We start from the raw sequence: 144179 nt of genomic DNA, 5'->3' as shown, positions 1-144179 counted from the left end.
ACCTTAAACTGACAAAACGGGTAGAAGATGTGCGGAAAAGTTTCACGCCTTGCTATACCACGTTATAAGTAGTGCCTTGCGTCACTGAGCGCGGGTAGCCATGGAGCGGCAGAATTAATGCGGCGTCAGTGGCCGTGTAAGGAACGCTTATGAAAAGGAATAGAACTAGTATGGGTTAAAAAACCCACGAAATTTTCACAGCAGGGATTTCTGGCCAAGATTGCATGCGCAACAACAATTATCTTTTGTACCTTCATAGCTAGCAGGGATTTCTGGCCAAGATTGCATGCGCAACAACAATTATCTTTTGTACCTTCATAGCCTCCATTATTCTGACTACTGAAGGACAAAGAGCTCCCTAGTGAACCTCCAACCATTCCTCTCCTGGGCTGTCCAGGTCCATCCTTTGCCTCCTAATCTTTTAATATCACACCTTCCCCAAATTAATCGTCTTCCGCTACTTTTTGTTTTGTATCTCTGTGGCCATTCTGTTACCGAAGTCGTCCACACGTTGTCAGCGTTCTGCATCGCATGCACAGCCCACATCCACATGGCTTTTGATCGGAAATAATAAGTTAACCCAACCTTTGAAATCATCCGGCGCCGTTGGCGCAGAGACGGCACATAAAATGGCATGCGGTCCAAGGAATTACAATCGAATAGTTCCGTTGAAAATTCTGTTGGGTAATTAATCTGGGCCCAGGCGCGATTCAAACCAGGGACGTTTAGGTAGCGATAATAGCACGCGTCCTTATAACGCCACCATAGCTCGGTGAACCTAGCTGGCTAAAAAATGGATCTATTGAATGCGCTGGGACTATGACTTAGAAAACGTGTTAGAGGCATGTACTGAGCAATCTGAGCATGGTTATTGCCAAAATAACAACTGGCGGTGTAAGAAAGGGCGCACCCGCTAAATGAGCCCTTTTCCCCGTTTATAAGCATCAACTTAGCTCAAAAGCAAGCCTGCTCCCTCACTGTCCAGGTTTCCGAGGAGACCACATCGTTTATCCCGCTCCTAACATATCAACACATCACGCAGTGTTAACGGTCCAACAAACTACACTTTCCTCACCCTCACCCTGCACTCATAAAGGAATAAGAATCGTTCGACCACAGACTACAAATAGACACCTTTCCTCATCCAGTTCACCTGCATCGCATGTTTCCAAGTCAATACTCGGCCGAATTCTAGTTCTGTTCGCAACCCGAAACTCTACCTCGTATTATAATACAGCGTGAGCACAATCCCAAACTTCCTCCTCCCCGATCTTCTTTCCAACCCGTGAGGTGTGAGAGAACCTGGTGACCAGCGGTAATCTGGACGTCCAACAACTCTTGGTGAAGGCCTTCTGCTCACCTCATGGATTCCCGTACTAGGGAACCACTCCCACCTCAGCGGCTCAAATAAACGTTTCTCTCTCTCTATCTCTCTGGGTGACGCAAGCGCGGGTATTGCCAATTCATAGTAAGAGAAAGAAGAAAACGACAAAATTCAAAAGGATAAAAGCAGGCCAAATGAATGCTTTCGGGCCTTTGACTTTGACACGAGTGTTAGATGCCTGTGCTGAGGCCGACATGAGTAATTTGAGCATTCCAAAAGAAGCAGCTGCTAGGACGTATTCAAAGTAAGTCCCCGCTAAACATCCTCTGTTCTTCCCGATACCATAGCGGGTATAGTAATAGTAACCGAGAAAATAGCACAAGGACACAAAAGTTAAGTGAGGAGGATAGCAATGAGGGGACATGTTCGCCAATTGGAAACTTATGCATTCACAGTCCTCACATCCCGAGGAATGCTTAGGTGTAGTCGTAATTTTTTTTCTTGAGTTAGGTTGTCTTCCACCCAAATTTGTTCCCTAACTCACGAGGCATGTTTCTTGCCGTTAACCGTTACTCCCCCTTAGGAGCGGCAGGGCAGAGGACATGAAATATGAGAGAGGCGAACGATGTACTTTCGGTATGTTTACATGACGTCCATGAAAAGCTGAAACGCCCGTGTGTTTAGATTTCGGCGAGCGTAAGAGGTCCAGAGGCGGTCAAAATTAATACGGTGCCCTACATTGACACGTGCGGCGTTGTTTGCCTTCACTATAAATGTTTGTGGCGGGTTTTCAATAAATTTAGTTGAGAGTTAGCGCCTGTCCAGTGATTAGTCTTCTGTCTGTCCCGTCCTTCGCGCTGTGATTAAGTATGAAGCCCTACATTACGGCGTGCCTTACAGCCTGGATGTCGCTTCGGCGCGTTAAACCCCTTAATCCCAATGGGGGCCATGAAGGAGCCCTCGAAGACTGCGCGCCCGCACAGAGCTTCTTCGTTGTCGGACGCTGGACCACAGAGCTACGTGCACTGGCGTCTTCATCGTATTCTCGAGACAATGTTCTTTCCATGGATATCCTAGGGTTTTGTGTGACATGCTTAGTAAGTCCCCAATTGTCTGGCGCATAAGAAATCACCAGAACTCTCCATTTGTGGCACCCTTTTCTTTCAAAAGAGAGATATCTACCACTGTTCATTTGTTGGGAGCTCTTGCCGGCTGTACCGAGTTTATTAAAATTCTGCGCCTTACGTCTTTCTAGGTGTCCGTTCCCGCACTGACACCTTGTAGAACATATATTCATCCACTCGTTATAGGATTTAAATGCCTAGGTTGCTGGAAGGGATTTTTGCATCCATGATTAACATCACTTTAGATTCTTTTGTATTTGTATTTTACCTACAGTGAGCTATCGAAATACAGTTCGTGGTACTTTTATTTCTCATGTATGTAGGTCACTTGGGAAAGCTTCATTTCTGCATTGGTGCATAAGCTTGTACTACTATCCAGCTTGTAGCTCCACTATAGCTTGATTGTAACGGCCGCAACTTTGTCGCTGTAACATGTAAAATTTTTTCACGTTCTCTGCTACCGTTTTGCTTATCAGGAATTTTCAGCTCAGCCTCTTCCAAGCCCTCATTAGCCCCCATATGCCAGTTATTCAGCACTTTAGAGCCCTCACCTGTTATTTTAAAGTTGATTAATCCTGTAACATACCGTTCCACGCCCGACAGCTCTAGCAACCCACCAGAGTTGCCCTTGCTAGCCAGAGTTCTTGGGCTATAGACGTTGCCAGGTTCAAGTTCCAGTGGCGCATGCCGCACCCTGACATTACTTGAACCATCTGCTGTATAACTCGCCTAAACGCTGCCTTGGCTAGTGCTCCACACTCACCGGAATAGGAGAACACTGAATTTAGTTTTTAGTTGAATGGAAGCTGTGGCAGAATGCTACGCGAGCGTGATCAGATCTGCTCTGGTGAGGATGTTCTGTCTGTGACCAGATAGCGTTTATTCTCCTTGTCCGGTCCCAGGCAGTGTGAAGCGTCCCTTCTTGAGGAACACTGGACGCAGACCATCTCAGTTCCTTGGACCCCAGTATTCGGATGCCGCCGAACAGGAACTTGCCAACTTTCGAAATGTCGCCTTCGCGCCAATCGTGTTCCTTGCAGCGTATCCTGCATGGCCGGTTTTCTGTGAATTTTGGCTCATTTTTCCTGTTATTTATTTTAATGGGAGTGTCATGATCTCCGTTTAGCCCGAGCTGAAGAGCTTGAGGCAGCAATGGGAGTACGCAATTCTCGCCTACTATTTTAACAACGTTTAGCGCAAAGGTTTGCAAATGGTTTTCTAAAATGCTGAACATAATTTGTACTCTCACAAAGCAGGTAAAAATGGACCCATTTCGAAAATGCCCTTGAAGTGTATCTTTCATATGCACTTTAAAGCAGCACAGTTGTTTGCACCATGCAGTACTCCGCGATGGGCTGGGCAGCTCAGATATCTGTTTTATCTACTCAAGTTTTATCTACTAACTTTATCGGGCTGTTCAATGAAATTGTTTTTTATCTGCTAACTTTACCGGGCTGTTCAATGAAATTGCTGCTAAACATTTTTTTGCTGACTAACTACTGACATCTCTTCTGTCACGTGCATTGAAGTGATATAAGTCAAGTGGAATACAAAATATTACAACGATTTACGGCAGCGGGAAGGGCATCAACTTTTTAAGTGTCTGCAACATCATAAGCTAGTTCATATGGCGCGGCAACGATTAAAACCGTATCACATGACCAATTCTGTCTCGTTGAAATGATCGTTTTTTTTTTACTTTTTTCTCTGCTATCCAGTCTCTGTCCTTTGTGCTAGAAGCCAGAACGTCTGTTATGTAGCAGCGTCATAAATGGTATTTTCTACAAGTGTTCCTTGTTATTCGTTTCGGTGGTGACATCTTTTTTTAGTTTCACCCTTCGAATGAATGTCTTGTGTATACATAAAAACGTTCAGCTATTGTGGATGTCCGTCAGATTGACAATGCAAACAGTACAAACCGTCTACTTTTGTGTACCTTTTTTTTTTAAATGCGAGCAATGCCTTTGGTCTGCCATTTGTTATTCTTTTGAAGGACAATGTCAGAGGCGCCAAAAATGTACTTGTTCATGATAAGCGAGCTCAATACATTCTTGCAGCAATTGGCACGACTTTTACAGGTGTTGACAACGCCATGCAAGTGGATGATACCTCTTCGTTTCGAAGTCCTGTGCAATGTTGTTTGATGCTTTGCCCGCAGAGGAGCTGGCGCCCTATATTTCATTCCATAGTACATGGAAATTGCAATAGAACCGTTGAGTCTTACACTGTAGAAATCCATTAAGTCTTACAGAGAGAGAGAATGACATTTATATAGATAGAGGCCTGAGGTAGGGACAAAGAAGATGGGAAGACACATATTAGAAATATTGATTACATAATCTAGTTATCGTCTAGACTTGCAGAAAACCAAAATAAAACCAACAGAAATTTATTCAGGACGACCCACCAAGCTACAACACATGCGAAGATTTAAAAATAAATTAACAAAAATTGTTTTGCACCTTTGTTGCGATAATTTCCTGAGTACATGCACTTAAAAGTGGACTCCTGCCCTGGGTTAATTTCTTGACTTTCAACCGAGTTTGCGCTCCTTTATTTTCTGAAAAATGTTCCCCCAAAATGCCTTGCTGTGTCCTCACTTTGTTGCTCGCAGCTTCCTTAATCGGAAGTTTCATTTCCGCTTCCCATGCACGCAACTACTTCCTTGGGGCAAGGTTAAGAAACGTTATCAAGCAAACGGGTTGGTAACTACGTCTGACGACAATGAAAGACATTGGAATTACATCTTGTGCGTAGGTAACATCAAGCTTTACAGCGAGATCCTACTCTTTCACAGTAAATAAGAATAGGTGACCTGTCTTAACTTTCATTGTTAGCCAAACAATTCAGCTTAGGCTTATTTCCATGCAACAGTGTGTGCTAGTGTTCGTTGCATTTTGTAATATTCTTATCCAGCATTTTACGCTCGTTTGTATAACGTTGGCATTCACCTATGTAAGGTACTCAGCATGACAATCAGTGACCACAGAATCATCCGTCATTGGCGTGTGGATTCCGTCGGTCGAGTGTACAATCAAGAAAAAACAGAGCCACAAAACATCCTTCACCGCTACCTAGCTATGGCGGCTCTAAGAGCTGCCCTTTTCATTGGCGCAAATCATGCCCGGCGATGGGTGATATTCTTGGACTCTCTGGGTGCTTTGCAAGCTCTTCAACGTCTGTCCAAACACCGCAGTCAGCTTGCGTGCGAAATCAGCAAAATCCACACAGCGGCAGTGAGGCCCATTGAAGATCACATTGTGCTTCAATGGCTGTCTGGAAACTCGTGAGTAGAAGGAAATACTACATCTGATGTTGCCGCCAGCGCTGGCCACCCTCTACGAAACATGACACCGCTTCCATTCGTTATCGAGGATACTTTCGTCCTTGTCTCTCGAATCGGATGGAGTGAGCAAATTTCGAAGTGGCGGGACCCTCACACCGGATATCCACCTCTGCGTGGCATTGACCCTCTCCGTAAATTCCGTTTTCCACCCGACCTAAACAAAGGGTCTGAAGGTGTACTGCATCGTCTGCGTCTCAATGTGGCTGACACCGAAGCTTCCAGTTCAAAATAGGGTTGGAGGATTCACCACTCTGCCCCACGTGCACTGTGCGCGAGACAAACGAGCATATATATGCCCGAGATTTGCCGCTGAGCTAGCAACAGCGGCTAGCTGCCTATCTCGTGTAAGACGTGGAGCAAGTCTTCAGTTGTGTCACTTTGTTGGACCCTGGGCCAACAGCAGGGATTTATCTCTAGGGACAAAACTTTTGCTGGGTTTTTGCAAGATGCTGGACCAGATAAAATTTTGTAATCTTTGAAATGTGCGCATGAATACATCTGTGCGCGTTTGCGCGGTCATGTAAGTTTTAAATGCGAATGCATTTCTTAGTCGGGGGTTGTCGTGCTCCGTCGGCGTGCTCCTGCATTCCTTCAGCGCGAGCGCACGTGAGCGCGCGCCTCGTAGTTCTGCCTTCGTCGTCGTCGTCGTCGTCTCGGCGCGAGTCGGGGGTTGTCGTGCTCCGTCTGCGTGCGCCCGCAGGTGTTATCTCTCCGCGCTCCTCCTCGCCCCTAGCAACAGCTGTGGCGCGCCTAGCAACCGGAGCAGGTGGTAGCTCGGGCGGAGTAGCGGAGAGTGAGTGGAGAGGAGGAGCGCGCTCGGGCGTGTGAGGGCGCTCGCATCGCGGAGCTCGGCGGGAGAGAGAGCTCGCGCGCGGGGTGGGCGTGTTGCGCGGGTCTCTCTCTCCTCTCCGCGTACCCTCTCTCCGCTCGCTGCGCTCGGAAAATGTATATAAATGCAGTGGAGCGCACGCCTCTCTCCGTTACTGCTTGCCGCAGCGCACTCATCGGTGCACCCAATGCATTCGCATTTCCGCACGATCCCCTTCGGGGAGGTGGGGGGAGTTTTTTTTTTCTTGCTCGGTTTTCTGGTTTGGCGTTCGGCGCTCCCTCGGTACCATTTCCCTAACTTTTTACTCAACTTTATTTAAAGTTTTGTTTCTTGCATTTCATTGTGTGTCCTTTTTTAACCTTTGTTTTCTCTCTACTTGTTGTCTTCCCAATCTTTCACATCCACCTCACTGCATTGTAATCATCACCATCTGGCGTAGCAAGCACTCCCGCTAGCAAAGTTTACCTCTTCCAGCCCACGTTAAAGAATTCTCTCTCTATTTCAGCATGACATATTAGAAGCAAAGCAAGATTTTGCAAACGTTGCTTGTGCCATGTAGCTGCGTTCATTTTGTTTGTTCCCGCTTGTATTTCTTGGTTGTTCCAGAGAATCTCCCCGATATGAAGAACTTCATTACAACCTGGGATGCTTTACTTTCCTCATAGACATTTTCAAGACTTTGCTTTTGATACGGCAATAATCATGTGTTGCGAAAAAAGCCGTCCGAAACACAACCGCTTTGAGCGCAGCGGAAATTTGTTCTAATAAAATGTGTCTATGTGTTCTAATATGAAGGTGTCATGTTAAATAATTATTTGGCTGGAGTACATAGCTAGGCTACAAGGACGCCAGTTATCAAACATGTCTCACTGCCTGAACAAAAACTCCCACCTCCCCTCGCGGGAACCCCTGTGTAGATGCGACGCATAGGGGGTTCCGTTGTTGTTTCCGTTAGGTTGATTCTCCCATCGCGTAAAACGTGCCGTGAACCCCCTGCCGCGGCTATGACGCAACGTGCCGCGGCTATGACGCAACACAATCCAACACAATCCACTTTAATCTAATACAATCCAAATCCAATCCAATCCAAGCCAATCCAATCGAATCCAATCCAATGCCCCTCGCGAGAGAGTGTTCGCTATCGGAGAGGAGAGCCGCGGCTATGACGCAACGTGCCGCGGCTATGACGCAACACAATCCAACACAATCCACTTTAATCCAATCCAATCCAAATCCAATCCTATCGAAGCCAAGCCAAGCCCAGCCAATCCAATCCAATCCAATCCAAGCCAATCCAGTCGAATCCAATCCAATGCCCCTCGCGAGAGAGTGTTCGCTATCGGAGAGGAGAGGGGGTGGGCGGCGGAGAGCGCAGCTGGTGCGGTGAGGAGAATGGGGGAGGGGCGGACAACGCCGACGACGACGTCGCCGGAGGGACAAGGCGAGTGAATAAGATGCTCTGCATCTAAAATCGAAAAGTGACCCGGTAGTGCCAAGACATTTGGCGAAATGCCCCCGTGCCCATAACTACGTCCCTTCACGTTCCTAAATTCTGTGTGTGCGTTAATTAAGTGCGCTGGTGTTAGTGCATTTTGTGTGTCTGCGTTCTTCACCCTTTCTATTTCCATCAGGAATGGGTCATGTGACCAAAATAACGTAGCGGCCATAGTAGGCACGCATTCATCGCACCAACATGGCAGCTGTATCAGTCCACACCAAAGGGTACGTTCCGGTGCGTTAGCGATATCGTCTAGTTACTCAATCAACTTAAGGCCAAGAATCTGTAGGCATATACTGTGATTAGTTGTTTATTTGCACGCGTTTTTCATAGCAGAATGCGTTACATACCTTTGCTACACTCAAGTTATATGATCCTGGCCAATTAGACGATGTGGTCTCTGACGACACTGAAATGTATGTACATAGGCTGTAATATGGCACGTGAGTTCCTCAAACCTAAACGTTCTGTGAACAAGCAAGAGGTCACAATACTCATAAAATAGGTAATAATTCACATTTAGAATTCTGGGATAGTATCATAGTATCAAACCGTGCTGCAAATCAGTGTGCCGCCGGTGCGGTAGTTCATAATGTGACTGCACATGCTGCTTTATTGTATCCTTAAATTTATAGTGGTGCGTAAGACCAGAGTAACAAATTGCACATTTCAGTTCCAACGCGGGGCAGGGGCGCCCCCATTTTGTTAGATTTCCATGTATTATCTTTCATTCCTGGTGACGTATTCTCCCCACTTTAGGAGAAAGCCATCTGTCACTGCTGTCCAAATGGCCTTTCCCCTGAGCAGTACGAGATACTGTTGACTAGCGGTCGCCTGGAGGACTAAGCACTTCTTGTAACTCGGACTACGACGGCGCGATCGATACATGCCTTCCTGAACTAATAACCAACTCCTACCTTTACAGCTCAATAAATGTTTCCGGATGATGATGATGATCGCTATTTGTTTCCCCTGTGTAGCGGGGTGATGACATGTCATCTTACCAAAAAGGACTAATATCCCTGTTTTATACTCTTGGTTTAATACTAGCGCTGCTTAGGGCTGGCACAAAAAGCTTATTAGGCACAAAATACATTTTTTTTTTCTGTTACAGGTGGTAACTGTCCTAGGCAATGTTCCCGTCCCTGCTTTTCGTCCACCAGCATTCTAATCTTCTTTTTGGCGCCTCGACAGCCTTGAAGTTAACTTCCTCTGTGCTACCCTTAAATCCTAGGGCTTCTGGAAGGCGAATATTTGTCTCTCTCTTTCTCTCCCTCTCTCTCTATCTCTCTCTCTCTCTGGTGTGGGCATTATGAGTGAGAATTTGGGCTCCCCTGGACAGCCCGCAATGAGGACTGCAAGACAAGTAACAAGAGGTCATACCCGTCACTTCCCCACCGTGAACCCAACCTCACCTGGACGAGACGCGTATCACTCACAGATAGGCTAGAAAGAAGAGAATTAGAGCCATAACAACCAACAATAACTGCCATCAACCGAAAGCTTTGTCCAGGGGAGCCTGATTGATTGATTAAGCGTACGTGACTTACCTAAAAAATAACAAATTCCTAGGGCGGAAACTTAGTCGCCTCACTTTTTCAAGCTGGCAGATCACGAAATACGGAAAATATGGCTCGGGACAGTGCTTTTTAAAGGTTGGCGTAGCGGGGGCTGGTCTTAAAGCAGTGCTTTGCAGTCACCAGACCAGCGTATTGATCCATGCAAATGCCATATTCAAAAACAAACTCTGTACGCGTAAGCACGGGGTCACTGAACTGCGCCTACTTTTTTACATATGCGAAAACTGTACTTAAACTGGGCGCTGCAAGTGAATTTTATTTAATGACCGATGGCACCGTGTGCAAGAGATCGAGGGGCCGCAAAGGCTCCGTGTAAAACAGCGTCGCTACAGACTAAGAATGACGACGCAGCCATTAGGACGGACAGTAACTGTTTTTGAGGAACTGTGTGCACTGCAAAAAATGGCGGTTGGCGCTTAACACCGTGACCTTTGCGTCTGCGTAATTCCAGTGGGCCAACGGTTTGTGGAGACGGGGAAAGCGTCGGCCTCTGAATGCTGCTCCAGGTATGCCACCAGCTGTACGGACGCCGGACACGGCGAAGAATGCCAAGAGCTGGGGCTGACATCGAACAACGCCTATATCCATGCCATTGACGCGACACTTATGTTACCCACGCCCAAACGACATTTTTTCCCTAATCGCATGCCATCCTTTAGGGTCTCGGCATCCAAAGTACAGTGCCACATCGAGTTGGCGCAGTGGCCTACTGAGCAGGTCAATCGGCCCTCGGGAAATGGGATTCCGTGGAGTCCCCAGGTGTTGCAGGAAACTGCGGTGCAGACACGCAAGGTGGCTGCGCCATGGCAATAGCAACGATTTATGATAATGACAACGACTACGATAGCGACGATGATGATGCTGATGATGAATATAGTGTTGGTTCTGCTGCTGATATCCTCGGTTAGTTTTCTTAGTTCGCACAAAGGTGATTGACAAGAACTAAGAGATTTACTGCACTCTGTTTCTGGCTCATAAGTGAAATATTATATGTGGAAGAGGAAGAGAAATAAACATTGGAGAAAGAGCACACGGGTCCTCTAGTGGCTGCTAATAGTTACTTCTAATGGATACTTCTGTAATTAGCATGGCCAAACTACTCGTGTACACCTCCGTAGGTGTATGCTAGAGACATGTCTCTAACACATTTCAAAGTCGAAGGCCACAAGGCATTCACTGGGTCGACATTTAGCCATTTAGGTTCACCGAGCTTATGTGGTCTTGGGAGTGCGGGCCAGACTCGCCTTGCAAAGGTCCCTGCTACATATACCAGCTAGAATCAAATGTACCATTTTTTATTTAGATTCAAATACCTTGTTTTTATTATTTGAGCCGTGGCTATATTGCGTGCCCTCTGTGCGCTAAGGTAGCCGAACTTTCCGCCTACCATGTTGACTGCCCTCATTAGAACATCACTGTATCCTTGGAAACGCACACACTATTTTCAAGTTTCCTCATTAGACCACCACTGGCAGCCGATGTTAATGTGGCCTAATGGTAGGTTAGGGGCATAATGCAACGGGTGAGTCCACGTCGGAGTCACAATATGAGCCCCGCATTGAAAAAGCGAATGGAATAACGCTTGAAATTGTTGACACTGGTGTTCGGTGGTAGCCCATAACCCAAAACAAAATAGAAAAACTTATCTTCTTATTACTTATAGCGTTAGTAGTCAGCGATGCTTGGGTGGGCTAATAGATTTAAATGTTGCTGGTAGAAAAAGTGAAAAGGGGGGCGGGGGTACTCCCCATTTTCACTCCTCAATTAGCAGAAATTACTCCCCCCGTCAGCGAAAATGCAGGGAGAATTTACACAAAAGCACGGGGTGTTACCTCTTCCTCCATTTTCACTCCCTCTATTCGCAAATTTAGCTCGCTGCAATGGGAAAAAATTGGGAAGTATTTAAACAAACAGGAGCGGGGAGTTATCGCTCCTCCATCTTTCTATAAATAACATGTACTCCTCTAATAAAAGTTCGGTTATTAGACATCGCCGGTGTCCATCCGTGTCTATTTCACCAGCGTTTTTGTTGGCGCTAACCATCATGAGCACTTCCCAACTCGCTCAAATTGTTTCTGTATTAAGGGTGTTCGCTACTCTAACGCACAGTGGATGCAGACCATGGCATCCGATCAAAGTTGGAGAAAATGCAAAGTTACATATCCACCAGGTGGGTCCTATCCCCATCCCTGCACCTCAGTTTTGCGAGACTTACGTCTACAGGGAGGGTGCGCGTCTCACAGGTTACGGCACCTTAGAAGATTCCGATAAGAGGTGTGACAGGGACCGCACGCGAAGTTCGTCGCCCGCCGCCGTCGCCGTAAGAGCTGCGCACCGGCATCAACGGCTCGCTCTGTCCGGACACGGACCTAAGTTGTCTCCGCAGACAAAGGGCGCCGCGCGCTTCACTCCTGGCGAACAAGCGAGGACGCCGTCGACAATGGGGCTCCATTAAAGAGGCTCGCAAATCCTCGACACGCGCCTGCTGCCAAAGCCGCGCCCTGCTCTGCAAGGCGCACGCCTCCCAAGAGTTTGCCGCACGCGGAGTTTCCGCGCCGATTATTTGGGCGTGTTTGCGCGGCGTTAAGGAGTCAAGCTGTGCGCTTGACTTTGTATGCAGCCTACGAGGCTGTCGAGGCCTGGAGGGGGCTATGGAAGAGTGACAGGCGTCAGGTAGACGCTGTTGTCTCAGAATGTGCCGCCATGGAATGGCAGAAAGCCCCTGCTTGGCCGACAGGAGCGAAACGACGTCGGGGCAAAGTGGGTGTGGAAGAATGTAACAATGAAAGTCAGAGGGAGATTGAGAAGAAGTCAGCAGTAGGGTGCATGTTAGCAAAACAATGCGGGGTAAAAGCCTCGGGGCCTGTCCTGGTTGTTTCACTTTGGGAAACTCTCACGCTCAACGTATCCGGCCTGATGTATCCGTGCAGGTGCAATTAGCAATTTCGTGGCACCTGTTTCTCGGTGTTCTTGCACGTGAAGCTGTTCTCTCCGAAAAGGAGTCCTAGCACTGACATCTAAACTTTGCAGCTCATAGTTACGCAAGCAAGCAGATGGCGCCTTGATGGGGTCACCGTCAAGTGCTTCATTTTCCATCGAAGCCGATGTTTGAAACCAAAGCATACAACAGCCTGCTTGCGGCTTCTGGACTAGCCTCATGCTATCACTGTACATTCGCTGGCTTTGTTTGCGCAAGTGGGTGTCGAAGCGAAAGCCCCACTGAAACGGAACCTGTTCCATCAGAAGTCAAGGCGCGAACTGCATATCATTAAATGTAGGTATATAAAAGGCCGCATATAGTTAAAAAGTTACCGTTCTTGTTGGAATAGTTACGGCTAGCCGCATATTCGATATCTATGTTACTTTAGGGAGAAAAGTCGCTGTCTTTCCTTATTTTATGTGCAGACAAGTAGGCGATAAAAGCTGAACGACTGTCGCGCAATGAGCAGGAAACATCCGTTGTTTGTTCGCCGTGCGGACCAAACACGTGATAAGGTACGAAATTTTGGTAGCCTCCAAAGTGTGGTTGAGCTCAATTTTAAACTGGTGGGCCAGCGGTGGCGACAGCAGGTGCAGCTCTCATATTGACTGTGTACACCTGCCATGCTATGTGTCTAACCCTAATCACCCTTGTGTGTCATGGGCTGGAGTCAGCATTTCCAAGGATTCAAGAGTTCCAACCGGCCGAAAACGTGGGACGACGACGAAGGCGCCCAAGTTCAGCGATGTATGCAAACGGTGGCGTGCTTTGACAACACTGCCAGGTGCTGCGCAGTGTTTTTATGGGGTATTTTTGAACAGTTGTAAAGCTTAGAGTTTAGACATCCACATCCGCAATGTTTTTTGCCGTAGGGCTTTAAGTTATTCTCACAACAGTTGTGTAACTGAATATTTGATTGATTGATTGATTCATTGATTGATTGATTGATTGATTGATTGATTGATTGATTGATTGATTGATTGATTGATTGATTGATTGATTGATTGATTGATTGATTGATTGATTGATTGATTGATTGATTGATTGATTGATTGATAGTTGTACCCTCTTTATAACGGCGTTGATGGCGCGTGTCATCGCATAAAAGTAGCTAATGAATATGTGTTATACTACTCGTTAATATTTTTTGGCTTCATTGGGGACAGTCACAAATAAATTTCGCTAGTTGCATTTGGTAGCTGTCCCATATATACCCCACCATGCTTTTCGTCCCCTAGTATTCCCACTTTAAATTAGTGACCTCTACCGCCTTGTAGTTTGCCTTCTATGTATCAACTATAAACCTTATGGCTTCGGCAAGCCGATGGATGTGGATGAATACTACGATGCACATTTCAGAGAATGTGCAGAATCGCTTCTATTTCCTAACAACAGGCCATACATTGCCTGTAATTTCCGGTATATTTCCCCTCAAAGCTCTTTGTTCTGAAGCAACCTACTGCAGCCTCGAAAAGCAAAGCATTGCCATTAAAGTTACATATACCATAGAGATTTTCCTTACTGATAATAAATTTCTCGGCCCTGTAAATTTCAAACAACGTTTTTGATTCCATTACTGCGTTTTGTATAGTCACGAGTGACGCTCCGTCGACAATATGTTAGTTTTTGTCTCCTCCGACTTTTTTTGGTTATATTTGCTCGCTTTGGTCATATTGGCGGTATTTGTCTCTGGAGGTCTAAGTCAAGGTCGAGGTGTAGGCAAATTTGTTCTTGTTTTTTTTTTTTTTCAAATGGCCCGTATCCAAGTAATGAGATGTGCAAGCTTGGGGTTCAACTCATATAATGAATAGCATGCGACTTTGGTGGGGTCCGCGTGCTTTAAGCTCAAGCACACAGTCATTCGTTTTTCATCGTCTCGCGCTATAGAATGCTTCCCGCTTCAAAGACACGCAACGTTTTGTTCTCGGTCATCAAATACACATGAAACCGTAGCCATATAAGCTTCGCCTAATATATTAGTGTTCTCTACACATTAAGCGGACCAATCCCACTTTCGCGAACAACATTATCACACTTTTTTGTATTATAGATTATGTTTCGAATTACTGGTGTGTGGAATGACGCATAAAAGTAACTCTAAAAAGTTAGCCGCCTTACAAAAAAGGCACACCTGCTATTTTCGATTTATTTCTTGCACAACGCCGCCTTAGTAACGGGTATATTTTAAGTAAGGTTGACTTGGAGCTCGCCAATTTCTTTTACATATGGTGTTGCAAGTTACGAAAGCTGCACTTTTATAACAGCAATGACACTGCCTGTATACACGTTTTAGACAACACAAAAGATACACCCCTAAGGGAGAAGCCAACTACAGCAGGCAGTTTTTTTTTTGTTGTTTCAGCAGACTGACATTTTAAACAAAGTGGGAGACACCTTTTACTTCAAATGTATTACAAAAGATTTACTGTTGAGTCATCAGTTGTACCTTACTGGGTATTTCAGTATGCTTGTACCTTATAGCATTCTGTATTTTTAAATGCGCAATTCTTGTGCTTGTACCTGTGTTCTTGTTTTCTTTTTTTTTCTCTAACCAGACCACTGCTTTCGATTATTTTGAAACAACGGGATCATCTTATGTATGCTTCTGTTGTATGTATTTTATCCTTGTAAAAGCTTACAGTGCAATGTAGTTTTTAATGAAAGCGATAGTATGCTGCCACTGAACTGTTCCCTTGGGGGCTGCGTGCCTCTGTCATGCTTTTTCAGTCTTTACTTCCAACCTTGCTCCTCTTATGCTCTTATTTTCTAAACCTTCCAAGTAAAGGATAAAGAGTTTTGGGGTAAAAGGCAATTACTGTTTTAATCTTCTATAGGTGTTTGCTGTGTGAATTTCTGTCCTTCGTATACATGCACTTGCTGTGTGCATTTCTGTCATCCCCATGTCAGGTGCGCCCCATTCGCTTGATAAATTGTCCTAAGGAGGTGTACTACCTCGTCGTCTACAAACTCTCGAGTTTCTACACATTCCTCAGCAATTCTCTTGTTCAATCCCTCCACCCGCTGCCTCCTCCGACCACGTGGCCGACGAGGCAGTAGAAAAGGGACGAGAGCTCGTGCATCGAATCTGGCAGGGGACAGTTTGGAAGCTAGCCGCATCGCCAATAAACAGTTTTCTTACGCCTTGAGTCTCGCTTTTCGGCCCCTGTGGCTCAACACTCTGTTTACGTTCTCTAATGCCCCTTTAATATCCAAGAACGGTAGCGAAAATGATAGCAGAGCACCCAGTACGCCTTCGCCAACGGTCAATAGGAGCTTCGGTGAAATGATATGAACCGACCCCCGTCATGATTGCTGCAGCTTTTCTGTAAGAAGCAGACGAACCCTGCCGATTATCAGTGAACCTAAATAGTGACAGTGACCTTTTATGATACCCCGGGAATTTCTGTTGTGTTCTATCTTCCTCTACTTCTTGTATGTGTTCCCCCTCCCTCCAAAGGTCATCATGCTAAGGTCATGTGTTAATTTAGTTATAACTGCTACTATACCCAGTATTCTTCTGCTCGCATTTTAGGGCTTCTCGCTTTCCTGCACATCTCTTACGTTGCGCGCGAGGACCGACTTATCTATGGGGGGACAAATTTATTCTTTTCGGCTATGGTTTAGCAGAAACTAATATTTCATTTCCCACGAAACTCAAACCACTGGTTATCGACTAGTAATTTGGAGAGAGAATTTCTCTGCTGATGTAGAGACTTAATAGGACAGTATTAATCGAAGTATTCCGAAATAAGTTTGTAAGAATTCCGTGCCCTTCCACTCTGTGAAGATTGATGACGAGCCAAGCCGTGGTGAGTAATGTTAGAGTCGTCTTAGCGGCTAATTGTCATGATTTGGTTCAGGATAGTTCCGGTAAAACGGAAGTTAAAGCTGTTTTCTGTAACCAGACTACCTACCTAGATGGCTAGTATTGAGCAGGTAGAAGTTCTGTGACGTATAAAAGTTCACCGTGAACTAATGAATTATGACTAGCAACCGAAATTCGGCGTAATGATAGTGTCGTCTAAGTGGCTAATTACAATATAATTTGTCACTGATACTTTTAATAACACAAGGGTTATAGCCGTTTTCTGTAATCGTATTCGCTCCGCAGATGTCAAAACTTCACTGTGCCCCTTCAACGTCGAAAAGCCAACTTACAAAAACCAAACTTACACCGAGCTCTTTAAAGTTGGCTTCACCGCCAAACACATATTTATTGCTGGGCAGAGATAATGCGAGGGACAATTTAAGCTCTCTTTATGGAAATATGAAGGCCCAAGGACTATTTCTTCTTTTCATACGCTCAATGTTTGACGCACAGGTTTGGGATCCCGAGGGTTTCAGTCTATAGGCGTCGCAAGTGGCGCTACGCTCGCGTGTGATTCTCGTCTACATCGCTGTATCGTCGGAAATAATCTGCTGTATTCTAGCCATAGCCACCTTCGCTGTAAAAGGTATAAAATTTTGGAAAGGCTCTTGAATATGCTTACCTGCGAAAATGCGACATCATTTTGGAGGCGCCGCTGCACTTGATTCTGTAGAACCAATACCACACACAAACGCACACACACGCACCGCAACAAAACTGCGAAGGCGAGGTTCAGTTCGCTGTCTTTTAATTTTCACACTACTTTCCCGGTATCAGAACTAACTGTGGCTGGGCTGCACATGTCATGGGCCCCTGTCACGCAATATGACGTTTGGAACGTAAGGCAAGTTGGAACGTAATTTTAGGGGTCAAACAGCGCAAAAAAGACAAGACGATAGAGCACAAGGAAGGAAGCGCTGCATCCGTGTGCTATCTCCTGTCTCCTTGTCTTCTTTCGCACTATTTTATACCTAATCCCTCTGTTATTTAATAAGGGAGTCACTACAGATTTTTTAATTCCAAAGCTTGGAATAGCCAGCTCATTTTTTCGTTGGAGCTAACCTCTCCAATAAATCTCTCTCTCTCTCTCTCTCTCTCTCTCTCTCTCTCTCTCTCTCTCTCTCTCTCTCTCTCTCTCTCTCTCTCTCTCTCTCTCTCTCTCTCTCTCTCTCTCATACCTAATTAGGCAAACGCAGTTTGTGCTACGTCTACATCTGTCGCACAAGAACAGCAAGAGGCTTAATTTTGGCGTACACAGAAAGCCCTCGTCTTCTTGATTTCAGTGCAATATTGATAAAAATATGAGCCTTACGCACTCAAATCTAATTATTCGCAGCCCCATTGCAATTCTTGAAGTAAAATTGTGGGAGGTTCGCCTTTTCCCGTGAGGGTCTGCGACCGCAGGACAACATGAAACACAAAAGTAATAAGGAAAAGAACTTGCTTTCCCTTGAAGTGTACAAAAGGCTGAAGCTTTTGATGGTATACGTATGCTCATATTTCATAGCCATCACATAGCTGGAAGTTCCTTTACATGCTGTTCAAGGGGCAAGTGTCTAGCTCAGTGATATATTTTGCGAATGGGCGTTTCCTACGCTAAGATCCTTGTCGATAAAGGTCGGCGATAACGTCGGCAGACACTCCCCGAAGCCTTCAAATCAAACGTAAGGGAGCGCCAAATGATTTTTCTGGAGTCTATGTTCTCTATCCCAAGTGAAAGGGAACCAGTTAAACCACCTTGAACAGAAACGGTTTTACTGATAGGGCCTTAGAACGTTTGAGAGGGAAACTAATTTTTAGATCTTTAGCCAGCATTAAGTATGTTGCCAAAACAAAAGCTGGTAACCATAACACTTCGCCACGCTGTAGCATATTTTGAACTGTACGCGAGAGAAAAAAAGCATTTAAAAACTTCTGTCAGCTGTAACTATAATAAAAATGGCGTGTTTCATACCGCTTTATTGTGTGTTTGAATCACACGTGGAAAACGATGGAGCTGTTCGTATATGTGCGATAGCACTCAGTTTAGACACTACTTGGCGCCGCCTTTCAGATTTCAGAAAGTTTAGTGCCAACTTAAAATTATTCCCGCCAATTTATTTTGAAAATTTTTGTGATTCACCGGCATTCATTGAGCTGGAAGACATCCACTCCACAAGAAGCGATCGCCTATATCTTTAACATACTGGTTTCTTTGTCCGGGACAAGACATTCCACCACTTGCCTCGCGACGGGGCTTTTTCCGCCCTCTCCTCCTTTCAGGTACTCTGTGCGCCGTCCAGTGTTCAAAGTCGCCAGCCATCTTGGGTGGCCTAATCGCCCCTCAAGAAACCGCCCGCAAAACACGTAGGGAGGGAACAGTTGAATAGAGCAGCTTTTTAGAGCAGATAGCAGCTCCCTTTACGCGTTCCCCCTTCCGCTGCGGTGTGCCGCTCGCGACTCCGCGCATGAAGCGTCAAGCAGAGGGGTGCGATTCTGCGGTAGAGTAATCATAGCGCCCTAAATAACCGTGGTGGCATGCACCTGCTTGAGATTGGGCGGTGTAGATACAATAGAAGGACACATTTGAAGAGATCTTCGCGTAGCAATCTCGTGTTCTCTTAAATGCACGAGCGAGCTTTGATGTGTGATTATTAGCATGGCGACTGAATGCCCACTATCTTGAAAAATATACATAGCCTAGCTGGGTACTTATTCATCAAATGTGCTTTTAGCCGAACCCGGCCTACGCTCATGTTTTGGTGTGTGCGTGCTTGTGTGGCGACGTTCATAGCGGAGAAGCTAAGCAGTTAGTTCTTTGAGCTTCCAGCACTAGGAAGATCTCCCGCTCCTCACCGTTTCAAACGCTGCAGTTGCAACCGGTACGCAACATTAAAGCAAAGCCGTTTGCTCCCTCCGCCACTTTTGCTCACCCCATTACCACACTCACATAGGATCGCTACCAAGGGTCATGGCTACGAATTCAAAGCGAGGCATAGCAGTTCCCGACAGGCAGAGACGAGGGGCTTCGTCTTTTTTCCAGGAGAATGTACTATCAAGATACATTGAAATACGAACTGCTTAGGGCGTGGCTTTCAGTACATGCTGCGCATCCTGGCGACGGGTAACGTATGCGGGCGTTTTCTATGATAGAGGGGAAAAGCAAAAACGCCCGTGTGTAGAGATTTGGGCTCAAGTTAAAGATCCCCAGGTGGTCAAAATCATTAATCCGGAGCCCTCTACCGCGGCGCGCCTCATAGCCCAGGTGTTTTCTCCGGCGCATTAAACCCCACAATCATTAATCGCGCATTCGCGATAGGAATATGTCACGAGAGTTCGTGTTCAACTCTGACAAGAAAACAGCATCGTTCGACGTGTGAGCCTTTTGACTGATTTGGTCCACGTAGCACCGCGTTAACCGCCTGGAACACGCCATCGTTTTTTTATTTCATCGCACGTCGTTTTAACCCCACGCAACGACGAAGTTAGAAAACGGCAGCGTGAACAGACTAAATATCCGTTTTGGACCAAATTAAAAATTCTCAAATGCTGTACGACGGCCTTTTAACGACGATAGTCTTTATTGGGATAAGCAAAAGTTTGGTCTTTATGTATGTCTGTCTGTCTGTCTGTCCGCCGATTCAGCCGCGCGGGCAAAAGTTGAAAGGAATTTTTGAACGAGAACAGGTAAAACATTCCAGGCAAGTCCTGAAACGCAAAACACTTGAACATGCCAAACATTTCCAAACTACCAACTCTGGGAGCATTGCTCAAACTTATCAACCTTGTTGATCAAAAAGAAAACACTAGGCATATTTGAGCAAAACAATACGTAAGTAGTATCAATACGTAAGTAGTGCGTACGCTTTATTTAATTTAAAATACAAGGCTGCTTGATTTTGCGATAGTAAATAAGAAATGATTCTTGAAAAATACGTATTGAAATAAAAAAAGCGCTCGCGGCGCCACCTCGTGGCAATGTTCTAAGCTAAAAACTAACAAAAGGTTCCAGTAGACACCACAAGCTTTAGTACGCGACGTAACTGGATTGACTAAAGCAAACCTCCACTGTATTTATCGTGGGAGGAGTGACACAGGAGGGGAAGAGAGGGAGGGGTGGGCGGGAGGGAGAAGAGAGTCATCATTTACGTGGCGATAGGATACTATGGTCTTTCGACAACATTGGCAGCAAAGTGAGCGGATACGCAGCCAATTTTTTCCCCTCAGGGTTAGACACGAACTTTAGTCACTTAAGTTATTACTACAGTCATGTCTCGTTAATACGGCCCCGTTAATATGGACGCCCCTCAATACGGACGAAATTTTCCGGGAGCGGTTCCTCCCCGTGCAATTCTTCCCCATTAATATATAGAAACGCGGAGTCCGGACTATGAACTGCTATTTTGGGGACGAAACGGGTAAATACAGGCATTTTGCCTCATTATTATGGACACGGGTCCATGAAGCAAAAAAATGAAAAAAAATGACTTGTGACCCACCGGGGCCCCACCACGTACCCGCAATAAACTTGGCCGAAGCAGGCGTTTATTTCGGAACGCTCTTCCTTCGAGAAGCATCGAATTAGATCGAAAGCATTCGTGATCAGCGAACAACACTCTATGGTAGGGACGCCCGGGTGACACCCTTTTCCTATCAAACAAGATAGCCCGGTGCGCCATGCACCGGAAAGAGCAAGTCCTGAGGCTCAGGACGATAATAGTTTGTGACAGTGTTCGCTGCGCATAAAAGGAAGGCTGTACGTTCTCTGGTCAGTTAGGCGAAGGCAATGGGTGGTGTTAAGCGCAAACGGACCGAGCTTTCCATTCTGCTATAAAAGGAATTATGCCAGTTCAAACGTGAGTTACCTTTAGCATCTGTTCAACACGGGAAAGACTGAGTAAAAAAAAAAAAAAATGGCCGAATTCGCCCTGCAAAAGTGGACGTCCTGCTCAGCAGTTGTAAACCACTACACATGCTGATGAGGGAGGGTATAAAATGCTCCTCGTAGTCTCGGCGACCTTGTCGCTTGCACTCGGCTTCTCCGGGCAACAAATTCTGGGTCCTGACGCATGCGCTCGACGTCTTGGTCGAGAACTTGGGTGCTACCTAGCCTGACGCAAGGGCTAGCCCTCGAATGACGTTAACCTTCTCCCTTTTCGTGAGCAGCTGCGAACCTAATCTTAACCAGAACGCATCGGGGAGAGGATCCATTGCTTTATCATCCATGATGCAGTTTCGATGCTTGTTTCTGTTTTTTTTTTCTTTACACGAATACTGAGCGCTATGCTGTATGCCTGCATAACCTGACGTATGCGCTCGGCGTCTTGGATGAGAACGGTTAGGTCCTGGCTGGGTTTTTGTTTACGACACCAACTTTTCCGACAAACGAGAGGCTAACAGGTTCACTGTAAAAAAGCCTTGGCATTGATTTCGCGAAGTCGACTGTGCACGCAATTTTGAAAGAATCAGAGAAGTCAACGGGGGCGCCAACCGCGAGGTCGAATTCTTGCAGGCAGCTACGCCCGAAGTTCGAACAACTGGAGGAGGCCTTCAACAGCGGAGCTCTAGCGGAAGCGTCTCCCAGAGGATGGAGTGCTTCAGAGGCTGCATGCTGACGTAGTTGAGCCAGAGCGTAGCCTCGAAGTTGAAGAACCAACCTCTGAGGTTTTGTGGCTCGAACGCCGGTATCGGCGGGTCCCCCCACGTCGCCTTGTCGGTGTGCTGCTGGTCGGGTATAACTCGCGCAACTTCCGGGTCACCACTTTTATACGAAGGGAGCCGTAGACTCGGTGTGCTGTGGACCTCCTACATTTAGTATTCGAGTGCGTAAGCCCGGCCGGAACTGGAGAGCGGCGATGGCATGCTACTGCCCAGGCGCTCCATCGTGTTTGATCTCCTGTCACGTGAAAGGATTAGGATGATGATGATAGTGGCGCTAAATGCACATGGTGTTGCCGCCACTACAAAGGCATCATGCAGTGCAAACCCACATCTCGTTTTTTGGCTGAATAAACCGAAAGCAAAGGTAAAGATTTCTGAAAGGATTATTCCTAAATGTTTGTGTTTTTTGGCCTTCATTAGTTACTATGAAAAATTAGCATTCTGAACGATTTTTCTGGAAAACGGAGACGTCCATATTAGCTGGACATTACTGTATTGCGCATACGTGACCCGTCAATAGGATGAGCAGCATGTACTGAGAGCCACGCGCTACCTTTGTTCGTATTTCGCTGTATCTTGACCATACGTGGGAGACTCGCCGACAATGCTGGAACCTACATGTATGTGGCCGATCATTCTGTGACTTCCTAGGGCGCTTGTGAATGGCTGGCGTGGGCCGGGAGATTCCCCAGTTTTTTTTTTTTAAGTTGCTGCACTGACTTCTTATTCCAGGCTATGACAACTCGATAAAAATTTCCCAACGTTAGAACCTTTGTAGCTCACCTAAAAACCAGAAAATATGTCTTGGAGTTCATCCCGGTGCACGCTAAATCGAGCAGAAATATGGTGCTAACGGTCCGGGGCCTGCAGCACCAAACATGAACCGTTGTTTGCTACCAGCTTTTGGAATGCGAATGGTATCTTGCCGCCTTTCAAGTGGCCTCTAATCAGGAACCCTTCCTGGAAGCAAACAGCTGTTTAACAGAGGAGCTGATCTAGGGCCAGCCAATCTCTGCTGGTGCCGCGCAACACCCTCTCCGGAGCTGCTTTCTCCGCCGCACAAAAAACTGGTTCCCCTAATAGAAAAAACTAATATAGGAAAACAAAGGTCCGAGGCCTTCATATTTTGATTGAAGACGGTTTGCATTGACCTTAAAACATGTCTTCTCAGCATTGCAGTCGTGTCCGCAGGTGAAATAGACTTCGAAGAAATCGATGTCAGCTTGGTCTTTGTGAGGGGTTTTTTCCACATTGCGTGCTGCACAGTGGAAGCTTGGGCATCTATGGAGGGAATATGTTTACAGAAAACAGCTGTAACGTTTGTGTTTTCAAAAGTACCTTGAAGAAAATTATGTAACACTTAGCCGCTAAGACGACTCTAAGTGCATGCCGAGTTTAATTTACTTATCGTAATTAGTTCACAGTGAAGTTTTAATCGTTACGGAATTACTGTCTGCTGTCATTACATGGTCATCTACGCAGGAAGTATGGTTAGAGAAAGCGGCTTTAACCGTTGTCTTCCCGGAAGTATCCGGGAACAAATTTGATGACAGTTAGGAGCTAATAAAACTGTAATGTTACGCAACACATCTTCGCTCGTCAACTTTGTTCACAGAGTGGAAAAGCACAGAATTTTGGAAACCCTCCCAATGGTTTTTTTTGCTTTTGATGTGGAGGATAATTGTCACAAGGATTACTTCGATGTGGATGTTCTTTAATTGTTGTAGATCCTTCGTCCCTTCGGGAGGACGTTTATTACTCGGCAGGTGGACGTGACACACGCTTCAAGGGAAGCAGACCAAGCATCGAAATTTGAAACCAAGACTAAGACAGACATTTTGTGGAAAGCAGTGTTTAAAACCATTTATTGCGAGCAACATAACGCCACGGAAAGAAACGTCTCACAGACATCATTTAACAAAAGTACTAAAGAAAGACGTACAAAGAAGGTAACCTTCTTTCGAGTGCCCGTCCTGCTTCGCTTTTTGCATTGCCACTGTGATGGAAACAACATTCTGTTTTGCGAGACGATGACTGGTATGCGTTCGCTCTCGCAGTATTGTCATAAATGGAGCGCTAAGTTCGTCGCTGAGATAGCAGGCACGTTCGCGCTTTTGACAAACAAGGCAGCCACAAAAAAATTATGAACGTTGCGGCCGGATCGCGAAATAAGTTCTTGTTGCAACTCATGAAAACTGTCGCACCTTAAAGTTTTTTCCATAACCTCAGGTCTAAACACCTTTCACTTGCACAAATGGCGCAATATTTTGATTTACAGGATTCCACTTGTCCGCTTTTCACCAATCAAATTTCGTCGACAGAACACGGGCTCCGGGATTACCAGCAGCTCAACCTCCGTCTTAATGCCTGCACGCGAACACGATGGATATAATGTAGTATCAACACCCCACTCGTGTATCCTTCTGAATAAGTTTCGAGGCGCGAATCAGCACTTTAAAAAGCGCTGTAAAGAAATTTTGAAGACGTTGAAGTACCCCGACTCTCCCGCCGCAAAAGCGAACGACTTTCTGGCAGTGTCAACTATGAGTGCAGCGGATTCAGTCAGCTTCCCTCGAAATAACGCTGTGGGTCACTGATAGTTATGCTCAAAGGACCCCACTCCAGCGCACTCAGGACATGGATGTGCAGCTTCACTGCGTGCCTAGTTGTAATCTCTACGCTGTATGCACACTTGGTTTTATGGTCATTTCGTAGGAACGCTTTTCTTTGTCGTCTTAAATCGCCAGTTTTTATTGTGGTCTTTTGTCGCTGCCTTGCTTGCGAATTCGCTTGTACGGGGCGCGAACAGCGCTCCATGATGCAGCGCTTAGCAGAGCTTTAACCTTCTGTCACACAGGTAAAGAAATTGTTCAATCTCTATGTACATTCTTATAATTTATTCCACCAACGAAAATGAACGCAGCAAGAACTAAACAACCACACAATATTACGCCCTCAACTTGTTGATTGAGTTTCGCTAAGTGCTGACTAGAAGATTTGCGTCCAGCGATTTTCGCGCTTCTGCCGTGGCTCGGGGTTGAAACGCTTACTGCTCGCTTCACGCTATTTTTCCGTTGGGCTTGTGCATCTCGAACGTAGCCACCTTGGGTTTTGCCCGGAGTTCAAGATTGTGCGACGCCGCAGATGCTAGCGATGGTATAGTCTGTCTCTTCATGAGCTAATAAATTAACGACGAACTGCGATGACAATTCAAGCGAAAAACAAACAAAACGTGAACATGTGAAAATCTTGCGTCTTCAGCGAACTGATTCGAACAATGCCTACTCTTCAGCTGAATACTATATAAGCTTGTGTAAACATTTCCGTTTAGAGCGCCAAAAAACTAATTCTCTGCAAATCTGTTCAAACTTTAAAGTTTGCGTACAAATTTGAGGTTTGCACAAGTTTGTATACAACATTAAAGCATCACATAACGTTGATATTTAAAGTACTGATTTCTTTTCGCGACTGTAAGCTGTTTTTATATGGTGAAATGAGTATTTACTCTCTATTATTTCCTATTCCCGAATCCAACTGATTCGTTGCAAAGTTTGATTTGGCTGTGCGGACGGCCACACATTTCCTTAATCTCTAAACACTTCCCTCTACACTAGTCGACTTAGCGCAAAAGTCCGCTCTGGACGCATAATAGCTAAAGCAACACGATTTTGCTACACGTAGACTCACACCGCTACGATCGCGCACAGCAATGTCGTTTTGCTTTTCTGTTCTACAGTGTTCCCGCGACACAGTCCCTTGCCGCATCACTTCGACAATTTATGTACAGTCCTGTTGCGCATGTGCCCTCTTGACACGATTGTGACTCGACTCGGCGCCCATTTTGAGCGCTTCATCGCCTGTTCGTGCCTGCTCGCGGATTACGCGCTTCGAGGCAGTGTAAAGAACAAGCGACAATAAAATAACGCACGGACACGAACAGAAACACAAACACAACACATGACGCAAGGATGTGTCGCGGCAAATGGTTCAGCACAGATCAGTGATGTCTCTTTGCACTCTGTCCATGGTCGGCTTGTCGCGGCACTCAGTTGGGGTCCAATGCCGCCGTGGGTTCTTCATTGCTGACTTGGTTGCAGTGCGCCGGTGGCGTTGTAATCGCTAGGCCTGCACAAAAGACAAGACAAGAAGCGAAGATATGAGGTGATGAACAGTCGGACATGCATCATTATTAGCGCTCAAATAAACTCATCATCATTATCAGCATCATTATCATCATTAAAATCGGTCGGTTGGCCCACTGTACACGACCAAGGACCATTCCCTTGCGGCCGCTCTTGTTCCAAGCCGCTTATTGCTCACAGTGTTCTTATCGCATATCCAGCCACCTGTTTTGATACTTGACGACTTCGAACAGCCCAACCGACCATGAATGGGACATACGAACAACGACAGACACAGCGCCTTTACGACCGAGATTTATCCCCCTTAACAAGCGAATTTGTACTTGTGCAGTCAACAACAAATGTAAAAATAAATAGAAGCCTATAAATACTACCGGTGTGCAGAGCATGCGAGCCAAATACCAAGATGACGAACCAAAGACAGCTTAAAGGGCTGGTGAAGAGCTTTTAGATGCGACGCATCTCTTTAACTCGCCTTGTCCGCCGTAGTCGGCGGAGTCCGCACGTCTCTCCCCCATTCTCCTCGCCGCGCCAGCTGCGCGCTAACGCCGCTCTCTCACCGCAGCGCCATTTGCGTTTAGCGCTTGCTGGCGCTCGCTCCCGTCGCCGTGCCAGCTGTGTGTCAGCGCGCGTTAGCGCTCGGTTAAACACATGCGCAAGCGCTGCTCTCTCTCATTCCGCTACATATAAACGCGGTAACTGCGCCGCTCCATTCAGTCGTTCCGCCGCCGTTCCACCGCGCCGCTCCGCCGATGACATCCGATGACCACCGATGATTTGAATGGAGACTATGTGGGTTTCCGTTGCGTTTCCGTTATGTTAGCATGTCCATTGTTGTTATGTTTCCATTTTACGCAGCGTGTTTCACCCCCCCCCCCCCCCCACACGATGCGTCGCATCTACCCATGGTTCCCCTCGCGGGAAGATGGTGTAAATTAAAAAAAAATTGTTGGGGGCATTACTTTATGGTTTTCTTGACGCTGAATTCGAGAAACATGTTTATTTTATGTGTAAATACCCCCAAACCATCTTTTTTCGTCAAAAACAAACGACCCCTGCCCGGGGTCACGGCGAGAGCCCTGGCTGCCTTTCGCGATTGGCTAGCGGCAGATGACGTCATATTCGGAAGTGCCGGCGCTGCGGTGACCGCTCGGCCTGAAGAGCTCGTTCTGTTCCCGTTCAGGTACGGACAAGAAAGTCCTCTGGTGAATGGAGGAGTCACATAATCTTTTTTTTACAACAGGAGAGCCTGAGGGAAGTATAAACGTAACAAGTTGGGTCGCGGCGAGCTTTAGAAAGGGGTTTTCCCACAACGGCTCGTGACCGACTTCTGTTTCTCGGATGCGAGGAAGTTGTGCAGATATTGGTTCGCCGCTTTCACTACCAGCGCTAGTCACAACTGCTAGCACAGTTTTTCAACACACCATCACCCCCTTCCTCGCATGTGGAACTGAGTTCTTACATTCTGGCAGGCGGTAACAAGCTATGTGCAGCGGCCCGCGATGCGCGCAAGCAGCAGCTAGCGAGCGGTCGGTCGCCACGTCGCGCGGAGGTGGTGGTGCCGGGTCGCTGCGCGGCCGGTCAGCGGAACGTGGCATTGCTGCATATACGCTGTTTTAGAATAGGGGAACTTAACGTTGGTGGCCCGCCAAAATGTAGAGGAACCCAAACGCAGCACGCTGACCCGCGACGAGCTTTAGAAGAACGCCTCCCCCAACAGCTCGAGCCGGCTTAGGTTGCACGGATCGCCTCGGATGTTGGGAACTTTAGGCTTAGCACCGAGGCAGGTATTTGGTCGCTGCTATCTGTACAATTGCGAATGACTATCCTTAGCACAGTTTTTCACCACACTTTCATCCCCTTTCTCGCATGTGGACCCATATTTTCACGTTCATAGTCATTCTAGCGATCGGTGCTGTGTTCATTCTTGCGCTCAGGTAGCGCCCTCCATCGGCCTATCGGCGCATCTCGTGCTCGGGCAGGTGCATTTGCTGCCGTCGACGAGCCTCCCTTATAGTGCCTAGAATATACCAGTATATTCTAGGCACTATACCTCCGTGACCGGTCGGCGCTTCGCATCGCGATTCAAATTCGATCACCTCTTTCAAAATCACCTTAGATAACAATCCCTAGCACACTTTTTCACTAAACTATCATCCACGCTGTTGCACCTTTACCTTGCTTTTCGCGACTTCCTTGTTTCTAGACAGCAGCGAAGAGCGGTTGCTGCCGCGGCATGCGCGGTTCGAACCGCATCGTGTTCCGTATGGGAATGCACTACAGGCGAGTGTGTGGAGCGCTCCCACACGCAGAAAACGCTTCATGCTTTCCAGCTTGCTTGATTTCTTCTTAAAATCTACCTAATTAGCTAAGCTGTCGTCATAACTAACAATGTTGATCGGGAAAACGAACAAGAAGTTCGGCAAATCCAGGGCGCTGCGCTCCCACAAATTTTATAATCCCTTCATAATAATGGATCAGGAACTTGGGGTAGCTCCGTATTTGTTTGAGCCCGTCGCTTGGCGTATGAAGCACACAGCACCCGACGACACGGCTGGCCCCGCGACTACTCGTGAAGGCAATGTAGTAGCCACGGGCGCTCGGGTAGGAAATCTCTGGTATTTAGGAGTCGCTTTAGGGAATCTCTAAAACACAGTGGCATAACGGTTTAAAATCAACGCCGAAGCAACTCCGGACAATAGAGATAAATAAAGGGCAGATTAGACGCCCGCTTAATTCGTAACTTCGCCCACAGAACGAGGACACAGCGAAGCGGCGGCGCACGCCGCTGGCCATCTTCCGAATATGACGCTACTTCCGGTCGCTGCCTCTCGCTTTCTCGCTCTTCCGGCGATACAAAAAAGAGCAGTGGGCGGGGCGTAGTTTCAACTTTACCGACGAATACCTCTGTCCCCAAGCTAAAAATGACGAAAGCACTTTACAGGCATAAACTAACCAATGTATTTATTGCAAAATATATATTTTTACCACATTCTAAAAGCACATCAGTGGTAGCCCTATAAGTTTGCTAACACACACAGTGCCCAGCCTTTCTACCTGAACCGTCTCAAGAATTTTATGTTTTAGCGGTGACGATGTTGTGCCCCCGCTTTTCCACGTGTGCTGGAGGGGGTGTATTCCTTTCCTTTTCATGGGGCGAGCTTTGTGTTCGGTGAACGGGTCGCAGTCTTCACGAGGGTGAAGCCCACCAACAGTGCATCATCTGCGATCTGTGGTAACTTTGGCCTTCACTGCCGTCAGTGCGGCTGCGTGCCCGCGTTTCCGCGATGTGAAGCAGCAAAGAGTCGGCGAGACAGGCTGACACATGGAATTCTTCAGGCCTTCGAGAAAGCCAGACTACGCACCAGCATCCTACCTTACACTCATCCTTCAGGATTCGATAATATCGCTCTGATAATGTTTGTCCAGGCTTCAAGTGTTGGTGTTATTAGAAATAGATATATGCATAACAGTTAGGCATAACTAAATTAAAGAGGTTCATAACTAAAGAGGTACACCTATCCAGGCCAGGACTACCTCAGGCACACTTGAGCTCTCACTAACCACCACAGGACGTGACTGTCCTACATTATTTGGCCCGAACCTGGCCATACAACGACGACCCAGCTTACGCTAACACATCCGACGGCCGGCACTATAGTAACGGACTCTAAGAAGGCGTACGCCAGCTTCCGAAAAGGGAGGGTGTCCCCCGTGGCACATGCGATATTGTCCTAGCGAAGGCCCCCGAGGCGAGCCTTAGAGCTCGTGTGGGTGCCGGCTCACTCGAAGGTGGAAGGAAACGAACTCGCCGACCACCACGGCCGAGAGTTATCCGTCCGGGCCGAGGACGAGCCGGCGCAGCTGCGCCCCGTCACGAGCTATAGAGAACTTACTGAAATGTACAGAGAGCGTAGATTCAGATTTCCCAGGCCTCACCCGCAATTGAGCTGAAAACAGCAGACCGTAATCCGAAGAATACAGGCGGGGTCGCTAGCGCATCCCACACTTGTAAACAAGATGTACCCGGACAGGTACGAGAGTACTTGCCCGTTCTGCAAGGAGAGACAAGGCACTCTGGCACACGTCCTAGCCGAGTGCGAGTCTCTTGAGATCCGCCCGCCCCCCACCCCTATTCCCACACTCGATCCCCGAGAGCGATGGGAGACCTTGTTGTCTAGCCCCGACCTGACGATCCAGCTTGCGCTGGGAGCCAGGGGCCAGGAGCTGCTAGACGCATATGGGACCCGAGAAGAGGGTTCCACTCCATCCGGTGCCTGGGTGCACTAGCCAATACCTCATTGGGCTCAATAAAAGTTGATTCTCTCGCTCTCTTACGGCCATCAGCGGAATTCACGAATGTTACTTATACATGCAGCATGCGTTTATGCTGGAGGCCTCAGCCGCTCTGATCTATACTTTTTTTAAACATGACATTTCGTCGACCACACTAAATTTTGTAACTGCGGTCATCTTTGGTTTAGCCTGAGGAAGCTAGGCCAGGTAATTTGCTCAGGATGGCTTGTAATAGATAATGACAGAACACTTTACAGGTCTTACTTTCTGTTAGCTTAATAAGCAAACCCTAGAAAAATACCTGAAGAACAACAAAAATGCTTCCAGCTCCCCAGAAAAAAAAAACAAGAACAAGAATTCCGCCATAAGATACCCGTAAGCGTTATAGATCTTGTAAGCCGGACAGTAAGACACACTGTGGCTGTAGATATTTCCACACCCGGTAAACTCAAAACAGCTACCTCGCTTAATTTTTCTTTCCTAAAACACCTCTTACTGTGGTTAAACTTAATCGATTACGCATTAACACGTTTGTTCGAGCTTGCACTAACGGCTGAAGCAATTAGATTTGCCCATTCAAACTTGCGCTCTGATGCCAGCCAAAATATCTTTCCTCACTCACCACTCGCATGTACTCAGAATTCAGCGCGTGTTCAGGATTCATATGAGCTCACTATTAAATTTATTTGACGGGGGATTTCGATTGACGATTCGTACAGACTCACGGCTAGCATGGTTTTCATGAGTTCACGTACTGCCAAATGGGCAGTCTCAAACTGCTTCCGTTGTGTCCAAGTATGCAAGTATATTGCAACCTAAACAGAATTCTTCCACGGCAAATCCTCGCGGGGGCGTAAAAATGCCACCAATACTTTAAACTTGTTTTTCTGCTGACGTCGATCATAAGACTTAAAATGGAAAAACCAAAACTCAATCTGTTTTGACGACAATGTGAGGAGGAATAAAAATACACAATTGGTTGTTGTATCAGACCGGGAAGAGTATAATAGCGCTTTGTGTATACACAAGGGAAATGTCAGGTTAGCGAGATCAATTGCTGCTCCTCTAGAAAAATGACATTTGGTGCTTCGAAGGTGTCACGGTTTAAAAAAAATAAGGTCACTCTTTCGTAAACAAGCCCACTGGTATGCGATTGTTAAAATCTAGGGTGTGTTTACTTGTTCGCGGAAGTGTTTTTCTAATGTTGCACATAATACCACGACACATAATTGCGCACCAACCACGCGCCCCTACCATACTTCGGAATCTGCCTACGAGTTCAAGACCACGACGGTTATACAGCGGACGAAAACTAGGAAAGAAGCGCTGTTGTGACAGTTTCCCCAGACGTGTGTGGAAAAGGGCACGTGACCACGTACCATCGGTATACTACACAATACGTCGAAACAATTTAAATGTGAAACTCTTTTTATAGAAGCGGCAAGGCTGTTTACGCTGGCAGGAGCCATTTTAAGGTGTAAATGCAACCGCAGGTGCTATACCATAAACAACGCGGTTCGGTTACGTGGCCTCAGCTTGCATAACGTTCAGATTGATAATACTAACATCTAACAGTTCATGTGTACAGAATTCGCAAAAAGTATCGATAATTGTCGCCTTTCCTGTGATCAAAAAAAAGAAAAAAAAAAACAATCATTTTTACTTAGGCAATTATTTCAGGACTTAAAAATATATCCTTATTCGCTCAATCAGCGATTTGTTAATACCGCAGGAGGTGATGTCTTAACTTAAGGTCTATGTGCGGGTAAAATGTACGACCTGCCCTAATTAATGCACTCGCTGTTTATCAATTATAATTCTGGACTTCAAGAGGGCTGCTGGGCAAGCGGCAATATGGTGCAAATACGCAAACTTGCGCCTATGAACGGTGAATAGAAACGATTCAGAGAGGACCGAATATAAAGGAAGAGCTGCTTATAACCTGCGGTGAGTCACGCAGTCACGCAGGTGAGTCACGCAGGACAGTGTTGTCAGATGGACAGAAAAAGGTCAGTTGGTAGATTCCTCGAAAAACAGAATATTTGCCAAAAAGCCAGTAAAATTATTTTAACGGTGTTTGTGTTATATCAACAATTTTAACTAATCAGTAGAGATTGTTAATTCAAAGTCCAAAAAATACAGGAGGGTGCCTAAAATACTCTCCTAAAATAAGAAAGGTTCCCATTTTTTACAAAAAGAAAACTGAAATTAAATAGATGCTTTTTTTTCATACTGCATAAAATTCGCCTTAAAAATTACTTACGCAAGTTCATAGGTCAAGAGTGCGTAAGGCGTTTCTGTAACACCTGGAAAACAGACTGGTATATTTGCAAAGTACTTTTCGTGACGCCTGTCCCTTCAGTTGTTGAATTAAACTTTGTGATGTTGCATCTACGAGCAGCCGGACGTAATTTTAAAAATGTACATCGCAAAGTTCACATGTAGCACAGGGTCAATGGATCCCGCGTATTACGCATTTTGCTACTCAGCACTGACGTTCAGCATACAATTAAGCAACAAGTCAGAGATTCCTTTGTGAGATGTCAACCAGGGAACAAAATAGCGAAGTTACGGATCTTTTTCAAACGAAAACCTCCCCTCCGTCAATCATCCCCGTACATCGAGCGTTTCATTCTCTTTCACGGTGTTTCGCTGAGTTGAAAAGCGGAACGTTTCGATTCGTTATCCATGCGTCTTTTATGAAGGGCGGACCTAAGAGTAACGTATCTACAAGCGCCAAAGGTGAAGGAAACCGCCATTGCCTTGTTTCAGAAACATAATCTGGATAAGTTAGTGTCAAGTGTTAAGAAGGCTAAGGCTATACATCTGGGTGTGTTCTTTGCGGCAAAAACACATAAACGGAAATCTCGTTCCGTGCAATAGTAACAGAAAGAGGCACGTGGCAGAGCGCAGTTTCCAGTTACCTGCAAAAGCATTTGCAAAAGTTATGCGTGAGTGATCCATTAGTTCTACGCAACTCTGATGAGCTCGTCGAGTGGCTTGCCATTTGTAACCCTGGTTCGTGCAATGTTTCCAGTGTTGATGTACGCGACTTGTACTATAATATGCCACATGATGAATTCATGAAAAGTGTTAAACTTTCGATCACAGAAGACAATGATGAGCTCAAATTTTGTAATAGTGCTGGTATTTCTGTCCGTAGTTTTCTGCAGGTTTTGTCGTTTCACCTGAACTCTACGTTTGTGGAGAGGAAAGGAAGGTTGTTCCTTCAATGCTCTGGCGTGTGTATCGGCTCGAAAGTTGCGCCTGTACTGAGCAACATTTTCCTGGGAAGAGTAGAGAAATGCATCCAGAGAAACGTCAGCAGTCTGGTCACAAACGTGTCCGGATATGCAGATGATTTTCTTGTTTTCATTCAACCCTGTGATATTCCTAAAACAGTTGAGGATATCATTCAGGTGTTTACAGATTGTGGTCTGGGATTAGAGTTTACTCATGAGGTACCCCAAAATAATAAGCTACACTTCCTTGACATCCAGTTAGAAGTGAAACCTGATCACTTGTGTTGGATGTATATATCCCTCGTTCTGATAAGCCGCTCCTCAACTTTAATTTAGGACACTCAAAAGTGATCAAGAACGGCATGATCTTCTCTTTTTGCGGTCGACACTCTCTAAGTCCTGTGTTGAACCGATTGGCACTACTTTTTCTAAACAGTTTTAAAGGTTAAAAGATGCCGGGTTTCCAAGTGACGTCATTCATCGCACGGTACAGAAGTTGATAAAATGGGTGAAGATGGGCACATGCGCAATGCGCGACGATATAGCACCGGCACAGAAGAAATTTCCTGCGGTACTCCCGTATGCTCACAGATTGTCCCACGGTTTGAAGAATGTTGCAGGTCGCTTTGGTGTGTTCGCTTTGGTCTTTTCGGCACCCAATAGACTTAGCAAAATTTGTGGATCTGTTGATAGAAAGCTCAAAGGCATGTCGCGCGGCACCGGAAAGGGTAGCGGGGTGAAGCATGTCTCCTTTTGTACCATGCAAAAAGTGTGTTGTCTAATTTATACCATTTTCATGTGGTTATGTGTATATTGAACAAACAAGTCCGTGTATTAATGTCAGGTTGTTAGAACATAAGAGGTCTTTAGGAGGGGACACCTACTCGCACGTAGCTCAACGCGTTTCCAAGTGCAAATGCGGGCCTGCGATTCATTTACATGAGAGTGAGTTTGAATTTTCAAGTCGCTCTCGAACGTAAATATATAACACGCGTTTTCATCCACACAGTTTGTTCATGCCTGCCACGTTTTGCAAATAACACGCTGGATTGTCACGTATGTATGATATGTGGTCACATGGGTTTAGGTTGATGTATTTAAATGTGTGTCTGTTCTAATAAAAATCAGTTATGAGCCAGCGCTGTGGTTTGTCGTCTCTTTTCCTAGTGTCCGTGTTTAAGTGCGCTAACTTCAAGATGTCCCAAAGGAGAATTGGGTTTGTACATGGCCATAGCTATATTTCCTGCGTACGTGCACGCTGCGATGCCTTTGTACAGAAAAAGGAAGGAGGTATGCATGGTGGGACTAAAAGCGCTCAACAAAAGACATGATTGATAACGAGAGAACACAACACGAGCGCTTGTAGTATCTTCTCTCGTTTTCGGTCGTGCCTTTTGTTCCGCGCTTTTAGTCGCATTCATGTACAAGCCAACAGGGCCGAACTCCGACCCTTTTGAGGTCTGTACACCTCGTCGAATTAGTAAGCACACACGCAAAACTTTTATATAGACCATTACTCCGAAGGACACCCAAAATGGAAAAAAAGCCTTTTAGTATCAAGGAGTAAAATAGCCCCAGTGAGTTCCCAGTCCGTGCGCAGTTAAGAGTGCAAATTACGAGGAAGGAAGAACGGCTTTATTGTTTCATATTCGCATTCCATTCTTTTAAATAGAAGCTTAATTTAGGGTCCTCATGGATGCCGTTGTACGCCAATACGCCCTGCAGGAAAGCCAACTTTCTCTGACGATGATGACGTATGGTCGTGGGTGAACTAAAAGAAAAAAACCGCTTCCCGTGGCCGGAATCGAACCTGGGTCCCTCGAGTTATGAAGCCGGTTTTTATACGATGGCCCCATTTCGACATGGTCGAAGCGAACGCCAAGCAGAAGGTACCAATTCGAACCGTACACCCCAAGCCCAACCGTTAGGCCTAAGGAGCGTACACCCGACAGTTGCTGGGGTTATCCTAGAAAAGTGGCGCTTAGCTCCAGAGTAGCCCATACACGCACTATGAGATTGGCCGACCAAAGAATTCATCAAGAGAAAGCTTCGCGTTCGACCATCGTCGTTGTTAGACGGAGGAGTGCATGCTTATGTTGATGGTGATGATGATGTTTGAATGTTAATTGGCGCAAGGCCAACTAGGGCAAAGACACCAAGAAAATGTTTTGATGAATAGGTGACATTCAAAATTGGTTAGATTGAAGAGGAATAAAATCAATTAAATCAAATAAAGCCTGATTTTGTGCTGCTGACTCACGATGTGGCGTAGCTAACAAGCACGAAGGCGGGTCTCACAGTTTTTCTTAACACGTTGGAAGTTTTAAGAACGATAGTCTTTTTGGGGCTACTTAAACGCAGAATTTTTGGTCTGTCTCTCTTTGACTCGATTCAGCCACCCGGCCAAGTGAAATAAAATCTGCGCAATACTCACAGCCAAATGTAAACGTCTAAGTCCAGTTTCAGTGTTCATACTTGTAAACATTGTTGAACAAGAACAAGGCACTACGCAAATATAAAGAAGAAAATCAATACATAAGTGATATTTGCAGTGTTCCTTTATTTAAAAATTTATAGATGCTTGGTTTCTGCGATAGGAAATGAAAAACTACATCAACGGCAGAAAATCCTCCCCTGGTTTTGCCAGTGCTACCTCGTGGCGGCATTTAAGAAATCAAACGGAAATAGCAACAAAAGGTTCCACTAGACGGGATCCACGTTCCGCTTGCAACGCTAGTGCAGTAGATCGTCGTGGTTCTATAAATGTTGTAGTAGAGTGCCTCAATTCACGCGCGTCTCCACCGTACGGCAGAGCCGGCATCGAGGCACCCGACTTGGAGCAGTGGAAGGCGGTAAACTTAAATTGACTTGAGCAAACCTCTAGCGTGTTATCTTGGGAGGAACGAGACGGGAAAGGGACAGCATGAGAGGTGAGAGGGAAAAAAAGGGAGGCCTTTACTTGGCAGGGGCGCCGGTCGACTATCGTCTTTCGTCGACATTTGCAACGAAAGGAGCAAATACGCGGCCATTTTTTTTAAAGCAGAGCTTCACATGGCTAGGTGAAAAACAAAATTCGGTGGGCAAATGTACTCAAAAAACCTCTTCGGCACAACCCCATGCTCACGCGCGAAAAAGAAAACACTGGTTGAGGAGGAGTTGTAAGTGAAGGGAGAGAAATTGGCTGGGTTTATAGATGACGTAGCTACGCTCTCGCATCTAACAACACTCGTAAGTGCGAACGGCGCGTCGGAGAGATCGAAAAAGAGTCTGTCTCGCAGCATAGAGCTCCCACAGCGAGATAGTGGGTGAAGCACAGCTACAACGGCGGGAGCGCGCGACGGCGGAGAGGTTGGGGCCGCATGTTTTAGCTTTGCCGTTTAACCATCTGTACGGAGTCCAATGGCGCATTTTTTTATCATTTCACAGATTAGCGAGCGGTCGTACTAATTGGAGGCCCAAATTAGGTGACTACAGATAACAAAGGTGTCGTGGGTTAGACGAGCCCTCCCCCCGCACTATCGTAGCTACAGCAAATCATCTACAACAGGTCTGTGCTTGCGTCTCCTATTTGCGAGCACAGTACGACATTGCGCGGAGGTCTTGGGCGTGAGAACTATGACCACCTGTGTTGTGCCGCGAAGCTTTGAAGTCACTTCACAAGAATTGTCAGACACATCTAGGAGGTGCGTTGGCACAACGAATATGACTCGACCTACGACCTTCGCAAGGCGAAATCAGAACAAACCGCTGCTAGGGCGGAGCGACTGCCTTGCGCCCAGCAAGGCTAGTCCCGCCTTCATTTCACCACCTCCAGTTCATTTATAATGTTCAGCAAAGCTATTTCGCCAATGTCAGCGGTGGTCAGAGTTTCTCTGAACATGCGCCAATTCCACGTTGCGTCAAATCTTTCGCTCCACTTTTAAACTCATAGACGAGTACCATGCGTTGAAATATGGCGTTGCTGAATGGTTGGCTCTTCGGGTAATGCATAGTACACGCGATGCACACGAGCGTCACAAATCAGGCTTCGCTGCTGCCCCTGAAAGGAAGACCCCGTATAGCGTTGATTTCTCTACTGTAAGGCCCACGCATTCATAAATGGGCCACAAGCACTCCAAGCATTGCGGAGATTGGAAATAGACATGAAGGAGGAGTAAGAACGCTTGAGGTGAATGACTATACTTCCGTACTTCGCGTATATTCAGCTCGAATATTCGTGACCGGAAATCCCAACGACAAAACACGCTTACCCACAGCGTACGAACAGAAACGGCTTCGGCCTTTCGTTGCAACGCCCTCCCGCTTTGCGCGTATTTTTTTCCCTTCCCCGTAAGAGTAGTATACGTCTTGACGAGGTTCCACCGCACGTCGTATGAGCGCGGCGCACTGTGGGTGAATACAAGAGAGCAAACACTTATGCGTGGGTCTCAGGGCTGTATCCGTGATAGACAGCGCCTAAGCGAGGTGCACTTGTGCGCGAGACGAAAATGGACGCCCGACTGTCGTGACTGACCGCTGGTGAATGATGTCAAAGCGCCGAAGCCCCCGCAAAAAGGGTGGCGTGGCCAGCGGTCATTTGCGTAAGAAAGGGAGCTACGTGATGTGTTCACAAACGCGCGTGAATTTCGCCTGCATACGCAAGTTCGCGGACCCGGGTGTTGAAGGCGCCTCGGGTAGCTAATGGTGGAGCTCGGTCGACACCTCCCAGGTAGAAAGCCTGCTTGCTTTGCTAACTTGTCCATCGGAGGCAATTCAGTTGTTCTGGAAGGAGAAAACTGAACCAATTAAAACTGCTTGCCGTTATCACGGTGGGGCCCGAATTGTGCGCATCTAGTCCATCACACGGAGGGATAAAACGGCAGGCTTAAGGTGCGCTGCCTTCTTATCTAGACAGTGTTGGGCAACGCAAGCTCAAGTAGCAGACAGCATGAATGTCGAGGAAAGCCCCCAAGAATGAACCTTTTTTTCAGTATAATTCGGCGTGCAAATATGGAAGCCAGCACCTGCCTAAAAACTAAGCGGAGCAAAGGCTTACGGTGGTGGAAGCGAAACGGAGGAATCTGAGAGGTCCTTGGCCAGGTTGGTTTGTAATACAGTCGAACCTCATTATAGCGAAGTGCTGGTATCGCGACAGCAAATTAGTTCGTTATAACCGAAATTCGTTATAACAGAATCGGTCAAAATCGGCTATAAGAAATCGACAATACATACTTAATACAAAAATGCATTTTTGAGGCTTAGAACCCGCTTTACACAAGGTAACCGTTACCTTTCTCATTGTTGCATACCGAGATCAATGAACCAGAACATGAGTACGTGAAATTACAACAGAACAGAGTTCATTTGACAAAATAGGACTGCACGCTTATGAAGGATATGGTATGAAGGAAGGATATATATATATTTGATGTAGGATATTTGATGAAGGATACGGATATGGATTTGCATAGCGGGTGCTCGCCGCCCTAGTTGAGCAGGATGAAGTTTTCCAGACTGTCCGCGAACAAAAGGGCCTTTATACTTCTGCAGTTTAGGACTACGGGAGATATTTTCAATTAGCTTCGCGGCCTTCTGGTTAAATATTTCTTGGTTATATCCGATATCGCGCGGCTCTCACGGTTTCAGGTTCGTTATACAGGAATAAGTGTCATTGAGATAATGCGTGACGAACCAAAGTCTGTATTTAGTTCGCTATAGCCGATAATTCGCTATATAAGTGTTAGTTATTACGTAGTTCAACTGCATTCAAAGCTGCGAAGCCGAAATTTCTATTTCTCCGTATTTTGGCGCATTTTTTCACTTCGTCTTTCTTAAAGAAGAATGAATATTTGTGACTTTCCTTGTTTAACCGATATTCGGTCACCCAAGTGCTTCTATACTGCAAATTCAAAAGGACGATGGCCACAGCGACGATCAACATATCTCACATATAATTAATTCGAAAGCGTTAAGTGGCCCATTGCGGTAAAATGCCGCCATGCGCCACCCAGCGTCTGTAGCAAAGAAACGACGCCTAAACCCACGTGACTTTATCGAGGGTAAAAAAAAAACAAGGAAACTATCCAACTTTGGTACTGGATGGGAATAGAAACGAGCACGTATTCCTTACTCTTTTATGAGTCCAAGGATACTAACGATTAAAGGACAAGGGAATGCGGTGCGGCATTTACCTTACACAGGTGTTATAATACTGAGGGATACAATAGTAATTTGAACATAATAATTATAAAAGTAATTGCACAGCAACAAATTACGTCCTCGCAATATCTCTTCTTTCCTTGGCGGTTATTAAGAACTCGCTCACTGATCTCGCGATGCTAACCCGGGTATGTGGCAGCCTGACGTTGGTAGCGCCATCATGCAGAGTCAATTGAAACCGCGACTGTACTGTTCCCAACCCCAAACATTAGCCGCACAAGAAGCGCACCGACCTCACGTTAGGCCTAGCAGCACGCTTGAAGCTTTAACGTCGTAAGCCGGCATGCATAACTTTACGTACAATGAGTTTGGCCTTGCTTTGTATGTCTTTAGGCGCAACATCAAGTTAATCTAACGTTGAGGATGATTATAATCTATCTATCTATATCTCACTCTCTCTTTCTCTCTCATGTACATAAATATATATATATATATATATATATATATATATATATATATATATATATATATATATATATATATATATCAGGGTGTCGAACCGAAAAAAATACCGGTTTGGTTACGGTTCGGGTTCGGGTGAAATAATTTCGTTCCGGTTCAGTTCCGGTTCGACAAAATCACTTACCGAACCTGTTCGCGAACCGGTTCGGGAGCTTGAACCGGTTCGCGAACCGGTTCGATGAGTTGAATTATCACTGAAATTAGAAAAAAAAACATTTACTAGTTTAAGACGACCGTCAAATCAAAACACAAACTAACATTCAAAATGCTGCTGCTCCCCAAGGGCAGTGGCGCAATTGCAAAGGAAACTTTAAACAATTAGGAGATATTATAAAAACACATGAAGTGGCGACGATTTACCACCTTCTTTATCGCTCAGACTTTGTTGTCCTAGCAACTATTCATAAAGCCAACGCCAAGAGATATGATGGTGGGATATATTTTCTGTCCTTTCCTTTTTTGTTGAAATCGCAAATGTCGCTATGCAATCACCCATCACGCTAACCTTGAAGCCTTAAATTTATTCCTGCGTACTGGCGTGTTCAAATACCAGCGCTTAATACCAATGGCGCACACTTTTTATATTTGTAACAAAAACAGAAAAATCCTACAACAGGCACATAAATACTACCAATGAATTAGAATATTTGGTCACCCTGAATAATTTGTTAGCTGTCACCTTATCGAATGTGTTAGCCACACTTTTGTTAAAAGTAAGCTTTAGTTAACGCTCAGTCACTGCATTATTGCTCTGACCACTGCAATTCCTTTTGTGATACCGAAAGTGTGCATTACAATCAGTATGTCATCGTACCGCCTGAACCCGTACCATCGTTCCGTGTGCCACATTGCGGAATCTTATAACAGATAATGCGGTTACAAAATGAAAGGGAAATTTGACACATGGGGCATGAGATGGGACTTTTTGGGTAGACGCTCCTTAATTCGTCCACAGCAGTACTCCCCTCCGGAACGAGTAGCAGTAGAAGCAATGTAGCGAGTTGGGAAAACGGCTTAGCAAACGGCTTAGCCACTGAGCAGCTCCTGCGGTCATACTTGTCAAGTATTAATAATTTGCAGGTGTCGGACCTTTTAAACAAATTATGAAATGCAAAAAGTTTGCACACATCGGGTGTGAGCTTTCGCTGTTGCGCAGTGGAGCACTCCTGCAGCCTGATTGCTCCAATGAAGTCGCAGCTATGGAAGGGCAAAGTCGTTTTATATACCCTGCAAGCTGCCGAGAATGACATTTCGTTTGGTCAGCTTGCACAGCGCTCGCGCCTCCAGCAGCAACAGACCAATGCTACATTGGTGCTCATTCATTTCCCCTGTTGTTACATAGAGCGTGATAGTGTTCAATTGTCTGGAGGGGAAAGTGCGCGAGCAAGTACGAAGTTGATGGTACGTGAAAGAAAAAAAGGCCTGAATTGCATTGACTGTGCAATATCAACAACAGAGGGTCGAACCGTTTCGGCATGAACCGGTAACCGTTATTTCTTTTTCCGGTTCAGTTCCGGTTAGGGTTCAGCGTGCTCAAAAAATAACGGTTCGGGTTCGGGTTCAGTTCCGGAAAAAATACCAGTTCGGTTCCGGTTTTCGGTTCGGTTCCGGTTCGACACCCTGATATATATATATATATATATATATATATATATATATGTCTAACAACGTACACCCTGAGTTGCAATGGCCGATGATGCTGACAGTTGCTGTAAGAAGCTCACGACCAACTCACCAGTTCCAATTTGGCTGCGCCGTTCTATTACATGCACCCGCAAATCTCACATACCCACCTAGTTGCCGTCAAAGGCTCACGGCCGATTCACAATTTTTTTTTTCTTCAAGCGAAATTTCGTACGCCTCACTCATGGCGTTCGACGTCGCTACATAATGCACTGCAGGAAAGCAAACTTCATACAAAGGGTTTCACAAAACGACGATGATGATAAGCCAGGGCACATCAAGCGCCTCAAAAAAATTGCAGTGGCTTAGCTCGGCTATGCCAGGGTATACGTAGCGTGAGTTAAGGTTCAGCTGGTTATTTTTAGCTTTCCTGGTTGTCTAGGATTAGCTTGATTATCATGCTTACTGCTGCTTCAATGACACACGTACGGTATACGCATTATGTGACACATGTATATTAGATGCGGAGCATCTCATGCTCCGGGCTGTGTCCCTCCCTCCCTTGTCGTCCACCGTCCGCACTCTACTGCGCACGCGGGTCTCTTCAGCCCCGTCAGCGTTTCGGCTGACGTCAGCACAGTCCACTATAAAAAGAAATAGTTAGGCCGCGCCCGGTTTCGATCCCACGACTCTCTGGCCGCAACGGAAGGTACGTGGCGCTGTTCCCACTGAGCTACAAACCTAGACGTGAGCACGTGATACGAACGCAATTTATGTCCTTCACTCATTCAAACTACGTCAAGAAGCTACTGATACAACGAAGGCACGCAAAGGTGGACGTCAACGGAAACGACGAACTGAAAACTAATGGGAACTTCAGTCGACCCCATGGCTGCTTCGCATACTACAGGTTCCCCTGCGGGAAGATGGTGTAATTTTTTTTATCAAGCAGCTACGGCGCAGCGCCACCAATCGCACCCAGAGCTAAGCTGGTTCCAAAGGCGCACGCAGGTGTTGCTGCGAGGCATGAGCCGTCGGTTCCACACCCGACCACCCCTCGCATGATCATCAAGTTGACCGGGCCGCCACGTGCCGCGCTTGCTCAGCACGGTGCTGCTGCCACGCACGAGCCATCTGTCCCACACCCGGCCACCCCTCGCATGATCATCAAGTGGACCGGGCCGCCACGTGCCGCGCTTGCGCAGCACGGTGCTGCAGCGACGCACGAGCCATCGCTTACACACCCGGCCACCCCTCGCATGATCATCAAGTGGACCAAGCGCGGAACGGCTCTCCAGGAGCCACGCGAAACTTCTCAATATCGGCCAGTGTAGCTCACGCTACAAAAACAAAAACTGTAATTGTGGTTGATTCCTCAGTGACAGTAATCGGTAAAAAACGAAAGTGACACGTGCAGCTGAATCTGCAGCTGAGCATGATTTGCGGGTCGGCGGTTGTCTTGTGGGTGTGCTTGGCGAGCGACGTCCTGCTGGCGGGTCCCTTCGTCAAAGGTGTACTGGCGTAATTTCCGTGACGGACATGACGTCAATGAAATCTTGGTGTATCCCAGCATAAAACACTCTCGTATTAAAATATCAAATCTGAAAACGAGAAACCCTAAGTATAACGTACTCTTTAGTATTAAAGGTTGCTTCCCCGCAAGAAGAACCTGTGTGCAGGGGTGCACCCTTTACAGGCCGCTTGCTTCATTGTACTGGCGTCATTTCCGTGACGGATATGACGTCAGTGAAATCTTCGTGTGTCCGGAATAAACACTTGCGTGTTAAAAGAAATGCTCCCTGTGGTCGGAATCGAACACGGGTTCCTCGCGTTATGAGGAACACGTATATATGCGATCGTGCCATTCCGACACGGTCGAAGCAGGTTGGATTTTGGACTTTGACTTTGACTCAGTTTGCATGGAAAAAAGCTTCGCGTTTCAACCGTCTCTTTCTTAAGAAAGGGGCTTCGATTTCATTCATGAATCCTCTTTTTTTTCATGCGCCGTTGTTCGTCGCAGTTTAAATGCCGCGACATCAATGTATCACCGAGCCACCAAACAACTGCCAGTAAGTTCAAATATCAACTTGATGCGAGCACTTTGAGTTACTGGCTTCAAGATTGCGTAAAGTCTTCGCGAGTAACTTTGAGTCACTTCACATTGAGTGGGGTGCCTCGATATCGGTGCTGCAGAAACATGTCGTATATCAAATGATGACATTATTGTACTGGTTCAAGGGGAAATGCCGCGGCCAATTCGGCTCCATCACGCCACGCACGTTTGAAATGTCCGCAGCTACATCAAAATACATTTGTCGCCTTGAAGAAATTGTTGCTTCTTTTGTTGCATCACGCTAGGACACATGCAGAAATAAGACAGATGGGATAAACATCCAGAAAAAAAAAACCCTATTTTATAAAGACACGTCGCGAAATGTTAGACATGTTTTTCGTATGAACGGCGTGTTGGCTTTTGTTTAAATTGTACTAAGCTATATATCCGCTGTAAGGGGCAGTCGGTCTGTATGGATGAAGTTTAGTTCAGCCTTTTTCAGCAAGATTTTAGTGGATGTAACGTTGACACAGACAACGGCGCTTCTGCAATGTTTCCTCATAACTATTTTATTAGCTTATTTAAAAAAAACTAGTATACCTCAAAACAAAATAAATGAAATAAATAAATTACGTAATGAGCGACAATTCATATATTTGTTTTATTTCCTTTACAAGCGACAAAAATTCTCAGCAGTATTGTTCAAATAATATCAGTAAAGCTGGCAACGCAATCGAAAAAAAAAGCACAATAAAACTTTCCCGCGCATCGTGTGTGTTGGCTCAATAAGTATTTCATCTTGAAATGCCACTGACGAATTGCATACATTGGAGAAAAAAATTATCTATGGCGTGAAAATACTCATTTAATCTCGCTTTTACTTCCATCCCTCAAAACTAAGTCACTGTATTTTTCTTTTGTTCATACACACATTTCTTAGTGCATTATTTCATGGGGTAACGCATACACACTTATCTTGCTTCAGCTCAGGCAACTCAAAACCAAGCAATAAGAATTCCCACGTCAAGCCCATTTCTCACTAACGCTACGTCATTACTTCAGGAATACAATATATTAAATGTTACCGAACTTGGTATTTATATGTATAGGGTCACAAACAATCAACCTCCGCACTTCTATCTTAGCACGAGATTTGTGCTAAACCATAATTTTCTCTTGCCGAAAGTTCGCACTAATTATGCCAAGAAAACCGTTTATTTTTTGGAGTTTATTTTTGGAATTGTTTACCTTTTGACCTTAAAGCACCCCGTGCCCTGAATGTAATTAAAACGAAGTTAAAAATTCATATCATGTCGACTAGCTAGCCTGGTTTTCTATTTCTTAATTGCTTCTTGTTTGTTGTGAATTGCTTTCTGTAATCCCTTTCTGTTGTAATGACAGTGTGTTTTTCTTGATTTCCAATTGTGTCTGTAAGATTATAAGCGTATATTTACACTTTAATTGTCTCAATTACAATTTACTGAAGTTCTGTTTCTCTGCTATGTACATTCTGTTTCTATGCTATGAAGTTGTGTTTCTCTGCTATGTACATTAAAGGTATTCCATTGTACAAGAGGTCCCCTTACAGTCACTGATTTTGGGACCTCTTTCTGTATATCTTGCATATGTTATGTGTATTTCACACAAATAAACCTTTTTTTGTACAAGAGGTCTCCTTACAGTCACTGACTATGGAACCTCTTTCTGTATATCTTGCATAAGATATGTGTATTTTGCACAAATAAACCTTTTGTGATTTCTGATTTCTGATCTGGCCTCCGCAGCGACAAAACCACGAGTTCTTTAAGATCTATTGTAAAAAGGCCGAAAATAGGTCTTTAAAATTACAAGTACCATAACGCACGGCAGTGTACCTTTGCATATGGGAAAGCCTAATCTCTTTGGCACGTATGTTTTTATTTTTTTTTTTCGCTTCGTATCGATACACAAGCCCTCCTCTTTTGTCTTCAACGTACCATTTTTAACACTCTGTCACGTCTTGCGAAAGCAAGCAGAAATGACCGCTGTTTTTTACGCCACACTTTGTTCAGATGACAGACTATTTTATTCAAGTGTTCTCGAGAGCAATTTTCACAAAGAAAACTTTTGTTACTCGCGCGGCTCCAAAGAGCCTGTCGCACGCACAAAGGAACAATGGTATCCCCGAAAGATAGAAGCGCCGAAGGTAGGGTTGGCGTTGCAATATATGCGGCTAAAAAGGCGCGATCTCAGCGGCGTCTGTTTCTAGAAAAAAAAAAAAGAAAGGTAATAGCCGCATGAGCGAAAACAAAGTAAATGCCACGCGGGCATGTATGGGGCGCAATGGCTCACGTTTTCTTGCGAGAGCGCTGGCCGAGTGAAGCTCCGACACTTTTAAAATACCTTCACCTGACGGCAGGACAACTGACACAAACCACGGTAGATGAGATAAAGGGTTTAATGATGGTCCGCTATCATATACAGCTGCGGGCCCGAAGATATGTGCCACTTTCCCGCTTGGATGTCCTGGGGCAGGCCCATTCACGGTGCTGCGGACCCTGTCTGTAACATTGCATGCCTCCTGAACAAGTTCACCGATCCGGTCGAGTCAGCAGTAAGTGCATGAACGGGGCGACGGTGAACACTGACGTGACAACGAAGAGTGCAATCTCCATGCCACCACGAACGACCACCAGCCAAGGAACAGCAACAGCCTCCATGCAGCTAAGAAACGTTGAATGCTGTTGCGTACACGCTCCAATTTACTGGGCAGGGGTGTCAGCCCAACCGTCTCTTCAGGTCACGGCAGATCACGGACTGGGGACACGGGGTTGGCAACGGGGGCAAGAACATGGAGCACCGGGGCTCGGGCGAGCCGACGCCGATCCACGCTCCTTTAGAAATCCTCAGTCGAACTTTGCATTGTGCGAAGACAGCATTGGTACCATGCCTACTTGCATCCGTACGCACTTCGTGGTTGAATGGCGTTCAAAGGGAGCCATAAGCGAAGACTGTGTCAGCACGGATAAAAGTCACTTGGTCGGAGCCCGAAGAAAACGGAACATTTTTTTTTCACCAGGAATGGGTCCAGTAATGTTACTAAAACGGAAGACTGGGCGAGTTGGTACTTGTTCTAATTAACAGCGCTACCGACACAGACAGAAAGGAGAGGGCACAAACACGGCGCTGTTTGTGCCCTCCAGTAATGTGCACAGGTGTCCAGTAATGTGCACAGTCATTGAGGAAGCATTGAAAGTAGGAAACAGAGACCTAGCACGGCTTTGGGACGTTCTCGACTTCGCGAACTTTATCTGCGTCGGATTGAACCCCGTTAGCGTCGAAAAGGTGTATTAGCATTGTTATTTGCCGACTGTCGAAATGACATTTGGAGGAGTTTAGCTATAGAGCCACGCGGATGTAGAAGCGCCAGAAGCTCCTAAGGATGCTCGAAGTGGGTGAAAAAACGAAAGGGTTACTTATACCAAACGTTTTCATGTGTGACCCCGAGCCGTAAGTTGAATGGAGCGCCTGGATATTGACTGATGCTCTAAAAAGAGTGCAGTTTAATAAATGCTGACCTTACGAGGTCGGCCTTTATTAGACGATAGTGCTGGTACACAAGATATTACCGAGGCGAGCATGTTTGAGGCGCTCTTAAGTGTATGCACATTACGCGCATTTTGCGTAGATGATCCGGTCTTTCTGAGAATTGCCGTGAGGGAGTTCCCGCGAATTGTTCCTCTGATGCTGGTAACAAGACAGTCTGTACGCACATTTGTGCGCTTGTTCGCAGAAACTGTTGTTGCAGGAGCATTTTCACCCCTACCAAGCGCGACAACTTCGACTCATGGGTTGATTGCGACACGAATCTGGACCTTTTTGGGGTTGCTGATCCCCACGCGGGAATCGTTGTTTGGTTGATATTATAGTGATAGCGCATTCTGCTTCCAATCTAAACAACCCCAAGACGCATTCGCGATTCGGACGCGGACCGTGAAATAAAGTTGTCTTTCTCTTTCGAGACACGGTATTACGGTTCGTTTACTTAGGAAAATGGTGGAAGCAGTCTCAACCAAGCAGCATCCAGTGTTCGTTCTTGAGCCTCGAAACAGCAATAACGTACGGGCCTTAGTGAAGGAGCATACGTATCTGTTTTGTAATCGCGTCCTTTTGGGCTAAAACCAAATATTTCTGGAAGGCGTCCACTTGACCGCTCATTTTATTTTCTCCTGACGCCGCTGAACCCGGGGAAAATTGTAAATGTTGAACTTAGTGCAAGTACGACGACGTTTAATTTAATATTATCATCTCTCTCTCTCTCTCTCTCTCTCTCTCTCTCTCTCTCTCTCTCTCTCTCTCTCTCTCTCTCTCTCTCTCTCTCTCTCTCTCTCTTTCTCTCTCTCTCTCTCTCTTGTGCAGTTTATATTTGCAAAACTAAGGCGTCCTGCGTACTTTCGCCCGCAAGTATTCAATTTGAAGAATAGAGAATTTTCTTATAGTAGAAATAAGGTCCGCGGAAAGGTAAACGTTTCTTTCGAGTTGTTAAGGCAATTATAGAGATCTTTAGCATAGCTGCTATCGTACGCTAACGCTATGCCTCGCCAAGACCTCGCATTCGTTCCTATGAGGGGCGCCCTCCTCACGTGCCCCTAGCGCGCATGCGCAGTGGGGTCTCGGTAACCCACCCCTGTACCGTTAGCGTACGCTAGCCGCTATGCTAAACTCTCATTAGAGAGTTTTAGTATAGCGGAAAGCACCACTTTAGCGCGCCCATAGCGTTAGCGGGCACGCTAACCGTAGCATAACGAGGCGCTATCCGTTCGCGATTGCGGCCCGCAAAACGTTAACGCTACAGCTAAAACGCTATACTAAAACTCCCTATTGTCTGATTGAACGCGCGAGTCACTTTTCATCCGTCCCGTGTTCTTGAAGTGGATCGTCCTTTCGCCACTTGATGCGATTATCTTAGCCATTCGCTTACGCTTTCGTATGTCTTCGATGGGCTCCCTACGCCTTCCTCCGCTGCTCGTTCCTCCTGCCGTCTAGCAGCACACTTGACGATGGTGGTGAGCTTCGCTGCACGTCAGCTCGCGCACTGTATGGGCTGCCTTCTTGGGCTCAAATAGTTCGTCTTCGGCGTACTGGAAGCCATTTTGCTGCCCTTCTGAGTTTGAGCTCGCGCTTGAAACCCTTCGCGCTATGTAACGGCGCTACTTTTCGCTTCCCCCGATGTGCTTTCTAATGCTCCTACATTAAAGAAGCTAGCTACTTCTTTGTGTTGCTTAAAATTCTGACAAGTGAAGGTTTTTTATGCGTAAACATTCTTTGGCTACTCCCCCTCTCCCCCCCCAAAAAAAAAAAATTCGTCGGACACTCGTGACACGATGCACGCGTACGTGTGCAAGTCTAGAGAGAGGTATTTATTACATGCCCTTTAATAAAAGACTGTATAAAATAAAAAGGCCCTTGGAAAATTCTGAACACTTCAGTGCTCCTTATGGCGTTAGGAGTTATGAATGCGAAAGCAAGTATGTCTATTTGAACGCCTGATACGCTTTGCTTCCGCTTCGTGTTGTCGAAGGGATTCGCCATCCTTACCATTTGAGATGATTTGCTCGGCTATAGGCCGCGGCGCTTTCGAAAGGCCCCGAGCTGTCTCCTACGTGTTGTGGCACTTGTCGAGCAATCCCGCCGCAGTGTGACGGAAGCGTTGCCCACGATGGTGCATTTCGTTGCTTGTGTTTTCGCTCGTTTGGCTGCGTCTCTCCACGCCTTTATTTGCGGTGCACAGGCGGGAACAGCCACCTCTCGCTACTGCGGAGTTTATGCTCGCGCTATGGAAGGTCTCGCTATGGAATGCTTCACAAGAAGCCGTCTCGCGGCTGCCAATACCGATATCGGATTTTGACGCAACAATTACTACCAACACAACAAAATAAGGTCCGTACGTGTCCCATAGGAGGTAAGCAGAGTACAAGATCATCGCCGAGCGGCGCCGCTGCGCCATCTCGGAAGAGCGGTGGTAACTAAGCTCGTTCTGGCACGGCCTCCGCGATCGGCTGCCGGCAGCCGATCGCGGAGGCCGTGGTTCTGGCATATCTTTCCGCCAGCCTCAGTTCTGATTTCTGCAATTGGATTGCAGCGTTTGGATGCGGGTATTCATCATACTAACCATTTGTTTTAGGTAACTTAAGGTATCCATGAGGTATTAGAAGTACCAATAGGAAGAATTCTTCTAGTACGGGATGTACTGTCGGGCGAGTTGGTATTTTATGTTTAAAAAAGCTACAGCGTGAAAAGGAACACGTCATGAGGCAACGACGGGACTAGCGCTGAACGCGACTGCAATTAGTGTAACAATGATATAAGGGTGCAAGGTTAAACACGAAAAGGGGCCCGATGAGCTAGAAATAAAATTTAACAATGGGTACTGTTCGTCGAGTTGGTTGGATAGTTCATATAAAAAAAAAAATCTCCTAAAACGTCATAGCTGCCATTACGAAGGATGTGATGAAGCGGGCGCATTAAAATTTCCTGCAAAATTGTTAACTTTCACAGTGAATAAGGCACTGTTTGCTTCCCTGCAAGCACTGAGAGTAGTATGAAATACTAAGTATTTTGAATAATAGGAAGTTGTATGCGTACTCCACAGTCCCTTTAGGTCTCTGCATTGGCCAAGCAGGATGTCGCTTGATAGTACACGTCATACATCATCGCAAACAGTTCGGTGCGGCGTGCATTCTGCTCCACTCACGTCAGCTTGCCGTTCCCTTATTTTTTGTCCCGTGGCATCGTTTGTTATCGCTGTCACAGTCCCTTGTGGGGTGACACAGCCGACAAACAATTCCAACGGCGCAGCAACTGCCTCACTTGCTTAGTTTGCGGGCTGCATATATATAGTGTTCGTATTTTACCACGTTTAATTGTATTCCGCGATTAAGCTGGAATGCACGAAAACAAACAACAAAGCCGCGGCGGCCTTCTACAGTCTTTGTCCCCTCCGATACGGTCCCGCTCCTTTCACACGCCCAAAAGCATAGCTTCCACCATTACATGATTTTAACTCTCCACTCCAATGTGTAGTGCCAGTTTTTTTAACTATATAGCCGGATGAAATAAATATATTCGTGGGTAAACTGGCGACTCGAGCCTTCGTCCTGCAGTGGACCTAAAGAGGCTGATGATGATGACGATGAGTGGGATGGTACATGTTAATAGCTGTTTCGTGTTACGTCACGAGAACTTATTTAATTTATCACTTGATGTACTAAGGAGGTGCGAATGAGTGCTTACAAAGACGTGAAGGTGAGGAAGGCAAGCGGTTTAATTAATAAGTTAAGAACATTGCATTTCTTGTGGGCCCAACGCACCGTAGAAGAAATGTATACAACTCTTCGTTATTTTTTTACTTCCGTATAAAGCTAATGATACGTGAGAGAGAGAGAGAGAGAGAGAGAAGAGAAGAGAGAGAGAGAGAGAGAGAGAGATAGAGAGAGAGAGAACGATGGCGTTTGAAGGCAGATAATACCGCTGCAAACGCACGCTTTTGGCTTTCGACGCCGTGCTGGGCTAAGTGCAAGGAAAAAAACAATAGGGATGTGCTAGCGGTGGCCGAAAAAAAAAAACCGCCTACAGTCAAACCCGATTATAACGAACCCGGATAGAGTGAATCACGCTATATATCGAACAAAACCAAAACTGTTACAAAAATGCATGCGAAGCATATACCTTATAGCGAAGTCCACATCGGACATATCGACCTGGCCGCGCCTTCGATTGCCACCAAAATGCGTGGTCTCGGAGCGGCGATTGAGATGCTGATTGGCCACGATTGAGATGTTGAGCCTCCCATGGACCAAGGTGACGCCCGACACATTCCGTAACTGTTTCCGATGCACGGGATTCACGACCGAGCCCATCCAGCCAGCGAGTTCGGACCAAGACGGCAGCATCGGCGAACTGCGTGAAGAAGTCGCCAACGTTCCAGATGCTGTGCGGAAAGGAATGTCATCAGAGGACTTCCTGAGTGTGAGTGTTGACGACCTTGTTGCCGTCACTGTAAGCCCCTCGAGCGCAGACACCGTCGCCGATGTCATGGAAGCTGGTGCTGCTGAAAGCCCAGAAGAGACTGGGGATGTTACAACGTAAAGCCGTCCGAAACTTTATGAAGCGCTTCCGCCAGCCGATGTTCTCCGCCGATATTGCGTCGATATTGAAGGACACGCACTTGAACTGGTGCAAACGATGTCTCGTGTAGACTAATGCGGTGCTAGTTGGTGCCGCCAAAACGAAAGTGAAAACCAAAATCACCCCTTTCTTGCGAAGTGGGCAGTTAAAGGGGGGAAGTAGCTTCATTAGCTATGTAGTAGCTAAGGTAATAGCATACTTTATGTGTTCGTTTCGTTATGTGGGAAGGGAAGGGGGGGGGGCGTATTGCGAACTCGTAATAAAAATTCGTTATAGACGGTTTCGGCAATAACGAATTATTGGATATATCGAACTAATCGCGGCGCATATTACAGTTCGCTATAACCGGGTTTGACTGTATGGCGCATCAGAATAATTTTTATATCAGTCCGTGCAGTTTTTCTCGAACCAGTACGCCCTCCAGCTTACTGCCAGATCTCGCGAGAAGTTGCGTGAGCTATATCCCACAGCCATAATTGAATGCTGGATGCGCTTGGCGATAAATGTATTGATTGATTGATTGATTGATTGATTGATTGATTGATTGATTGATTGATTGATTGATTGATTGATTGATTGATTGAACGTTTATTACCATTTGTCACAAGAAGTTTACAAGCTCTGATCGTGCCAACGATGCCGCCTGAAGATCTAGGACAACCCTCACCCACCACTTATGTATACTTATAGGAACCCTGTGGGAAAGCTTGCGTTTCAACATGCACTCAGACGTGGCACTCATGTCCCTAGAAAAAATGACCAGAGCACTTTACTCTGCTTACATCTGTTTTGATGGCAAAAAGCCTAGCGATACTTGTCAAATCTTCTTCGTTGCTACATCGTGTTTCAGAATCTTTTTTCCCTTTCCTTTATTCGTCTCTTGGCGCAACAAACTTCGACAGGAAGACTGGTGGGACAATTCAGCGCGTTAGAGCTGCGGCGTTACCCTGTGCGTGCGTGTTACAAGTTTTGCGCACTGCTACGAAGTTATGCGGTGCAGCCAGTTCTTTCGGGAATCGAACAAATTTCGACAAGTCGGAGCATGGCTGTCGCGCCGACCTTCGTTGCCGATGGTTCAGCTGCAAAATTCGGAACAAACTGGTTCTAGAGGCGGTGTCCGTTGAAACCCTCATTTCCTCTGTCTTCCCGGAGGAGCGTGCGACGGCTATCAAGAGGCCTGTGAAGGGTGTTTTCGTGTGTTTGTGCTTTTTTGATTACGTGCGAAACGGACTTCTGGTCGTAAGTTTTCGCCCTTCGGTGAGCCGAAGCAAGAAGTCGTCGGCATCAGAGTGAGACGTTATTTCACCCGAGTGATGTTTTAAGCAAGCCAACGGGCTGCCTCCCGTATTATCGCCACTCTTGTCTCGCCATGCATTAAACCATTTAAGTTTTTCTCTTGGCTGATCGTTGTTAGGAACAGAGGCAGCTCTCCTGCTCGCCGCTCGTTCACCACGCTACCACTACATGAAGGAGGAGACGGGGCTCGGTTTGGGGACGCCTTCGCCATTGCAACCCTGGCCACACTTCACGCGACAGCTGGCCAAGAGTCAGAGCTCTCCGCGTCTGGCGTGCACCCGTAACACTCACATGCCGTCACATTCGCCTGTCATGCGGCACAAACTATAGGCTAACAGTTAAGTATAGATTAACAGCTAACTATATCTAACAAAGTGCCGAGGCAGCGCTGTCGTAACCCATTCAGTCCTTACTCTGGAGACCCAGGTACGAATTGCACATGAACCCAAATGTGTCCTTTTTGTTTTCTTTCTGTAGCAACGGCCATTTTGTGTACCCGACAACAAGAACGGCATGTTTTCGCACAATTGGGCACGTAGACCCTCCGCCTTACATGAAAGAGAAATTAAGGGTTAATAGCTCTTTTTTTGAAAGACCCAGCAAGATACGGATATATGATGACCGGCGATGGGCGTGTTCATACACACGTCGTCCTTCTCAATCCGCGTAAGAAGCTGGTGACAAGCAATCGCCGCTTCGGAAAGGTATTAATCTGCCGGCTCAGCGTTGGCGGTAAAATAAAAAAGTATAAAAAGAGACACTAATAGATTGCTTACGACGTCAAAGGAGGGTACAGATTATCATTTATGTCACTCCCATGGCTTCATTTTGGTTCTGGGTGCTGATGGTGGGGAGTAAACAATGCCAATTAAAAGTTTTGAGACAATACAAGCATTGCTTCACGAGAACTCGCGCTCTAAAATTGACGTCAATCCTTAAACATTCCTAGTTAGTAAAAAATGCGGCAAGCACGCCTGCCTAAAAAATACAGTGAAGCTCACGCTTTGCATCAATATACGTTAGGACGAAGCGCTAGAATGTTGAGTGCATGCTACCAAGTTGCGAAACATCAGTGGTAGGCCTCGTTAAAACCAGAGAACAATGCGAGCGAAATGCAGAAATAATAAGGGAGGCTGCGCGTGCACGTGCAAGGTCCTTTTGTTTCGCACACGAAGTACACAGAGAAGACAAACAAGCGCACATATACTTTGCCTCGGAAATGACACGAAGAAAAGAAGGGCATTGTCTACTATTGTGAGTCATGCAGCGATATTGTGAGACATGATACTAAATACTCCTGTATACCAAAACGGACGTCAACTTGGCGGGCTGATTCTTTTGTTCTTCTTTGCCTTTTTCGCAAGCCCCCTTTTCGTCGCATATATTTTTCATCTCCGCGTGACACATGCACCCACATACACAAAGAAAACGGTTGCGAAGGTGTTGCTCCGGACGAGCGAGCCTCATGCACTGTAACGGCAACGTTCATACGCAAACACCTTTTCTGAAAAGTAATGCAAATGAAGGTTGCATATATACGCATGCGGCTTTGAGGATGCAGATAAGTAATTTAAATGTAAGGCATCTTATGTCATGTGAAACAGGAGACCCGTCCGTCTATCCGCCTGTAAAGCTTCATGTGTCGCACTTTCGTTCTTCCTCGGTTCGGAAAAAACTTACCAGCATTGATTTTCCGGCCTGGGTTTTTGGGGGTTGAACTCAGGCATTTAGCCCAATCCATTGCTAATTCGTTCTCGAAAAGGACGCACAAGTGCTTTGCGCGTATCGCATTTCGCAACCATGGCAACGCTGCAATCAAGGCTGCAATACCACATCAACGCTGCCCACACATAGAAACCATGATGGCACCCGGCGCGGTGGCTCAGAGGCTAAGGCCTTGTGCTGCTGAGCACAAGGACGCGGGTTCGGTCCCGGCTGCATTGGTAGCTTTTCAGATGGAAACCAAAAGCTAAAACGCCCTTGTGTTCAAGATTTCCGCGCACGTTAAGTATCCCCGGGTGGTCAAAATTAAATTTACCCGGAGCCCTCTACTACGGCGCGCCTCATCGTCGGCACGTTAAACCCCATAATCAATTAATAAAATGCTTTCCCACTACGGCTGCTCCATTATGGGGCGGAGTTTCACCTCTATTTAAAAATACCCATATAACTAATGAGTAGTTGACAATGCGGTTGTAGAAATGTAGATGTTAAAGCTCCGTAGCCTCTACAAAAACACGCAATTCGTGGTTGCATTTATGCACTTCTTTAAGGCCCCAGCGTGTCCAAATTATTGAGTCCAAGTCACTATTGTCACCTAGTTTTTTCGGGGGTACCTCAGGACTTCATCCTAGGTCCTCTCCTTTTAAGCGATTTATCCTGCGGTGCTCCTGTCCCGACGCAGTTCTTTGCAGACGACTGCGTAGTGTGCCGCAATATAAAGGCAGTGGATGATCACCGCATTCACCTAAAACATTTCACAGTTGTTGGCAGCTGGTGTACACGCTGGAGACACAAGCCTTGACACTGCTAAACCTGCCCAAATGATTACACAACCAAGAAGCAACTACGCAAGCCCCAATACGCCATTAAGAGCGAAAATATTGAATCAGTCGCTGAGTATAAATATATGGGAGTAACATTTACTACCAGAAAGAACTGGGATCTAACTCATCCGTCATATAACATCGACGGTAGCAAAAAGACTGGTTTGCTACGATCACGTAGGGGTGAGAGATAGTGTACATGCACACGTGGTATCGCTGCGCTCCAGTACGCCGACGCAACCACTGCCATATGAAATCTGACACTACTTAGATTGAAGTTATTCAGAGCAAATCACTAAAATTTGTTCCTCGTGCGTACATTCAACACACCTAAGTAGCTGCCGATAGCATTCAGTCTGGCTATTTTACTCGGGATCACGTAGAACCCACCTGTTAAAAGTGCTTTTCAATAACGTGAATTCGGCAATTGCGAGCAATCTAATACGTCACGACAAACTCGAGGCAGACATAAAACGAACGCGTACCTCTCCTCATTTTCCAAGGACAGTGGACGAGTGCAATTACCCGGTGATGCGGCGAACATCTATCGATTCATCTTTGTCGGCTAATAGCGACGAGGCTTGACTACACAAAAACAATTACTTCATCTCCGCTTCGCTGATAAGATTGGCACATGTTCATCAGGGCTGATGCGTTTTGCTTTATTTTGTCGTTTGTTATGCTGGCAGTGTGCAGCGTACCTAACTAGCTCATTGTTCTTATCAAGTGCATAGCTCTACAAGTGGAAGTTTCTCTCCTCCATCGTATTCATAGTAACCGCCCGCCGACATTGATCTGGCCCGCGGTTATTCTCTTTTTTTAAGGTTATGTACGCTTTTTTTTTCTTTTTCAATAACTGACTTAAATCCGCGCACACGCTCGATACTGCTTTGAGTGTGCCTGTGCTTTTGCAGTTTTCTTTCATCTTAACGGTTGTAGCACTCCTGCCTGGGTCGCCAAAAAGGGAACTGGTACCATTTAACAAAACCAGCCATACCATAAGCCATTAGATGCTCTCATATATCAACTACCGAAATCATTTTACAACGTTTGCAATCATATATGAAGCCAAGTCCGCCTCTGTGGCCCAGTGGCTAAAACGTTGTGCTGCAGAACCCAAGGACGCGGGTGTGATCTTATAGCCGCGGTATCTGCTGATCTTCAGATGGATGCGAAAAGGGAAAACGCTCGTGTGTACAGATTTCGCGTACGTTAAAGGGTCCCCAGGCCCTAAATTAATCCGCAGCTCCCCACTGTGGCGTGCCGAATGGTCCAGGTGCATTTACGGCGAGAAAATCCCTGAGATTTAAATTCGGTTTAACGCCAGTTCTCTGTCTTAAATACTATCATTTTTACTATTATCGAGGAAAATTTTTACTCCTTGTTAACTCACGCGGAAATTATGCGACTGTGTCGTTACAGGCAATGTGAGCAAATCCGCGAGGAGTATGGTGCGAGGAAAACGCCACTTTCTAGCGCCCTTTCTACGGATTAAAGATTGTGCGTAAATCGTTTACGACATAACTCAGAATCCTGCTCATAAATACCACGCTTTAATTAACTAGGTAGGGTAATTATACAATGTTCATAGATCTTCTCAGTGTGTCTGTAGACCTACTGTGATGAACGTGCATTACCCCGAAATTACCACAGATTACCCCGTGTATGGCCTGAGAGTGCTCCACAAAGTCGTCATAAGCATCAATCGTTCGCTTTGTTCCTTACTCTCCGGCCCTGCGGGGAAACTGGCAGCAGAAGTGCTAACTCAAATTTAACCTTCTGAGTTTGAATCATTGAAGGTTTTTGTTTTGTTTTCTCACTCACAATCACCTTTTCATAATACTTTCACCGAGAACAATGCAAGGTACATCGAGTTTCGAAAATGCTGTGAATATCCCAAAGCCTATACCACCTATTTTTCTTAAAATTAAACTAGCGCAAATTATAAGTTTAGTAATAACGCAACCGCTATACCTCGTCAACCCTTGATTAAGTTCAAATAACATCTCTCTCTTTTTTTTAATTTGGGCGCACAGAATAAACTAAAATACTCCTGGCGGTAGTGGCAACGGAACTTTTTTTTGACTGGGGGAGCCAAAAAAATTGCACTATACATCATCATCATCTTCTTCATCATCATCATCATCATCAATTTTCCTTGAGGACTCACGCATGCGCAATATTGCAGGTGAATAGGCTAAAGAAATAAGCCTGATCACCGACATAAAACCAAATCAAATACGATCAAATTTTATCCAACATCACAGATGCTAGAGAGCAGTAAAAAATTTTTTAACGCTCCGCGTTGGAACCAAAGCATCGCAAGTAAATTGAATATTCTCTGTAAATCTACAGGATAACCCAGTGCTAACAGTTAATAGACATTATGAGGAGTCGTATTTACATTATTAAAGTGAAACATAAGCAGTGATTTAAGAGCGAGTGAAGAAGTCAGACACCCACGCTCGGAGTTCGCAATAGTGTCCAAACGGCAGGTTGCACCGCAGAATCATTTATTTGTGCAAGACACAATAGTGGAGATATTAAAGAAAACATGTTAGGGGGTGCCGACTCCCTAACCACCTTCCGGCAACTTTTCTATGACGTCACATAATCTTGTACGTGCGATTGGTGCCCGCCGAACTAAGCCATCACTAAGACAGATGACTGGACGATTGTAGCTGGGCCTCTAGTTCCTTTCGATAGCATCACTTAACACACTGGAAATTGTGCTTTTGGTTCTGGTCCACATGACGTAACTTCTGACCATAACACGTCATTGTAGCGCAAAAATTATAAGCTTTTCAGATGCAGTACTCTCTCGGTAACTCGAACTCGGATATCTCGAAATATTGGTTAGGTCGAAACTCTTTTTCGCAGTGCATTTACCTCCCAGAGGCACCATATATTCGCTTAATTCTCTTTATCTCGAAACGTTTTTTTCGGGGAATCACGGACACCTCGAAGCTTTGACAGAGAGGACACAAGACAAAGACCGCTATAGACAGCTGATAAGGTCTTTTGGTGCTGGTCCGTATGACGTCACTTCTGACCATAACACGTCATTGTAGCAGAAAAAAAATAAGTTTTTCAAATGCAGTTAACTCGAACTCGGTAATCTCGAAATAACGCTTAGGTCTAAACTCTTTTTCGCCGTGCATTTACCTCCCATAGGCGCCATATATTTGCTTCTCTTTATCTCGAAACGTTTTTTTTTTTTTTTTCGGGATACTACGGATATCTAGAAACGTTGACAGACAGGACACAAGGCAAAGTCCGCTACAGACAGCTGATAAGGTTTCAGTTCTAACGCTTAGCTCCCACTACCCGTCGAACGCGGTCGTGAACGGCTAATTTACGCTGTACGAGCCCGATCTTCCCGTTACCGGAATGCTGTTCGACACCTAAATCATTTAGAGAGCTGTGTACGATGCAGCTGATCACAAGGACCAAGAGGAGCCTCGAGAAGCGACTACAACGACAGAAACAACAAAGATGCTGCGCCTGCTTCGCAACAAGGCAGAATGTAGCGGTGGCGACCAACAATTCATGCGATGCATTGAGTAGCTCGAGAACGCTTTTTTGGTACCAGATGCGAATGCGAAACACGCGAGAATCACGCAGTTCCTTCTTCCGCAATAATAAAAGTTCATTTTTCATGCGAACTTTCTTGGCTTTGTTACGAAGGCTCCCCTGTGCAGTGGAGCTTTTGTTACTGGCATTTGCTTTTATTTGAGTAATTTGGCCGCAAACTTTCAGCATTTCACTTAATTAGAAGCTCCGCTTATCTCGAAATTTTCTGCGGATTTTACGACTTCGAGTTAACGAGAGATTACTGTCCTTCTGCGTTTCTCCTTTAAGAAAAAGCCTTTCGTCGCTGGAATGAAGCTGATAGGTACTCAAGCCTAGTTCTTTCGAATTAAACACCGTTATATTTTGTCTGCATGGCCCGTTTATATCCCTCGGTCCGCGGACAAGCGAGCACACTAGAGAGCTGGCGTGCTGCATAACGGGTACGCTTTCAACGAGTACGCCATTAGGTTGGCACGCGGTTTTGAAACAATTCCCCCAGTGGAAGACGGGACACCCAAAGGCAGCGCACTGGATGTGTGGCTAAATGCTGCGGTCAAGAGAACGGCCCATCCCACTCAAGGTAACTCAATGGCAAACACACCGGGAAGTATCGGGACGTCCGAGTAAGCTACAAAGCACGATACTGCCAGCTGTCGCAATGCTTGGATTGCCATTAGTTGCTGGGATTGGGTACAGATCAGAAAATAGTTAAGACGGGTGCACATACAGACTGTTCGATCGAAGCAACCCTTCGATATAGCAACATGTCATAACATATTATATACACAATGACATGCGGGGTGCATTTTGGGCTGGGTCTTTCGATAATGACCCACTAAACAACATGCCCATTACAAAGGGAAAGACGTCGAGACACCAGCGCTAGGCCTTCAGGAAACGCACGTGGCAAATGATGGCAAACCAAGTTTGGCGCGCTTTCTGCTCCGGCCAAGCCAAAGCACGACAAAGACCGCTAGCATGCTGCGCCGGCTGGGTGCCGACCTTTTAATCCATTTGCTCATTGGTGCACAATTTTTGAAGAAGCGTAAACACGCGAGCTTCAACACAGCAGCATGTATGTTGAGCCGGGAGGCGACGGAATTGTTCATGCATCATCATCGTCATGACAGGCTTACATTGAGGAAGAAGATCAGGGTGTCGGATATCATCGCGGTCTTTATGAAAGACAGTGGTGGCTCAACCCGTCTTCGGACTTACAAAACAAAAAACATTTGTATCGCACTGTGTTTACACGGCAGCGTCTGTTCGCTGCGCACAAGTGCCCAACCACCGAGGCGCACTTTCGATTCCGCTCGTGCTCTTATTGTTTGGTGAAGAGCGTGACACATTCGGAGAGGTGAATGACCTCCGATGTGCGGTGAGTCGAGAGAAGTATGCGCTGGGATTTCCTCCCACGCTCCGAACTATCCTTCGGCGGTATCAGTAACCTTCTCACTTGGTATATTATACATGCGCCGTTACACAATACTGAAGTGCGTAGATGCTCCTGCAGAAATGCTTGTGTTTTTTTTTTTCGCTATATGGGACATAGTGTATTCGTGTGTATGCGCACTTAACGCCGTCAAAGAGCGTACGAAATTCTTTAAATTCTGCTCTTGTCGCTTGAGTGAATAGATTATGAAAGAGTAGTCTATGCTTGTATAGCATTGAGACATACAAATACTCCGAATACTAGGACATGCGCTCAGCTGGGTCCTTGCAAGAAGTATTGTGCTGCGAGAGCTACAAGTGCTGCAGTTTCTTCTGCTTTGAGTGTTTCCACGGAGTGATAGTTGCAAGGCGCCGGTCCGGTAATAACAGTAGGAGTAATAGCAGCCAGTTTTACAAGGGTTTTACGGGGGTTTTACAATAGTTTTACAAGGGTCCCGTTGCAGTCTGTATACTAACTTTTATGTATTTTACACCGTTGGAAATAATGAAGAATTCTAATTCAATTCAATCAGCGTTATTCCCTGTGCGGTGCAGTGGTGGGGGGGGGGGGAGGGGGGGAGGGGGGGGGGTTTGCTGCGTATGAAAGTAGCAGTGGGAATATACCCACGTAATGGCCACCGTGGAGTGGTGAATATTCACGTACACCGATGTACACAGGCAGCCATCGCTGCCTTGCCTCTGCGTACTGGAAACGCATGCGGTCCCCATGAGGGCTTTTTTTGGTACGCCAAAATTTAGATACACCTAGCATTGCTGGCATTGATTTGTGACTGCCCGCGCATAGAGCTTCGTGGAAAAGTGAACGCCAAACAAACAGCTTACTCCGCCCATGGCCATTGGAGTGCTGTGATCATATATTTACTGAAATGGCGCGACGCCTCGTCACTTTCATGTAAAAGTGAAGCGTTCTATGCGTCACTGGTGGCGACAATCGCGTCACCAAAACGCCTTGCAGGAAAGCCAGCTTTAAAGAATGGGTTTCACAAAACGATGATGGTCATAACTAGAGACCGGAAGTTTAGGCACTAAAAAAACGGGTTTTAGGCGCCTATTGAAGGCGCTCAAAATTGAAATTTAGGCATATATAGGCACTAAGTACTACCATATAGGCATATATAGGCTCGAATAATATTTACTCAGGCGGCGTATTTCAGTGCAATTTTTCGGTTTAGAGTAAACACAGGCTACAAACATCGGTATTTTGAAAATGCAATTTTATTTTCTTCATAAAACACTCAAGGGTGACGATTTCAAGATATCTAGGGTGACGCAACACTGTGCGAAAGGCTGTGGAAGCAGTGGCAAACAAGCACCATCTCCAGGTTTTCGGGCTTGAAGTTGTGCCTTCTGTCAGTCAATATCGTCTTGTACGCAGAGAAAGAACGCTCCACATCCACTGAGGTTAGCGGAGCGTACTTGTACTTTGGCACGTTGGATGTTTTGATTCCATCTGGAATCGCGGTATGTCCGCCGCTCAAAACCTCAGACAGTTCCGTCAGCGTCGAAAATCCGGGATTTCTGTCCAACACAGACTTAAGCTTCTCTATAGCTCTGTCAGCAACCGGTCCCCTGGGAGCACTAGCGAACCTTTCTGTGCGTCCAAAATCAGCTGAATATTTTCAGTCAGCGTTGTGCCCGAACTTTCAAGTTTCTGTATTGTTGTTGCCAAGAACGTGAAATGGGCACACAAATAGGCCAAGTCACATGCAAGTGTAACATCATGTAGAACCTTCTGGGCCCTTCTCACGGCGACACTCTCATCTTCAGCAAAGCTGCTTACAACAGCCTTGACACCGTTTAAGTGTTGGTTGTAGTATTCCACTGCCGTCAGCCAAGTTCCCCAGCGGGTAACAACAGGCTCCGGTGGAAGAGGTACACCCGGCAGCTGCTCCCTGAAAGCACGAACGCGGGAAGGAGCCTTGAGGAACACGCCTTCCCTACAGCTATCAGTTCGTTGACCGAACTGAACGACTTTCGTAGCTCTTCACACACCCGATGAATCCCGTGAGCAAGACAAGTGACGTGCAATAGTTCTGGGTAAAAAACCTTGAGAAGTGCACCAGCCTTAAGCATATAAGCTGCTGCATCTGTGTAGAGCAGCAGTACTCGGTCGTCGTGGGCTCCGGAGGGGTACAGAAGCTTCAATGACGAGTTCACGAAGCGGGCGATGGTCTCTCCGCTAGTTTTTTCTAGCTCTTTTGAGCAAACCAGGAAGGGTGTTGTTTTCTCTTCTGCGTCAAGCTTTCCGACTACAAAGTGACCGAGTACTCGTCCGGTGACATCTGTCGTCTCGTCCACAGAAATCCAAATGTGGAATTCACCGATTTCTCTTCTAATTTCTTGTAGCGTCTTCTCGTACAGTGGTCGCAGGTACTCCTTGCGAAGAGTCGACTCTGATGGTACCTTTTGTTTGCAGTACTTTTGCAAGAAATTCTTGAAAGTCTTGTTTTCGATTTTCGCCCAAGGGATGTTAGCAGCGACTAATGCTTCGCACAGGTCAGCGCTGAATTCACTTTTTTTTCCTTGAGCAATACTTTCAGCCAGGAACGATTGTCTTGATGTCGACGGCTGGTTGCGCAGAGCATTGGCTTGATGCAGTGCTGTTCTTTCATGCTGCTGCAAGTGGAACTTTTTTTCACAGGGTACCTGCGCGAAAAAAACAGTAATGAAAACTAAGATATTGCGTAAGGCACGTGAAACGTTGCTAGTGTACTTTTGCTTTTAGTCATGTAGAGTTGTAAACCTGACAATAGCTCAAGGAATGGCGAAGTTGGCCAGCTGCGCAATAGCAGGTAACCGTTTTTAAAATCATGATGCTTATACAACAATCCGACCAACACTGTGCCGGAAATTTTCAATAAGGAAGCCAGTTCCCGAATTAGGTTGCAAACATTGCACAACAATGAATAGCAGTTACCGTAAAAAGTTCTTAAAACGCACATTATTGGCAAGTTCTGAGCATTCAGAATAAGTTTAGCGTAAGCACTGTTGGAGGCGTCACGTTTACGGTTGGTCCAGTGTTCACGTCAAGTGCATGATATCGTTAATTAAGATCAAGTGGAAAGTATTGTATTCTCACCTGCTTTCCGCAGGGTTGGCAGAATACTGTTTCTCCGTCGACGGTGTAGCACTGCGATCCACTGGTCCATTGCCGGATAAGGACACTTTTCGGCGTCTTAATCTTCGGCATTCGTCGGCAGGCTTCGGACGGATTACGGAGAGAGCAGAAACGCCAACTACGCTGACGTGCTGGCTGTAGTGATAGGGTCAATAGGTTTTCTCTTAATCTTGCCACAAGCTAGCCTCGCGCTGCCTCTCTAGGGCACGCTCTAGCCTCGCCCGCGTGCAATCTGCGCTGCAATATTCTCGACACCAAACAAATCCGACCTTTTTTTTTTTTTGGGGGGGGGGGGGGAGGGATTCGCGAGCAATTTGTAATTGTTTTGCATTGTTTAGAAAGGCTTTTCGAAATCCCGTCCGAGGTAAATAAGTGGGAAAGGGTTCAGATTTATTTGCAATTTTTTAAGCAGAAGGAAAGGCGTGAAAGTCAATGTTGCGCATCTTGCCGAGAGAGTAGCTGTGCTTTCCCGCAGTACCGTCCTGGCCTTGAGAGGTAGGGCTTCCATTGGCCGGCTCCCTCGCAGGCTGGCGCTTGCGCGCTATCGTTGGGGGCGCTAGCAGACGACGCGCCGACGGAACCCGCAAGAATCTTTTTATGCCGCTAGCATTCAATAAAAACCCTTAAAAATGCTAAATGCAACGTTTTCAATTGCTCTCTTGTTTTCTTCCAAACAAGCCAGTGCGAACCCATTTCCAACGCCAGCGCGCCTCGTCATTTTCATTACTTCATACCCCCATTCACAAACATACTGTTTTCTATACTCGCTGCACGCCGACTGGTTGGGGGACAACGCGTACTCTTTATTTTCACCTTGCATGCCTTGCAGACTAAATTCGACGAGACCATTCCTCAAAACACGTGTTCTCCTGTCTGTGACAAAACAATTTATGCCACTGTTAGCACTGTATTATTGCGCGAACAATATATAGGGCATTTCGGGTAATATTTCCGTCGCTACGCGTCACTCTGTCAAACAGCCAGCGACATAAACCCTAAAACGGTAAAGTGAGATAGCGCTTAGAGATCGCCGGCTGCGTGAGTGACGAGAGCGACGGTGCTAAGAATACTTTAACAGGAGTGCGACTGAGCGGCAGCTGCCTCTGCAGACGTGCCCGTCAGTCACGGGGAGTCTCGGCGGGTCTGTGTGACTCCTGCCACTGATTGCCCGCGTTGTATAATTATCGAGCACGCAGCCAGTTTAGGGTGGCAAACGAGGAAGAAATGAAAAATACTGCGGCTAATGGCGATACTGGCAGACTACAAAAGGAAAGACAGGCAGCCAAAGCCGCTGCTAGAGCGAGAAAACGAGACCGCTGAGATTATTAGAACGCTAAGCATGGTTGGCATAGTGTAGGAAGAAGATGATGATATTTTTGTGGTTATACGCTTTACTGAGTGGGGTGAAAGAAACTCTGCGTGGCGGATGTCTGAAGAGAAAGGAATGAGCATCGGGCGAGGCCTCAAGTTAGCAATGGAGAGAGACAAGATGCTCATGCATTCCCATCAGTCCAACAATAGATTTCCTTTTTTTCCATCGAGATATACGACTGATTGAGGCAAAGTCTGTACTCGACAGCACAAAAAAGGCATTTATAGGCGCTTAAAAGCTTGTATAGGCACGAACCTCAAAATAGGCACGTATAGGCACAATCAACTATTGCTTAAAATGTTCCCCTTCCTTTAGTTCATGCTTATATGTTAAATAGGCTCGATACGGACTGGAATAAAAAATAGGCATTTTGCCTAAAGTTCCGGTCTCTAGTCATAACTGAAGGCATGCCAAGCGCTTTAAGAAAAAAAAATCTTCCCGTGGTTGGAATCGAACCTGCGTCCCTGGAGTTATAAAGCTGACGCCTATCCGATTGCGCCATTCTGACGCATCAGAAAGCAGCTTCGTGTTTTAACCATCTCCTCTGTGATTTAAGTAACTTTGATTTCTTGCGCATCACGGTAGTCAGAACTATATATATATATATATATATATATATATATATATATATATATATATATATATATATATATATATATATATATATGATGATGACGATGGTTGCATTTTAATGGCGCAAGGATATATATATATATATATATATATATATATATCGTATTTTTGCGATTCTAAGAAAACATCGAAGGGGGGTTTCAGACGCGTGGTATCGGTTGGCTCGAGTAGACATTGCGGCCAAGTCGTTTATGGAGTTTTCAATTGCCAACCATCTCAACGGAACACAGGACGACCTGCCTGGGGATACTGAGAGCGGAGGCCTAAGCGGCACAACGGACTCGAATAGTAGTGAGGGTGACTTGAGTATCAGACATAAGCGGCAGGTTCACTGGCTGTACCTATCTTTCTTTTTAATGCTTGCCAAATAAAACACTATTCCTTACACCCGCCTCGTCGAGAAACTGCCGCCATAAAATTGGCGGGGGGGGGGGGGGTAAATTAGGTTTCTCGAATCCAAGCACCCCCTCTCATTTTGGGCGTCGCAATTGTAAGAAAAGAGTGTGCTTAGCATCGAGTACATACGGTATATATATGGATACGGCTCCAAAAATCTCAGTACGCAGTTGATCTTTCCTCCGCCAGACACACGATGTTCTATGGCCTATGCAAGCGTGATGAGACAATAGGCCGCGAATGTTTGAAAGGAGTACTGACACGAAATTTTCGTGTTACGTTTTTCTCGTAGCTGTCGGTGCGTAAGAGCCCACTTATCATAGAATGAAACACTAGACGATCCATCGCAGCGTAAATATTTCTGCGCAGCATCGTTTATTCGTGTCAGTGTCGGTTTCGAGCGTGCTGCTTTCTGCTTGCTTGCTGCTCGACTGACTGACTGCCCTGCTTCACTAAACTTTTTATCGCCCTCACACATTCGCGACTGCTGGACTTGGTAGAGTTATTTCGGCACTAAGGCCAGACGGCATGCGTGGTTTTCCCCTCTATCCTACTCTGACTCCGTGCAGTGCCGATCGATTGACCCACTGCCCACAACCCAATGCCCACTCCCCTGGGACTGACTGGAACGTCGTAGGTGCTTCCTTCCTCACATCACATCACTTCAAGAATGAATAACCCCTTCATGCGATGTGAAACAAACCTAATGGCTACGTGAAAATTTGCAAGGCACTGGTCTAGTTAAAATGATGTAAATCAGGATGTTCGTGTTCCGGGCTACCACGCATAGGGACTCAACCCGATCCGACCACTGTTTTCATTCCCCACAAACGAGGCTTTCCACCTCTCCTTTCATTCATTCATTCATCCCTATGTCCGCGTCTTGTGCGCGCACGGTACTTCTTCGAAAGAATTCATGAGTGAAGTGAAATCCCTAGCATTGTTTGCCGAAATATGTGCATCTGCGAGCAGAGTCTGCACAAACGTGCTTTGAGCACGCAGTACTTAAACACTTTGCATTTAAGGGTGGCTTGTTATCTGTTCATCGCTAGTTGGGGTAAGTGCCCCGCGGAGAATATTGACGCCCTGGGTGCGGAAAACGCTGAAATTGGCTGGTTCGGGACCCGTTCGCCATGATAGCATTTGGACGGAAGCAAAATCACACGGCGTTTCCTGCTCGTACACGTCCTTCTGGAGATTCTGCAATGACCTTTGCACTGTTCCAACAAGTAGAGGTAAAACCATAATCGCTATTGGAGAGCACCTCGTTATTAAGCTGGATGGTGGGCTGAAGCGGCAATCGTACTTCCGAGCACTCGTCTTCAGCCGGCTGACATTCGTTCCAGCTCCACTTTACACTTCCTCTTCGAGCTGCGGAGCTCAAGAGTTCAAATTGTCTTGTGACGGTCCTGTGACGAAATGTCCTGGCGGTTTTTATAAAAGAGCAAAAAAAGTTACCATATTTTCCTAACGAAATTCGAGAGAAGCGCGAAAGCTTTTTCGCATTAAAACTGCATCTAAAGTGCATTAAAGCCTTCGCTAGAGTGCATATAACCTTTCCTGAAAGTGCGTCCAATCGGTCGCCAAACTTTTAAAGACACAAATCGCGAACGAGGAACGAAATCATGCGACGATTTCTTGCGCACTAAGTGAGCGCGTCTATGAAAGATAAAAATGTGCATTGATACGTGGTTTATGAGACAACGGTGTAATAATTTACTCCTGCGTCATGATCCATGAGTGTATTTCCTTGTCTAGAACAATTTTTTTTTTAGCGATTTTCGAGTAACATGCATTTTGACACATTGGAAGCCCGGTTTCACGCATGCGCCGTGTCCAGGGATGTTAGCAGTGCTTTACAGTCGACAAACCGGTCTATGGGGAAATGCGTTAGTTTCTTGACAGGACTCATTGGTCCCACTAAGAAAGCTTTTGCTTTAAAAGTATACAGGGGCGCACAGCGCTGCGATCGCCCACCTCTACCAACCAAGCAGAGAATGGCGCACGGTCCGGTGTTTATTTAACCTGCATTTTTGGTCTTTTTGCACACCAAAGCTGCACCTGAGAGGCCTGTGGGACTTGTGGCGGGTCCCTTTGTGGATCGTTATCATGCGCAGAAACCTGCACCTCCGTCAGGAAAACTGCCGCTACACCTGAGATCGAACCCCGGTCCTACGGCTGGTCAATAAATACTCCAGGCGCCACACGACATGGCAACCTCCGGAGACTCTCGCCGCAGCACAACTTGGTAAGCGACGCATTTAGCTACTCATTCTGCCATTTCCTGCGGAAGAAGTTTCCGCGCAGTGCGCAAGGGTTTGTGGGTACAATCCACCTGTCCGCAGTGCACACTCTAAGAAATGTGGGGAGTAGTTGAAGAATCAAACAGCGTTCCTATTCCTGCCAGGGTCGTTTGACACCGTCCGCACCACGCGTGGCGTTAGATGGCGTGTTCACTCTACTAGGAAACAAGAATAAAACTGCTGGCGAACTCTCCCCGCTCTTGATGGAGCTAAGCGGCGGTTGTACCCCTTTCGCGGGAGAGAATAGAACAGCGTACCGACTCTGTCTCGCATCGATGGAGTTCGTATATCCTCCGCGAGAGAGAATAGAACAGTATATCGACTCTATCAACTTCAGCTGCACGCTTTCAGGTGTGCAAAAAGGCAGACACCTCTATGGCGGACGCGAACTCTTTGAAATCGTATGAAAAAGTAGTTACCTAAACAGCCACAGCGCCGGGCCATGAAACAAAGCGTACTTAAAATAAAGTGCAGCGTATTCAAAAGAGCGTGCGAGGTAGTGTTACACGTCCTCTAGGAATGGGTCATTTGTGTGTTCTAACGCAACGGTGTCCGTCGGACTACTTGAGCGTTGTACCTTTGCGCGGTCTTTTCATCGCGGCGAGGCTGGCGGACGACGCGTCTCTCCGATGTCTCCGTCTCTTTTGTGGCATTGAAACCGCCGTAGTACTCCTGTACGTGTCTGTGAGGTGCGTTTTGGTGTCGGTGGCTGTGTTTGAAGTATACCTGACTGGTGGAATAACATCGTTTGGCTGCTGCGGCCGCCGCTGAAAACGTAAGTCACCATTTCAGTTTTTCTTGCGCAGTACGGGATCGAGCTCGCGCTCGTTCCCGCCAAAACTTCAGCTTTATTTATAACAACTGGCGCTCGTGAGTGCTGCTTAGCCTTGTTGGTTCTTGCGAAGAATTAAGTGGTCACATACATGTGCTTTCATTTGTGTGACACCAGTTCTAGCTATCCTTTTTCCGGCTTTGTGTTTTTCGAACAAGCGGCCGTGCTCCCATCGCGGGTTCACGACGTTCAGCATGCGTTGAAACAAGACTCGTGTGCAGTATAAGAGTTGCGGATTTATTAAGCTGGCTTCTTTAGGCACTGGACACATGTACGATTGGTACACGCGATTCGCATGCGACTGATCGTTACGACTGTCGCCACGAGTAGCCGTACGCGTGAATTTGAGACACATGGCCCGATGCGCGCATGCGATGTGTCGTCGGCGTCGCTCCGCCCACTGTTTTTGCGTCAACTACGACGATCGCTGAGCTGAATTTGCAGATTCCGCGCGTTTTTTCGCAAGAAATTGATAAAGCAAGCAATCTTGAAGCGTTTTCTGCCTTCGGGAACAGTCCGCGCTCACGCCGGCCGCGCCTGCCAGCTCGACACACTCAGCGGCTCGAACCGGCGCAGACCACGGTAGCAACCGCTTGTCGCTGCTCTCCCGAATCAATCTGTTCGCTAAGAAGAAGTTCCACATGCGAAAAAGTAGGTGTTAATGTGGTGAAAAATTGTGCTAGGGATTGTTGTCAGGGCTTATTTTAAAAGCGGCGATCAGATATCTGCCGCTATGAAAGCCTGCGCTGACCGGCCGTGTATGCCGCGGCGCGCGGTGCGCCGAGCGGTCGAGAGATGGCGATACCTGCGCGGAAGCATCCAAACAGGCTACGCAGATGTCTTGGTCACCGATCGCTCAAACGGCCGTTATAGCCCAAATAAAGTTTCACATGCGAGAAAAAGGATGATAGTGTGGTGAAAAGTTGTGTTACGGATTGTCATCCGCAGTTGCACAGATAGCGGCGATCAAATGTCCGCCAGAATGCTAAGCCTAAGGTTCCCAACACCCGAGCCGACCCGAGCAACGCAAGCCTGTTGCGGGCGGTTGGGGCTCAGCGGACTCTCGATCGCAATGATGGCACGACTGCATCTGGCTTGCCAGTCGCACGTCGTGAGCCTCCTCGGACCAGCGAACGACCCAAAACAGGCCCTAACGATCAATCGTAACGATCAGTCGCATGCGAATCGCGTGTACTAATCGTACATGTGTCCAGCGCTAGCTATAAATTAGGCTTTCGTTTCATTATCTTCTTGAGCAACGTAAATATATTGTCGAGCGACAAGGTAATTACACTGCCGCCGGGCTTATCCGTCGGTTCCGTTCCCATCTGGCGCGTCTGACGAGGCAGAAGTGAGCGACGGCGACAGCAACACCGTAACCAGTTTATTACCCAATCAGTTAGGTTGGTAGCGTCGCTTTATTTGGTTACCCCTTAAAATATAACGCAGTCAAAGGTCACAAGGTTTCAATTCAACCTCCAAGTTGGCATAGATGTCTTGCAAAAAAAAAAGAACGTGAACGTTTGTGCGTTCCGAACCCATTGTGTAGTGCGTTGCCTTGTAGCCTCTGGTCCCGTGTTGTTAGAAAACAATACTTAACGCTAATAAAACGTTGACGGCAGGAAATTTCATCGCGATTAATTGTTTATGTGGCTACAGTAGCCACAACAAAATTTCACGGAACCGCTGGCGTGTTGCTTTGTCTATTGGACTTTTTTCTTGTTACCTTGCGCGACTGCAATAAGAGTGAAGCCCATTTTCGGTGAAATTCCGTACTGTTTTCTCAAGAAAGAGCCAAGTAATGGCTACCGTTAAACGTAGTATTGAAAAATGAATACTGCAGTACGTTTTGTTTCATAGCGAGTGTTGACAAGCTATAGAACTTTAGGCTGAATATTTTCACGCGGACATGTGGTAAAACTGCTGCTAGGTGCTGTATTTAGTAAGCAGCGTGCATTTAGCATTATAGTGAACTTGTTTTTTACTTATTACAGGCGCTACGACGTAAAGGTGTTTCCCGTGGGTGTTTCCAGGGCTATTCTACAATAGTGCTGTTCAACAACATATTGTGATCGCCTGGCGTTCGGAAGCAGAAAGAGAGCAAAGATGCCTGATGCGGCCGACAGCTGTAAGTAATAAACACTTCATCTTTGGTCACTTTGCCATAGTCATCTGGCAAATAAAAATGTATCTTTTAGCCTTCATGGTGTCATTTGCATGCACTTTTGCTTTCTAGCATCGACTGACCTTAGTTGTGTTTTATTATAAATGTCATTAGAGACATAACATAACTGCGTAACCAACTTTCTGCTTGATTAAAAATGTGTCACTTCCACTGCAGTGCATTATTGCTGTAGCTTTTTCAAACTGCCAAACACTGCAGTATTTTTTAACAAACTTATTTGGTCACGAGTAAGATTCGATGTGCAGCTTCAAGATTGATGGGGATTAGGAATGCGGTTGTGCGGCATTTATTTTCTGCTTGCCTCTTGTTACTCTCCATGATTCGGCCTTGTTACTGTTCACTGATCCCATGATTAATTCCAATAATGAGAGGCTGACAGTTTTGCTGTAATATTGCTTGTCTTCAAGCCATCCTTTTTGATAACACCATTGCACCAAGTACTTGCAGGTTGGCCTGAGGTTGCAGGTTCTCTTGTTGGTCTGGCTGCTTTTTCTGAAAGTGGTTGGTTGGAAAAAAAGAGGAGGAGGACCTTGTTGGTTTAAAATTTGAATAGGGGATCAGGACCCCGATGCTTTAAATTAATCCGTGCTCTCGTTCTTCTCAGATGGCTTTTCAGTTGCACTGCTGGTGAAAGAAAAGCCAGAGGCCTTGCTCTCAAAGCTGGTATGCATATTTTTCTTCTGTATGTTGAGTAAGTGAAATCCAGTGTAGTACTTGTGAATCAGGCTCAGCAATCACCATCACAGCAATTCAAATTTGCTAAAGGGAGCATTTTGCCTCATCAGTAGACAATTGTGAATGTTACATTGATGAATCGTTAGCATAGTCACTAAATTGTTAGCTTTAAGTGTATAGACTACTAACTAGCGATTCGTTTTCCTGAGAATCGCTTTGTACAGTGGTTTGTCCACTGAGGAAGGAAGAGCAAAATACTGTTACTTGTGTTTCTTCTGGTACTTGCATTTGTGTGCTTTTTATGCAGGAGCCAGGAGAGACTTCCCTTTACCCCAGGATCTTGTTCTTGGGCCAAACTGCGGAGAAATCTGGAGCCGTGACCGTGCACTTCGAAGAGCTCCAGCTGACGGCTATGGACATAGTGGACGGGTTCGCTTTGCTTTTGGCGGTCTACTGGACCTTCAACATCCAGTATGCCCCAAAGACAAAGCGGACCTGTCTGCTTTTTTAGATGATGCTCGGCCTACCACCGACAGAGCAAATGGTTTCGGTCATAAAAGCAGCAACTGCAATACAGGTGGAGCGACGTGTGTGAGGATGTCAAAATAAAGCATGAAATGCAGTGTGAAAACGATTTGTCTTTTTTTTTCGGCTAAGCACAAACGACAGCTTTTTTTGTAAAGACGCCTTGCTATGTTTACTTGTGAAGTAATTTTACTGTATTTCAGTTTGTAAGCATGAAGTAAAGAGGGCTGACACTAATGCTGTTGTGGATGCTAAAGTGTAGTCTTGTTAAAGGTAACATCGTGCTGCCTCTGAATAGTAGAGTTCGGCAACTCGCAGGTAGTGCATAGATCCTGCTTTAAAGGAATACATTAGTTCTGACAAAGAGTAAGCTAGCCCTCCTTGAGGAGGCATTATGGGACTCTGGTTGAAAGAATACAATGATTCTGAAAAGAGTACGCTAACCCTTCCTGGTGAAGTATTGCAAAATGCTGTTTGGTGGAATAAGGTAATTCTGAGGGGTGGCAGAGGTATAGCAAGATTCTGGTAAAGAATTGTATAACTCCCTGACTGGAGGAATTATTCGATCCGTGGTGAGGGAATTGCCGGACGCGGTTCCCGCAACTCCGGTGAGAATACCTCGACCCCCTCTCCGCGAGAGGCCTGCGACTCCCTTGTGAAGGGTAAGGCTATTCTGCTAAAAAGGGAGTTGCCTGATGCTGGAAAAGGGAATCGTATATGGGACAAGGGTTTCTATTCCCTTTGGGAATTGGTGGGACTCCTTTAGTTCTTAGAGTGCATCATGTAAAGCCCCCTTTCGATCTACTGCGCCTGTCTGGCTAATGCGGCGGTGGTTGAAGACTGCTAGTAGAAGACTGGTGAAGCATTACAGTATCTGTTGCAGCGTTACACCGTGCAATATTGCATTCGTACAACAATACACCTGCGCAGCTCTAAGCATGATGTGAAAGCGGCTTAACCACGTAGAAAAATCTGACTGAGCCGCAGGCCAGTACGGCGCGACTCAAACTTGATTTGCACGAACTTGAGTGACGTAGTCGCCGTTCAATACCTAGAGCCCACGCTCTTGTAGAAACGGAGAAAAGCGATTGAATAGAAAAAATCAATCAAGTGGCAATCAAGCTACACGTACACCGCTGATAACGCTAAGTGGCGTGGTTCGAAGCCAGACAAAGCCAGTCAAGATGCCCGGTGTCATCATTCGCTTCGTTAGCCAGCACCTGAGCGGTTCATGGTTGGCAGCCAAACAAGAACTAAAAATAAATGATGCGTATATCTAACAATCTGACTCGGCTCTCCAATAAGCTGCTGTCAACAACGAACGAATCGGGCAAAACAGGCTATGCGGTATGTCTGGCATTCAAATCTAAAAGTGCTGATACGAAGCTATACAGAGCGGTGACCGGGCGGTATTAATCCGTGTAAAGCTGACCTGACGGCCTGCCATGGCAAGTGTCGGGCTCCTGCTGTCTTTATAAATTCTTTGTCTTTATAAATGCATTTTCGGTATGAATTCTTGCGTGAAATTAATGGGCTTAGAGATAACCGTAGAATTTCAATTTAACGTCTTCCATTTAAACGCTCGCAGCTTGCAAAACAAGGTCGACGATGTCATAGCTTGTCAAGTTTAAACTATAGTTTTGAGTCCCTTCTGTCCTATATGGAGGCGTGGTTTTTAGGCGGTAATTTTGTACAGTTGCTCGATACGAGATTTTCTCGTTAGGATACAAATGAAAGACTGGCAGAGGTGTCAGTATCCCGACCTTTATGGGTTACATTATAGGGTTTTTGTTACTTTAAATTAATAATGAACGTTATTTTATTTTATTTATTTATTTGTAGAACACGTCGCAGGCCAAATGCCCAAGCAGGAGGGACACAAATAGAACCACATAATCAATACTTGAGTAACACTGCTTGATTAAATTACATCTAAGTAAAAGGATCGCGAACTGAAAAAAGAAACATCAAATAAAAGTATTCAAGAGGCAGTCGGGGTGGAGGTCAGCTTTAACAGAATTAAACATTTGGTTCATCAAGATCTAACGCCTGGAGGTAATGAGCGGACAAGTTGTTTTATTTCGTGACAGTTCGCGGGAAGAAAGAAAATACCTATAAATGAGTCCACGCGAAATACAGGAGTAAAGGTGGAGCATGTGAGTGACGAGCTTGCCTGGTCAAAACTGGAGTCACGTAAGCAGATGAATGTAAAACAAGTTTGTTGGTCACTATCAGAATAACGGGTTATTCTGACGAAGGCCGGTGCCTCGGCTGAATATATATATATATATATATATATATATATATATATATATATATATATATATATATATATATATATATATATATATATATATATAGAGAGAGAGAGAGAGAGAGAGAGAGAATCAGAATAGGAAATGAGGGGCTCGTTGAAAATAAGACAGAAATAAGAATTGGCAGTCAAGAAGACCTCGTAAAGCAAAGGGGAGGATGTAGTAGCTGAAGATACAGAATATGGAAAATACGAAAGTGGAGAAAAAATGCCCGCCAGGTGGGATCCGAACCCACAACCTCCAGAATACCGGTCTGGTGCGATCGCACCAGACCGGTATTCTGGCGTCCCACCAGACCGGTGTCCCACCCGGCGGGCATTTTTTCACCACTTTCTTTTCGACTCAAAAAATTCTTCACCTCTTCATCGCCCACCACAACCTCCCATTTGCTTTCCAAGGTTTTCTTGACCGCCAACCCTTATTTTCTGTCTATATATATGTGTCTATATATATATATATATATATATATATATATATATATATATATATATATATATATATATATATATATATATATATATATATATATATATATATATATATATATATATATATATATGGACAATTTATTATTACAAGTTCCCCTGGTATTGAGTTTAAGTGAGAAAGTTTACCGTGTCAAAACGATGTGACCTCTGTTATCTTTTATCGATATACCGTGTTTTGTCCCTACACTTTGAACAAAGGTACCTTCTCCAGAGATATTTAGAAAACAGTTAACGAACCCCCTCTGTCCGGAAACAGCTGTGCACACGAAGCTTGAACTCAGTGAAAACGAAAACGACCAAAATTAAAACGCAAAACCATCGAACGACCAAAGCGAAATCCTTTCACTGCAATGAGCTTCCCACGAACGCGAATTTTTGATATACGAAACTGTACATAATTCCTCTGCGATCATCGGGAACGTTTGTATTCTTGAATGTCTGCCCGCTCCACCATGGAAAGGACCACGCCCGGCCTAACCATGCCGCACCTGCGATGTGGCGTGATGTGAGCGACGACACTGATTGGCTCCCAACGGTGCCTGATATATCACGATACTTGTGCGCGCACCCGCAGCTGGCTCTGGTGCGCGCACAAGTGTCGAGCGCAGAGCTACGCCAGAAGAGCACGTGGATAAGGTGGGCACGGTCAGCACCTTATCCCTGGTCAATCCCCCGACTGGGTACGTGCCAAACACTTCAAGAGCATCATTATCAACGTCGTCATTATAGCACGTGCATAAAGTTAACTTTGCCACGAGGTGTTTCGGCGTACGCCACTACCCACGGCGCAAGTCAGTCAATACTGGATTCGCTTCAACAGAATAGGGTACGTTTCAAGGACAGTGTTGTATTTCAAGGCTAGAGTTCTGTATTGGAAAGAATGTATGCCGATTTCCCCTGTAACAACTTTCTTTTTCTGGTAATACAATTAATGTTCAGAAAAACGCCCGCAAGAGCAAGAAGGAATGCATCATTCGCGATTTATATCAATTAACTAAACAACCCTACAAACCGTTACCCGCATATTCAAGTACCAAAAATGAGTGCTATCTAAAAATTGCTTATAAGCGTGCAATGCTGTTGTGAAGCGCAAATTGCAAAGCGTGTAACTCAATGCTGTTAGTTAAAAAACAACGGATATTACTATACGCACAAGCTCTTAGAAACAGGAGGTATTTGTAACCTGATATGGAAACGTATTAAAGAAATGAGTTAATGTACCCGATCATCCAAAATGTTATTTCGAAAAGAGGGGATCTCATACAATTGGATCACATCAGTGACAAATGGATGCCATAGGAGCGCCTTCGTTCAACGTAGAGGAAAAACATTGCGAGTAATTCATTTGCTGCATACTGCAAACTCGTTATTTTGTTCGCCCCAGACGCGAATGAGCTTTTGGACACACTTAAGTTCATCTAATTTATTTGCTTTTTAAAAGCTCCAGGGCAACTCAGGACCTTGGCTCAGGACCTTGGCTTGAGCCAAGGTGAAAAGAACAACAAAAAATAAAAAAAACAATGGAAATCAACATCAGCTATGAAAGCAAAAAGTGTTGTAAACATGATGACCTGAAAATAAAAAAAATTAAAGCCGTTCCACTCAATGTGAAAGCTGTCGGAAGTGCAGAGCAGTGATTCGCCTTAATGGGATGTAGCTCCGTTATCCGCTCACCTCTACCACCCAATTCAAATCAAATTTCCCACGTTATCTGCAGTTCCAGGCAGAGGTCGCGCAGTGCTCGCGCATCCCCTGCCTGCAACTGCGCAAGCGGGAGTTCTGTTCTTTTTGTGCTTGCTTTTCCTCCCGCACGATCGACGTCGCACTGGCACTTTTTTTGCTTACTACCGTAAAAACCAACCCAACAAGCTTTCGTAACTAAATGAGCGCGGCCTCTACCGGTTAATTACGTATATATCGCCTAAAATGTACCTACAGTTTTCTTTGCGCTTAACAATGGGGAGATGTATGACAAGCGCCAGCGGTTCACAAGTTTTGAACGCTTATGACTATATATATAAACAGCTCGGCTTTCGAAGCCTCTTGGTGGCGCCGCGACGACAGCGGCTACGACGGAACTCCGGCTCTACATGGGTCCAGCGAGCGAGCTACGACGACAAAGAGCGGCCATATCTGGCCAATGTAACTAGGAAAAAATTATATAAGGATGTATGTGACGTAGTCTTTCCAGTTCCACTGTAAAGAGCTCTGTACAGCAATGGCCCAGGACAAGATGTGTTAAAAAGAGTCAAGCGAATGGAAGTGTCACCTGGGGCAAAGACTTTCTTTTTTAAATTGCACACGGGTGCTCTTTCTGTGGAGCATGTTTTTCTTCATTGTTGGGCCGCAGTGTTCCTTTGGGGTGTCCTCCAACGGTCACTCCAGAAAGATTTTCCACTTAGCCCACACGGTATTCGTTTTTTGTGCATTGATAGAGAGGACGGTGTACCATTTGACAGTGTCATGTTGTTAGGTTTGCACAGCCTTTGGCATTCGCGCATGGCTTGGCTGCATTGCGATGTCGACGCGCGACCAGCGAGACAGTATTTTAGGGAAAGTGTGTCACAGCTTGTTGAAGTTCAGAGAGCGAAGAACTCTCCACCAGAGTGGTTGTCTGAAATTGAACCCCTGACTACGCTTAGGGAATTTTAAATGACAACACCAGCCCTGGGGGGCATGGCGGCATTACTGTGATTTTTTCTTTGTAATTGTACCTGGTACCTGGTGTTGCTGTCCGAGATGGGCAATAAAGAAAAAGAAAAGAGCGGCCTTAAAGTGGTCTGCACTTAAAAAAAATAACGGTAGAATTCTAACAATAAATTCGGAAGGAGCATCACGTGAATGCAGGTAGGTTAGTGATTAGACTTTATTTTTGTGATATAGTTTACAGTACATGAAGCAATGTCATTGGACAGTGTATTTCAAGTGGCTATTGCATGAGAAAAGAAATAACTATTCATTGATAATGTGCGGGACTTGATTCTAACGATTGGGTGACTGCGGTTCAGACGGAAGAAACGCTTGGTGGTGGCGTTAATAAAGCATGTCTTTATTGTGACGGTGAGTAAAAGTCTGCAAAAGGCACAAGCGAAGGATAATGCGGCGGGTAGCGAGCGTGGGGAAGTTCATGGACTGCTTGAGTGACGTAACACTGACTGTACGTGGGTACTTTGATGTTATAAAAAAGGGCGGTACGGATTTTTATCGATTCCAAATCGTGGGAAAGATAAGATTGTGAGGGACTTCGACTTGATAATGCATGTTCTAGGTTTGGTCGAACGAACGTGAGATATGCCAGTTTTTTAATATCGGCGGATGCGGAATTCAGTTTGTTACGGAGGGAGCTAAGTGTAGAGAAGTGTCTCAGCAGATGGATTCAATATGGGACACCCATGACAAAGATGACCTTAAATGAACACCAAAGTATTTGTACATGGTGGCAGGGGTTACTGTAATTGAATTGTGTACATGTGTTCAACAATAGTGTGTTTTCGGGAAAACGACGTAGTTTTGCATTTGTCAAAGTTAATGACATTAGAGATCTATCTAACCACAAAGAAATTGCGTTAGGATCGTGTTGCAAGCACTTGGTATTAGATCGATGACGCAGCCATTAGCTAATATAGTCGTAATTTTGTTCTATTATTGGTCTGAAAATCGTTTGTATAGATGAGGAATAACAATGGCGATAGATTTACGCCATGCGGGACTCCGGAAGTTACACTGGTGAGAGATGAGCGTTGTTTATTCGCAGTTGTATATTGCATGCGGCCCTGTAAGAAGTGTTCAGTCCAGCGTAGTATATTGATGGGAATTTTAAGACAAGACAGCTTAAGCAAGAAAAGGTGGGGAACACGGTCCCGAAAGTGGGGAACCCGGGAACCCGGTCTCGAAGGTGTGGAAGCCGCGAACCGAAAGCTTAAGCAGGAGAAGACATGGGGAACCCGGTCAAACGGCTTGGAAAAGTGTGGAAGTATTGCGTCCACTTGAAAGTTATCATTCATGTGGTTAAAAAGGTCGTATGTGAATTCTGCTGAGTTTCGCAAGAAAACGACTTAACCGTGTTTAGGGGTGTAATTGAAGTTAATTGTTTTCAGGTAACTCACGAAGTTAGATGATTTATTATACGTTCGTGCAATGATTTTCGGCATTGAAAGCAGAACAAGCGCAACCCTCCACTCATCGGGGATGATGCTGTGTATTCTAAACATTGCGAAAATGTTAGGAAGAGTACCTGACTGAAGAGCAAACAAGTTTCTAATTATTTACTCTTAATTTTACCAAAGCCAGAAGAAGACGATAACTTTTCTTTGATGAGGTGCGCCTAACTGTCGAATGTACTGTCTAGAACATAAGTGGTACCGGTGTCAGGCGACAGGATAATCAGTTTGGATTTTCCTTTTGTGCACACGTTCTATTCGGTTTAGGAGTGATTTCAAACTTTTAATAAGCCAAGAGTTGTTTGAATTAGTCTACACGAGAATATTCGGTACGTATTTGTTGTTTCTTTTAACATCACCATGACATTCTTATAAATTTCCCAGTTTTCGTACAATCTTTAAAGCCTTCGAAAAAAATGCTCTATTCAGCGATTTACTCACTCAAAATTTCTTTTCCTGTAGTCTCAGATCAACATTTTTGCTGGTGACCTTTTAGGCAGTGGCAGTGTGTCGCAAATATGAATGATAAGTTCGTGGTCGTAAATCATGTGTTAAATCATAAATTCGAGGTCGCTCAAGTTTCCAAGAAGTATAAAGCTTTCGACATCATCGGGGAAGGATGTCAGCAGTAGGTCTAGCGTATTATCTGACGTTATGATTTATTTGAGTAAGGCTGAAATGCAGGATTAAGTTGATGAATTCTTTTGATTCACTCTGCGGTGACCTGTGGGTCGTTGTCAACGAAGGCCATGAACTTAAAGTGTCCGAAAAGAGAAATAGGTGCATTTGAGAACCTATTTCTAACGAGAGTAAGTGACGAAAGGAGACAGGCGTATACATAAAGAGCAATGATTGGGTGGACGGTAACAGATGCCGAAAACTGACTTGACATTGGTGTTGTAGACGTGAGCCCATAGCGTCATGTCACCCTCATTGAAGGTAAGGGAAGAAGAGAAAGCATTTACAGCGTCAAACTTAGGTTGCGACGCAATATTCAGCTATCTGTGATGTCCATGAGCGACCAAGTTTCCGTTTTTAGGATTTTAGCTGCTGAGACGTCCTTAGTAAAGCTGCAAAATGCATCACGTTGTGGGATAATACTGCGCGCGTTAGTAGACGCGATGTCTAAGGTCCATAGAAGATAGGGTCGACTAGCGAAACGGAAGCAGTGAGAGATATTTCTCAGCGTGTCATCGACCGTTATCTGCAGCGCTTTCTGGTGCACCAGTTAAAGGCAAAAGAGTAGGTTGGTTAGGGCCTCCCGTTACTGTCTCTGAGGCAGGATCATAAAAGTACACTTTCTTTCTTGAAAGGCTGATGTGATCTCTGCACATGAAGTCACAATTAGATCATTGAAACATTGAAAGCCAACCATTAACGCACATTTGTAGTTTCCCTCTTGCTATGGATGTGTTGACCGCAAATCGAATGTTGATCGCGCTGCACCCAAACACAAAGATGACTCAGTAGAAGAACTAACGGACCACAGTGCAATTTCAGTTTTTGCCAGTACTCCCGAGTATCCTAACAAATTAAAACGGCAAATTTTGTTCCAGTGAGGGAACAAGTCGAATTATGTGAAAATAAATCTACAGAGAGAGGGAGTTCCTGATGAATTCAAGGAGCAAATATACAGAACGTTGAGTTATAAAGCTTGTGACATGCGGTTTGATTTTTGATTTTGAGGAAGTCTTCGTGGATTTTTACCACGCCATTATACGGTAGCTTTCATTGTATGAAATTCGTGGATTTTAATGTTAGTGCTACAAAATTATCCGTATTTTAGAGCGCAGGGTGCCCCAATTAGTGGCGTAAAAGCATTCAAAATATAGAGTACCTCAGGGATCTGTTCTGGAGCCAACACTATTCCTTTTGTATCTAAGTGATATGGATATAGTAGACAACATTGCTGATCCTAGTTTGTGACTGCACTAAGGCTATACCAGTGTATTTTTTAGATAATCCTGCAAAACATTTCCACACAGGCCAACAGATGGATGGCGCGCTTAAGTTTATGGCTTTCATGAAATGAGCTCCAATGAGTCCCATGCCTTACAACTTACATGTAACTTCCCGAAATGAGTCCCATGCCTTACAACTTACATTTAACTTCCTGTTGCTTTCAAACTTCAGTAATGATCTTCAACCAGGATTTTGGGTGTCCTGTTTCAAGACAAAAATATCTCATGGGCACCCCGAATACATGCGTTCAGAGTTAACCTCTTTCGTGCAATTTTTTATTTAGCTAAGCTAATATATTACCAAGCACTAATGATTAATCAAACAACATATTATGCGCCCATCCACATAGGTATAACTTCCTGTTTTCTATTTTGGTCGGCAACTCAAACGTCTTAAACGTGCAAAAAGGAGAAAACGTGCCATTTCAAACTTTAATACAACTCAAAGCATTGCGCCGTAGTTTGTAAGTTATCGTGTATTAGATATTTGACCTGTAGAGGAGTATAATCTAAACCCAAAGCATTGCGCCGTAGTTTGTAAGTTATCGTGTATTAGATATTTGACCTGTAGAGGAGTATAATCTAAACCCAAAGCATTCTTTGAAACTAAACACCACACGAATCGAACCTGATATGAACTAAGAGAAACTTTCATTTACAAATTACAATCATGCAGCCCAGACCTATCGGCTAAACATTCAAAATTAATGCATATTGAAACAATTCTACAGTCACGAAGTCATGTAGGGTATTTGAAAATCATCAAAATTTTCAGAGAAAACAAGGAATCAGCTCATTAAAAGCTGCAGATACTCGAATTTTCACCTGCAATGCTTTCATAATATTTCTTTCTGTGTTTTCCTTTGTTTTGTGCGTTACATTAGCTCATGGGAACAAAAAGAATTCTCAGAACGGTGCGGCCAGGGTGAAATGGTTTCATATATTGTTTCATAATCATTTTTTGCGTTTGCTTTGCAGAAGTTGCCAAATATGTATACAGTGTTTGCTGCCGCTAAAGCTGTAGGTTAACATGGTACAGTCAGTTATGGTTTTTTTTTTTCAGAACTATGTTGCCTAAGAAATTTCTGTGACTGTCTTGAAAGGAATAAGGAAACGTATCGTCGATTCCTGGTAGCGGGTAGAAGCATTATTTTGTAATTTTGTTACTAATTAACGCCGAACCTTAACGGGTCTTTTATCTTCAGAAGCACAAGTGGGGCAGCGCAATGCTTAATCATGGTTGCAGTATGGCGCCGAGCATGCATGCATGCCCTGAAGTTGCGCCCGAATAGCTTCGCGCTTGCGCGAGGTATACACACGCGGCAAGATCCAGTCGTTCGTGATCAGTCACGCCGCATACGTTGCGGCCTACCTCAACTGGCACGTCACCGGCAGGACCAAGATCAACATGCTGATCAGACGGGCTTACAAGATGGCGCTGCGCTTAACGGAGACCACGAGTACGGCTCGGCACCTGCAGCTCGGTGTCCATAACACCCTAGAGGAAATAGCCGAGGCGCGGCTCATCGCGCAAATGGAGCGCCTCTCTACCACCAAGACCGGCCGCACTATCCTGGCGTCTCTAGGTTACAACCCCCGAGCTCCCAGCCGGCAACCGTGCGAGATCAACGAGGAGGCGTGGGCCCACATCCGCGTGGACCCCATGCCGAAGAACGTGCACCCTTGGTGCAACCAAGAACGGCGGCAGGCGCGGGCCAAGGCCCTCACCGAGCAACACGCCCAAGACCCGCACGCCCGGTACGTAGACGCATCGGAATACCATCGAGAAGGCTTTGCGGCAGTGGTCGTTGCGGTGGCTACCGGCACCAAGACAACGGCAGCAAGCGTGCGGTGCACAGACACCACAGACGCCGAGGACATTGCCATCGCTCTGGCGATCTCCGAGACCAAGTGTCGCACCGTGCTCAGCGACCAGAGGAACGCCATGAGCAACTTTTCGAAGTGGCGAGTGCGTATGCCAGCGGCCCGGCTCACGCGGGCGAGTGTGCATCCTCACCGAATCAAAATGAGACGGACCATTCACCGGCGCGAGCGCTTACCCTCCGCTCCCCCGAGAGTGACCGTTCCGTGTGGCGGTTCGAAACCAGGGACAGCAGGGCAAGCTATGGCGAAGCGACTACGTTTTATCGCCTGTCTCGACGGACAATTCCGCCTCCCCACCAGGTACTCAGTTGGGAGGAGGCCGTCATCCTAAGGCAGCTACAGACCGGGGCGGGTCTACACGTGCTTCACCCAGAACCCTATCCAAGCGGTGTGTTCAGTGTTTGTGCAGTAGGTCCGGCGGACCAATGGCACATGATGTGACATATGATGGGACTAACGAAGCTACATTCCAGGACATACCTGCCCAAACCTCAAAGTGCAGTGCAGTGTACAGACCAGGACACTCAACTGTGGGCCGTCCAGCAGTCCCGGGGTGCACTCAAAAAGCACAAGCTTCACGACCCGCCACAAACGGGCCGAACTGGGGCAGTGCAGAGTAGTGCATAACCACTGGACGACGCTCGGCCAACGTCACAACGTTCTGAAGCGTCGGTTACCGGCATTATTTAATAGTTATTCCTATCCTATCCATGACTGTCAGGTAGGTCGGGCTTCCTCTTAAGTGGAAATTCGTTGCTTTGCAAACAGCGTCCGGAACAACTTCGAAATCAAACAAAAGCAGTCAATGTAGCAGCTTAGCTCCACCCTCCACTTTTTTTTTTGGTTTCCCGAAGGGTTTGCAACGCAGAAGTGGGCAGACATGCCAGCGTCGTCGGATTCCGCATAAAAGGGAGCGGAACCAATCCCGTTACTGACTTCCATAATTTTTTAGATGCAGAGCATCTCATTCACTCGCCTTGTCCCTCCGGCGTCGTCGTCGGCGTTGTCCGTCCCTCCTCCATTCTCCTAGCCGCGCCAGCTGCGCTCTCCGCCGCTCACCCCCTCTCCTCTCCGATAGCGAACACTCTGGGTGCGTTCCAATTTACCGTTTAGACAGCTTCGTTGCCGTCTTCGCGGACAGTACGCCATGTTAAGCCCCGTTCCAATTCGAACGAAGCAGTCAACGAAGACTGCTTCGAGGAGACAGCATCGAAGTCACCAACGATGCAGGCTACCTTCCTGTGTAAACTGAAAAGCGACGCCAGCGCCACCTTTTTGCGTTTTTATGTTGAACCAAAAGCACTTGTTCCTATATTTAAATATTTAGTAAAATTTATGAAGGTGATTTTGCCTAGTTTTTAAATTACGTAACGTTTGTAATCACAACGGTAATATTAGTTACGAAACTTGCGGCTTGCTCAACTCAACATGTCTGCAACGACGCTGTCGTCTGCTGATCGTCTGCGCTGGTGTTGCGTTTGCGACCGAGGTGCCGTTCCAATTTCATTCCTTTAGACGTCTAGTTAGACTGCTTCGTAGACTGTCTACCAAGCTGTCTGCGAATTGGAACGCAGCATCTCTCGCGAGGGGCATTGGCTTGGCTTGGCTTGGCTTGGATTGGATTTGGATTGGATTAAAGTGGATTGTGTTGCGTCATAGCCGCGGCACGTTGCGTCATAGCCGCGGCAGACGCGCTGGGGCCGGCGCATGTGCAGTACTCTCTCTTCCGCGGTTTCCTCTCCTTCGGGCGCGCTGCGCATATAACCGGTGTGCCGTTCTCCGGCGAAGCAACATCCACGCTTGGCTCAAACACCTAGAGTCCACGCCGCTTTACAAGTACGCCAACGTCGTCATCGACTGGGACCGGCTTACGCAGTCCCCTCAACGTTATGCGCGCTATAAAACGCGGTCCCTTCGCCGCTCCGCCTATGCGTCGCATCTACACAGGGGTTCCCGCGAGGGGAGGTGGGAGTTTTTAAAGCGAAGCTCTCTATGCCTCACTGGTGTCGTCCATCATTACGTCAGAACGTATTGCAAGAAAGCCAACTTAGAGAAGCGCCTCAAGAAAAGAACGCTTCCACTGGTCGGGATCGAACCTGGGTGCCTCAAATTATGAAGCTGACGTCTATCCCATTGCGCCATAATGACACGGTCGAAGCAGATTGGATTTCGGACTGTGACTCTGACTCAGCTTGCTGGGGAGCAACTTTCGCGTTTCAACCATCTTCATACTTTGATTTTCCAACGAACACGACGGGTATTCGCCCTTGTGAAGGTGTTGATATCCTAAGTTCGTGACCGAAACTAGCGATTTTCTTTGCTTCAGGCACTCACTGCCTCTTTCGATGGAGACAGTGCGGTCGAGAAGAAAGCTCTGGCCACTCTCCATGATAGCGTCGGCCTCGTGACGCTTTCCAGCGCTGGGCGCATGTGCGGACAGTTACAAACTGTCATTTCTTTTGCACACAAGAGAATCAGCTCCCGCGTCGACCAGCGCGAACTACCATCGCCGTCGATCGATGGCTGCACCCCAGAAGCATCCCGGTGTGCCTCTTGCCTAAGTGCCCCCCTCCCTGGAGTGCCTCCGTCACAACATTTCTGCAAGCGGTGTTAAACACCGCTCGCCGAAACAATGAGAAAGGGGGGGAGGGAGGCGGTACACACCACCCGTGGCTTGTCCGGAAGGATTGCATATAAGCCCAGCGCAAGAAAACTTTCCCGCAGCAATGCCCCCTTTGATCTTAGTTCAGACAGCACCTTTTTTGTGTGTATACAATTACGCACATACAGCGCTGGGTTTTAGCTTTTATCTCTCGGAAATGATGAATCAAGCCTACACAAACCTTATATGTTGAGTACCTACAGTTTTCGTTTTAAAGCGAAAATATTGGTCAATACGGTAGGTCGAAACTCTAGTGCTCCCGGAATACGGAAAGCACCCAAAATGGCCGACGGATGGCACACAATATGGCCGACGGCTCAAAGAATAAAAAGCAGGGTAGGGGAGTTGAAAAGAAACAAATTAATTTGGGTCTAGGCGTGATTCGAACCAGGGTTTGAGTCGAAACCTGAGTGGAGACATGCACTGAAGCCTGCAAAATAATTTTATTGTGCTAATTACAGAAGTGGCAATTAAGGTGTTAGCAAAGTACATCTCCTAAATGTCCTCCTTGCTTTGCGATATGAACGTGGCATCTATAGCGAGTCACAGTAACCGAGAGAAGAAAAAGGCACAGAGCGAAAATGATCAACGTGGACCTAATGAATGCGTGGCGGCCTTCAACTATAGGGACGTCTGTTAGAGACATGTAATGAGGCCTACATCAGTCCTTTGAGCACGTTAACTACAGAAATAGCAATTAAGGCAGCACAAAAACACGTCTCCCCTAAACGTTCCTATTTGCTTGGAAATGATGTCTTCATCGACTTTGTCGACGCGCTGCCATTGGCCGAAAAGCTAAGTGGTTTTAGCTATGAATCGGACGAACACTGTCGAATCACACGAGGATAGCAAATGTGCGCGTGACAGAAAGCGTACTCGTCAAAATCAAGTGACCGCTAACCCCAGTTTTAAGGTAGGGCGATCGCAGGTGGAGAGACTGCGTCGTGAAGATGAGGTAGTTAGTGCCCATGAAGCAAAAGACAACGCCATAATGTCAATTCCGAAAACGGTGTTTAGGCCGACCGATTCTTCAAGCAGAACTGAGGAGAGTGGATTCATTGTTCGGAGTCACTCGGGAAGCTTGGGTAACTGACATTAGTCCGTGAACGACTCGACCTCTCCTCGTAATTTCAGTCAGGTGATTCTAAGAAATGATAAATCACTCAGTTCAATTAATGATAGCCTCAGGTGACGGTGAAATTTGTAGCGACCCTGCAGGAACGCCCCTGAATCGTCTTGCTTGAACGTCTGCTCTTTGACATGAAAACAGCTATCACCGGTGTTAGCTGATGGGGGCTGACAGCTCGTACATTTTTCCAAGCGTATTTCTGAGAAAATAATACAGAACAAAAAAAAGAAAACAAGTTCGTGATCAACCGTGCGCAAAAATCTTGTATTCCCCGATTTTTCACCTTTTGCTTCTAACGGATCATTCTTGTTGACCTGATTACTACTATCCTCCGATCTAGAATGGTAGATATTAGACAAAAGGAAGTGATACAAGCGAAGCACTTAAACTATAGAAGGTGATGGAGAAGGACATACATAACCTCGTTGTTGAATGCAAATCAATATAATGTCGAAAAATTACACAGCCCCACTTCGACAGAAGTAAAAGCGTGGGCGATAGAGGAATCGCAGCGTGTGCAAACGACGGTTCTTCGAGCAGCACCGTCAGAAAACAAACAAAAAAAAAACGCGGGAAATATAGTCTGTGTAAATAAAACGAAGATTTTCGGTCCACTTTTGTATGTGTGTGCTTACGTTTTACAGAGCGGTCGTAGCAGGTTTGATGCTATAAATCTGCCAGCGGTGTGCGTCGACCCGCGAGCAAACGCTTCGTGGCAAAGCCAACGTTATAGCAACGTTATAGCCTGAAGCAATGTTTTCCGATGGAGATGGTTCAGAAACGGCCGTTATCCTCTCCCATTTGCGCCCCAAAAAGTACGTGTGGATGAGGCACGCGAGAGCGGCTTAGAGAGCAGCGCAGTTCACATGATCCGCTGACGTCACGCGGCTGGTAGCGCTCGCTCCTCACAGGCGGCGCAGAGAGAGGTGTTACTTCGTGTGTCAACGAAAGCTCACTCCCGAAGCCGACATGACACAGTTACAAAAGCCTGCCCCGCAGCATCCGATTGCGAAACGTGTGCCCGAATACACTTTGCTTCGCGTCCAGAGGTCGTCCCACTATTCTTTTTCACATTTGTGTTCACAATGAGACCCCGTTCTCGGGGCGAATTGCATTGTCATATAGGCCTTTTTTGTGACGGGAAGTAGCGAAGCATAAAGTGTGTTTTAATGCAACAGGGAAGACTGCAGTCGTAAAGCTTCGATAACATTGATTTGTAGCGCAACTTGAATAAGGTCGCTGAGTTTATACAGGACAACTCCTTCAAACCTATTAAGAACTAACCCCTCCCCCCTCCCCCTCTGCCCCACACATGCACACAAAAAAAGCTTTCAAAAAATCAAACTGCGATTTCTGCGTTCGCTACAGTGACTGCAGATACATCCCACGGTCCCCAAGCAATGTGAGCAAGAAAAAAGACAAAAGAAAGAGGATGTGATCCTGTGGCGGAAAAGAAAAATGACAGATTTAAAGTACTCGCTCTGCCAGAGTACATAATTTGGAGCATTATTTGTTTTTACCTGCCAACTAATTTCTTTTGTGTCCTCGGCAAGCGCGGGCAACCAAATATCCGTAGCCGCATACCACCGTGAGGTGGCTCGGAACCGTTTCCCGCGGAGTATACAGTCACCCCTGTGTCAGATATGCGGCCCGCACGCGCATGCCAGCTGCGAACGCGTTGTTTTTGATACATTACGTGGAAATGTGTCCGGCATAAAGCTGTCGGTAAACACGTCGTAAAATTTGACGCGAGGCTCTGGTGTTTAAAACAATATCGAGTTGTAGACAAGGCAGGTTCGTAAGCACATATACGACGTTGGCGCGAATTCATACAATCAATTTGAACCGTTGGAATCGGCACTAGTATAACCTTGTCAGGACAACTCAAGTTATTTGTTTCTTAACGCGTATTAAGGTATGCAAAGCCTATAGCTAAACGTGAGACGTCCTTGCGGCTTTATAAGCGCTTTGTACAAGTTTAAGCTTTTCTCTGTTTCTGGATACGGGCTAAGGCGCCGTTCACGGTGTAGGACCGCGGATTCGTAAAAGTAAAAAAGTGAGCGTATAAGCGTGCACGGCCATATTATGTGGAATGGCCGCGGTATATAAGTTCACTGATTCAGATGAACCACCTGAACTGGTCTGTTAATTTTCTTCCTTCTTTATCGCAATTTATCAGTCGGAAACAAAAGGAAACGCTAACAACTTAAGCATTTGTATATTGAGGAAAGCACACTCCAATCTCGCTGCAAGTGCAAAGCAGCAAGGCTACTCAGTTAGAGTCAGTTGTAATGACCGCTGTATCACTGACCGCAAGCCAACTTCGACGAAGAACATTTTCCGAAACAAATTGGAGTTGTTGTGGCATAGCGGCTACTTAACCATCTGAGCGGAAGCCTTGTAAAGGTGCTGAAAACTTGAAATCGAAAACAACAGCAAACAAATAAACGCGAGGTAACATTTCAGCCACCAAAGGGGGCTTACCGGGGAGGGGACTTTTGCCCTTAATTTATGCATCAAAATACACCAGCAACTTTTTCGTTACCGGTCATTAACCCGCCATCACAATGCAAACACACTAAATCCCGGCATGCCTAAAAATCACGGCACAGCTAAAAAAAAGTAATGCCTTTCGAAAAAGTGGGGAATACCAACGGCTGCTGTGTATACGCGATGTCGTTCACGCTAACTTGATTGTATAGTATGCAACAAGGAACAGGTTTTGCATGCGGTTGCATTGGTCCGCCGCGAGGGTTTTACATTGATAGCGATAATGAGGGGCGATTTAATGGAGAGGGATATGCCCTATGGCAAAATAGCGCAATAAAAAAAACAGTTCTTGGGACGTGAGGTAGGTAACAAAAGGAGGTCGCCATGAACCCCATATAGCAGTAAGAGAGCACTGTACGCTCTTTTTGAGGGACCACCAGCTCGTGACAAGTTGCCCCGCTTTCACACTAAGGACATTGCACCCAGGCGGAATCGCCCTCCCTTCCAAATAAATACACAAGGAATCCTCAGCTGCACCCGGACTATACCATTTAGAGCAGCTTAAATCTTGTCTGGTAAATTGTCAACGCTGCTTGGGCTGCTGCATGACAGTGTGCTTTAAACATTAACAATAATGTTTTCTTTACAGGACAATGCAGGCACCAGGAATTGGCATTTAGGGAGGTTAACTACAATTCCATTTAGCTATTCCCCACTTTACAGCCGTGCATAACAACGCCCAGGAATACCACATGGCTCACCTCAAGCCGAGCGTCGTGTGGTTTGGGCCTTGCCAGAGACGAGTAGAGTCCGAGCAGGTGCGCAGCCGCCGACGGCATCGTGGACAGGGACTGGGGGTCGTCGAGGAGGGAGCCCGCCGCTGCAGCCGCCGCGGCCGCAGCCATGTGTCCCGCGTAGCCCGGGGGAAGCCCGGACTCGACTGACTTGAGGAACGGATTGAGCGCGAAGAACGGGGACGAGGACGACGACGAGGACACTGGCGGAGGCGGCGGCCCTAAGTGCTGCCGGCAGTTCGGGTCGGCCGCGCCTCCGGCGTACGGAGACCCGCAACCGCAGGGCATCAGGTACGACAGTCCCGCCGCCGAGTAGAACGACGCCGCAGCAGCAGCGGCGGCCGACGACGCTGACGGGCCGTACGGCGACGCGTACGAGGGCGGCATGAACGCCTTGAACGCGGGGGGCGCCGCGTGGTCCGACGTCGGGGTCGTGGACGCCGAAGAGGCCGGGGGCGACGACGCGGCCAGCAGCGGGGACGGAGAGCTGAGCTTGGGGCCCCCGGAGGCGTCGTCGCACGAGGGCGGCCGGTTGTTGTTCTCTTCGGCGTGGCAGGACCTCGGAGACGCCGAGCGAGCCTGCGACGGCGGCGATGGCGAGTGCTGCGGCAGCTGCTGCTGCAGGGCGGCCGCCGCGGGGTGCTGGGGAAAAGGGATGGCGATGCGCGGGTGCGGCGAGAACAGGGAGCGGGGCAGGCCCAGGCCGAGGTAGTCCCCGGGCCCGGGGATGTAGGGCAGGGCGAAGGGGAAGCGGTGGTGGTGCGCCTCCTTCTTGAGCATGCTCTTGGGCTTGCGGCGCGGCTTGTACTTGTAGTCCGGGTGTTCCTTCATGTGCAGCGCCCGCAGCCGCTTGGCCTCCTCGATGAAGGGCCGCTTGTCCGACTCGGACAGGTGCTTCCACTCGGTGCCCAGCCGCTTGGAGATCTCTGAATTGTGCATCTTGGGGTTCTCGAGAGCGATCTTGCGCCGCTGGGCGCGAGACCACACCATGAAGGCGTTCATGGGACGCTTGACGTGCGAGTCCGCGGACGAAGAAGAGGACGCCGAAGAAGGAGGCCCCGAGGACAGCGGCGGACGGAGCGGCGACGGGCCGCCGACCGAAGTGGGCGGCATGGACGAGCGGGCCCCCAGGTCGCCCAGGGCGCCTCGGTCCAGGAGGGACAGCGGTATCCCATGCGGGGCTCCGGAGTCCCTCGGGGCGGCGGGAGGGGGCAGGGTTCCGTACGGGAAGCGGTAGTCGAAGCCCGCGAACGGGAAGGCCGCCGACACCACGGATGCCGGGTAGGACGCAATCTTGATGCCCTGCACCTGGGGGGATCCCACCTAGCGGGATCCGCACACAACCTCGAAATGGAATGCACTGTCCCAGCAGAGCAATGCCGATCACGATGAAGTGCCCTTGATGCTATCGGCCCCGCGGCAGCCTCGTAGTCCTTGGGTCGAGACCGCTGCCGGCGGGTTGTGCCGCCTGGACAAAGGAGCTGGGGCGACGTCAAGCGGCTGCGCTGAATCACGGTTGAGTAACTGTCTCCACAGGTGGTCCACCAGTCAAGATACCGGTCATGATAAACAAACTGGTGTCGTCGATTCCTTATCGTGTCACTGGGCACACAATCAAAACGAAGGCCCACCCCGACGTGTCCACAGGCAAAGCGCGGCCGGAGTTCGGTGTCGTCGAGCGGCAGCGCGCGAGGGGAACGCTCACTGAATCAAGAACAGGCGAGCACGCGACTGGCGCGAGTGCTACGGCCGCGAACCGGAGACAGCGGACGACGTGTGCGCCTGGTCGACATCGCGGCGGCAATTCGCAGCCCAGCCGTTCGAGGGGAGAAGCAAGGGTGTTGCGGGGAAAGAGGAAGAACCCCCACCGACGCGCGTCGCACTCGTGCCACCACCGACGCCGGCTGCCGCAGCAGCAGCCGGGGTTCCCGGCGTCTCGAAAAAGAAAAAAAAAGGCGATCTCGTTGCCGTCGGCGCGGCGAAAACAAACGGCGAAGAGAATCCCGCGAGATTCGCGTCTGCCGCTTTCTCTCTTCCTCCCCCCGCGGCGGCGCGCAGCAGTCGAGCCGCGCGCAGATTGATTCTCTTGGAACGTCGCTTTGTTATTGGCCTGTTCAGCCGTCGGGAGCCGGTCGCCCCTGACGTCACCGGGTCGGCGGGGCCAATCATGTCGAGTGGCTCAAAGGGCGGGATTGAAGGCGCCGCCACACAATGCCATTGGGTTTTTCAGGAGAGGGAGCAACTATAAGAAGGAGAAGCGGCAAGGAAGGCCGACAAAACGAAAAAAGACGCAAGCACGCGCAATAGCGCGCGGCACGCGCCGCGTGGCCGCCGACGGTGGCGGCACTTCGCGTGAGCTGCCGCGCGGCAAGTGTGCGTGGCGGTGGCCGCGCGTGCCACTTGGTGCGCTCCCACGGCGGTCAGAGCGCGCGCCGCTGATGAAGATGCCGCTCCGCGTTCCAGTTCACCTTCTGCTTCGAGCGAACACAGATATGTTGAGTTGTCCTTGAACGTTCGCGATGACGTCGTACGGAATGGCAGTATAGAGGTGAGGGAGAGGATTTAAATAATGAAGACGTGTGGGAAAAACAAAGATGACTGATGGAACGTGACACAAAGAAAATACAAGACAAATATCCGAGTCCTTATCAAATATCAATGACAAAAGAAATCGATAACAGTGTCGCTTGATAAACGAGGTGTTTGTCCACATCGAGCATTGAAATTCAGATTTGGGGAGGGGGGAGGGTTCTGCGTCGACGCCACGCTTGGGCTATGAGGCGTGCCGTAGTGGATGGCTCCGGATTAATTTAGACTCCCTGGGCACCTTTACCGTGCGCGGACGTATCGACACCCGGGCGGTTTCTCTTTTCGCCTCCTTTAGAAAAACGGCCACCGCGGCCAGGATTGAATCCTCGCCCTTGGACTGAGGAGGGCTAGCCGAGAGATACACATGCACGAAAAGCATTCCTGTCTGTATCTGAGCGATCCATGACTTCACTGTGCTAAGGAAGCGTCATGCGCGAAAATAAAGGCAGTGCGGGCCCACGTCACCTCAGAAGCAGCGCCCACACCCAAGCCGGCAGACGCCACGAAGCCTTCCCTGTATGGGCGGCGTAGCGGTCGCTGCGGCCGAAACATTCCGCCCCAATGCAGAAAACACACATGTTTTTACGCATTGTTAAATCCCCCTCTACGGCTTTCCCGGAGTCCCGGCGTTTGCTGCTTTTGTGCCTCGGTGTCCCTGTCCCTTTTGAAGCTCTATTATTTCCCTCCCCACGGAAAACCAAACAGAGCGCGGACCCACCGCGGGGAGCGTGAAAGCGTGAAAAGAGACCGTGTGTTTCCACTGCTGTTTGATCGCGCAGGGGAGGTGCGGACAGCGCGAAGCCGTAATATGCGGGTCGTCAAACAGCGCTCTGGGCTGTGCGCGACGACGCCCCGCGCGGTATATCGACTCGGCCATCATCTCGCGCGTGGGCTTAGTTTAGTTTTTTTTTTTTTTTCCCTTTTGTCTTTCTTTTTTCTTTTTTTTTTGCTTTTGCTTTTAGCGCGGGGCATGCGGTCTCTTGTCTGCAAAACGCCGGCCCGTTTTCGAAGAGGGCTGCGGTGGCGTTGGGTGTGTGCAAAGTTTTTCAGTTATGCGCTGTGGCGCCACGTAAAGGCCGCTTATTACTACCAGGATCCTTCAAATGCATTGAAGGACTCTGCTACTACTCTGCGACCTCAAGCTTGTGAATGAGATAAAACAAGAAATGTTCTGACATTAGATTTAAACTTATGCGAAGTTTTTATCAAGTAGAAGCTTTCTTTGGCTCTGCAGCCAGGTTTCGAGGGGCTGCTGCTGCTGCTGTCTGACATAATGCGACGCTGCGTTTTATCATGCACCGGAAAACACTCCGTCGCCAACCGCGGCCGTGGGCCCGGTAAGTCATAGAATTTCATACTAATAAATACTAGAGGGAAACCTGGCGCTGCAATCGCGGACCGTCATGGGCGCCGCCATTGCAACTAGCGACGTTCTTCGCCTAGTTGGCTTGTCTAGTTACAAGGCTTATTTTTTGTCTCCAAGCTAAAATCAACAAAAAGATGTAACATCTTTTCTTTGTTCATCTCCACGAAGCTTCCTATATATTCCCTGACAAATAAATCTTTTTCGAGCTTCAATTTTATAACAACAAAGGAAATTTCAATAATATTTAACAGGAATGTTGTTGCTTTTCCGCAGCCAGAGGCAACTTTTCAGCATGTTCATGAGCCATGCCAAGGACAAGTGGAACGTGCCTGCCCGCTACATGAGGGAACGCTCGCTGAAGCGCGGCTTGCTTGGACGGTGGCGCCAGATTTTCCTGTAGTATTTATTAGTATGAAACTCCATGCGGCAAGCGACACGCGACGGAAAATGTGAGTTGTGACAAGAAATAAACTAAAATGTGTCCAAACCAGAACCGAATAAAATACCGAATGAGAAGTGAAACCGATTAAAAGTGGTTAATTAAACAAATTCCAAATAATAATTAAAATTTTTCGCTGCCGTCACCGCCGCAGCTCTATCCAGTTAGCAATGGTTGGCGCTTCTCGGTTGAGTTAAAGATCACCCTAAAGATATATTACGGTCTTATTCTGGAGAACGGTCACGTAATAATCCTCGGCATAACCATACAGAGAAGCGGTATAGAGCCGATCTCACAATCGCAAAAAAAAAAAAATAAGAAAATGTTAAACCATTTGGCCCACTCTGCAAAACGCCTAACCACGGACAGAGCAGGAATGAGAGAAGAAACGGCAAGAGTTTTACAGGCACTGATCATGAGCCGGGTATCGTATACAGCTACCACGAACTTAGACACTTAGACACACCACGAACTTAGACACACGAACTTAGATCATATACAATACTACACAAGCGGAGGAAGTGGCAATCGCCCTCGCCGTCGTACAAACTAATGCAGCGATCATTGTCACTGACTCGCAGCAGGCTTGTCGGAATTTCGCTAGGAGACGCCTGCACTCAACAACACTACGCATCATTCAGCAGCAGCCTACAAGCTAACCAGGATTGTATGGGCTCCGGCACACCACGGCATCCCTGGAAACGAGGCGGCGGATGCCATCGCAAGAGAATTGAGCCACCGAGCGGGCGCCGAGAGCAGCGTTGGTGAACCCGAGAGCATGCGGCCCTTGATCTCTTACGCCGAGATCACGCAGCACTACAGTCTGTCGCGTAAGACACTCGCTCCCCCCCACAAATCTCTACCCCGAGAGCACGAACGTCACCTACGTGCTCTCCAGACGAATATATTCCCCAATCCTATCCGGCTTCACCTTTTCAACCGCCAGAACTCCAGCGCACGTTAAAGATCCCCAGGTGGTCAAATTAATCCGGAGCTCTCCCCGACGGCACGCCTGATCCCGTGAGTAGCGTCGACCCGTCAAACCCCACAATCAATCAATCAATCAATCAATCAATCAATCAATCAATCAATCAATCAATCAATCAATCAATCAATCAATCAATCAACCAATCAATCAATCAATCAATCAAATTAGGTGTATCTAGTAGATACGCCTGTAAGATACACCTACCCCGACTTGGCCAACAAGGAAACAGATCGAATGGACTCGCCACAGGAAGAAACGCAGGAACAACACTGCCAATAAAAGCTTAACCGCAAGCCAAAATGTAAAAAATATATCTGCTAGCCGTTTGTTGAGTTATACCCCTGTCACACGGGCACTTTCAATCGCGATTGAAGTGAATCGCGATCGAGTTTTCGAGCGCGTTCGACGCACTGCCGCTGCTACAAGGCACGTTTCAATCGCGATCGAGAAGTTGCACGGGTTGCACTCGTGTACGCTATAGATGGCGCTAACAATGTACTTGCGGCCGGCGTCTGGTAACTTCGCGTGGTCGTACGTATACGTAACTATGTAAATATTACCTCACGCTTATTTGGGTGAAGTTATTTGACACAATTGGTGGCGTTAGTTGAAGTTGTCACATTCTGTGCCATCACTCAGCGGGGACGAGAGTATCGCCGCTCTCGTTCGATCAGTTCGATCGCGCTTGAAAGCCTCGATCGCGCTTGAGAAACCAGAATTGAGTTCGAGCGGGACCGAGCTCGATCGCGATTGAAACTGCCCGTGTAGCAGAGGCCCGATCCGGATTGAGCTCTATCCGGATCGACTCAATCGCGATTGAAAGTGCCCGTGTGACAGGGGTATTAGTCCTGGAAAAGTTAGAGAGAAAGTGGCAGGCCGGCACTAAAGAGCACGCAGCCAGTGTACAGCGGTACTGACTTGCGTGTAAACGGAGCAAATAAACTTCGCGTTTTTTTTTTTAAATTCAACGTTGACCACCAAATGAGGCGTTTTTTTTTTTTTTCGGAATGAGCCAAATCCACAGACCAAAAGTAAGTCACATAAAACTGCGCTGCCAAGAAAATCCTGGCAACTTTCCGTGTGAAAAAAAAATGTAGCAAGAAGAATTCTTCACAAATTACGAGAATTATCTGCCACATATGCCACATTTTTCAAGACATACTCAAGACATGCGGCAAATGTGGCATGCGGCATATTATCGGGCAGGTTTTTCTAAATCCTGCCCGACCAATTATCGCCATTTACGATATCATAACGATAAGATGTGGAACTCAGCGAAATCTGCATTATTGTGGAAATGCGAAGCGTTACACGGTTTGCCATTTCCTGTTTTTATTTTAAACTTTTCTTATTTTCTTAATTTTCAAAATTTCGTTCGACCAATTACCTTCATGCATGTCGTCGTCATGCGGCCGCGCACCATCATTCTCCTCTTTTCGCGACCCAGAGAATTGCTTACATAGATGCCTCCTTTGTGGCGCCTGGATTCTCGTGCGGTTACGTTCTGTACCACCCTCACCTTGCTGAAGAAGAAACCCACACTAGCGGCCCGTACCTCCACCACCCGGAAGCAATGTCTCTTGAGGTTCTCGCCATTGCCCATGCACTTCAGTGCTTTGCTTCTCTTCCCCCCGTCCCCGAATACACAGTCTTTTCTGAATCTCACGCCGTTATTATACACATACAAAATCACTCACTATCTTCTACCCTTCTACAGGCGGTCGAACGAGCGGTCTCTGCTCTACAGCCCTCCATCGTTTTCCTCCGTTGGGTCCCTGGACATTCCGGGATTGACGGCAATGAGTTGGCGCATCAACTCGCCCGCGAAACTCTTCACCGGGCACCGTTGATCCCCTGGCCCAGGCCCTCGGAGGACGGTGGGAGGCTCTCCCAGCGCCGTACCATCAAGGAGGTGTACCTTCAGCTCCGTCTAGACAAACGCCTCTACCCGCCTCCTCACCCATTACTCACCGTAACGGAGGCTCGACTCCTCCGGCACATCCGAATGAATGCCCTGATCACTCCCTCCCGCCTATTCCTTTATCGCTATAGATCTGATCCCTCTTGTCGCAACTGCACCACTGCCCTGATTTAACTCATATATTCTACTGCCCGGCGGCTCAGCTATCCGACTCGTATCCTTCCCCATCCCTTTCCATCACTACCTGGGCTGACTGGCTGGGCTCTGAAGGTGAACAAAAACAGCGCAGACTGGTCGCCCAGGCGGTCGACATGATCGGCCTGTAGCTTCGGCCGAATAAAGGTCTTTTCTACTCTACTATGTACCAAGCAGCATCCAGCTCATTGTAGCCCAAGGCCGCGAGTATACGGACCGTAAAGCGTATGTACTGATCTATACGCCCGGCGCACACCCCACAACTCCTGCATTTGTCATCGTTCCCGCTCAGTACGTGCTGGAACATTGTCACAAAAGCAAGTGCGTATTTGAGACTTTGAAATCTTGCACATGGTCTAGTCACATCGCAAGAAGAGTTCGCCTCATTTTGCGTCACTGTGGTTGTTGCGGCCGCGGCAGACAGCGCATGATCTTCCTTTGTTCTTTCATGCTTCATAAATTAAATACTGCTTTAGCGGCTGGGCAAAAGATGAGCCCACCTAACCAATGCAAACACAAACAGAAGTTTGACAAATTCATTTTAATGTCCCTTTAGTCCTCATCTTTCAATGGTTACATCTAGGCAAGTTCCGTAGCAAACAAAATCAGGGCACTGATACCTAATATACGAACGTGTTTCCGCCACAGCATTGAAATACACACTGGTTGTTGTGGCGTCTGTTGTCGGGAAGGAATATGTAGACCTTGCGGAGCTTGTGTTTGATTCCAGTCACGGTTAAAGTAAATAAACAAGTGGGTTTCACGAATAAAATAAGAGGATTAACGGGAAAGTTAAAAAAAAGTATATTTCTCCTGTTTTTCAAACGTAGACAAGGTGTAAGGCCGGGTTCAGACTGTTGCCGCAACTGCCGTAATGCATTTGAAGAATGACGTCAGTTCACGTCTCAGCCAATAGAACTGCGTAACGCACCGTTTTTTTACATTCATAGCTGCTTTGGCGTCGGTAGTCTGAACTTGTCCTAAGACGAAACAGCTCGCTCAAAGGTTTCTAGATTATAACGCAAAAATATTTACAGGGTGAAAATGGCCACGGGAGATAATTTTAATAAACGTAAGTGTTAATGGTTTAGTGAGCATAAGTGCACGCACAACAAAAGTCACTCTCCAAAAATACGCTTTCCCACTTCTTTTACAACTCCTGGTACGTGTCAGCCCTATAAAATTGTTTACGGCAGCGATTGCTTACCTACTGGTATTTATATACGCCACGACAATTCAATTTGTCGGGGATTAGTTAGAGCATGGGAAAGGGGTACCCGGCACTACATACATACATGCATGCATACATACATACATACATACATACATACATACATACATACATACATACATACATACATACATACATACATACATACATACATACATACATACATACATACATACGTACATACATACGTACATACATACATACATACATACATACATACATACATACATACATACATACATACATACATACATACATACATACATACATACATACATACTTCCTTACTTGTGGTTCCGGGGTAAGTCGCCTAAAGAAACTCTCCATAATCAAGATGAGAAAGTAAAACCCAAACTGAACATGAGTCGGAGCACGGGAATGAAAGGTGGCGCTAAAGAAGTGCACCGAAACATGACGGTGTATATGGACCGCATAGGTAAGACGCCTTTCCTTCGGCGAGCCGTAATTGCCACAGTCACTGCCAGGTGGTAGTCAGGCACATTTGTGCCAGCTGCTTGTCTCGCTTGTCGTTCGGACCGTTCAGGCGGCTGACTGAACAAGACTATAGGGACAAACGTGATGTGGAAAAATAGCAACGATCCGTGGCGTGCTGGGTGGATGCGCTGCAGCAGCTCTTTGATGACAAGGACGCCTGCGGTGTGTATGGTGGTGCAGCGAAATGTACTGCAATTTATAAGAGGCCCAGACAAAAAAAAAAAAAAACAGCACCACGTGATGGTGCGTCTAAAATTTCACCGATAAGGCTTAGTAACTTGGCCTAAAACCTCTATGGCTGACAAGCGTAAGCGTCTCTTAAAAGACCAAGAAGAGCACAGCGTGATCTGAACGCGACTCAGGAAGTCTGTGTCTTATGAAAATACAAGGTCTTCTTTCGCACTTGTAACCTATAAATAAAGCACAGTTCGCCTTTTCCACGTTTATGCGAACGTATCAGTATATTTTGACTGATGCACACCACTAAAAAACACAATAAAAAATACTGTTTTGGAATTACACTGCAGTAAGTCCAGGAAATGTAACGTTCGTGACCGCGAAACACTTTGTAAATTGCCGTAAATTTTGAATTGAAGGCGATTTCTAATTATTGAGGGTTTGAATATACTGCAACAAAAAAGTACGTATCCAGACGATACGATAGGAAAGAAGGAAAGACGATACGAATGAAAGGAAGCTTGGATAGATCGGAGTGTCGAAGAATGTTGTTTGCTTGGATGGAGAGGATTCCAGGAGAATATGCCCGACAGGCGGCTTGCGAGTCTGTTATAATTGCCCAGGTATCATCGTCGTCAGCTTCCGCGGGTCGGGTGGTGGTGATGTGGGACACAGCCAATGCTATGGATGTCTCCTCGGCCACCCTGATGGAATCGGTGCGTACAGGGCAAGTTGTTTGCGCGTTGCCAGCAACTGTAGAGGCCACTGCCACTTTAGCGTTGGGGTTGGCTGGGTAACTGGCTGCGTCGGTGTAAATCACATGTGGGTGATGGCCGTACTGGCGGGCTAGCGCTTCGGCTCGGGTGCGGCGTCGGCCCTGGTTGGTTTCCGCGTGGATGTTCTTGGGGAGCGGGACAACTTGTAAACGTGCACGAAGGACAGGGGCGAGAGCCACAGGGTTTGGTGGGAGAGGTGACGACGGCTCGGGGTATCCTAGGCGGGCCAGCACGTGACGACCGGTGCGGGTGGTGCTAAGTCGGATAAGCTGACCAGCTCGTTGTGCCTCAATAATTTTCTCTATCGTGTCGTGGACACCCAATTGAAGGAGACGATGTGTAGAAGTGTGTGTGTGTGTGTGGGGGGGGGGGGGGGGGGAATTCCCAGGGCAGCTTTGATTCCCGTCCGTAAGAGGCGCCAGAGTTCGGAGCGCAGCTAATTGTGGAAGGGGACGTGGTACGCAAGGCGGCTGATGAGTATACGCAAGGGTGTCTGTTTCCTTGAGGCCGGCGCGTCTGTTGGAGGTGCGACGAATCATGTGCGTGATTTGCGTGATTTGGGTTTTGAGAAGGTTACTGTGTGCGTGGCGCGGCCGTTAGACTGTAGATGGAGGCCTAGGACTCGAACTCGGGTGACGCACGGGATCTCCACACCCTTTTTACGTGGAGAAAGGGTGTTGACCAACTTCTGCACCATTGGTGGTTTTAATGCGTAGCATTCTTTGCCGAGTACCCCACAGCCAGGACCGTGTAACGCCCTGCATTTCCACAAAAATGAAGATTTTGCGAAAGTTCCACCTCATAGCATATATGGAGATAATTTATCGCAGGAGATTTACAAACACCAAAAAATTTGGCCGTAAAAACCCACACTCAATACAAGCGGCATAAGAATGCTACGCATTAGTAGATAATTCTCTGAACTTCTGCAGAATCTTTGGTAGGGTGTTCAAAAGGGGTTGGATAAGGTGTTCAGCTGCTCATTGATTAAGGCCATTCATGTGGGTATAATTTCATGGTGAAGTAAAAGAGATTCCCTCAAAACCTCCTACCCACCTAGTAAGAAATGTTCAAATGCAAAAAAAAAAAAAAAGTCGTCTGCAATGATCGCTCCTTTCTAAATATGGTGCGCCTTGGGGCCTAAGTTCAGCCCGGGCTCGTGAAACGTCAATTTGAAATTTTAAAATTAGGAAGAGCACCTTACAATGTTATAGTCAAAGGTGCGCATACGCATGCGCGATTTGTGCTCACCGTCGAACAGACCCGAAAGCCGGCTTCACTGTTACAACGCCCTATGTGTGGTGGGGCATCTTTTACAGGCGGCGGAATTCTTCTTTTGTCTTTTTTTTTTTTTTTTGCTAAGGCCACCGAGCCTACCTCAAGCTTTAACAGCTCCACTGGAAATAAATTATGCCAATTCATATTGCTTTAAACATCGTGAGGTGCAAAACAACCCTCCACATGTATAAAATGTTCAGTTCTGCCATGTAAACGGGTATAAAATACCCCCAAAGTAGGAGGTCTTTTACACCATTTTTTTTAGCCGGTGGTCTTTCATATACTTTTTCTTGCTTTCCAACAGATTAATTTGTAGCCTTGCACCTTGTAGGAAAAAGGGTGTTGAAATAATTAACGCCCTTCTTGATGGGTCTTAAAATGGTGTAGAATAGTTTTTTGGTGTATAATAAAAATTCTATGACTTATTGAACATAATAACGACCTTCCGATTAAAAAGTTTCTGCAAATCCGCGTGCTGACTTGTAGACGCGCACATTAAAATGCGCAATTCGAAATTTGGCTAAAATGTATGATTTCTGCAACAGGCCCACCGACTCTTTCAGGGGACTCTCCTCCGCTGGCTATAGAAGCAATTAAAGCACATCTATCTATTAAGTATGTACCCGTTCTTCCCACGCATCCCGGTTTCCCTTGCTCAATTCAGTTGTGGTCGAAGTGTGAATTGTGCGTGTTGAATGCGTCTGTATGTCATGGTACGCGCTCAGCCGATCCACATTGGCACGCGTAGCTGCGCTGCCCGCAGCCTTTTTTTAGGATGTAAAGCAATCTTACACCTTTTAGTTATAGTGTCCACATAACACCTTTTTTTTCATCCTTACACCCATTTATAGCCAAAACACATTTTAAAGGTGTCCGCCATGGGACAAGGTTTTTACACGATTTTCCGCCAAAACGGGTGCAAGAAACTTTAGTCGGTTGTGGAATGAGGCACAACGTATATGGAGACTAGCTATCGTTGCAGACGAACAATTTTTTGCTCTTGAACATTTCTTACGAGGTGGGCAGGAGGGTATGGTATGAGGGGATGCCTCGTACTTCGCAGTGCAATTATACCGGTATGCATGGACAATTAATTAATCAATGAACAGCTGAGCACCTTTTCCACCGTTAACCAAGCGTGTTGAAGTTGGTGAACACTCTTTCTCCCACCCAAGAAGGGTTGATTGATTGTGGGGTTTAACGCGCCGACGCAACGCAGGCGATGAGGCGCGCCGTAGTGGAGGGCTCCGGATTAATTTTGACCACCTGGGGATCTTTATCGTGCGCCGAAATCTCGTACACACGGGCGTTTTTGCTTTTCGCCTCCATCAGAAAAGCGGCCGCCGCGGCCGGGAATCGAACCCGCGACCTCGTGCTCAGCAGCGCAACGCCTTAGCCACTGAGCCACCGCGGCGGGTACACAAGAAGGGTGTAGAACTACGAACAAGGGTGTTCAGATTCATGAAAAGGGGTGTAATGGCCTCCCAACAGCCTTTTTCACTTCTGGTACGCTGTTTTGGCCAAAAAGGCTGTGAAAAGTTTAGTCCGGGCCTGTCAGTCATGCATGACTGGCAGGCCTGGGTCGTTTTCTACGCAGCCTTTCACATCTCTCCCAAAGAGCACGCGTTTGACCCGCCGGTAGCAGGCTTCGCGAACTGGGCGTCTGTAGCGCGAACTCGGCGTCTGTGCTCCCCATTTCGGGCGCAAACGCCCGTGAACTGGCGAGTAGAAGAGCATGCGAGAGATCACGCCACAAACACTGGTAAAAGTGTTCTCGAAGGTCGAGCTGGCCGACACTGGGCGCTCTTCATGACGTGCACGGTGACGTGCGCTCGGTATGTTTCGCGGTATTTTTTCTGCGAGCACCTCACGTGACGCAAGCCCCCGCGCAAGCCTGGCCGACGTCGGGCGCTCCTTACCATGCGCATGGTCACGTGTGCTCGAGCTCTTATCTTAATATTTTTTTTTTTCTGGTAACGCCATACGGAGGAACTAAATGCTTAAAGGGATACTAAAAGTTGGAAACAAGTTTGTCTGTATCAATAGATTACGGTGCTAAGAATCTAAATACTAAACCGCTCTCGCAACTCGCAGTTGTTAAAGTAGTCAGACAATGCCAGAAGCGTGAAAACAGGGGACGTCGTCCCGAACGCTTTTGGATACTGCTGTTTGTGACGTCACAAAAGTGCTGAACGGCGAGAGCTTATTGGAGAAGCATCTATATATATTTCCCTCAAATACACAGTTCCTGAGCGGTTGAGCACGTGAAATAAACGTAAATAAAAGCTTTCCGAGATCTCATCGTTTCTAAAAAACACGGACTACAGCTTTTGTACGCTGCGAGGCAGGCTTCCCTCACTATTCCGTCAGCTATCATGCCTTCAGTTTCGTCCTCGAAAAGCATTGCGCAACTAGCGAAGTCCATGACCTACGAGGTGAGCGCTCGAGCTTCTGCAAACAATATACCCGGCAGGAAGCAGCTTAAGTCCCTTGATTAGAATCAGCAAAAGGAGAAATGTGCACTGCAGGTGGCTTAGCGAGCCGCGCGAGCTTCTAATCTCCCCTTCTTCGCGCGCTAGAGGAAGAGTAGGCGAAGTAACACACTATTTAAAATGTTGCTATAGGTGAAGTGTGCCCGGATCGAACATAATCACCTGTGAAATGAACTTACTGCGAGTGGTTAGCTGACACATCCGCCCGCTCGCTTCATGCCGCCGTTGATAATCCGTAAAGCCTGCGTCGCTTTGCGCGGGCAACGACTGATACTGGACACGGCTGCGGCTACCGTGAAGAGGGTTTATTTCACGCTAGATCAGCGCTGCGAGATTGCTGTGATCGCTAGAAGAGGTGATGTAAAGGCGCCAGCCGGAACGGCGCCGGCCGGAACCCCAGGACGACGCGCTTGATATCGAAACGGCTCTTGTTTCTTCAAAAGCAGCTTCGCCGCAGCATTCTGTGCTCGCACCCGGCTCGATGGGCTCCTGGACGCCGGAGTGTACGGGCACACCGGCCACTCGAGCATCTAAACGCGTTTCTGATTCCGTCGGTCAGAAGTCGCCTTGTTGGCCGTAGACGTGTGCGTCGCCGCCTCAAGCTGTTTGCTTGCGCCGCTCGGTGCCGCTGCCCAAGTCCCAAGGGAGAGCACACCGCCGTTTATTCGCTGGTATTTTGTGACGCAATGGCTGGGTCGTGAAAAAAAAAATGAAAGGGAAGCGGATGAGAAAAACGCCAGCTTTATTTACTTATTTCTGAGCAAATAACACATCGTTGCTCGCAGAACAAAATCCAAGAGAGCAACGAAACGTATAATCTTTCACTTAAAACAAAATTTCATTCAGCCTTTAGTGTCCCTTTAAACAGCTGAGCTGTTAAAAAAAAATCCATGTTGCCCAGACCGGTACCGCGGCTCGACGAGCTACTGACCCGCCGTGGTGGCTCAGTGGCTAAGGCGTTGCGTTGCTGAGCACGAGGTCGCGGGTTCGATTCCCGGCCGCGGCGGCCGCTTTTCTGATGGAGGCGAAAAGCAAAAACGCCAGTCTGAACGAAATTTCGGCGCTCGTTAAAGATCCCCAGGTGGTCAGAATTAATCCAGAGCCCTCCAGTACGGCGCGCCTCATCGCCTGCGTTGCGTCGGCGCGTTAAACCCTACAATCAATCAATCAATCAATCAATCAATCAATCAATCAATCAATCAATCAATCAATCAATCAATCAATCAATCAATCAATCAATCAATCAATCAATCAATCAATCAATCAATCAATCAATCAATCAATCAATCAATCAATCAATCAATCGACGAGCTACTGCGGCGCCACTTCCTGCTCCTTTCACTGATTGCTATAGTTTACCAAACACGTGGTAGGGCATGAAGTCATTGAGAGGCGATGGGAGATGACGTATAAGGGGTGTCACGTCGTTATAGTACTGGTTATAAGGAAGGGTCCTGTACAGCACGTGTGAAGCAAACCGAGGAGGTATGGAGCAAGCGTCGACAGCTATACAAGATGGAGAAATGGCGTATAGTGAGAGACGTGCATAGGCGAATGTATGTATGATTGGTTACAAACGGATGAATGAAATAAGGTGAGTTCCTTTCATCAGCCACAAGTATGGTTAACGTCAGGTGAAATGGTACGGAGTGCGAAAATATGGATTCCCTGTTTGGCTCTGCTCACATAACTACACAAGGGTAGAAAAAGTAACATTCTCTTTTATGTAAGCGCTTATGAAGGTCCCAAAAATATAAAATTTATATATCAACGCGTGATATGCGCTTAGTTTCCTACACGGAACACGAACGTTATGAGTGAGGAATCTACTCAGACGACAAGGGGTTCTTTTTATGAGCGCACAGTTGCACAAGGAATTCACAGCCGACCACAGTTCTGGACTTTAGAGGGACTGCACCGTCCAGCGTGCATGCCGGGAACAATCATCGTGATTGTCATCATCGCCGTCTGGCCAGGTAGCTTTCTCCGTCGATGCGGGGAACAAAAGCATTGCGTGACGGTCAAAGGCGCGAAGTTTAAAACGGCGATCTGTAGATACCGTATTTGCATAATTATCATGCACCCCTGTTCGTAACGCGCAGGTAAGTTTGCGTATCACTGGAAAAAAGAAAAGGGCGCTAAACGAACCTAGAATCGAAAGACATACGCAGGCGCCACCTTCAAACTGTTCATTCAGACACAAAATCACGCTTATTTACACGTAGCCTGCACGTGACGTCACCACCGCCCTTTCTTGTGCACTGCTTGCAGCTTCACAAGCGCTGCTTGAGATAAGAGCTCCAGATAAGTTCACAGCCTTTAACCGCCCACGTGGTTTACCAACATGGAAGCTATAGTATACACAGAACACGAGTACGGATCCATTCTGACATTGCGTTGAACCTATTGCGGAGTTATCTGAGCAATAGGTCCCAATATGTTCGAACAAATAACATATACTCTGATATACAGGTGGTTAAGCATGGTGTCCCACAGGGATCAGTACTAGGGCCGTTATTATTCATTACATATATCAATGACCTAGCCGGCATACATAACTCTGCCGATCTGGTAATGTACGCTGATGACACTAATCTTTTCTTCTCCTCCTGTTCATTACCGGCGCTTCAAAATATGGTCAATGCTTATTTAATCAACCTTCGTGATTGGTTACAGAAGAATAAACTTAGTTTAAATATAAGCTAAACGAAATATATTATTTTCAAGCCCATCAACACCGTGGAAACTAATTGTATACATATTCATTATGGCAGTATAACAATCAATCAAGTTTCTTCCCAAAAATTTCTTGGTGTGTGGTTTAATGAAAATCTTTCGTGGACTGTTCATATTTCCAAACTTACTTCTGAACTAAGTAAAATTGTTGGCGTATTTTATGGGATTTCTAATCTACTGCCTGTTTGGTTAAAAGTGTCTATGTATAATGCCCTGTTTTTTTCAAGACTTTCTTATTGTAATCTTGTTTGGGGTACGACCACGTCTTCCAATTACCAAAAATTACTTGTCCTGCAAAAAAGAGCCTTGCGGGCTATTGAGGGATATTATGGTGCACCACGAAACTTACGCACGCAACCATTGTTTGTAAAACACTCCATGTTAAAAACCGACCAAGTGTATTATCTGCGGCTTCTTCAATACATTCACCAGAATCGCTTGTACTCTGTTCCTGATAGCAACATAGGTTACAATCTTCGCGTAGTAAAACTAAGAGTTCCGCGAACGCGAACAAATTACGGTGAACAAAAACTGAGTTGTCAAGTACCCAATGCGCTAAACAAATTCCCCTTTCCTGATGAGTTTTTTCAATCTGGAAACATGTTAAAAAAAGACCAAACAACATCTGATTGAAGGTGAAATTCCAATGTAAAAATGCAGCTTACCGTCTTTGATATATATGCGTATGTGTATGTATGTGTGTGCATGGATGTAATTGTACATATCTATTGTTCTATCTTTTTCACACAAGTACTTAAGTCAAATGATTTACTTTATTTCATCCGTATGTACGAAATTGAACTCGTACAAGTATCAATTTGTATTTTCCCATGATTGTGCATATGTTTTGTATTCTAGTAAGTGTTACTGCTTATATATTACTTTTGTATTTTGATTGCTGCCCATTCTATGTATTAATGTATTAAGTGTTTTTGCGTTTGCATCTGTACTACTTACAGGCTTAGTGTACCGAGGCCTCGTCAGGCTTAACCACCTTTTGCCTCGGTCCCCTCTTTTCTATGAAAAGGAAATAAACTTCACTTCACTTCACTTCCCTTCAGATTAACATTCGCCGACAACAGCTCACAGATAAACAAGAAGCGGCATTCACGTATACTAACAGTACAGGCACACACGCGCACTACTGACAGTACTCCCATGAAACCATTAAGAGTAGAGTCCTGAACTGGGTGATTGCACTAATTTTCAGGCTTCCATGTCGGTACGGTCAGTGCACGTGTGTCCCTTCACTGTTGAAGTTCAATATACGTCAATGCCGCCACTTGTTTATCGGTGAGCTGTTATCAGCAAATGTTAAACCTTGTCCGAATTCTTGACTTTATCTGTACTAGGGTTTTGTGTATAAATAAGCGTGGTTTTTTTCATGATAAAACAGTTGGAAGTTGGCGCCTGTATATGACTTTTGTGTCTCCTTCGTCTACGTCCATTTAGCACCCTTTTCTTTTTTCCAGTGAAACAATACATCAACTAGCGCACCAAGTTTTATTAAGTTTACGCAGAAAATTTAGGAAAAAAATCTGACGCCGATTCGACCGCGCAGTGGTGAAATTCGAACACGCAGATGTAAAAGACAGGGCAGCACGTTCCTGGCAGAAGACACTTTATTTTACGCACGCAACTGTGGCAGCAAAATTCATTGTGCTTCATACCCGCCGCGGTGGCTCAGTGGCTAAGGCGTTGCGCTGCTGAGCACGAGGTCGCGGGTTCGATTCCCGGCCGCGGCGGCCGCTTTTCTGATGGAGACGAAAAGCAAAAACGCCCGTGTGTAAGAGATTTCGGCGCACGATAAAGATCCCCAGGTGGTCAAAATTAATCCGGAGCCCTCCACTACGGCGCGCCTCATCGCCTGCGTTGCGTCGGCGCGTTAAACCCCACAATCAATCAAATCAATCAATCATTGTGCTTCATAAACTTGCGTATCCAAACTGCTGCCGGTATCAAAACATGGAGCGGACAGCATTAAAAGGGTATACTTTTTCAAGCACCTTATTTTCATATTTTCAGACCTGACGGGCCATTAGTTCATTCGCATCTCCTTTAAAAACGCTGAAGGGAGCCTTCAAGTTCTCGAACGTTGCGAGGACCAGTCAAGCCTTGCCCAAAAACAAGGCCATGCCTTGTTTGTGCCAATCGTGCACTGTGAGCAAGTAAGCTTGCGCTGGAAGGACGCTCCACTTGGTACTTCTTCGGAGCCTTGAAGAGGCAAATACACCAACCAAGGGCGTTTATTCAAAGTGGTCCCAACGTTTCGGAGCCAACTCGGCTCCGTCATCAGGGGTGACTGTGTACGACAAGAAGCAGCGGTTATATACGGTGTCTTCTTTTACTTTTTTTCTTTTTTCTTACTGGAATCTTGCCCTTGCGCGTCGGAGGCCGTGGGCGTAGATGGTGGGAAGGGCTCCGAGGGATCTATTCAGACCTTGCCGGTTCAGGCCTTGCCAGGACTCAAGGAGTAATCTTTGTGAGTAATGGGTTTCAGTGTCAATCACCTGCGCGCCGTCAAAGTTAATCCTGTGGTCAGCTTTTTCACAGTGTTCGGCCAATGCACTGCGTTGAGTGTCGGACTTGCGAACGTCGTTTTTGTGTTGGCGGAGGCGTTCCGGGAAGTTCCTGGTCTCCCCAACGTAACTAGCGGGGCATTGTTCGCAAGCAATTTTGTAGACGACCCCTTGGGATTTTTTCTTTTGGCGGCCGCTCTTTAGGTCGAGGTATGAGCCGTCCAAGAGTTGACACTGGCTTGTGGGAGACGATAATGCCTTCCTTGCGAAGAATGCGAGATAAGGTTTCACTCGTTCCTTTAACATAGGGACACTGCGAAGGGACACTTCCTTTAACATAAGGAACCCTGCGAAAAAGCTGACCACAGGATTAACTTTGACGGCGCGCAGGTGATTGACACCGAAACCCATTACTCACAAAGATTACTCCTTGAGTCCTGGCACGTACAAGGGAACAGGCAAGGCCTGAAGAGATCCCTCGGAGCCCTTCCCACCATCTACGCCCACGGCCTCCGACGCGCAAGGGCAAGAATGCAGTAAGAAAAAAGAAAAAGAAAAAGAAGAAGACACCGTACCGTATACAACCGCTGCTTCTTGCACACAGTCGCCCCTGATGAAGGAGCCGAGTTGGCTCCGAAACGTTGGGACCGCTTTGAATAAACGCCCTTGGTTGGTGTATTTGCTTCTTCAAGTTTAAAAACCCAACCAGACAGAGTTCTGTCGAAGATGTTCGCATTCAAGTCTTCTTCGGAGCCATAACGAGTGCACCGAAGTGCTAATTGCAGCAGCAGCATTATACACAACAGCTTTAAGGTATGCCCAGGAGAAATGGGTATGCCAAAGCTTACTCAATTGATTTTGACGAATTGTGTTAGATGGGACTGAGTTACATTACGCGGAGTTACGGTGTCCAAAGCGATGCTTCTGGCCGCTTTAAAGCAGATTTTGATTTGGAGTTCCATTGTAACGCGACTTTTGAAGGTTACTTTTAGCAAAAAAGGTACGCGTTAGAATCGTGCAAATACGGTATATTCATAGTAGAGTTGAACTTCCGGGGAAAACTAGACTCAAGTTATCTTCGCCAAGAGGGCTTTGATGACAGGAGCGACCATATTGGAGCCCCGCAAATCAGCTCGTAATAGCTGAGTTTGTAGGGGGATCATAAGTAAATAAATAAGGTTTCAGATACAGAATAAACCACTCCATGCACATCGTAACCGCTTTTATGTTTACTTTATTTTTACATGCACTTCGGATATCGCATTGCTGAGGGGAGCGGGTTGACAGCAGTAAAGAAATGGACGTGTTCATCAGCCAAACACCTGGACGTCGGCAAATGGACGCATTTCACGCAGGAAATAAAGCCAGAAAAAACGGTCAATACATCAAGCACAGAAGACTCAGAGAATATTAATTTTTAGATTGGGGCCTCTAAAGATGACATGCTTCCAATCTTTTGACGTCGAACAAGAGAGTGCGTTAAACGATTGGCAACGTTTTGATTAACCTGACTCAGAACGTCGCATATGTTCTTCGTCCCATTAAAATCAACCTTCCGGGACCGAGAATAGAACCCGCGAACTTCAGTGCAGGAACACACACAACGCCTCAACAACTCCGGCGAGACACTACCGGCGAGGACAGTTCGTGAAAGGGAACTAATTACGCGAATGTCGTACCCTAGTGAAGAGCTGTCGTCAACATTTCGTGACTTCAGTTTCTATTTATCTATGTGCCTTTCGGGGCGAAGACTGTAGCTCACCTCCAGGAAAAAAAAGTTCCGCTCTTCGCTTTTGCTTTTCTCAAATGGAAAGCGAAGCCGCTTTTTTAAAAAGGAACGATGGTTAAAACGCGAAGATATCTCCCAAGCAACCAGAGTCCAAGCGAAGTCCAAAATCCACTCTCCCGAAGTTAATTCGGAATACAAGCTGCCAAAGTCCAAAGCCGACGTCCAGCACTTCCGGGAAAATGTATTTCAACATCGTCATAGCTAATCGTGTGTTGTTCCAAACTATATTTTGTGTATTACGATAGTTCCTTAGGTGGGCAAAGGCAATGTTATGCGGAGTAAATTGATGTACCCGTTGTGAAACCCATTCTGTAAAGTTGGCTTTCCTGCAGTTGGTTTTAACAGCGAAGCTGTTTAGCAAATGGAAATTTTTTGTTTCCGCAGTTAAAAATACCAAGAAATTTCCGAGCTCCCGCACGTCAGCCGGAGCCTCACCGCGACCGCCCGGCAGTTAACCCAACCAAGAAAATGCCTAGTGCTCGTGTGTGCGTGCCTCGCGACGACCGCCCAGCATCCCCTGCGCACGTTTGTCAAGCCGCGCATGCCCACTTAGGAAGATTGGTGAAGACTGTCAAAAAAAAAAAAAAAAAAAAAAAAACCTAGCGTTCGCCGTAATTGTGGCAACACTTGCTCGGAACGAGAACGACACGGCATAGCGCACGCCCCATGAAAGGTGATGTCCAATGAGTACAGCATTCCGAAAAAATGAAAGCTGACACTTATAGTAACAATGATGGAGTAGAGGTTGTTGCGGCAGCGAAGAAGAAGCAGGTCGGCTGCAATCATGAGCTTGAACCGTCGGGATGGTCGTGAAGGTTGCGTACAGCTATACCTTCAAGCCTTACGCGTTAGTGTGCGCTTCCCTGATATTTTTGTCGGACGTCAGCGCCATTAGTGAGGCGTAAAAAGCTTCATGTACCCTTTGTGAGACACATTGCCTTAACTTGGCTTTCCTGTAGTGTGCTTTACTCGGACGTCAACGCCATCGGTGCGGCATAGAAAGACTTGCTTTAAAAAATGATGTGGCGACGTTATAACGTTGTTTGGACAACGCATCCGAAGAGAGACGAATGCGCGGCACTGCCTGCATCTCCATTTTAACAGCGCAGCTGTTTAACCCGGCCGTAAGTTGTCCAACTGGAACAGAATACATTCAATTGGAAAGGAAAAAAAAAAAAAAAAACGCGTCTCTTGGTGGGAATCGTACCTGGATCCCTCGCGTTCTGAAATCGGCGTCCATCCGATTGAGCCATTTTTTTTTATTACATGGGAGTATACGCTCAGACGTTGCAGTACGAGCAATACAAGCAAACAAAAGAATACACTGAAGTTATGGGAAGCACATATACATCAAAATTCAGGCAAACACACACAAGCGTTCAAAAGAGATAACCAGTCAGGTGGTTGGTCAAGCAAGCTATACACACTATGTACAAACGCCACAGTTTCTGAGAAATAGGACTTAGTTGATCTTGGTGGCTCAGCGTGCCTATCACATAGCGGCATCGCCACAAAATGTACAAACCAATCAACACAAACATGCCATAAGGCGGCTCACCAGGATAGTCGAATGGCAAAAATCGGATATAGAAAGGCGTAATATCTATGTCTTTTCTGAGCGTTCGCTGTAAAATATCCCAGAAAAAGACAGCATCTCTGCAGTCTACAAAGCAGTGATCAAATGTCTCTGGTCGAGTACACAGCCGACAGTCTGTCGACCAAGCTATAAACACACCCCGGTCTTTCATCCAAGTTTTAACAGGGAGCGTGCCAGTGTGTAATTTAAAGAAAAATGTTTTAACACCTGCGGAACACACATTTTACACACTCTATTGAGGACATCTTGGTAGGTACACTGTAGGTACAGAACACGATATAAAGGTGTGGGAAAAAGCCCAGAAGCCAGGGCATCAGAAATAGACTCGCGTGAAGCAGTAAATATGTACTCAAGGCTAAACCGAGCCTGTAAGAAGTGAAACGTGTCAAACACTTCTTTGAGGAAACCTCGAGGACTTCGGGCTCCGTCCACAGACAGCGAAGACACCACGATATCAGGGAGAAAATGTGCAAGACGTATTTGCAGTACAGCTTTCAAAAAAGGATGTTGAACATCTCGAAAGTATACATAATAAACGAGAAAGAAGCTGCCAAAGAAACAGATGAATAAGCCCAAGTCCCCCTCACACAACAGGAAGAAAAAGGTTATCGCGACGCATTGGCTCACTACGCGAACACCAAATGAAGATTGCAAAAATCAGGTGAAAAGCTTGTATCCTGAGTCATGAGCAATGTAACACCTGTAGGACATAAAGAAGTCGGGTCACAAGAAACGTGTACACGCCCGAGCACGAGAAAATATGGACAGCTGCCGTCCCCGCCAGTCATTCACTTGGCGCTGTAGCTTCACCGCCTACTCCGACCAATGCGAGTCAATATTGCGAAACTGCGAGAGGGATACTCTTAAATAAGTAAGGTCTCTATGCCAATTGATTCCGGCGAAAAAATCGGGCGTGGTTCCCCGTTCTCCAAACCAAAATCTGCAGCTTTTCTCGAAATTCAGAGCCGCACCTGAAACCTCGCAAAATTCTTGTGTAATGGCAAGTGCATTCTCCACGCTGGCCTTGTCAGTACAAAATAAGGCGAAATCATCGGCATATGCTAAAATTTTCACTTCGAAGGACGATAGCATGAACCCTCTAACATTAATGTCCTCAATTATGTGCATGCATATATGCATATAGGGTTCCAGATATAAGCAAAACAGGAGTGGTGATAATGGGTGCCCTTGACGAACCGATGAAAGAAGGTGGATTGGTTGGGTTAGTCGATTGTTGACTATCACTCTTGTCGAGGCATTAGCATAACATATTTGAATACCTTTGGTAAGACAAGATCCTGCGTTCACATGCTGTAGAGCACAAAACAGGATTTCGTGACTGACGCGATCGAATGCCTTTGCCAAATCTAGTTGTACTAAGGCTACCTGGGTTGACGTACCCGAAACACACTCCAGTATAGACCTTGCTATGTGGATGTTTGAATTAATCGCCCACGGATGCCACATGTCTGATGGTCACCAACTAGTAGCTCAATTACATTTTGAAGACGGTTGGCCGAAATCTTAGCGAAGACTTTATAATCTCCATTACATAAGGAAATGGGACGATATGCTTCTACTTTATGCAGTTTGTCAGGATCATTACTTTTGGGGATTAGAACAGTGTGGCCTTCGTACAGCGTAGGTGGAAGAGATCCAGTCTTGTAAGCCTCGCGATAAACCTGAAGTAAAAATGGAGCCAGCAGAGAACAGAATGTGTGGTAAAATTCTGCAGTGAGACCATCAGGTCTCACCTTTCGCCAATGATTCAATGCTAGACACCAATTCTTGAATGCCAATCTCCTGGTCAATAGATTCACACTCGTCCTGGTTTAATTTGGGCAGCAAACTAATAAATTTGTCAATGGAGTCCTCGCTCACCACTTTTTTGGGAGCTTGGAATACAGTTCTATATTAATCGACGAAGGCCATCATTATCACAGTAGTGTCATCAGTAATTTTCCCTTTATACTCAATTTCAAGTATTTGTTTAGACAGAGCATGACGGCGCTCATCACCTAGAGACCGGCGACACGGTTGCACTTCAGCAAAGCGCTGTGATCTCGCTCGCACTAGTGCTCCCCGTTATTTCTCAACATCAAACGCCTGCAGCTGCGCCTTGTTATTCCGAATGTCATCCATATATTGACCTGGACATCGGCTTTCAAGTTCATAAAGTTCTCTCAACAGTTCATTTAAGCGATTTATGTTGTTTTTCTTTTCAAACGCCATCACTGTAGCCTCTTCAATTGCCGTGACTTTCACTTCTTGCTTAAATATTTCCCACCGTGCAGCATTGGCCGATCATAGCGATTTCTTGCATTTTGCATAATTTCTGGCACACGATTTTAAAAGGGCTGATGGGATAGTAAAGAATTATTATATTTCCACAATTCCCAAATCAGGCGACGACTCCGACACTGTTGGCTACCATGCGTAGCAGATACAAGGCAATGGTCGCTAAAAAATACCGGATGAACAGACACACGGTAGAGAATTAAAAGAAACATAAATACGGTCTAGCCTAGCGTGAGAGGCCCCCTGAAAATGTGTAAAACGATTTTTCAGTCGGTCATTTTCTCGTATGTCACAAAGATGAAAGTCACAAGCAATGTTTTCCAATGTTATAGCGCTAAAGTCCGATCATTGGTGCTCACATGACCTGTCACTCGGGTTACACACACAGTTAAAGTCCCCTAAGACCATCAAGTGGCGGTCAGTACGCAGGTGACTCTGTAATGACAGGAAATATTCTTCCCGTTCACAAGGTTGAGAAAGTGCATAAACGACGAGAAACCTCCATGACTGTCCCGCGATCATTAGGTCACATACGATAAGGCGTCCCTCCCGATCAGTGGATACAAATTCCACACAGCATTGGAGGCGCTTGTTCAGAAAGAGCATGCACCCAGCAGATAACCCTTTGGCGTGGCTAACGCGCACTTCGTACTCTGATTGCAAAGGGGCTAGAGCTTCCGCAGTCCCTTCATCCGACTGAATTTTTGTTTCTTGAATGGGCAATATATCAAGCTTCCAACCCCGCATTAGGTGAAGAAGCTGGCCTTGACGCCTCTTGTTACGTAACCACGAATATTTAAAGTTCCAAACTGAAAAGAAAGAGCTCCCACCATGACACTCTACAGCAGTGTAGCGTCTCTACCTCGCCTACCCACAGTTCCATCAAGATCTGGAGGCCGGGCAGCAGGACGGCGACCAGTAGTTGCACTTTCCGCAGCCGGGGAGGCAGCCAAAGCTGCCCCTGATGATGATGCAGGGTCGGCAACTAGAGGAGCCTCTGAGCTTATGAGGCCTGTATCGCAGGGGGATGTGGCACCCAGCTCCAAAGCCGTCGATAGCACCGCCGAAGCAGCAGGAGCAGGATCCGAAGCATCCCTGGCAAGGAACTTCTTCGCCTGCTTTATCTCCATGACCTCTGGTTTTCCACCCGGAGCCTCCGCTTCATCAAGGGGTGCAGGTCGCTTTTTGGTACCAATGTCAAGTTCCATTTCTTCATTCTCCGTCGACGGTGGTCGATCCAGGTAAGGTGGCGACTCGGCCCATGTTGCAGGCAAGACCGCAACGTTAGCACCCCCTCCTTGATCCTCAGGCGGTACCAAACGAGACGCATCCTCCTTGGGCACCGCAGGAGTCCTATCTTCTCGCCGCTGCTCCGCAACAGCTTCCCCTGAAGAATCCACGACCTCACTTGCATCCATGATGTAAGATGCAACAGTGTCATCTTCTGCTTCACGACCCGAAAGGAGCTTGTCTGCGTAGGTTTGCACACACGCTGATGACAAGTGGCCGTGACGGTGGTATTTCTTGCAATGCGGAGTCTTGCACTGCCTCCTTATGTGGCCCAACCTATTGCAGCGCAAGCAGAGTGGCGGACGCCCAGGAATCAAGATGAGAGACTGTTGACCGTAGACGTCCAGTAGGTGCGGCAGCGAGTTGACTGAGATTCTATCCTTCAGCGTGAATGACACGTCTCTGTTGGTCATCTGCCAAGCCTCCATGCCATCACACCGCCACATTTCTCATGTGATAGACTGAACCGTGCCATAAGGTTCTAGCGCTTCTACAATTCGGCGTTGCTCTATGTGCGAGGAAAGCCAAAGAAGCTTCATTTTGATATTCCTGCTCTCAAGATCAATGACCAGGCACTTGAGGCCTTTGACCGCAAGTTCGCCTCGCTCTACTAGCTTTTGTTTCGCTGCACCGTTGACGCATGTGACAAGCCACAAGTGACTCATCTGATATTGACCACAAGCGAGAATGTCCTTGGTGTCTAGAACGGCAAGCAAAGCATCACGAAAGTCCGGGGCACGGTACGGTCGGCCAGACAGGTCATAATGCAAGAACACGGAGTTTAGAACGGTGTTACCAGAAGGCAGACGGGGAAGTACGACCTTGTAGGTTCCGGAGTCGTCAGATGACGCAACTTGAGCACCTCGGCCCAAGGCCGATGCGCTGTTTCCAGCAGAATGCATTGCAAACGTGGCCGTATCAGCCGTCTTCGTCTTTTATGTTGTAACAAGACTTTTATTTACAGAAATATATACTGGGCCACATAAAGAAATTGCAGACGATTCATCGAACAAAAGAGCAGCGTTATGCACGCAGATTATCACACGCATTCGGGCATTATGCGAGCCAAGAGTCAGCATATCCTGCCAGGAAATGTAAACCAATCGCTTTGTAATATTAGCAAAGCCACAGGGTGTTGGCAGTAATTATGCTAGGAAGAGTGCCAAATGGGTGACAGTGCCTTTTGCGCATAGCTTGAAGTGAATGGGGTGTCAGTAAAGGGCTGGGGAGGGAGGTTCTGGGTAACGGTCGTTCTTGGGTAGAAGTGCATGGGCTCAAGGGCTTCCCGGTTCTAGCCCTCAAATGGAGTCCCATCTCCTCTACTGCTTTGCCTTGAATTCCGAAAGGGCTCGTGAACCCGCGCCAGTGCATCACGAAGCTCGGAATCTGAATCAGGCCCGTCAAGGGCAGCCACTGCCCACTGCACCTTCTGCACAAAATGCCTCCATGCCGGCCGAAGGCGTTCAGCACATAAAACATTGACTCTTGCTCTCCATAGCGAATGGAGACCTATGACATGGACGCAGTTACGGAGGAATAGGCATTCCGTGGCCTTATACAAGAATCTAATGTTCATTCAAGTGAGCTGCCAGTGTGTGTCAAAGGCGCACTGCAGCTTGTCCCAGAAATGTAACGCTGTATTGCAAACTACAAAAAACATGTTCGGGCGTCTCCTTACTTCCTGACTCCTCCAGGAAGTAAGAAACCCCGCTCCTTCTGTCTCGCCTTAGTAGGTATAACCCCGTGTTCAAGCGGAAAAAGAAATTTTTCGAACACTTTCCATGGAATGGGGAGCTTCCGCACACCCCCTTATAGGACGCCCCTTTAGTCGACGTATACAGGTGGCGAGCGGTACATGGGGATGCAAGGAACTGCCCCAGGAAGTCCCAGGCCTCGATGTCTCTGCGCACAGGTACTCCCGAGAGAAAAGTCCCTGCAACAGGGCCACAGCTGGCGCAACGTCTCTGTAAAAGCCCGTCGCACGGGCACCATGGGTAAGCTCCGCTTGTTACGAGCCAAGGGTTCAGAAATGAGGTGCCTACGCTCTGGAGAGCCGCCTGGATGAATTCACGACGATCGTGGAAGAACATTAATCGCTGCGCTGTAAGCTTAAGCTTCACGTTAACATGCCCGAGACACTCAGCTTCCGCACTCCAGGAAACGTTGGTGCGGTGCATTTCGGCCGCCGAGCATCGAGAGTTTTAGCACTCCGTATGCTCCGCTGGTTCCGTGCTTACCGTGTTGACGGGGACCCGATGCGCCTGCGCGCGAGGGCACGGCGAGAAGGACACCCCCTACCATAACGAATGCGCGGGCATGGTGATCCACCCTACCGTAACGAATGCGCAAATGCCCAGTCGGGTCCCCGTCAACACGATACGAACGGAAAAGACGGAACAGACGGAGTGCTGCAACTCTGTTATATCCTGTGGGGTATTCGAAGCGTTGGCTTTCGACTCACGTGAGCCAATGCTGAAGCCTCGTTCGCTCGTTCATTCGTTCGTTCCCTCGGTTGTTTGTGCGCTCGCTCGCTCGCCTGCATAGGCCTCACTGCCGCAGCAGATCCGCTCTGAGCCGTTCTGAGCCGCTGCTAACAGAATAGATGTTTAAGCTTGATCTTGGTCCGGTGGCGGGGCGCCGTCCAGGCTTGCGCGTGGGCTTGCGCCCCGTGAGGAGCTCGCATAAAAACCGAAGAAAACAGTTCATGCGCGCCCGCGACACTCAACGGGTCTCAAGCTCGAGGCTGTTCGTTCTTGAAAAGAAAAACTCAACACGCTGATGAAAAAAAAAAAATCTGCAGTAATTCAGAGAATTGTCTACTGATGATTAGTATTTTTGTGCCGCTATATACATGGTGAGTTCTTTTCAGCCAGATTTGGCTATGGGTTGCCGAAGATGTGTTTTTTATTGTTTTTGAGCTTTTCGCCAACCACGTAAATTTATGCCATTAAATTAATTACGTGTCTTTATATCTCCAATTATCTATTTTTCTACAGATGGAAGGCGCTACATGATTTGCCTATTTCCGCTCTTTTTTTATTCGTATTTCCAATGCTCGCTTCAGGCCTTTTTGAAGTTTAGCCGTCGTTAATTGGAGGAGATATATAAGACGCATATTTTTTAATTCGTCAGTTCATTTTCGCAAATTTTTTTTCTTTTTTGTATTTCTTGTTTATAAAATTTTGTTCAACCAATTATCTCCTATTACGTTATTATAACGATTAAATGTTACTTCCGCTAGCTATGCACTTTTGCGGAAATTTAAGGCGTTAGACAGATTGTCCATTTGCGCTATTTTTATTCCTGTTTCTGATTTGCTTTTCCTAGGATTTGTATTTTTTCTGTTCTTGGAGATATGTATAAGATCCCCGATTTGTATTTCGTCAGTGGATTTTCGCAGAATTTTAAATGCAGAGCATTTAAGTAACTCACGATGTCACCCGCGTTGGCGTCCGTAATCCGCATCGCTCCCCGTCGGTCTGGCATTGGATTGGATTCGATTCAATTGGATTGGCTTGGATTGGATTGGATTGGCTTGGCTTGGCTTGGCTTGGATTGGATTGGATTGGATTGGTTTGGATTGGATTGGATTAAAGTGGATTGTGTTGGATTGTGTTGCGTCATAGCCGCGCCACGTTGCGTCATAGCCGCGGCAGGGGGTTCACGGCACGTTTCACGTTTCACCATCGACTTCATCGACAATGTCTACGCGGGAAGAGAAGGCGGCGCGGCGGCGTGCTGCGGATGCTGAGCGCAAGCGCCGCAAGCGAGCCGCCGACGCCGAACTTCGCCAGCGAGAAGCCGCAGCCATTCGTGAACGTCGGGCGGCGATGCGGGAGGGAAAACAAGCACAAAAAGAACAGAACTCCTGCTGGCGCAGTTTCAGGCAGGGGGCGCGCGAGCACTGCGAAGGCGGGAAATTTGAAATGCGTCGGGTGGTAGCAGTGAGCGGATAACGGCGCTACAGCCCATTATGGCGAATCAGTGCTCTGCATTTCCAACAGTTTTCACGTAGAGTGGAACGGCTGTAACTTTTTTATTTTTTTATTTTTACTTTTCTGTTTTTTTGCAATTCTATTCTACCAATTATCTCCATTTACGTTATTATAACGATTAAATGGGTCACATCTGCCATTTCTACATCTTTGTACGTTTGCAGGGCGTTACACGGTCCTGGCTCTGAGGGTACTCGACAAAGAACTGCATTTTTGCTAACCCTCGTGTTCCGTACAGGTTTACCACCCTCTTTCAGGATTCCCGACACGAAAAGCATCGCTGCCGCCTGTACACATTACAGTTTTGGTTACGGCATTTGATGAACCATTATCATGGAGCATACATTCCAAGTTAATTTCTCAAAAAAGAAACAACGCAGCAGGCTATAGCAGCACAACCTTATAACAAAAAAATTCCGCAATGTTCCATCTAAGAACAATATATTTTGTGTGATTTCTTGTTCGATTAGCGAAGTTATCCAACATCTGTATTTTATCAATCGAAGATATCTCGAAGAGGGTTTGTTAGCAAGTCTGAGAGCTGTGATTGGGGCGTACCTTCGTATTACTGCGGTACTTTGCACACCAACTAGCAAGTTAATCTGCCGAGTCTCTAGCGATATTCTGTAACACCCGAGCGAAAACGTTAATTTTGTTGCGATGGTAAAAAATTGTATTTTTCTCGTACTTTTTTTACGTTTCGCAATGAGAGATCCTTCTGAAATGCTGTGTTCGTGTAAGAAATGTATCAAACTACACGAAATAAAACAATGTCAATGTAGATGTCACTGTCAAGTGTTTGACAGGAGATTCCGCACTCAAGCACAAGAGTTCTCAAGTGGCGCAGAATGGCTCGTGTCCCTACTGCACGAAAATAAAGCGTTTGAAAACAAGTTCTCACTGCCTCTGGCGCATGAAGACAGACACAGACGGATGAAAATTTTCAGTTTTCCTTTAGAAAAAGAAATTTCCCTGGACGTTCTGGCAGTTCTGAAAATGTCTTCGCTTTCTGGCGTATTTTTACATAAATGTGCGGTGTCAAGGAAATATGCTAACAGTCAATGTGTCATTTTCGGGGCCTACGCGCGGATAACTTGCATTATTCGCTTTGAAAATCTTGTCATGGCTTTCGTTTGAAAGTCACGAATTTCGCGTACACTCTAATGCAAAAGAGAATTTGTATTAGTTTTTTTTTTTCAACGCAAAACTGCGGCCACAGAATTTGCTCCCTAAGCGGTACACAACACTGTATTTGAAAAAGGGCAAGTTTTAACACGTATACAAACCCAGCATATTACTACGATAAGATTAATTTTTCTTGTCTTATCTTATTGCTTGATTTTCGTTAGAGAAATTTCTAAAGTTTATTTGTATCTTTCGTTGACGTTTCTTGTATGAGCCAACATAAAATGTATTGCATTTCAAACACTTTGTGTTTACTTTGAAAGCAGCTAGCAATTTACAAAACATGCGCCGCGTGCACCCATGCAGAATAAACCGAACGACCCAATGTAGTGCCTGTGCGTATGTGACGCCGATCTATCATAATTAACTGAAGACAACACCGAAGAATTTTAGTTATATTGGCTGCGCGCGCATTAAGCAGAGAAGCCCGACAATGAATGTGTACCTGCGTAGGGGTTTGTTGCATTGCTCTTATGAAGCAAGGTTTGCCGAAAACAGAACTTTACAACCGCTACACGCGTATGCCTAGTCATAAGGAGGTGTTCGCTGAACGTTGCGATAATTCTGGCTGATTGAAGCGCGTTATCCGTGTTTTCCGATGAAATTCGTCTCTTGGTCTATGTAAAATTGGAATTCCAGCGTGCAAAGAGCAGCAAATCATGCTCACTACCGTAACAAAATGACGTGTAAATTTTGTACAGAACGGAGAAAGAGTGCTGGGTCTCATGCTACTCAGCGCACGTTTCAACATGTATCCATGCGTAATAGGAGAGCATAACCTAGGCGGAATAACGTTTGGGGAGTTGGTGATATATTCAACAGTATTCCCAGCGCTGCACAGACGAATACAAAGAAAGATAACTCCACGAAAGTGCCTTGATAATAACGGATTGTGCACTTAAATGCTTCGTTTTCCAAAACGGCCCAATTAGAGGTCAGTGCTTCTATCCTATTCCCTTCATCTGACTTCTTCTGAGTCTGTTGAAGTTGGTTAGGGAAAAGCACATAATTTACGCAAGTTTCTTATTACGACTTTCCCAAAATACCACTTTGATGTTTCGTTTTGTTTTCCTTTTAGAAAACGCAATATACGACAAACCTATAGCAGATCCATTGCCGAAGAGAACGAATGACATTCTGCTCGGCACAACCACATTGCTAAATATCGTCCATGCTGTTTCTGTCAGGGAGTCATTATCTCGATACGCCGAGTCATTCATGAACGCGTTCAAGCGAGGTGTGTTGAAATACTCCCGTCAAATGGATGTTATCCTTATTCCGAACACGACGTACATTAGCGAGCGAACAAGAAAACGGACAAATGCGGGAAACTCGACAGTCGTCACTGATGGCATTCCACCACCATTATGGCCTCGCGATACGCGCTAAATAACGGACCTCGCATCCGGTCCACAAAGGTTAGCGCGTCAAAGAAGGCGTAGCACGCGTGATGGAGTGCGCATAATGCGTCGACTCCGCACGGCTATCTCCCCCCGATTAACCGCGGCGGCCCGGAACACGGCCACTGCCGGTTCCGCTCGTCAGCCGCTCCTCCGCGATGAGCTTGGGAGCAAACAAGGGCCAGAGGGCAGCCGCGATTCGATACAGTTCATCGGAAAAAGAAGTGGGTTCGTTCTCCGCGCACAAGATACGGCCTGGGCGCGCGCGCGAGGCTAATAGCACCGAAACGTGATGGTCATTGGATGATTAGCTCTCCGTCAAATGCGCCGGAACATTATTTCGCTGTCCAAGAAGGCGACGCCAATGAGGAATACGCGACGAAGAGTCGTCTGGGAGCAGACGAGGCTTGTCGCTTTTCCGCGTAACCTCTGCAGGGCAGACGAAGAAAGAAGGAACTCGAGGGAAGCCAGGGGTTGTCTGCGGGCTTCCCGCGGCGGGCGTATCGCTTCCGATGTTCCGCGCTAACGACGCGTTCATAAAGCGCGAGTGCCCGGGCGCCGCTCCCAGCGTGAGACTCTCGCCAAGAGTCGCCTCCCCGCTACGCGGTTCGCTACGCTAGCCGCGTCCTCCCGCCACGCGTTATCTGCTTCTCATTCGCCGATAAGTGGAGCCTCTTGGTGTCAGCTTCTTCACCGCAGCAGCTCATCAAGCGCGTATATACTCTTTCTGCTATGCTCCCTGGGTGTTTGGTGTGCGGGCTGCGGTCTAGTAGACGCTGTTCGTGCGACGCGCTTGCCAGGGGAATCCGTGTGCGTGTGGTCGCGGTGTTTCCGCACTTGCGACGTGCAGCCAAATGTCGTCTGTGGTCTGTCTTTTCTTTTCAAAAACGATAGTCTTTCTTGGGCTACGTTAAGGCAAAATTTCGGTCTGTCTGCCTGTCACTCGATTTACCCGCCTGTCCAAATAACAATTGAAAAGATGCTTGAACATGAGGTGTGTACAGGTAAGGCCGTATACATGTACATATTATCGGGAATTTTCGAGGCAATATACACGTACATAATTGAGAGTGCAAGCGTTTTTACAACGGAGCTGTTCCAGGCCTCCCTTTTTTTGCGAGTGCAGACCGAGAAACGCCGCTCCCTTCCTCTTGTTTTCGACACGCCCTCTCTCTTCGGCAACCTGCCCGTCTCTGGCGCGCCATATTTAGACATAAGGTGGCGTATATTGACCCTGGAAAATGTCTTGCCAACAATGCATTTGTGTTTAGATTGATGTTTAGATTGGTGTAAGGTAAGCCAGGTCTTTGTAGGCTCACTTTCCCACATAGTCACACAGTGAAGCCAAATAAAAATACCGCTGAGGGCTTCCCCAGCGGGACGGGGCGGTTTGAGCGAAGGTTTGTGGCCAAGCAAAAATCCATAAATAACTCCACTGGTGATCCGCCTTCACAGAGTGGAATGCACAGAATTTTTCAATTGCGAATGCACGTCCAGTTGGTTCTTACGACAAAGATGGAAGACAACGCGTTGAAACGTTGTCGGAGACAGGGAACATATAAAAGCAAAAAACTACGCCATCTTCCCGCTAGGGGAACCATGGGTAGATGCGACGCGTCGTGGGGTTTCCGTTGCGTTTCCGTTATGTTGTTTCCATTTAGCGTGTCAATTTGTTGTTGTTTCCATTATATATGTATTACGTACGGTTGCACCGACCATCGCGATAGCAGGCCTGTTAGTCTCCATTCAAGTAATCGGTGGCCATCGGATGTCATCGGAGCGGCGGAACGACTGAGCGGAGCGCTGCAGTTACCGCACTTATATGTACCGCGCGTTAACGGTGAGGGGAATGAGAGAGAGCAGCGCATGCGCATGTGTTAGATGTTTAACCGAGCGCTAACGCGCGCTGACGCACAGCTGGCACAGAGACGGGAGCGAGCGCTAACAGGCAGATGGCGCTGCGGTGAGAGCAGCGTGAGCGCGCAGCTGGCGCGGCGAGCAGAATGGGGGAGGGATGCGAACTACGGATGACGGAAGACGCCGGCGGGACAAGGCGAGTTAAAGAGATGCGTCGCATCTAAAAAGTAAGAAAACAGATCGAGCTGCGCCAAAAACAAAACAAAAACAAAAACAAACGAAGGGTTCGAACAGATATCGCGTGAACAGTACGCACGCGGGAAATTTAAATTTATCAAATCATCATTGCAAGCATGACGGGAGGAGCGACAGAGGGCTACCGGAAGAGGGATATCGATTGACTGTAGGGGTTAAAGCGCTGACGCAACGCAGGCGATGAGGCGCGCCGTAGTGGACGGCTCGGGATCAATTTTGACCACCTGGGGATCTCTAACGTGCCCCGAAATCTCGTACACACGGGCGTTTTTGCTTTTCGCCTCCATCATAAAAGCGGCCGTCGCGGCCGGGAATCGAACCCGCGTCCTCGTGCTCAGCAGCACAACGCCTTAGCCACTGAGCCACCGCGGCGGGTGGAGAAGAGGGAAAGAAAACAGCGTGTGACATGATAGGAGTGCCAACAGACGATTGTCCTTGGAACATTTGCAGGGAAACAAGCGGTCGTGCTGCCATTTTTTTCGTGCAGTGTGCCTCCTGGCGATTTTAAGTGTATTTACAGTTCCGTGTGATGGTCTGGTTTTAACGCAAAAGGTTTTCCAAAAACACGTTCGCAAAATTTGAGGCTTGATATTAGTTATTATGACAGAAAAAAAAGGCTGGAAAAGAGTGAAAAAAATATTTTCAGACGTCCTTCTTTAACGAAAGATAATTGAAACCCGAAGCTTTCTCTGCTTGAAAGCCAATGTTTTGGACTTCGGGCATTTGGATTTCGTACTTACACTTTGGACTTTGAGGACATTGGCCCTCGGCCAGAGAAAGCTTGGCGTTTCACCCATCTTTCATCATCATCGTCAGGGAAAGATGACTTTCCTGCAGTGCGTTTTGGGGCAACGTCGCTTCCAGTGTGGCATAAAAAGCTTGGCTTTAAGAGATAGGTGGAAAAGGAAGTAGTAGTATCAGTAGACCTCTATTTGTGCGTGAGGTCGAAGTTCGATTCGGGGAGAGCAAGTAGGGGAAAGGGGGAGTGTTGGGCAAGTGTTATATTATGTTTTGTAAAAGAAGTAGCCAGCGGCAGCTGCACAACACGTGGAGGCCACACTTAATATAAAAAGACTCCCCTTTTATACAGTAATGATTTGTATGTTGATGTATGATCGATTTCATTTTGCGTCATTCGCGGCAGAGTTCCAAATTATGAGTGGTTGTTTGCGAAATGAGGACAGCTGTTCCAGGTCTGCTCGGATAATAATTTCACAGAAGGAATATTTGCAGGGAGGTGAGAAGAAACCAAGTTGTTAAGGATGTGTGTAGTGTACACGCTGCGTTGGTGACTCCTTTATTTATGAAAATTTCACCGGTGGGCGGAACGTGTGGAAGATCTGTTAGTATTGCTCGTAGTGTGGAATCTTGACACCTCTACTTCCGGGCAATTTTATGCCGGAGAAGTTGGGTGAAACGCGGATCAATGGGTAAAGGCACTAGACCGCAGGTGCGGAACAAAATAGCTGCATTTCATGCGGCTGCCTGTGTTTCTAGCGGCGAAATAACGATATCTGCCTGTTTTCTTCTCTTTTTTTTGCCGTTTTATCCACCTCCGAAACCTTGTACGAAACGCGCCGTTTGTTGCAGTGTGGCGATTGATTTTTCAACAGCGGAGCTGTTGTTACTGGCAGTAACGTCGCCGTTGCAGGAATAAAAAACTAACAGAATGCGGAGCACTCGTGAGCGCGTCTCTCACGGCGACCGCCGAGCCGTGCCCGTCATGCGAAGTGGCTTTAGCAAAAAAAAAAAAAACTGAAACTTTGATGAGCCAGAAAATGCCGAGCGCCCGTGAGCGTGTGCCTCGCGGCTACCAGTTGGCGGCTCACGCAACGGCTCTAGCCTAAAAAAAAAAAAAAACCCCTCCAGTGCTGCCGTCAAGCGCTACTGCGCATGTAAAAACAGAATCTCCAGCGCTAATGGTAAAGGTGAAACGACACTTGCTCGGGAGAAGTCACCGCGGCCGCCGCATTCTCTAGAAACCGTTACGAATATTTGGAGACATTTCTACGAGTGTCGCAATCCTTCCCGAGGCGACTTGTAGATCCGGCCACCGTTTTTTTTTTGTCTTTATTTCCTTGTTTTTAAACATTTTTACAAGTCAGCGATTTAATAAAAAGCGCCTGCCATGTTTTGGCTGGCGGAAACTATTGTAAACATCCTTGAGTCGACGACGAAGAGCTGGTGGAAGTCTGTAATGCCGAGGATGACTTTGCCTCCACCACTCGGCACGAAGAAGACGACGACCTCTTGGACGCATATGGCGACGATTACTAGCACCGTAACTATGCAAATAAGCAATGATAATGAAACTTCTCGATGTGTCCTGCACTGCTCACCTACAACAGCTTCGCCATTCAAGTTTCGCGCGTGACTCCAAGCTTCCCTGAATTTTTTGCGTTAGTGAACCTATCAATGGCGGAACGGTTTCATACAACTCACCATTCTGACATAAAACTTTCGCCGGCTACTTGGTTTATGATCTTCGAAAAGCAGTAAGTGCACCAGAAAATTAACAAACAAAAAAGAGAGATGAGAGTACCCACCCGTCTCGTCTACTCCCGCCTCTTTCTTCGCTTCATTGCACAGTCACTATCTTTCCAATATTTTTGCAACTCCGGCAACCTGATCAGCATACGTGACGGTCCTCTGAAAGCAGCTTTGAAGTTTAGGGCTCGGAATGAGTATGTTGGTGCTTAGACGAAAAATCGAGAAATTTATAAACGCTGTTTTAATCTGTCAATAGTGCACAGTTGAGCCATTTGGGGGAAATTAGCCGGAAAAATTAACTCCCCGACGGATGCCACAATTACAGAAGCTAAATACAAGTGGAACCACCCTCATATTTTCTATTCATCCAGCTGGGCCAGTTAAGCAACGCAGCGTAGCGGTCGTTTTCTCGGTGCTGCTGCGATGCCATTTGCGTGCCTGTGTTGTATAAGAAGTTTTACGCTTTGAATAATTGGCTGGACTGTATATCTATACTTTGTTAACTTCTTGAGTCATAACGTGCGCTTCATTAAATCTATTTCTACGATTTGTTCCTCACCCTTTGTGTGTCCCAACCATTGTTTGACTTCTCACGAGACGTGACAGCAAACCAATCGGTCTTTCACCTCCGTGTGCAGCGAGCGAACGGGGCGAGACGCGCAGCTTGGATGAACTCTCGGTGTCGACGGTAGGGGCGCTGCACGTTTCAAGAACGTTGACCCGTAGCAGATCCCGGAAGTTTTGCTTTACGTGTGGAATGAGTCATAATGTACCCCGTAGTAAGAAAACACAGATGACAAAGCTCTTAGTAACCCACCCCCATTCTTTTTTGTTCAAAGAAAAATAAATGCGAGTAGAAGAGCACAACGCAGACTGCGAAAACGGGTAACTAAAACTAAATGACACTACTATAGGGGAACAACTCAGCGTGTGCAGAACTAAACTGTTTAGATCAATTCACTGGCATTCGCAATAATTGCAGTTTCATAATAAGGTCTTATGTCATTCGGTTTCATTTTTATGAATAAACGTAAACATAAGAAATTTGTAGGCTTTGGTAGGGAACATTTCACAGTGACACTGCCCCCAGTAAAGTCAACATCATCATTCATCATCATTTATTTACTCTTAAGGGCCCCTGACAGAGTATTACACAAGGGGGGGAGCGGTGGTCGAACAAGCATACTCAAAGGCAACTGGAGACCAAGAACATAAAGTGGGATACAATTCAAAAATACAGGGGAACAACAAACAGCCTTCTCAGTAGGTTTTGGCGGCGAATAACGGCAGTAGAAAACAATTACGAAAGGCAATGCTGTGGCAATAATTTTCAATTGAAATTCACAGTGCTGCAACTATATCGCCAGCACTGATTTCTTGAATAACGACTATGTGTATACACTCGACAGCTGCTCGAGCTTTAGGGACTCAACCTCGGTATACAAACATAGCACGAGGCGCATTATGCAGGAAGCGGGGTGACCATATGAGTTTGAAGCTGAAGAAATCTTTGCACAGGAAAAGAATCGCTACGTGTTCTCGCATTTACTCGACTCCTTTGTCTTTTGTCTACATTTTGCTTTCTCGTAGAACCACCGGCCCACGTGGATAGAGGTCGTATGCAAATAAGCGCGGACCTGAGACGAAGCTTCAGATGGTTTTGAGAAAGCCAGCAGCTGCCGGTCCCATCGAGGTCGCAACAATGGCGGCCATTGTGAGCGTCGAGAATCTTCGCATACAGTGCAGTGCGCGTCTCTGTTTTTTCTTCTGTCCCGCCGCTTTGAGCCGCGGCGCGTCTGTTGTTCCCTGGAACGACTGGTGGTTGTTCATGAGCGAAGGCGAAGAAACAGCAGAAAGCGAGACGCACGCTCGTCACTCGCCGCGACAATGACTTTGTTTTCTGACGCGAACAAACCGGCAACAGCAGTTTCCGCAAGTGTCTGCTACGCCGCGCGAACAAAGCCAGCGCGGCTTTCGCTGCATGTCCGTTGAATGCTTGTTGATATGTAGCCGGGCTTGGCGCCAAGATGGATTGCTCGCCACCGATCACTCTGCTTCGCGCTGTGTGTATAGACTGAGGGCTGGCACTTCAAACGGTGGAGACGAGCCGCCCCGCATTGTTTCGTCCTCGCGTATCTGGAGCAGTTCCCGCGGGCTCAATGAACGCTTGTGAGGAAGAGATTGACCTCAACTTCGCGCGGTTTTGAGTTCGTCCTCAGTGGGAAATGAAAGACCACCGCATCACGTGTTGCGACATGGGCGCTATGGTACATGGCGAGGACGGGCGAAAGGTTCGCCCTGAAACAAGAGGATGGGGAAGGTTAAACACTGGCATTGAAGTCGAAGCGAGAGCGAATGTCGTGGTGGCCAGCGCCTTCTCGTGGTCAAAAGTGGTGAAATGAGCAAGACTAGCCGCATGCGCAAAACGATCACGGCAGCACGACCGTCGTCTGCTACACTTTGCACACAATCTCGACACACAGTTCTCATCAGCCTTCTGCGTCCTTCGGCGAAAGGGTGCAACAATGTCACGTGCGCCCAGTTCACTGTATATTTTATTTCTTTAATGACGAACTCAGGAAAAGGGAGAGGACAAAACTAGTTTTTTTTGTTTGTGTGCATGTGCGCAGTTGCGGATCTGCCCGCTCCCGCAATAAAAAATAACGAGAAAGTATTATTACTAGAAATATTGCAAGAACAGCAGGACCATTGTAACGTCGAAAACGGAAGCTAGATTTCAATGTTGTTTTATTCCCGTTGAAACATCATTTGTGCTTCTCCGCAATTAAGGACGACGGCTTTTTTTGGCAGTTTAGATTGCCTGCGATTTGTTCGCTTTGGCTGTGCTAGGGCGAACAAAGAAAATTACAAGTGAGTATACAAGCAGCCGCAGAGCTAAGGCGGCCCCCCTGCGGGAGGATGGTACGGATTCTGATGGTATGAGGGTGCGATTCTGTCCTGCCGAGGCCAGTAGTGAGGGGAGCAGGCCCTGCAGCCTTAACCGCGTGATCCAGAACAGTTTTTTGGGGAAAGGGATGCCCTTTCACCATCCGATCTGCCACAATATACAAGGTAACATTCAGTACTGACTGGAAAGCCCCACCTGACCGAAAAACTCCAGCCATCGCATGCAGCGGCAGTCCAAGTCAAACTGCGTCCCCACTGCTTGCCAGAGCTCGTCGCATACTATTGCTTGTATTCACTGGCGAGGCGCGCATGCAGGCAACCATGTGAGCGCACCGTTCCTCATTACGTCGGGCTCCGCGGGATGGCGCTACTTGTCCGTGCTGAGTACACGACTGTGCTGAACGTTAACAAACTCTACCTCCCCGAACGCAGAGAGAGAGAGAGAGAGAGAGAGAGAGAGAGAGAGAGAGAGAGAGAGAGAGAGCTCTTAGAGGAAAGCAGAGAGGTCTGCCGGCATGTTAACGCCTACATGCTACTCTGTGGGGTGGCGAGGAGGGAATGAAGTTGCAATAGGAAGGGAGGAGGAAGAGAGAGAAGGAAGAGGGAAATAAAAGAAGTAAAAAAAAGGACCGTCAGTGCGACACGTGATAAGTCATAGAGGATTGCCTCGAGTTAAATGTGAGTGCGATTAATAACGTCTCGGTAGATACCAGCATGGAGAATCGGGTTGAAACGGAGCAGACGACGCACGCCGGCGTTTTTTTTTCTTCGGCGTGCGGGCGCAGCGTCCCAAGCCGCGCCATGTCCGTGGCTCATTGGCCATGTCTGTGGCCGTTTCCAGTGTTGCTGAGCGAAGAATTGGCAGCTAAACTTTTCAACGAATACCATCTATACTGTTGAGGTTTATCTTCGAGCGGATGAACTTCATAGCAGTGCCTCAGGCGTTCTCAATTATATTTACACCAGGTCCATGTGGTCGGCATTACAGGGTCATGGCCTCCTGCTGTTCAAGGAGCTTCAGAGGGTGCCCAGTGCCCACAGGTGACTGATCTGGCGGTAGACAGAACAGCCCATCTTTAAAAGAACCACCGAGCAAGTAGGCATCCGAATAGAATCATCCCGTGAAGCAGTAGATAGGCCCGAGCCCCTCCTCCCACTCCGACACACATGGCTTCCCGGCGGCCAGTGCATATAAAGTCCTGGTTGCAGCGCTGGTCATACGTAAAAACTGAACAGAAACGCTACTGGTAAGTCAAAACCAAACTACATACAGTGTGATGTTTTAGGATATGGGCTTAAGGCATTCATAGGCATATAAATGATTATTGAGCCAAAGGTTATGTATAGTAGCTTAGCCAATAAATAATTTACGTTGCAGAATATTAACCATAACAGCGCATCAGACTTTTTCAGTGCTGAGCGGTACACTTTCCATTTCCAGTAACACTGCGTGTGTAAGTACACGAGTCTGTCGAGATTTCGGCGGACGTTTAATTTCCCCAGGTACTCTAACTTAATCTGGAACCCCCCCCCCCCCCCCCCCCCCCTACCGTCCAGTTTATAGACCAGGTGTAGCTTCTGTACGTAACCCCACCCACTTCCACCCCGAAATATATTTTATATTTCCCTTCTATCTAAAGGGATTACGCAGGGGGTCGCACACTTCCTTCAGGAACACGTCCTTCAAGTGTAAAGTTGGTGATAGTTCCTGTAGGGGTTCCTTACCGAAATTCACAAAGCCTTCGAATGCCACGTAAACTACAACGCTCCCCCCCCCCCCCCCTTCGCATTTTTTTTTGGACCAGCCGCTACTTCTGTCTCTGCTCTTTTGGGGGGCATTTCAACATTTAATACAACTAGCACCGATGAATGCGAGTTCTGTTGCACAAATTGAAAAAGAAGTTCACTGAAAAAGAGGCGTCACTTTTTATCTGATGTTCATTGTTCAAAATCCATACAACTATAGTGAAAACAGAGGAAAGCTTTTCAGCGTATCCCTTCTGTGCGAATTACACGGCTTTCCGATCACATTGCTTAACGCCAATCGATTATATTCCTTGTGAGAGACTAAACCAATTCATATAAACGCACGCATATAGACGAGGCACTGTCGTGTATGCCGCGCAACCCTTCTACATCACTTTCCACAGCTTCAACCGAAATAACCACCCATGCCACGTTTCATGCTTTGAAACAATCCAGCGAGCACACACAGAGAACTAACTAAGCATGTCTCTAGTCGCCTCATCTGTTTCGCTTCCTTTGTTCCCCTCAACGACGGCACGGAAGAATGCGCCCCTGACGTGACACTGCCCGCCCGTCAACAAGTCAGGAGTCACTCTAGCGGCGACGGAGATCAGATTCCCGGTTCATTGCGGGCTTGTCCGGGACAGATGGAGTGTAGGCGCGGGGCGCAACAACTGGTGGAGGAGGGAACGGGGCTTGTATACTCTGCATAGATTGGAGGTCCTGCATTCGTAGACCCTGAAGTTCCGTGCATCACTGTTAAACACGTCCCGACCTTGCATGCCGTCGGTTCGTCGAGGAAACTCTGCAAAAACACTCACAGCAACGGTTAGTTTTAAATATGCTGTATTTTGGTGGCAGTGTCTCGCGTAAATTGACAGTAGTTCAGACTTCGTTGCATGAGATAACCAGTTCTTGTGTGGACGCTATTGATTTACCCCAGTTTGTCGTTGCGGCAGCGGTTTAATGTGTAAGAAGAAAAGACAGGTAGATAGAGCGATACAGCGAAACGGAAAACAGTGTTCCACCGGTCTGGGCCACGAATGACACTTGTAACTGCTTTGCTTGTATAAAGTATTCGTTACAACATCGGCATCGGGAGCCTCAGTCAGTAATTTCAAACTCGCGCTGCATTCCCTCTCTGGCAGAAAGCACACTGCACGCAACTTCGAGAGATAGGGAGCCGCTGGCTTCGTCGCAGATGAGCCCTCTCGCGTAGTTCGCCGGAGGTCCGCGCCTGTCCCAGGCGGCGCTTCTGTCAGCCGGGGAGGCGACATACGACTCCCGGCTAATTGGTTCTGGCGTGCGTCATCCATCGGTCACGCTTCGTGAAGGTGTCAAGACCTCTAACTCCCTTGCTAGGGAAAGGCTTCCCCGCTACGCGAGCGCACATACGCTACACCGGGGACGTCTGCTCGTCCTTCTGCGTTTAGTCACCCACGTCGAGAACACAGGCTTGTATGTACAGCGAACCGTTTTTCGAAACCCCCCTTGAGACTTCACGCAAGCCACGGGAACACCGCAGCCGGCCTCCGCAGCTCCCAGCCCGCGGGGGGTCTTGTGTTTAGACAAGTGATGGATGTACTCATATAATACTTTCATGGAGGCGATTGCGCATGTAATATTGTTTCCCCCCGCAACGCATATATAGGCGGTCTTTCTTTTCTGATCTCTTACTTTTCTGTGTTTATAACCTTTGATTTATTTTCAGGCCTCTGTAGTGACCGTCTGCTCCATCAGGCAGAAAAGGTCTGATTTTGTAGACCTGGTTATTGTACGTAACGTAATACTATAAATATTAGAGTAATGTTGCTTAATATGAGATTACGTAATCTGCTGTGGTGCGTAGAAGGCCCGGCCTACGAAGAACCTGTTAGAGTACGGACGTGTCCATTGAGCTGTATCCCTGTGTTGCAAGATTTTCTTTATTTATTGCTATTCTGGCCATGTTTTGCATAGATGAAAGCGACACATCAACAAGGTTAAAGGGAAGGTGAAGAGCTTTTTGAAAAAAACGAGCTAGAGGTCGTTTCTTATGGTGTTTCGCCCGCTCGTTCCGAAAATCGGGGTGAAATTTGTCGTATCTGAACGCAAATGCCTTTTTTTTTACATTAAAAGTGCACCCACCGCCCCAGGCAATTTCCCGAGCTCCGTCGGGGAATATGATTGGTCGCAGGCTTCATGACGTCAACCATGGACACCCTTGGTCGGCTTAGACGTCGCAGCCGAACCACTGCAAGCGTTGTTTGGGGTCAGTTGGTTGTAAGCTAAATTTCTGCTACGACTTTGCACCTGACTGCACATTTTCAACAATGGAAGAATTACGCTACCCTGAAGACATCGGTATCAGTCCTTATATGTTCGAGCCAACACTCCCATCGGGATCGCAGAGCACGGAAAGCAGCAACAGCGAAGCTGTAGCTACCAGCGAGAGCGAGGTGGCCGCAGTTTCTCGAGCGGGAAAGGTTGACTGGTAAGTAGTATCGATTCCATTTAACGTTTAAGAAAGAATATTTATAGCAACTCACGTGCATTGGGAATATATTCTAGTTACACCTTTCTTTATTCGGCGAAGAAGCAGCGCCGTGCCCGTCACGAAAGCTAATGTCGGCCGTGATGCAGGTTCAGTCGGATTAATAAAAACGCAGTGTCTAGAGTGCCGTCCGACGGCTCTTTAGCGGGGCCTTGCAGTGCCGTCCGACGGCGCTGCAAGCGTATGCTCCCGTGCCGTCCGGCCGGCCGGCCAGTCCGGCTGGTCTGGCGCGTGAGCGGCGGAGCTTTCAGAACACGGCCAGCACCGCACCTTCGAGCTTCAGTCGCCTGAAGATACCTATACGAAAGAAAAGAAGTGCTTATGACGCACTATCCAGCTCAAGATCAGACGCTCGCGGATGGTTATATGACGTTGTGTTAATGTATCCCTGTGAGAAAGCGAGCCGAAATCAAGGTTTAATGTGCGCTCACCTAGTGGCTCGGCCACGTCGGGAGCGCGACGCGTGTCGCGCGATGAGGCGGTTTTGGCACTTGCGACGAGAGCTGTTACCAGACCTGTACGACTTCCTTGGTGCTTCAACAATTTGCAGTCAAAGAAAATTATGTTACATGGACGCGACAAAGGCAGGTAGAAATCACGCTGGACTAGTACCACAGAACAGGGAGGATTCTAGTACCGTAATAATTAGAGACCGGAACTTTAGGCAAAATGCCTATTTTTTATTCCAGTCCGTATCGAGCCTATTTAACATATAAGCATGAACTAAAGGAAGGGGAACATTTTAAGCAATAGTTGATTGTGCCTATACGTGCCTATTTTGAGGTTCGTGCCTATACAAGCTTTTAAGCGCCTATAAATGCCTTTTTTGTGCTGTCGAGTACAGACTTTGCCTCAATCAGTCGTATATCTCGATGGAAAAAAAGGAAATCTATTGTTGGACTGATGGGAATGCATGAGCATCTTGTCTCTCTCCATTGCTAACTTGAGGCCTCGCCCGATGCTCATTCCTTTCTCTTCAGACATCCGCCACGCAGAGTTTCTTTCACCCCACTCAGTAAAGCGTATAACCACAAAAATATCATCATCTTCTTCCTACACTATGCCAACCATGCTTAGCGTTCTAATAATCTCAGCGGTCTCGTTTTCTCGCTCTAGCAGCGGCTTTGGCTGCCTGTCTTTCCTTTTGTAGTCTGCCAGTATCGCCATTAGCCGCAGTATTTTTCATTTCTTCCTCGTTTGCCACCCTAAACTGGCTGCGTGCTCGATAATTATACAACGCGGGCAATCAGTGGCAGGAGTCACAGAGACCCGCCGAGACTCCCCGTGACTGACGGGCACGTCTGCAGAGGCAGCTGCCGCTCAGTCGCACTCCTGTTAAAGTATTCTTAGCACCGTCGCTCTCGTCACTCACGCAGCCGGCGATCTCTAAGCGCTATCTCACTTTACCGTTTTTGGGTTTATGTCGCTGGCTGTTTGACAGAGTGACGCGTAGCGACGGAAATATTACCCGAAATGCCCTATATATTGTTCGCGCAATAATACAGTGCTAACAGTGGCATAAATTGTTTTGTCACAGACAGGAGAACACGTGTTTTGAGGAATGGTCTCGTCGAATTTAGTCTGCAAGGCATGCAAGGTGAAAATAAAGAGTACGCGTTGTCCCCCAACCAGTCGGCGTGCAGCGAGTATAGAAAACAGTATGTTTGTGAATGGGGGTATGAAGTAATGAAAATGACGAGGCGCGCTGGCGTTGGAAATGGGTTCGCACTGGCTTGTTTGGAAGAAAACAAGAGAGCAATTGAAAACGTTGCATTTAGCATTTTTAAGGGTTTTTATTGAATGCTAGCGGCATAAAAAGATTCTTGCGGGTTCCGTCGGCGCGTCGTCTGCTAGCGCCCCCAACGATAGCGCGCAAGCGCCAGCCTGCGAGGGAGCCGGCCAATGGAAGCCCTACCTCTCAAGGCCAGGACGGTACTGCGGGAAAGCACAGCTACTCTCTCGGCAAGATGCGCAACATTGACTTTCACGCCTTTCCTTCTGCTTAAAAAATTGCAAATAAATCTGAACCCTTTCCCACTTATTTACCTCGGACGGGATTTCGAAAAGCCTTTCTAAACAATGCAAAACAATTACAAATTGCTCGCGAATCCCTCCCCCCCCCCCCAAAAAAAAAAAAAAGGTCGGATTTGTTTGGTGTCGAGAATATTGCAGCGCAGATTGCACGCGGGCGAGGCTAGAGCGTGCCCTAGAGAGGCAGCGCGAGGCTAGCTTGTGGCAAGATTAAGAGAAAACCTATTGACCCTATCACTACAGCCAGCACGTCAGCGTAGTTGGCGTTTCTGCTCTCTCCGTAATCCGTCCGAAGCCTGCCGACGAATGCCGAAGATTAAGACGCCGAAAAGTGTCCTTATCCGGCAATGGACCAGTGGATCGCAGTGCTACACCGTCGACGGAGAAACAGTATTCTGCCAACCCTGCGGAAAGCAGGTGAGAATACAATACTTTCCACTTGATCTTAATTAACGATATCATGCACTTGACGTGAACACTGGACCAACCGTAAACGTGACGCCTCCAACAGTGCTTACGCTAAATTTATTCTGAATGCTCAGAACTTGCCAATAATGTGCGTTTTAAGAACTTTTTACGGTAACTGCTATTCATTGTTGTGCAATGTTTGCAACCTAATTCGGGAACTGGCTTCCTTATTGAAAATTTCCGGCACAGTGTTGGTCGGATTGTTGTATAAGCATCATGATTTTAAAAACGGTTACCTGCTATTGCGCAGCTGGCCAACTTCGCCATTCCTTGAGCTATTGTCAGGTTTACAACTCTACATGACTAAAAGCAAAAGTACACTAGCAACGTTTCACGTGCCTTACGCAATATCTTAGTTTTCGTTACTGTTTTCTTCGCGCAGGTACCCTGTGAAAAAAAGTTCCACTTGCAGCAGCATGAAAGAACAGCACTGCATCAAGCCAATGCTCTGCGCAACCAGCCGTCGACATCAAGACAATCGTTCCTGGCTGACAGTATTGCTCAAGGAAAAAAAAGTGAATTCAGCGCTGACCTGTGCGAAGCATTACTTTCAAGAATTTCTTGCAAAAGTACTGCAAACAAAAGGTACCATCAGAGTCGACTCTTCGCAAGGAGTACCTGCGACCACTGTACGAGAAGACGCTACAAGAAATTAGAAGAGAAATCGGTGAATTCCACATTTGGATTTCTGTGGACGAGACGACAGATGTCACCGGACGAGTACTCGGTCACTTTGTAGTCGGAAAGCTTGACGCAGAAGAGAAAACAACACCCTTCCTGGTTTGCTCAAAAGAGCTAGAAAAAACTAGCGGAGAGACCATCGCCCGCTTCGTGAACTCGTCATTGAAGCTTCTGTACCCCTCCGGAGCCCACGACGACCGAGTACTGCTGCTCTACACAGATGCAGCAGCTTATATGCTTAAGGCTGGTGCACTTCTCAAGGTTTTTTACCCAGAACTATTGCACGTCACTTGTCTTGCTCACGGGATTCATCGGGTGTGTGAAGAGCTACGAAAGTCGTTCAGTTCGGTCAACGAACTGATAGCTGTAGGGAAGGCGGTGTTCCTCAAGGCTCCTTCCCGCGTTCGTGCTTTCAGGGAGCAGCTGCCGGGTGTACCTCTTCCACCGGAGCCTGTTGTTACCCGCTGGGGAACTTGGCTGACGGCAGTGGAATACTACAACCAACACTTAAACGGTGTCAAGGCTGTTGTAAGCAGCTTTGCTGAAGATGAGAGTGTCGCCGTGAGAAGGGCCCAGAAGGTTCTACATGATGTTACACTTGCATGTGACTTGGCCTATTTGTGTGCCCATTTCACGTTCTTGGCAACAACAATACAGAAACTTGAAAGTTCGGGCACAACGCTGACTGAAAATATTCAGCTGATTTTGGACGCACAGGAAAGGTTCGCTAGTGCTCCCAGGGGACCGGTTGCTGACAGAGCTATAGAGAAGCTTAAGTCTGTGTTGGACAGAAATCCCGGATTTTCGACGCTGACGGAACTGTCTGAGGTTTTGAGCGGCGGACATACCGCGATTCCAGATGGAATCAAAACATCCAACGTGCCAAAGTACAAGTACGCTCCGCTAACCTCAGTGGATGTGGAGCGTTCTTTCTCTGCGTACAAGACGATATTGACTGACAGAAGGCACAACTTCAAGCCCGAAAACCTGGAGATGGTGCTTGTTTGCCACTGCTTCCACAGCCTTTCGCACAGTGTTGCGTCACCCTAGATATCTTGAAATCGTCACCCTTGAGTGTTTTATGAAGAAAATAAAATTGCATTTTCAAAATACCGATGTTTGTAGCCTGTGTTTACTCTAAACCGAAAAATTGCACTGAAATACGCCGCCTGAGTAAATATTATTCGAGCCTATATATGCCTATATGGTAGTACTTAGTGCCTATATATGCCTAAATTTCAATTTTGAGCGCCTTCAATAGGCGCCTAAAACCCGTTTTTTTAGTGCCTAAACTTCCGGTCTCTAGTAATAATGGTACCGAAAGCATTGCGGATTGCAAGAAGAGTCGAAAATAACTAACTCAAGCAGACACTTTTTAACATCTTATATTGCAGTAAGAAATATACCCGTTTGATTTCACGCCACAACATCTGTCATCCAGACCGCAAAGTTTACTTTTTTTCGCAGACGCAGAAGTCCTGGCACCTTTTAACTCCACGTTGAAACCTTGAAACTCTATGGGTATTTACTCCTCGCCGACAGAGGTACGACAAAGATGCAAGTCAGCCCACCGCCCCGCTATGCCCCCCAGCTATGACTTGCTTTGACAAGTCAAAGTAGTTTCTGCGCACTGATGAGTCCCACTTTGTTCGTATATTAGTACATGTGTACGCTGAAGCAACTGACGAAAGGGCTGGTGAGCGCGGGACGCTGCTTGCCGGTCAGCGAGCTCGCTTTGGCGGGCCGGGCCAACTTTGACCGGGAGGCGGCTCGCCACCGTTTGGCATTGCAGGTGCAAACAAACGTTTCGTTACCGGCTACATCAGGTGACTCTGAAGCCGTAATTTACTATCCGGTTTTGCGATGTGGTCGCGCGACGAGGGACGAGCGATCGGCGCCGCCGTTGCAAAGCGACGAAAAGCGAAGGCCGCCTCATTGCTTTGCGACGTGACACATTGTATCTTGATTTCGGCTCGCTTGCTCGCAGGGATACATTAACACAACGACTAAGCACTCGCGAGGGTCTGATGTTGAGCTGGCTAATGCATCATAAGGAACTTCTTTTCTTTCGCGCTGGCCGTGTGCTGAGAGCTCCGTACAAGCCACTCAAGCGCCGGACCGGCCGGACGGCACGGGAGCATACGCTTGCAGCGCCGTCGGACGGCACTGCAAGGCCCAGGTAAAGAGCCGTCGGACGGCACTCTAGACACTGCGTAATAAAAAAGGACGTTGGTCCGCGTGCATACATTGCAATCTGAATAAAGCAGAGCATAGTCTCCTGTACATGAGGCAACACGCAGAGCTGTATTTTTGTTTTGTTTTCTTTCAGCGTACATTGCGGGTGTTGCGCTTGCCAAATTTTGGCGCCGTTTATAACCCGTTGCATGCCCAGCTAACGCCCATTTCACGTCGTGTACATCGGTAGTAAATTTACTAGAAAAATAGCACCTTTAGGCGTGATGATCAACCATGAATTTTCCTTCTGCCGCACTCCCTCCCCTCTCGCCTCTGCCGTGCATTTCGCCGGGCTGGATCCGTATCAGCGGCGGGCGACTGAAAACACACGTGGTTGGAACCAGGCGCGTTCTAATTTCCGACTGATTCTTCGTATGGGTGCAAGGAAAATTGATCTTGCAAGCCCGTCCTTCGATATTGCTGAGCATTTACTTCTCCTAACAGGTGTTCTTGCAAGTGCTGTAAAGAAATGGAGGATGAAGAGAGTTCACTCTGCTGCCAGGAGCTCACCGAGGTCACCAAAAAGCAAAAGCGGCCTGTGTGCGTTACAACATCTAAACGATTTAGGGATGTGTGCTTGAAAAAAACAGTGCTGGAAGTGTTCCTCATTCAACGTGGGAAGAGCGCCCCTGCAGGTAGCAGCAGTGAGGCGAGGAAGAGGTAAGATAAGTATATGTGCAGTACCTGCTGCACACTTATATGCTTCATTTCACTTCCTTAGGGCACTGAGGCATGGGGCTTACTATCTGTTTGCTCTCATGACGTGGAAGGAGCAGGCAAAGAACAGGCGCCGAATTCTGCCGAGCTGTGTGCTTGCAGCTATTCGGAAAAGGTTTCCGTCAGCAGATGGGACCTACACTGGCTTCAAGCACTTCTGAAATCTTGTTGCAGTAAGTATAGATACTGAGGTTGCCTGCCCAACTAGTAATTGTACCTCATTATTTTTTAATTTCTAGATTTGACGGCAAGCAAGGTTTCTTCTCATCACCAGAAACGTGCTTTGCGAGACTATGTTAGTGTGTTGTTTCTCACTTGGCACTGAATTGTGTATCAATAAAAGCAGCATAATCGCCACTACTTGTCTGTTTCAATGTTACTTGTGTCCTGTTTACTGATTTGTGCATGAAAAGATAACAAACCATTGTCTACAACCCAACAACAAGCTCGTTTTATTTAAAAATTGGTACTCGTGATTCATATTTATTCAAGTGTACAATTCGATAAAGCACCAACATTTACTCTTCTATGCAAGAAAGAAAGAAACAAAGTTCAGTAATTTACAAAAGAATTGCATGCTATTCACAAATACAACAAATCTGCACTACATGATGCAGAAGTACCATGAAACGTCAAAACCAATGAAAGGCTTTGTTAGCATGCTTCAATAGGTAACTGCGCAGAAGTCGTAGCTGGGAATTTGTCTGTCCTTAGGGGAGGGGACAAAATAAAGAGCAAAATGAAAATCAAGGGGGGGGGGGCAGCACTATTATTATTACATATGTTAGCAATACATGGCTGACCAATACACTGGTGCACGAAAGAACACACTTGTTTGGGTTTTGTTATGTGTTCAGTCCAGCAGCAGTGCTGACAAGGGCTCAAGAGCAACATGCAATAATGCTTTCAAAAAGGGAGAGAAAGCTGTACAAGCAAAAATAGCTCTATGGTTCACAGCAAGAATGGAAAGCACGTTAAAATAAAATACAATTACAATAAGCACTCACTCTTTCCAGCTGCAACCCGAAAACAATCAAAGCAACAAATGTGTGTGGTTGCATTGATGGCATTACATTGCTTTTTGGAATAATGCATGACCAGCAACACCACAAAAAAATAATCAATAGCTAGTAAATCGCAACACCATGTTCTGCTTTCCTATAAGGAACATAACATGCGGCATTATGAGAAGTGACCCTTGGCTGAGGCAACAGTGATACTACACAACTGAGGTAAACCTACTGAACGTGCAGACTCAGTTGCAGTAAAGTTACCAAAATTTATTGTAGTGCCTGATGAATTTCTTCTCGGACACGAGAGCAAACATCCAAATTTGTTCAGCAGCTCTTAATTGATAAGTTTAGAGCTTTCAATGGCACACATCTACAGCAGCCTTTTCCTTTTCGACCTGAGATTGCCCACTGGACTTTGACAGAGTTCTACTGACCCCATACGCAGCCGTACGCAGCTTGTGAGCAACTTTCATGTGTTTTTTTTTGCTTGTTTTCTTTTTGCTACACCTTCTGGATGTCACGCTGCTTTGCTTGCTTCCTCTTGCACTTTCCAACTCACACATCTACTTATGCTGCGGGCTCAGAGGGGATCTATGTAACAGCGCTGCCGTAACTCTATGCAGCACCAGAGCCATTAATGTTATCACCCCTTGGGTGTTGCTTTGTCCTAAGCCATGTGTGGCCTCACCTAGTTCATTCAAGCTGCACAAACGACATCCGAGGCTAAGAATAAAGCAGGGGCTGCTTAGCACCAGCCTCCCAATAGCAAATGAGCTTTGACAGGCTTTGGAATGATCAGGTACAGCGCCTTCTGGGCTTCTACTTCGGCTAGTTGTTGAACCTTGTTGTGTGGCTGGCAACAACCGCTTCCTTTTGCACCTTAGCAAAGCTGCTGCTAAGAGGTGGGGGCTTCGGAGTGGCAACCTTTTGCTTCTTGGGGCCTGGCTCACTGGCTTCCAGCATGATGACGCTTAGCAGCCTTTGGACGTAGCCTGCATGAAGGTTACAAAGATCGTACCATAGAAATGCAATGCAAGCAATGCTGGCTTGTAAGATGCCATACTGGCACAGCCAAGAGAGACATGGGGAAAATCGACGCATACCAAGAGATTTAGTGTTGATATTATGTGTTCTTTCATCCATTCTTTTTTATGCTTCAGTTCAAATAAGAATGTTGCAATATTTGCGTAGAGCAGGGGTCTTAAACTCACATTGGTGAGCGGTACCAGTCACGAAATCTAGTCCCGCAAAGGATGGGACAGTGAAAAAGTTTGAAGCAAAGGGGGGTAATGAAACGTCAGATAGCACTGCCATTAGAAAGAAACAAGTT

The 144179-nt window shown here is 46.9% G+C and overlaps 2 protein-coding genes and 1 long non-coding RNA gene across 4 annotated transcripts in view; 1 reads left to right on the top strand and 2 right to left on the bottom strand.

Annotated features, from left to right (window-relative positions):
• Positions 1–24037: 24037 nt before the first annotated feature.
• LOC144169285 (uncharacterized) lies at positions 24038–93144 on the bottom strand. The gene is made up of 2 exons (XM_077698362.1): positions 91128–93144; positions 24038–26314 (listed from the first exon to the last, which is right to left on the bottom strand). Exons 1-2 carry the CDS (start codon positions 92271–92273, stop codon positions 26309–26311), a joined length of 1152 nt encoding a protein of 383 aa, XP_077554488.1. The 5' UTR covers positions 92274–93144; the 3' UTR covers positions 24038–26308.
• Positions 71801–73383, top strand: LOC144167433 (uncharacterized). Its single transcript, XR_013321996.1, has 2 exons — positions 71801–72020; positions 72682–73383. It is a non-coding gene; the product is annotated as an uncharacterized LOC144167433 (long non-coding RNA).
• Positions 93145–142278: 49134 nt separating the features above from the next.
• The window catches only part of LOC144169283 (uncharacterized), a 12356-nt gene continuing 10455 nt past the window's right edge, over positions 142279–144179 (bottom strand). For both annotated transcript variants that reach the window (XM_077698360.1, XM_077698361.1), the window contains one exon: positions 142279–143841. In XM_077698360.1, coding sequence (XP_077554486.1) covers positions 143678–143841 — 164 coding nt within the window. In that variant the 3' untranslated portion in view covers positions 142279–143677. The remainder of the gene's footprint in view (positions 143842–144179) is intronic.

The sequence above is a fragment of the Haemaphysalis longicornis genome, unplaced genomic scaffold (genome assembly GCF_048455015.1).
Source record: "Haemaphysalis longicornis isolate Haplotype H1 unplaced genomic scaffold, Haemaphysalis longicornis Haplotype H1 scaffold_2, whole genome shotgun sequence".
NCBI classification, from domain to species: domain Eukaryota; kingdom Metazoa; phylum Arthropoda; class Arachnida; order Ixodida; family Ixodidae; genus Haemaphysalis; species Haemaphysalis longicornis.
This window is presented reverse-complemented; position numbering and strand designations above follow the sequence as displayed.

Bases quoted from the DNA above. Each gene is read 5' to 3' on its own strand.
- LOC144169285 (XM_077698362.1), bottom strand. From the start codon at position 92,273: ATGCCGCCCACTTCGGTCGGCGGCCCGTCGCCGCTCCGTCCGCCGCTG.